General features: G+C 40.3%; 10 protein-coding genes and 1 pseudogene across 15 annotated transcripts; 5 read left to right on the top strand and 6 right to left on the bottom strand.

Annotated features, from left to right (window-relative positions):
* The first annotated feature begins 7,568 nt into the window (after positions 1-7,568).
* On the top strand, positions 7,569-9,526 carry LOC120315939 (annotated as a pseudogene).
* A 5,349-nt stretch (positions 9,527-14,875) lies between these two features.
* On the top strand, positions 14,876-26,947 carry LOC120315948 (L-amino-acid oxidase-like). The gene is made up of 7 exons (XM_039361019.1): positions 14,876-14,965; positions 16,819-17,030; positions 18,494-18,600; positions 19,787-19,982; positions 21,561-21,614; positions 24,137-24,270; positions 25,861-26,947. Exons 1-7 carry the CDS (start codon positions 14,950-14,952, stop codon positions 26,615-26,617), a joined length of 1,476 nt encoding a protein of 491 aa, XP_039216953.1. The 5' UTR covers positions 14,876-14,949; the 3' UTR covers positions 26,618-26,947.
* Positions 26,948-32,369: 5,422 nt separating this feature from the next.
* On the bottom strand, positions 32,370-35,186 carry LOC120315962 (olfactory receptor 2V1-like). The gene is made up of 2 exons (XM_039361045.1): positions 35,100-35,186; positions 32,370-34,465 (listed from the first exon to the last, which is right to left on the bottom strand). Exons 1-2 carry the CDS (start codon positions 35,125-35,127, stop codon positions 33,516-33,518), a joined length of 978 nt encoding a protein of 325 aa, XP_039216979.1. The 5' UTR covers positions 35,128-35,186; the 3' UTR covers positions 32,370-33,515.
* A 5,522-nt stretch (positions 35,187-40,708) lies between these two features.
* Positions 40,709-43,512, bottom strand: LOC120315967 (olfactory receptor 2D3-like). Its single transcript, XM_039361054.1, has one exon. It carries the CDS (start codon positions 42,790-42,792, stop codon positions 41,854-41,856), a length of 939 nt encoding a protein of 312 aa, XP_039216988.1. The 5' UTR covers positions 42,793-43,512; the 3' UTR covers positions 40,709-41,853.
* LOC120315969 (olfactory receptor 2T2-like) lies at positions 42,002-64,945 on the top strand. Of its 3 annotated transcripts, none has more exons than XM_039361058.1 (2): positions 42,002-42,126; positions 63,970-64,945. In XM_039361058.1, exon 2 carries the CDS (start codon positions 64,003-64,005, stop codon positions 64,933-64,935), a length of 933 nt encoding a protein of 310 aa, XP_039216992.1. In that variant the 5' UTR covers positions 42,002-42,126; positions 63,970-64,002; the 3' UTR covers positions 64,936-64,945. The 3 variants fall into 3 exon arrangements, with proteins under 3 accessions (XP_039216992.1, XP_039216991.1, XP_039216990.1); XM_039361057.1 differs by lacking the exon at positions 42,002-42,126 and adding an exon at positions 62,036-62,392; XM_039361056.1 differs by lacking the exon at positions 42,002-42,126 and adding an exon at positions 62,036-62,399.
* A 4,053-nt stretch (positions 64,946-68,998) lies between these two features.
* On the top strand, positions 68,999-72,644 carry LOC120315966 (olfactory receptor 2M5-like). 3 transcript variants are annotated; one of them, XM_039361052.1, is made up of 3 exons: positions 68,999-69,127; positions 69,873-69,881; positions 71,341-72,644. In XM_039361052.1, the coding sequence occupies exon 3, from the start codon at positions 71,356-71,358 to the stop codon at positions 72,292-72,294; it is 939 nt and encodes a 312-aa protein (XP_039216986.1). In that variant the 5' UTR covers positions 68,999-69,127; positions 69,873-69,881; positions 71,341-71,355; the 3' UTR covers positions 72,295-72,644. The 3 variants fall into 3 exon arrangements, with proteins under 3 accessions (XP_039216986.1, XP_039216985.1, XP_039216984.1); XM_039361051.1 differs by having other exon boundaries at positions 69,087-69,127; positions 70,633-72,644; XM_039361050.1 differs by lacking the exon at positions 68,999-69,127 and adding an exon at positions 70,633-70,819 and having other exon boundaries at positions 69,414-69,881.
* A 10,618-nt stretch (positions 72,645-83,262) lies between these two features.
* LOC120315964 (olfactory receptor 2T27-like) lies at positions 83,263-86,827 on the bottom strand. Its single transcript, XM_039361047.1, has 2 exons — positions 86,551-86,827; positions 83,263-84,366 (listed from the first exon to the last, which is right to left on the bottom strand). Exon 2 carries the CDS (start codon positions 84,336-84,338, stop codon positions 83,397-83,399), a length of 942 nt encoding a protein of 313 aa, XP_039216981.1. The 5' UTR covers positions 84,339-84,366; positions 86,551-86,827; the 3' UTR covers positions 83,263-83,396.
* A 2,515-nt stretch (positions 86,828-89,342) lies between these two features.
* LOC120315970 (olfactory receptor 2T10-like) lies at positions 89,343-92,956 on the bottom strand. Its single transcript, XM_039361059.1, has 2 exons — positions 92,682-92,956; positions 89,343-90,446 (listed from the first exon to the last, which is right to left on the bottom strand). Exon 2 carries the CDS (start codon positions 90,416-90,418, stop codon positions 89,498-89,500), a length of 921 nt encoding a protein of 306 aa, XP_039216993.1. The 5' UTR covers positions 90,419-90,446; positions 92,682-92,956; the 3' UTR covers positions 89,343-89,497.
* Positions 92,957-98,455: 5,499 nt separating this feature from the next.
* On the bottom strand, positions 98,456-122,376 carry LOC120315965 (olfactory receptor 2AK2-like). Of its 2 annotated transcripts, none has more exons than XM_039361049.1 (3): positions 122,223-122,376; positions 121,109-121,396; positions 98,456-99,499 (listed from the first exon to the last, which is right to left on the bottom strand). In XM_039361049.1, the coding sequence occupies exons 2-3, from the start codon at positions 121,369-121,371 to the stop codon at positions 98,821-98,823; spliced, it is 942 nt and encodes a 313-aa protein (XP_039216983.1). In that variant the 5' UTR covers positions 121,372-121,396; positions 122,223-122,376; the 3' UTR covers positions 98,456-98,820. The 2 variants fall into 2 exon arrangements, with proteins under 2 accessions (XP_039216983.1, XP_039216982.1); XM_039361048.1 differs by lacking the exons at positions 121,109-121,396; positions 122,223-122,376 and adding exons at positions 100,765-100,986; positions 101,207-101,321 and having other exon boundaries at positions 98,456-99,787.
* LOC120315968 (olfactory receptor 2M4-like) lies at positions 112,139-117,760 on the top strand. The gene is made up of 2 exons (XM_039361055.1): positions 112,139-112,619; positions 115,463-117,760. The coding sequence occupies exon 2, from the start codon at positions 115,488-115,490 to the stop codon at positions 116,421-116,423; it is 936 nt and encodes a 311-aa protein (XP_039216989.1). The 5' UTR covers positions 112,139-112,619; positions 115,463-115,487; the 3' UTR covers positions 116,424-117,760.
* Positions 122,377-129,044: 6,668 nt separating the features above from the next.
* LOC120315924 (L-amino-acid oxidase-like) lies at positions 129,045-140,284 on the bottom strand. Its single transcript, XM_039360966.1, has 7 exons — positions 140,175-140,284; positions 137,137-137,363; positions 135,753-135,859; positions 133,954-134,155; positions 133,586-133,639; positions 131,636-131,772; positions 129,045-129,849 (listed from the first exon to the last, which is right to left on the bottom strand). The coding sequence occupies exons 1-7, from the start codon at positions 140,185-140,187 to the stop codon at positions 129,045-129,047; spliced, it is 1,545 nt and encodes a 514-aa protein (XP_039216900.1). The 5' UTR covers positions 140,188-140,284.
* Between the last annotated feature and the right edge of the window lie 2,951 nt (positions 140,285-143,235).

Raw genomic sequence — 143,235 nt, 5'->3', positions numbered from 1 at the left:
GGGTGGGTGTGGTCCATTGGGTAGGCGTGGCCCATTGGGTGGGCGTGGCTGCAGTGGTAACAGTAGACTGGGTGGGACTAAAAAGTTCAATCAATCAATTCCAACTTTGCAAGATTTTTTTTTCCACGAGAAGTTGAAATTGACTGATTGATTAAACCTTTTTTTTTTTTGTACACGGTGGCAGAGGCCTAAAGCGAAAAGGTTTTATAAAACTCAGCTGAAGGCCTAGGATTGGGGCAACAGCGTGTGTGCCTACAGAGAGGGCTCTGAGTGCCGCCTCTGACACCCGTGCCATAGGTTCGCCACCACTGCTGTAACCTCTAGAATGGTCTGTGTTATGTACTGAGCTTAAACTGAGGAACAGGTGCAGGGAGCTGCACTGAAACCGTTAGCAGACCACTTGGCCTGCTAAGCCAGACTGGATGTCTACAAGTTAGTTAGTATGCATTTGAGCGGGAGAATACATTGCATTCGTTGGCTGAACCCGCCCCAAGCTGAATGTATAAATAGGGGTGGAGCCATCTTGGTTGGAGTTCTGTTTTGCCTTCAATAAAGAAGCATTTGCTATTACTCCTGACTCTTCAATGCCTACCAACACAAGAAACAGAATAGTCTGGATCACAATTCACTTGAAAACCAGTGCTTTTTTTCTAAAAAAAAAAAAGATGCCGGAACTCACACACGTCATACAACCCGCCTTGCCGATCCTATAAGGTTCCATTCAAAAAAGGTGCTGGAACTCCTTTCTGGGCGTTCTATGAGAAAAAAAGCCCTGTTGAAAATTATTGTATTGCAATATCCAAAGACAGGACCATTGTGCTCACTGAAATGTTCTAAGATCCATAAACTATTTCATGTATTTTATGAAACAGGAAGTGTTCAAGTATTATACTTTCCATAATTCATGTTATGTATTCTGGAGCTCTTATTTGCAACGGAATTTGTTATTAAAACACAGCTATTGATGGATTTAGGATCTGTGTAGGATTTAGGATCTGTGGATTTAGATCTGGAGGCAGAGCTGCTATTCCCTTCTTCATGCATTTGCTCTCTAATGCCTAACTTCCATTTAACCTGCGAGAAATCAAGAAGTCGGAGCCTTTGAGAACATCTTGATTACTGGCTGAAGGCTGAACACACCGTCAACATCTACTAACAGAGGTCTTCAAACTTGGCCCTTTTAAGTCATAAAAGGGCCAAGCTTGAAGACCCATATGCTAAGGCAAGACAAGGGTGGCACCAGGATCTGGAGGAGATTTGCCAGACTGTAATGTGTTGATGGTCAAGAACAACACTATTACTACTTGTTCGGAATGTGGCTCAAGATCCCAAAACGAACAAACTCGCTTGGAATTCCAGCAACAAAGTTTTATTCAAAAAGAAGCATTCGCAAAGGCCTGGTGAGCTGAAACACATGCAGGAGTTCAGCCACACCTCTAAGAGCTGTTTGACACATTTTTATATCCCACCCCTGATGCAGATTTCCCCCCCCATCGCACTCAATGCCCCTTCCCTAATCACCTGATAAAACTAACGCGGGCCACCTAAAACCACTGTCCCACCCATGTTCCAGGAAGCCCCTTTGTGCACATCCTGTCTATCATTATCTAATTTTCTGTTAACAAAGCTTGGCTCCTATAGTTGTTTCTGCATTTCCTCTGCTTGAGGTTTAGGTTAGCTAGCAACTTCTGCTTTTCTTATTTGTATATCGTTTACTTGTCTGACTTTATGACTTTCAGGCGGCTTCTTCTATGAACCTTTAGAATAGGGGAACTCAGGCACCACACAGGTTATGTAGGAAGTAAACACAGGGTCGGTCATAAAGGACTCAAATATCTATACACCAATGCACAGAGTATGAATAGCAAACAGGGTGAACTAGAAATTCAGGTTAATGAGGGCAGATATGATATTGTTGCCATTACGGAAACATGGTGGGATAAAACCCACAAATGGAACACACGGCTAGAAGGATTTAAATTATTTAAAAGAAACAGACCAAATAAAAGAGGAGGTGGAGTTGCTCTCTGTATAAGAAATAACTACATTTCTACAGAAATAGAACACAACAATGATGAAAATTGTTCTGAATGCATATGGGTCAATATAAAAAGTGGGGGAAACAACATTGCCATAGGTGTATACTATAGGCCACCAAACCAAACACAGGAAATAGATGAACTTTTTGCTAGTCAGCTAACTAAGGTATGTAGGAAGCACATCACAATAGTAATGGGGGACTTTAATTACCCTGACATCAACTGAGAGACAAACTCTGCACCAAGTGGAAGATCAAACAGATTCCTGACAAACCTAGCAGACAACTTTGTCTCCCAAAAAATAGAGAAGGGAACTAGGGGATTAGCCATTTTGGATCTAATTCTCACTAACAGAGATGTTGAAGCTATAGGAACCTTGGGAGGAAGTGATCATGCAATATTGGAATTTAACATTATGGAAGCACACGCAATAGAACACAGTCAAGCTAGAGTCTTGGACTTCAAGAGAGCTAATTTCAATACACTTAGAGAGGGTTTGGGAAGGATTCCATGGATGAGAATCCTCCAGGGGAAAACAACTCAAGAGGCTTGGGAAATTTTGAAAAATGAGATAATAAAGGCCCAGTCTAGCACAATACCAACAAAGAGGAAAAATAACAGCTCTCAAAAGAAACCAACATGGCTGCATAAAGAACTCTCTGATAAATTGAAAGCTAAAAAGGACAAGTATAGAAAGTAGAAAGAGGGACACATAACTAACTCAGAATATCAGCAAATAGCCCAAGCCTGCAAAGATGAAGTGAGGAAAGCTAAGGCTCAAAATGAACTAAGGCTCGTGACCAAAGTCAAAAATAACAAAAAAAGCTTCTTTCAACATGTAAAAAACAAGAAAAAAGTGAAGGAAACAATTGGTCCATTAGTGGGTGAAAGTGGCAAGAAGGTGACAAGCAACAGGGAGAAAGCAGAATTATTTAACTCGTTTTTCGCAACTGTCTTTACATAAAGGGAAAAAACAGACCAACCTATCAAAAATAGTGCCATAAAAAACAAAATAGAAACACAAGTTAAGATAGGCAAGAAAATGGTAAGTGAACACCTGTCCAGCCTAGACGAGTTCAAATCACTAGGACCAGATGGATTACACCCCAAGGTTCTCAAGGAACTGGCAGACGTGATCTCAGAACCACTGAACTATATTTTTCAAAGATCCTAGAGCACCGGGGAACTACCAGAGAACTGGAAAAGAGCTGATGTAGTTCCCATCTTCAAAAAAAGGGAAAAAAGAGGACCCAGGAAATTACAGACCTGGCAAGATTGTGGAAAAGATAACCAAACAACGAATCAGTGAACACCTACAGGCAAACAAAGTCATTACTAAAAGCCAACACGGGTTTGTCAGAAACAGATCATGCCAGACAAATCTTATTGCATTCTTTGACCAAGTGACAAAATTCGTGGACCAGAGGAATGCTGTGGATATAATTTACTTGGACTTCAGTAAGGCATTTGACAAAGTAGATCCCAACCTGCTACCTGATAAGATAGAAAAATACGGGTTAGACAGCATCACCACCAGATGGATCCATAGCTGGCTGACCGGCCGTACTCAGCATGTGGTCCTCAATGGAACTGCATCTATATGGAGGGAAGTGTGTAGTGGGGTGCCCCAGGGCTCTGTTCTGGGCCCAGTGCTCTTCAACATCTTCATCAATGATCTAGACGAGGGGATAAATGGGGAACTCATCAAATTTGCAGACGACACCAAGCTGGCAGGAATAGCCAACACTCCAGAAGACAGGCTTAGGATACAGGAGGATCTGGACAGACTTGAATACTGGGCGCTATCTAACAAAATGAAATTCAATGGTGAAAAAAATAAGGTTCTACATTTAGGCAAGAAAAACCAAATGTACAGGTATAGTATAGGGGGTACCTTGCTCAATAGTAGTAACTGTGAGAGGGATCTCGGAGTCCTAGTAGACAATCACTTAAATATGAGCCAGCAGTGTGCTGCAGCTGCCAAAAAAGCCAACACAGTGCTAGGCTGCATTAATAGAGGGATAGAATCAAGATCATTTATTTATTTATTTTATTTATTTATGAGACTTATATACCGCTTTAAGTGCAAGCACTCTCTAAGCAGTGTACACCAGTAAGCAATGTATATATATTTACATTGCCCCCAACAATCTGGGTCCTCATTTTACCTACCCCGGAAGGATGGAAGGCTGATTCAACCTTGAGCCGGTGAGATTTGAACCGCTGACCTGCTGGACACAGTCAGCTAAAGTGGCCTGCAGTACTGCACTCTAACTGCTGCGCCACCTCGGCTCATCATGTGAAGTATTAATACTGTTCTGTTCTCGAAGAAGAGGCATTGAGATGAAGCACAGTCACACAGTCCTTCTTTATTGTAAACACCAACAGAACAGATTGCAAAATGGTGCAGCCCCCTTTTATAGCCCCCCTGCACAGTACCCTGCTGGCCAATTATTGCAAGGGATGTTTTCCCGCCTTGCGCACGCATGCAAGACTGGGAGCAGCCTTTCTTGTCCCGGGCATCCCCGTGGTCTGCCCGGGCCAATCGCTGCAGCCTGCGCCTGCCGGCTCAGGACGTAACAAATACCACTTTACAATGCCTTGGTAAGGCCACACTTGGAATACTGCATCCAGTTTTGGTCACCACGATGTAAAAAAGATGTTGAGACTCTAGAAAGAGTACAGAGAAGAGCAACAAAGATGATTAGGGGACTGAGGCTAAAACATATAAGGAACGGTTGCTAGAATTGGGTATGTCTAGTTTAACGAAGAGAAGGACAAGGGGGGACATGATAGCAGTATTCCAATATCTCAGGGGCTGCCATAAAGAAGAGGGAATTAAGCTATTTTCCAAAGCACCTGAAGGCAGGACAAGAAGCAACGGGTGGAAACTAATCAAGGAGAGAAGTAACCTAGAACTAAGGAGAAACTTCCTGACAGTTAGAACAATTAACCAGTGGAACAACCTGCCTCCAGAAGCGGTGAATGCTCCAACACTGGAAGTTTTTAAGAAGAAACTGGACAGCCATTTGTCCGAAATGGTATAGGGTTTCCTGCCTGAGCAGGGGGTTGGACTAGATGACGTACAAGGTCCCTTCCAACTTTATTATTATTATTATTATTCTTATTATTATTATTATTATTATTGGTGAGATTTGTTTAATGATAGCAACAGGGGTTGCCAGGATTTCCATCATTAAGTGATATGGTCATGGGTCATTGTGCTTTACAACCATATCACTTAGTGATTGAAATTCTGGTCATAATTGCTGTTGTAACCTGAGGACTACTACTACCTGTAGGTAAATATTTGTAAATATGTAAGCAGCAGGTCTTCTTGTTCTGCAATTGAGTGACTAAATATGTGACACTGATTGATCAACTGTTTCTGTAATTTTTACAGGAATCTGTGTAAGGACCTCATGCAACATCTACTGCAACATCTCCTAAGACGGAAGTATATTATGCTTTATCTTCTTTCTTACGTTTTAGCAAGGGAAGCCCTGTAATAATATAAATTCCCCAAGTAAAATTATTTTTAGAGAGCTGTATGTTAATCCTGTGCTGTAAAAACAAAACAAAACAAAATCTTGCAACTTTTTAAAAATTAACACTGGATCAATTTGTGGGCCACAGTTTACTTTTTCACATGTGTGGAATACAAGATCCTGAGAGAGGAATATTGCAGATACACACAGCTCTGATGTTGCTTCAGTAGGATACTATTAGGTGCTTTAGATAAAGTGATCCTTAGAGGTAAATGTTCTAATAAGAAGATATTTATCAGTTTGAGGTGATGTCTGTGGTTTATGGTTGCTTGTTCAAATAAAGTACAAGTAATCCTCGACTTACAACAGTTCATTTAGTGACCGTTCAAAGTTACAACTGAAAAAAGTGACGTATGACCATTTTTCACACAACCATTGCAGCATCCCCAGGGTCACGTGATCAAACTTCAGATCGAATTTATGACGGTTGCAATGTCCTGGGGCCATGTGATCAGATTTTGTGACCTTCTGGCAATAAAGTCAATGGGGAATCCAGATTCACTTAACAACCGTGTTACTAATCAAAAAACAGATCTGCGAACAACTAGAAGCAAACAAAGTTATAACTAGTAGCCAGCACGGGTTTGTTAAAAACAGATCATGCCAAACCAATCTTATTTCATTCTTTGATAAAGTGACTAAACTAGTAGACCAGCAAAATCCTCTGGACGTAGTATACCTAGTTTTCAGTAAAGCATTTGATAAAGTAGACCATGACCTACTCCTTGGTAAGCTAGAAAAAGGTGGAATAGACAACATCACCACCAGATGGATCTGTAGCTGGCTGGCAAACCACACTCAACGAGTAGTCCTCAATGGCAGGGGTCCCCAACCCCCAGTCCATGGACCGGTACCGGGCCGTGCATGCCAGCAACTGGTCCACACAAACAAGCAAAGCCCCATCCGTGGGATGCAGGCAGCACACAAAACTATGCGCTCTCCAATTTGTGGAATAACCTTTCTCCACGGAACCGGTCCCTAGTGTCCAAAAGGTTGGGGACTGCTGCTCAACGGCACTACATCCACATGTAGAGAATTAAGCAATGGGCTACCACAAGGTTCCACCCTAGGCCCAGTACTCTTCAATATCTTCATCAATGACTTAGTTGAGGGAATTAAAGGGAAACTCATCAAATTTGCAGATGATACCAAACTGGCAGGTGTAGCCAACACTCCAGAAAACAAACTCAGGATCCAAAAAGATCTTCATAAACTTGAACAATGGGCCCTATCCAACAAAATAAGTTTCAATGTGGAGAAAAGCAAAGTTTTACATTTAGACAAGAAAAATCAAAGCTACAAGTATAGATTGGGCGAGACCTGGCTTAAAAGCAGTAACTGTAAGAGGGACCTTGGAGTCCTAGTGGATGATCACTTGACTGTGAGCCAGCGGTGTGCAGTAACAGCCAAAAAAGCTAATAAAATCCTGGGTTGTATAAACAGAGGCATAGAATCAAGATCACGCGAAGTATTAGTACCACTTTATAAAACCCTAGTAAGACCACATCTGGAATACTGCAGCCAATTTTGGTCACCATATCACAAAAAAGATGTTGGTTGCCCGCCCACGTCCAATTCCCTTGTTGGGAGTCTGTGCTAGCCTGGGATCAAAGAGCTCTGAAGGGTGCTTCTTGCGCGTTTGGTAGTACTCTGCGGACATCAGGGCGGGGGAAAAATGAGTTGCAAGTCATTGTTAAGAGATGGTTCAAGAAAATCTACCTCATAAATTCCGTTTGTTTGCCCATATGCTGCATCACTGGAGATCTCAACAGGAAGTTGTCAGTTATTTTTGAAAGTCTCAGGAGAACATATGGACATCAGGTCAATGTATTACACTCTAGGAATGGTCAAAATCTGAAGCATTCTCAATTCAGCAGGCCAATGTATTATCCATAAGTGTGTTAAGAAAGCTTAAACACATTTCAAACAGTACTCTCGATAATTCTTAATTATTCAGGAAATAGTAGCTTGATCTCTTCTGAAATCAATTGACTTTCTCTAATCTTGTCTTGGAGATATTAAATGGAATGCAATTATGTTTACCCATGAAGGAATACAGATCAACACAGACTATGCTGTCACTTTGTTAGAACAGTTAAAATCATTCTATGAACAGCAATTGCTAACTGATATTGTTTTAATTGTCGAGGGCACTGAATTCCCATGTCATAAGATGGTTCTTGCAACATGCAGGTCTTACATCAGGGCAATGTTTATGAGAGGGTTGAGTGAAAGCAAGCAAACACATATTCATCTGAGGAATGTGGATGCAGCCACTTTTCAGATCTTAATAACTTATGCTTATACGGGTAATTTGGCAATAAATGACACAACTGTTGAACAGCTTTATGAAACAGCTTGTTTCCTACAGGTCGATGACGTGTTACAACAGTGTAGGGAATATTTAATTAAAAAAAATTAATGCTGAAAACTGTGTGCGGCTTTTGAGTTTTGCTGATTATTTTAGCTGTGAGGAGTTAAAGCAGAGTGCTAAAAGAATGGTAGAACACAAGTTTACAGTTGTATATCACCAAGAGGCTTTTATGCAGCTCTCACATGATCTGTTGATAGATATTTTGAGCAGTGACAATTTAAATGTGGAAAAAGAAGAGACAGTTCGTGAAGCTGCTATATTATGGCTGGAGTATAATACAGAATCTCGATCACAGTATTTAGCCAAATAAGAATTGATACACTTTCTGAAGTTACACAATGAGCTTGGTTCAAGCCTTACCACTAAATGATAAATCAGTAGTGGTTCAAGGGTTGTATAAATCTATGCCGAAGTTTTTTAAACCAAGACTTGGAATGACTAAAGAGGAGATGATGATCTTCATTGAAGCTGCTGCTGAAAGTCCTGGTAATATTTACTCTTCAGTATCTTACAGCCCACAGGCTGAAAAAGTTTATAAACTCTGCAGTCCTCCTTCTGATCTCCATAAAGTTGGGACACTTGTAACTCCTGATAATTATATTTATATAGCAGGTGGGCAAATCCCCCTGAAAAGTACAAAAATTAACTATGGTAAAACTAGCAAATTTCAATTTGCTTTCCGTACTGTGAATTGTTTTTACTGGATAGATGCCCAGCAAAATACATGGTTTCCAAAGAGTCCAATGCTATTTGTTCGTATAAAGCCATCTCTTGTTTTCTGTGAAGGCCTCATCTATGCAATTGGTGGAGACAGTGTTGGTGGAGAACTCGACAGAAGAACTATGGAAAGATATGATACTGAGAAAGATGAATGGACCATGGTAAGCCCTCTGCCCTGTGCTTGGCAGTGGAGTACAGCCGTTGCTGTTCATAACTGCATTTATGTAATGGCACACAACTTGATGTACTGTTACTTCCCCAGATCAGATGCTCGGGTTGAAATGGCTACAAGACAAACTAATAGATGCTTCGCTTCAGCTGCTGCTTTTGGGGATAAAATATTTTATATTGGAGGCTTGCATGTTGGTGGCAATCTTGGTATAGGATTACGTCCTCGGACTATAACTGGACCTTCCCTAGCAGTGGAAGTTTATGATGTGAATAAAAATGAATGGCAAATGGCAGCCAAAATTCCTGCCAAGCGATATTCTGATTCCTGTGTCAGAGCTGTTGTGATTTCTAACTCAATGTGTATCTTTGTACGAGAAACACATATGCATGAAAGAGCCAAGTATGCCACATACCAATATGACATGGAACTTGATCGTTGGTTCTTGCGACAGGATATATCTGAGCGGGTACTCTGGGATTTGGGAAAAGATTTCCAATGCACTGTGGGAAAACTCTATCCATCTTGTCTTGAAGAGTCCACATGGAAACCTCCATCATACCTAGTTTTTCCTTGTACAGATGATGAGTTTGAAATTGAGGAGGATGTTCCACTGCCACTTGTATAGCTCCCTTATTCAGAGACTGCATGCCTGTAACTAATTATGAACATTGTATTTGAGAGACTAGAGCTGCAAAATGAAATATTGTCTTGTATGTATGCCCTAATATTTTTGTGGCCATTGAGTGTAAATCAGTAAAAGTTCTTACTCGATATGCTTCCATAATCTCAGTCCCTCTGATAGTTGATGGAATTTCTGTCACACACAACACAACCTGTGTGTGTATATATGTGTGTATATATGATTATATATATCATATGATCATATATGTCATATGATTATATGCATTATCTATATGTATCTATATTAAGCTTAAAGCCTCTGCTTGTCTAAATTTTTAGTCCTGTGAAAACATTGAGTTCTGGAACTTTTCACAAAGCAGCTTCTATTTCTAGAATGTTATATTAATTGCTCAAAATATCTTCCACATATATTTAAATAAGTTCTGGAAATATCTGTATGTGCTAGTTATATAGATTGTGTAGCTGAATGAAAGGTGCTGCACTCAATACACACAGTTGTATTGGTGTAATAATACCATGTAAAAGAATAAAATCCCATGGATCTACCTGTGGTAGGAAGGGTAGATCTTCCATTTTATGGTGATATGCAGAGCAAAATGACTGCAGGTTCAGTCAAGCTATATTATGATAATGAAGAATGATGACTAGGTAGCTCAAACCCTTTTTGCTTTAGGGCATGTCCACCAAATATGATAATAAGTACCTGGTCTTTCTTTGTATTTCCAACAGTTGTTTGAAGTATTTTTAAACATTTTTGCTAATCTCACTGGTGTCATATGCCATCTGTAAAACATTTTATATAAGTTTTCTTTATATGCCACTGCTTTAGTTAATTTAATATTTCTTTCCCATAACTTTTGCCAGTCTTCTAATTCTATATTATATCCAAAGTTCTTTGCCCATGTTATCATTGTTTCTTTTACTTGTTTTTCCTCCATCTTTACATTTAATAGAAATCTATAGAATTTCTTAATCAACCTTTCATCAGTTTTTAACAGTATCTGATCAAATTTTGTCTGTTCTTTATAAAATCCCATTGTTTTAACATCTTTTTCATATTTTGTTTGAATTTGCAGATATGACCATTATGCTAGATCAATACCTTGTTCTTGTAAACCTTGAATGTCTTTCAATTTATCTTCATTGTCCAAAATATCTTTATAAGTCACAACTTTATCGTAGTTAATTAAATTTGGGTAAGCAAAAGCTTCCATTATTGAAAGCCATCCAGGTATCTTAATACAATTTTTTCTTTTATTTTTTCCCATTCTGAAAGAAGTGCATTCCTTATAAAATGATATCTATGTATTTTATTCTTCCCATACCACAGAAAAGCATGCCAATCAATTTGTAGGTCATGCCCCTCTAGGTACAATAGTCTTTTGTTTCTAAGGATTATCCATTCTTTAAGCCATGTTAAAAGTGTTGCTTGGTAGTATAACATCCAGTCCGGCAGTCCAAATCCTCTACTTTCTTTCGCTTCTTGTAGCATTTTCAATCTAATTCTAGCTTTTTTTCCTTGCCAGATAAATTTCAACATTGTTGTATTCAGTTCATCAAAAAAGGCTTTTTCCCAGCCTTACAGGAATTGTTTGAAATAAAAAGAGTATTTTTGGTAAGATACTCATTTTCACTGTTGCTATTCTCCCCAACATTGAAAGTTGGAAGTTTTTCCACTTTTCCAAATCCAATTTTATTTGTTTAAGCAGTCTTACATAGTTATCTTCTTTTATTGTTACACATCTTGCTGTTAGATAAATTCCCAAATATTTAACTTTTTTAACTATTTGAAGATTTGTTTTTTTGTTAGTTGATTTTTTTGTTTTTCTGTTAGATTCTTTGTTAGTACTTTAGTCTTTTCTGTTTATTGTCAACCTGCCACTTCTCCAAATTTTTTTATTTTCTCCATATGTTTAGTGCTTGTTTCCAATGGATCTTCCAGTATGAAAACCAAATCATCTGCAAATGCTTGTAGTTTATATTTTTCATCTTTTATCTCCAGTCCTTTAATTTCTATATCTAATATTTCTATTCACTACTTCCAACGTTAGTATAAATAGTAATGGAGATAGTGGGCATCCCTGTCTTGTGCCTTTTTTAATGTTGAAATTTTCTGTAAGATCTCCATTTACAATTATTTTAGCTGTTTGTTTACAATAAATTGTTTTGATTACATTTATAAAGTTTTTTCCAAAGTCCATTTCTGCAAATTGCTGGAACATAAATTGCCAGTTTACATTGTCAAACGGTTTCTGTGCAGAACAACCAGAAATTTCTGGGGAACCCAGTAGTTACTCATGATTTAGAAAGAAGGCAGTCATAATATATTGATTATTGTAACAGATCTCCGAGTGCTTATGGCATATATCTGAAAGATATTAAAGAAAACTCAAATGGGAAATTATTGACCTCTAAGTGAGAAAGTATAAATTGTCACTCAGATATGGCCTGGAAATTAGTCCTTTGTGCAGGAAAATCAGCATGAATTCCACAAAGGTGTTTCACCCGTCTTTTAGAGTTTCTTCAGAATGTCAGATTGCAAATAAAGATGCCAACATTGTAATATTCTCATATACGGAAAGCAATGTGTGTGAGAACATAATATTCAGATAGATGCTCCAGCACTGGAAGTTTTTAAGAAGAGACTGGACAGCCATTTGTCCGAAATGGTATAGGGTTTCCTGCCTGAGCAGGGGGTTGGACTAGATGACCTCTAAGGTCCCTTCCAACTTTATAATTATGATGATGATGATGATGATGATGATGACGATGATGATCTTTATAGAGCAAACAAATTATTTGTTTGTATTGCAAGGCATACATACTTCTCTACATTATCTGTCATTCCTATGTTAAGATAGATCTTTATAGAGCAAACAGATTCTTTGTTACCATACTGGAAGACATACATGTTTGTCTACATTTTCTGTCATTCCTAATATAGTCTTAAAATGAAAAATGCATTTCTGATATTGATAGATGGGACTCATTAAACCTTACCCTTTGGGGAAAGGTGAAAACTTTCAAAATGAATATTCCCAGATTAATTTATATTCTGAGAAGAATCCCATTTCACATATACAGAAAATATCCCATATACTACAGGGTTCTTTGATTCCAAGAATATCTTTGCAGGAAATGCAACTACCAATTAATGCAAGAGAATTTGGCAAAGACAGAAAAAGAGAGAGAGGGAGAGGAAAGAGAGAGAAAGAGGGAGAGAGAGAAAGCGAGGAAAAGAAAGAGAGAGGGAGAGAGGGGGGAGAGAGAGAGAGAAAGAGAGAGAGGGAGAGAGAGAAGGAGAGGGAGAGAAAGAGAGAAAGAGAGAGGGAGGAGAGGAGAGAGAGAGGGAGAGAGAGAGGGAGAGAAAGAGGGAGGGGGGAAGGAAAGAGAGAGAAAGAGTGAGGGAGAGAGAAAGAGAGGGAGAGAAAGAGAGAGAGAGCAGAAAGAGAAAGAGAGAAAGAGAGAGGGGGAGAGGAAAGAGAGAAAGAGAGAGAGAAAGAGAGGAAAGAGAAAGAGAGAGGAAAGAGAAAGAGAAAAAGAGAGAAAGAAAGAGGGTGAGAGGAAAGAGAGGAAAGAGAGAGAGAGGAAAGAGAGGAAAGAGAGAGAAAGAGGGAGAGGAAAGAGAGAGGGAGAGGAAAGAGAGAGAGAGAGAGAGAGAGAGAGAGAGAGAGAGAGAGAGAGAGAGAGAGAGAGAGAGAGAGAGAGAGAGAGAGAGAACTCATGCATAGCAGCCTGTATTTCTTTTTAATTAAACTCTTCAATCAAGGTCCTCACCCCTTGTGTGCGCACACAGGTTTTGCAGCTCCCAGTGTTTTCTTTTCTCTGGGAAACGGGTCAAAGTGGCTCTTTGAGTGTTTAAGTTTGCAGACCCCTGCACTAGAACTAGTATGTCTGGAAACAATTATGTCAGTTAGAAAGTTATGAAATGTAATGTCTAATAAAAGAAGATTTGACCCCTTTTCCCATGCTAAATTGACTTTATGGGAAAACCGATTTTAAAAACTGGGAAAAAGATGGTAATATGGAAAAATTTGATGGAAGCGGGCATACTGACTTTGGACCAACTCATAGACGATTAATATTTAATGTGTTAAGAGATATGTATCATCTATCAGATGTAACCCAATTGCAATATTTACAACTACAATATTTGTTAACAATTTTGTTTGATTCACCAACATTTTCAGCTTTGGAGACACCTACTAAAATAGCTTGTTAAATTCTTTAAAACTAAAATAGCTACTATTAATTTTATGGATATTTGTTATTTGATATTTTATTTGAATTTGATATATACATTCTAAGAAATGAGCAGAGTTAACAATTAGAAGTTCCTTTCTTGGCTAGACAATGGGTAAATGTCTTCACTTCTATATCATGAGAATTAATGGATCTTAAACTACAACGTATATAACAAAAATAAAATTTAGAATAAATTTATATTATGTCTGTATAGAAGGGGATTATAAAATTTACTTTATATTATGTCTGTATAGAAGGGGATTATCTAGGACAGCATTTTGTTGAAGATGTAATAAGAATAATGCTTCTTTAATGCTTTAATGCTTTTTTTTACAATGTCCTATACTTACAGTATTAGATTTTTGGGGAAAATAGTGGATTATATAAATATGACTGTGACAAAAATTAAAGTTTTCAGAGGGTAATATTCTCTCAAATTTCATATTTATTTCATGAACTTTGACAATTGGACAATATAAATGGATTCTCCATGCCCTTATTACGGCCAAAAGATCAATAATACAGCCTTGGAAAGTTAAATGTATGGCCCAATTTATCCAATGGATTGAAGATATGATTGCCACCTATGATAGACTGCCTAAGAATATAGACTTTTTATGGATAATTTAAAGGATGTATGGGATGTGTTTATACAAAGGACAATAGGTTAAAGATGAATAATAGTTCTATAAATGTGTTTGTGTGTGTGTGTATACTTGAATAATATTCGCATACATATTGCAGAATTGTAGAACTGTTATAACAATATATTATAATTTGTTTTTTCAGTTGTAGTTTTTAGTTTTTCTTTTTTAAAAAAAACACTTTTTATGCATTGTTTCTTTTTTTGAGAATGTATGTATCTACACTATAATTCTTGTATTCTTTCCCTTTTCTTTTTATGTTATTACTTTAAAAGCAATAAATAAAAAATATACATTTTCTATGCAATATTCTAGGAAATCACGTCATGGCATTGTTGCTGTCAAATATGTGCAATCCTAACTTTGCTTAAGTGTATCAGGTAACATGAACCATCATTTGCTGGAATAGCCCTGGGGGAAGTGATTGCATTATAAAACATTTGTCAAGAGAAAGATTTTATGTGAGAAAGCCTGTTTTCTTGGATTCTCAACCACATTACTAGGCTGTTCTGCACTATTTGCTCTCCATAAAATACAATCGGTTAGACTATCAACTGATGAAAAGATGATGGGATCCTTCTGTAAGTGAATTATTTTGTTCTGAGATTCCAATGAAGGTTAAAATTTGTAATTCAGTGTTATAGTAAGCGTAAGAAGCCAGAGATTCAGTCCCTGATCTTTCAATTGAAAAGGATCTGAGGAGAATAGGAATTGTGTTTCTCTGCAGTAGAGTAAGATAAACTTGCTTTTATTATTGTGTTTTTGTGTGTGATACATTGTGCCATGATAGTAGAAGTTAATGTATGGAGGATACCATATTAGGAAATGTTAGGATCAGGCAGACCAATAATCTGATTTTGTATAAATGAATCAACCAACCAACCAACCAACAACCTTTTATTAAGCTAGTAGGATGAATTTTTTAAAAAATAGAATGTTTGGTTCCATGGGCAGAAATATTTGACTTGGAAAGGCCACTTCTAAAGTGGCACCAGCTCAAATTTGTGTGTATTTGTTTAGTGGAGTAAATGAAAGAGTGTTGTTTTAAGATATTTTGCCACATACCTAGTCAAAAGAACTTAGCATATTAGTACTTGCATTCCTCCATTTATTTTATCTTCTGCCGTAATGTTGCTATAAAGCAAATTTCCTAGTGGAAATTCATGACACAGATCTACTTTGATTTCTCATCTTTAGATCTTTTTGGTTTTCCAGATCTCATAAATGCAGGTGAGATAGAATCTATGAAATGGTAGGATAAAGGATGCAGAATTGTTATGATTACATCATTCAAGTAGAAATTTTTGCCCTTCAATTAATTTAAAAAATAAGCTTGTTTAGATCATAAATCATATATTTCCCAGTTAACCTCTGAAGCATTTGACCACATAAAAGAGTCGGCATTTAGTATTTATGACCCAAAGGCATAAAAAAGAAGAAATCTTAGAATAGCATGGGAATTGAAGAACAGAACAAAGTGATATATTAGGACCGCCACATTTTTACTTTATTCATGTTGGATTCCCTTATTTTTTAATATTTTTTTGTATTATTGGCTTTAACTATGTATACTACTCAGTGCTGCTTACCAAAGCTGAGCAGCCATAGAAATTAAATGTTACAGAAAAAGAATTAATTGAATTAGATTATTCTGAACATTGTGCACAACATTAAAAAAACCATTTGGAAATCCTCAGGATAATTATAATATTATGAGTTCAGTTGCATAAAACATATTTTTAAAAATGTTTCTGTTATAGCACATTGCAAAGAACATAGAATATAAAGCTGGGATTCTACATCCAGTTGGCTTGCCTTTATATTGAATTTTTTTGGAAATCCACCATCAACAATATTTTAACCCATCATTAACACAATTTCCCATTTTCAGTCATACCCGAGACTTTTCATAAAGATCATATGGGATCATTAATAGCAGTAGCTAATTTTTTTTTTTGATGTGGCTGGTGGGGGAATGCCTTTACATCAATATTAACCCCAGTCCTTGTCAAAACATAGACGAGCTCATGCACTTTTCTTGGCAACAACTTCAGAAGTAGTTTGCCATTCTCTGTTTCCTAGAGGTGAGGAAGAGTCAGTGGCCCAAAGTCCCCTAGCTGGCTTTGTGCCTAGAGCAGGATTAGAGCTCACCAATAATCTGCATTCACACACACACACACACACACACACACACCAGAGAGGATACCCAGTAGACATGCTGGGGTTGAGAACAGAAAATTTGGGGGTGGGGGTGGGGGGAGTCAAAGGGATTGAAATGTTCCAAACCATGCCAAGATGCACTCCATTTTTCAATCTATTACCCACACTTCAAAATATTCAAAAGCTGTTAGATGCAAGTGAAATAGATATTAGTAGAGAATAAGAAGAGATTAGGATAAAAAAAAAATTCTTACCTGTTTTTGCTTATTTCTAGTACTACTTCTTTTATTATTCTTGGGTGTGCTGAGATCAGAAAGTCATGTTACTAACCTGGAAGAGTGTTTCCAAGATCCTGAATACGAAAAGTGGCTGGATGTTGCCAGACATGGTCTAGGAAGGACCTTGAAGCCTAAGACAGTTGTGATTGTCGGAGCAGGAATAAGTGGACTGACCGCTGCCAAATTACTCAGAGAAGCTGGACATCAGGTAATTACCCAACTGCCTTTTACTCACTTAATGAAAAGATAAATTCGTTGTGTTTGGAATGGTTTTGGAACAGAAGCAGTCATTGTGATGGGTGGGGATGGGCAAGTTGATGTAGTCCTTGACTTTCAATCATTTGAAAGTTCAACGGTACTGAAAGAAGTGACTTATGACCAATCCTCATACTTACGACTGTTGCAGCATCCCCATGGTCACATGATCAAAATTTGGATGTGTGGCAACTGGCATGCACTTATGATGGTTGCAGCATCCCAGGATCACGTGATCATCGTTTGCCACCTTCCCAGCAAGCTTCTGATAAGCAAAGTCAATGAGGGAAACTGGATTCGCTTAACAACCATGTGACTTACTTAACATCTGCCGTGATTTGCTTAACAACCATGGCAAAATAATTAGTAAAATTGGGCACACCTCACTTAACAACTGCCTTGCTCAGCAATGGAAATTCTGTTGCCCGTCGTGGTTGTAAGCTGAAGACTACCTCTATATTTGATGAATAATATAAAGACTAAAAATTAATTATTATTTGTTTGTGAATATTTACTTCAATCATTTGAATTTTTTATTTAATTTATGGTGTCCTAGAAGAGCCAATATAGTGTAGACATTAAGGCAACAGGCTAGAAACCAGGAGACTGTGAGTTCTTGTCCTGCCTTAGGCTCAAAGCCAGCTGGATGACCCTGGGCCAGTCACTCTTTCTCAGACCCAGGAAGGAGGCAATGGCAAATCACTCCTGAAAAATACTTTGCCAATAAAACTGTCCAAGCAGGCTTTGAGAGAACAGAGGAGGAGGAGGAGGAGGAGAAGGAAGAAGAAGAGGAAGAAAAGAAAGAAGAGGAGGAGAAATAAAAGGACCAAAGTTTATAACAATTGCTGTAATATATTAATAGCCAACAGAGAATATAGCTCCAGACAATAAGGATGTGGGTTGCAAGTTTTGTAAAGGTAAATCAATGTTCATGTGAAATCAAAGGGAAATTTGGAGGAGGCATATCTAAGTACAGATCACCAAACCGTTATGAGAAGAGAGAGAAATTAGAACAGTGGTTCTCAACCTGTGGGTCGGGACCCCATTTGGGGTCGAACGACCATTTCACCGGGGTCACCAAACAACGCAGTCCGCCATTTTTTCCCCCTTTTCCTTAGCTGTGCTACTCCTTTTTATTCTATTGGCTTTTGAAAGCCAATAGAATAGACTCTCTTGAATAGAGTCTAATTCTATTGGCTTTCAAAAGCCAATAGGAATTGTCCAGGCTGTCTCTGCCCTGCTGAGCCCGCCAAAAGTCCCATTCTGCAAACGGTGCTGCACCAGTTGAGTAGTCCTCAACTTACGACCGGTTGAGTAGTCCTCGACTTACGACCGGTTGGGGGGTCATGGCATTAAAAAGGTTGAGAACTACTGAATTAGAACAATCCATTCCCCATCAGTACTCTTTTCTCCTAGGTTGTGATCCTGGAAGCCAGTAACCGTGTGGGAGGACGCATAAAGACCCACCGAGAAAAAGGCTGGTATATAGATTTGGGGCCAATGCGATTGCCCAAAAACCACAGGTAAGATTGATTGAAAGATCTTTCATCATCCATCATTTGATGTAAGAGGCAAACTCATTCACATTTAATACATTGTTCACTTCCTGAAATGCTAGGCATATTGTTAGAAAGATGATAACTGTTAAGTTGCTTACTGGAACAAGACAACAGTTCTTTGATAAGGACTTGACTCTGAAAACTATCCAGAAAGCTTGCATTAGTACATCTTGCAACATCATTTCTGGGTGGCCCATATAAAAGTAAAACTCATTTAAAGACACCTGGTAACAATAGCCATAATAAATCTCTATATAGTGGTAGCAATAGCCAATTTCATGGACCTTATTAATTTCCTAATCCTGGAAAAATGGCCACATTTTTAAAGCTTTCGGAAATGCCAGCTGTGCAAGGTCAGCAGGACTAGTATTGTGTCATTTTGGAAACTGCTATTACTGCAAACTTCTGTATTAAATTATGGATAAATACTTCCTTGAAACTGTTGACTCACCTATAACGACTGTGTTTCTGTGATGGAAAGCTGAAGTGTGAAACTTTTTTTTAAATATAATTTTACAGTGGGGGTTATACAATCTTGCCTTGCTATCAAAGCAAGTAGTCATTAGGATTACAAGCTATTTCCTGGATCATGGGCAGCGTGTCAACGCTGCTAACATTGGATGTTCTTGCTTTGACAAAATATGAAGGCAGCCACTCTCTGTATAAGTTGTGAGGTATTTTTAGAGTTAAATTAGATGATGCTGGGAGGGGAGGAGAAAGACTGTGTGTAGGGATTAGTTAAGATAAGAAACCACAGAACGGAAGGGAAACTTTGGCCTTCAAACTAATTTATGACTGCAAATTAGAGGGGGGGAATATGCTGGAATATTATGTGCTCAGGGGAGGGGAATTCAGATCTTGGCATCCTCCATGCTGTGCTGACACTTTGTTACACGATTAAAGACTTTTTAGGATAAACAGTGCCTGGAAGTTCTTTGAAGTGTTTCGTTAATTGGAACCATGACACAGTGTCTCTAAGGTGCAATTCCAGGAGAACTATGGTAGGGACAGACAATTGTCCTTTGGTGGTCATTGAGAACCAGACAAGGCCAGAGTAGAACAACTCTTAATCTGATAAATTTGTGTTTTTTGCTTGCTGTGATAAAGAAATAAGCTTGCAAATAAATCTGGATTTCTTTTCCCTTCACAGAATTGTACGTGAATATATTAACAAGTTTAAACTTTGTCTACACCCATTCACTCAGACTGATAAGAATGCCTGGTATTTAATTCAAAATGTCAGACAAAAAATGGCACTTAACAATAATGAAATGTTTGGATATCAACTTAACCCCAATGAGCGGGGAAAGTCTGCAGACCAGCTGTTTGAGGAGACGCTGAACAAGGTAGTTTTAAGGAGTAGACTGGATGTACAAGCGGACAAATATAATGTACTAGTATAGTTCTAGTTGGTATTATGAGCGTTGTAGAATAAAATCAGGGATATTATCTTACTTATTGAAATAATGTGCATAAAGCACTTTATATCAGATACAAAATATATTAAATCCAAGTGGCATAAAATACAGAAAAGCGCACATTAAATAACAATCACACAATTCAGTTTTTAATAATTTTAATAGTTTTAAGGATTTTTAAAATAGTTTAAATAGTTTTATATTATGATTTTAATTTTAAGCCACCTAGAATCATTTGCATATTAAATAAATAATTAAAGAGATAAATAGATACAATTGTATCAAAGTGCACTTATACAAAAATCCATCTATATTACATACAATGCATAAAATTAAAAATACCATATATTCAGGTACTTTGTTATACATACCAAGAAAGTTTTTGATAGGTTCCAGGGGTCCTGCTTTTTCCATAAGCTAGAGTACTTTAATATAAGAAAAAAATATATACAATGAGTTAGAACACACTTCCAAAGTTTACAACTAGGTTCCTTCAGCTAAGTTTGATTATTATGTATGGAATCCTTATCCATATCTCATGTTTAATGTATAAAGCCATGCCTCTAACTGAAGAACTAAATGGATTAGTTGATCGTTATGTTACACAGTAAAATAAGCAAAATTCACATGCATGGGGATTAATATAGCAAATATAAATAAAGATAATTTTATGTATATGTATATGTGTGTAATATAAAGCTTCAGGCTTTATATGACATATAGGTAATTGAAGATATCAAAGCAGTTGCAGAAACATATAGTGAATTATATTTTCACATAATGGGGGTCTGTCTATCTATCTGTCTGTCTGTCTGTCTGTCTGTCTGTCTGTCTGTCCGTCCGTCCGTCCGTCCGTCCGCCCGCCCACCCACCCACCCACCCACCCACCCACCCACCCACCCACCCATCTATCTATCTATCTATCTATCTATCTATCTATCTATCTATCTATCTATCTATCTATCTATCTATCATACCTACCTACCTACCTACCTACCTACCTACCTACCTACCTACCTACCTACCTATCTATCATCTATCTCATATCAAACTATCTGGCAAATGTTCTAGAAAAGTTGCAAGCTGTTATTAGATACAGGATATTAATTTTCCTGTTTCAAAGGAATCTGGTGAAAACAGAGGCTGCATTTAATGAGAAGGTGGTCATCCCTTCTCAGATGGGAACAGGCCAGTGGTAGGATTTAGCCAGTTCGCACCACTTTGGCAGAACTGGTGGCTAATTTTTTGTTGCCCAGGCCCAGAATGTGCGGCATCCACACAGAGAACCAGTTGTTCGCATATTTGAATCCCACCACTGGAGCAGGCCCACTTAATGAGCAAAGGAGAACATTCAGGGAGTTGATACAAATTACACACAAGCAAAACAGGAGATTTTTTTTTTTTTTGCTTCATTTATATGGGGAGACCAACTTAATTCAAGACAAATGCAAAGACTGTTGCACCTGGAAGGAAGTTGCAACTAACTATATGTATTCCCTTGCTCAGGTCACAGACAACTGTACCCTTCTGAAGGAAAAATATGATTCGTTTTCCACAAAGGTAAAACTGACATTGTCTTCTCACAAAATTAAAAGTCTCACTATCTTCTTCAGATGATTATGTTGTTTCCAATAATACGATTATAAAAATAACATCAGCAGTCTAGGGCAGGGGTAGGCAACCGTGACTCTTTTATGACTTGTGGACTTCAACTCCCAGAATTCCTGAGCCAGCCCTGCTGAGGGGAAAGGGAGAGTTTCCAAGCTGAGCCATGCTGGCTCAGGAATTCTGGGAGTCATAAAAGAGCCAAGGTTGCCTACCTCTGGTCTAGGGGTATGTGGGAAATTAAAGCGGAATGAACCACTTTAATAGCTTGCTATTGCTTTTCAACAGTAATGATAAGAGGAAAAGGTCATATTTGACAGACAATGCAGTTTTGAACCAGTCTAATGAATGAACTGCAACTTGGTTAATGTCCCTGCTTTTTCAAGTTTGCAATGTAGTTTGCCAATTTTTTAAAAAAAAATCTATCAGAGAAAACTTGCAGAAAATAGGATTTATTAAAAAGCAATGTACAAAACAGGTTGAAGAAAATGAATTGCCAAGCCTAGCCATGTTTATCAAAATTCCAAAGAAAAGAAAAATATGTTTGGAGAAATGTACATCAAACACATATGCATTTTATTATGACCATGGTTAGAACTGCTCAAAATGGTAGGGAATTGCCTGGTTGAATTGATCAATGGAAAAAAGCAAAGGGGAAAAATAACACACCTGCAGGTGACAGAATTGTATAATGAGATTACTAAAAAATAAAAAAAATGACACCTGCATTCATCCTTTACTCACTATGCATCATCATATATTAATGTCAAGTGCAAAGGATCAGGAACATCCATTTAAATTGCAGCATAGAAGATGTAAAAAAGATGTTGAGACTCTAGAAAGAGTACAGAGAAGAGCAACTAAGATGATTTGGGGACTGGAGGCTAAAACATGTAAGGAACGGTTGCTGGAATTGGGTATGTCTAGTTTAACGAAGAGAAGGACAAGGGGGGACATGATAGCAGTATTCCAATATCTCAGGGGCTGCCACAAAGAAGAGGGAGTCAAGCTATTCCCCAAAGCACCTGAAGGCAGGACAAGAAGCAACGGATGGAAACTAATCAAAGAGAGAAGCAACCTAGAACCAAGGAGAACTTTTCTGACAGTTAGAACAATTAATCAGTGGAACAACCTGCCTCCAGAAGTTGTGAATGCTCCAACACTGGAGGTTTTTAAGAAGAGACTGAACAGCCATTTGTCCGAAATGGTATAGGGTTTCCTGCCTGAGCAGGGGATTGGACTAGATGACCTCCAAGGTCCCTTATTATTATTGTTGTTGATCATCGCATAGTCAGCCAGATGTTCAGACAGGATTTGGCAATCCTTACCAAGGATCTGGGATAGGCAGATGTGGATGTTTGATGGTATTACAGATATCATAGCAGGATGGAAGCAGTTCCTAGTAAGGCCGCCTTTTGCAGTTGACTAATGGTGAATTTGTTAGTGCCTATTATTATTATTATTATTATTATTATTATTATTTCCCAAGAATCCAGTCAGCCAAGGTTCAGCATCACATTAGTGCAAGACAAGGGTCAATGGAATTCAGAAGGAGATGAATTTGGACCACCTGTGGGAACCTAATGACTCTGAGTTGATGATGCACATAACTCCAACCACCCCCACCCCATCCCATTCACCCATTCTGCCTGTTGTTCTCCCACAATTAATGACATAACTGGTTTTGTAGAAAGAGAATTTAATTCCTTTTCCCCTGCTGTTGTTGTTGGGGGGGGGAGGGGAATTGGTAATACAGCTTCTTTGAGGCATGAGCTTGGGGATTGCGCCTGTGATTGGCATTTTTCAGCATCTACCACAGGTGGTGTTTTCTTTCTGTTGGCAGACCCTGCAGTGTACTCGAGGCTGCTCTGGGTCCAGTGGTGGGATTCAAATACATGAATGACCGGATGCCGTTTCCGGAAGTCCATTCTGGGCCTGGGCAATCAAAAATTAGATACCGGTTCTGCTGAAGTGGTGCGAACTGGCTGAATCCCACCACTGTCTGGGTTGCATAAGGCTTCATTTGTAAAGTGGCTTCAAAAAGTGCTGTTCCTCAGCCTCCCAAACCTATGAGGAATCCTTTCCCATTCTCACATGATTTCCAGAGGCTGCACATGGAGCGTAGTCCTCTTGCATGACCTCTAAGGTCCCCCAAAATCATGTGAGAATGGGGCATGCTTTCGAGAATAGTTTGTGTTGGATGTTGATGAACCTTGGTATGTCACCCAAAACAATATAGTGTGTCACCTTTGATACATGTGTCATAGGCTTGCTATCACTGTGGTGGCCTATGGATGTATTGCCATACTGTTTGCCTCATTCATCTGCCTACTGCACTTTTCCAGGAACTTCAGTTCTTGACTTCCTAAGGTCGTCTGCCTTTGCATTAGATCCATGTGATTAAAGAAGAATTCTACTGTGTATTCATGAATGGCAAAATTCAGTATTTCCCCCATCAAATATTCTTTGTATATTAGGAATATCTCATGAAGGAAGGAAATTTGAGCAAAGGAGCTGTTGAGATGATTGGTGACTTCCTGAATGAAGAATCTGGATTTCATTACTCATTCCTCCATTCTGTTATAGATCATTTTGTCTTTTCGAATAACAGGTAAATGAGATGGTGGGGGAGGGAACCAAACGCTACTTTTTAAAATAGTTTATTTCTTGTATTTTTTTCATTTAGTGCATTTCTTGTTATTTATTTTGATTATTAAATTTTATCTCTAACTTTTTTTAGATTATAAGTTATATTTGCTACCTTCTTGGCAACTATGACAGTTAAAATATTACTGAACTGAAAAAGAAATTAACTAATCTTTGATCTCAAGCAGACGGGCTAAAATAATTGATATTGGACTGCAATAGAATAGAATAGAATAGAATAGAATAGAATAGAATAGAATAGAATAGAATAGAATAGAATAGAAGCTGGAAGGGACCTTGGAGGTCTTCTAATCCAGCCCCCCACTCAAGCAGGAGAACCTATACGATTTCAGACAAGTGACTCTCTAGCTCTAGTCTCTTCTTAAAAACCTCCATCTTAAAAATGATGGAGTGCCCATGATTTCTGAAGGCAAGCTGTTCCACTGGTTAATTGTCCTCACTGTTAGGAAGTTTCTCCTTAATTCTAGGTTGCTTCTCACTTTGATCAGTTTCTAACCATTGTTTCTTGTCCTGCCCTCTGGTGCTTTGGTGAATAATTTGACCCCCTCTTCTTTGTGGCAGCCCCTCAAATACTGGAATACTGCTATCATGTCACTCTTGTGTCTTCTTTTCTTTACACTAACCAAACCCAAGTCCTGCAGCCATTCTTCGTATGTTTTCCTCTCCAGGCCTTTGATCATTTTAGTTGTTCTTCTCTGAATGTTTTCCAAAGTCTCAACATCTTTTTTATAGTATGGTAACCAAAACTGGTTGCAATATTCCAGGTGTGGTCTTACTAGAATTTTATAAAATGGTACTAATACTTTGCATGGCCTTGATTCTATGCCTTTGTTTATACAACCCAGGATTGTATTAGCTTTTTTGGCTGCTGCTGCACACTGCTGGCTCATAGTCAAGTGATCATTTACTAGGACTCCAAGGTCCCTCTCACAGTTACTGTTTTTAAGCCAGGTCTTACCTAATCTGCACTTATACCATTGATTTTTCCTGCCTCAGTGTAAAACTTTGCTTTTCTCCACATTAAAATTCATTTTGTTGGATAGGGCCCATTGTTCAAGTCTGTCAAGATCTTTTTGGATTCTGAGCTTGTCTTCTGGGGTGTTGACTATTCCTGCCAACTTAGTGTCATCTGCAAATTTGATGAGTTCCCCATCTATTCCCTCATCTTAGTCATTTATGAAGATATTGAAGAGTACTGGGCCTAAGACGGAGCTTGGTGGTAACCCATTGCTTGCTTCTCTCCATGTGGATATAGTACCATTGAGGAATACTCATTGAGTATGATTTGTCAGCCAGCTAGAATTCCATCTGATGGTGATGTTGTCTATCCCACCTTTTTCTAGCTTACTAAGCAACAGGTTATGGTCTACTTTGTCAAATGCCTTACTGAAATCTAAGTATACTATGTCCATAGCATTTCTTAGGTCTACTAATTTAGTCACTTTATCAAAGAATGAAATAAGAACAAGGCACACTTTTTTGAGATAACTTAGAAATAACTTGTATTTGTTTTTTTTCCTTCTCTCAAACTCAGTTTTGATGAAATTGTTGATGGATTTGATCAACTTCCTCAACGTTTCTTCCAGGAAATGGTTAGAATTGTCCATTTCAATTGCACTGTGGAGAAGATACTTCGCACAAAAAACAAAGTGAGAGTCTTCTACAAATGGTTGACGGGCTCTGCATCTCTGGTTGCTGATTATGTCCTCATCACAGCTACAGCAAAAGCCACACAACTCATCAAATTTGCGCCACCTCTTTCCACTCCCAAGACCCGGGCACTGCGGTCTTTGATTTATGCAAGTTCTACTAAAATTGCCTTGGTTTGCACTGAGAAGTTTTGGGAGAAGGATGGGATCCGAGGAGGAAGATCAATCACAGATCTCCCATCACGAGTGATTTACTATCCAAATCATGATTTCCCTCATGGAATAGGTGTCCTTCTGGCATCCTATACTTGGCATTCTGACTCTGATTTTTATACTGCACTCAGTGATGAAAAGTGTGCTGATGTGGTGATGGATGACCTTGTGGAAATCCATCAAGTATCTAAAAATTATCTCAGATCGGTTTGTGGCAAATACGTGGTGCAAAAATGGACCCTTGACCAATATTCTAGGGGAGCATTCAGCACATACGCCCCATACCAGTTTACCCATTATTCTCAGATATTGGCCCAGAATGAAGGGAGGATCTATTTTGCTGGTGAACACACGAGTCAGCCACAGGCTTGGATTGACACTTCCATGAAAACTGCCATAAAGGCAGCAGTCAATATCCACAATGCATAAAGGAATAATTTATTGTGGAAGAATTAATCAAATTAATACATTTTCATTAAATTCATTCATTACTATGTCTAACCATCAACTACATTAATCAATGAAAAAAAATTAACATGAAATATAACATTTCATCCAAATCATATAATTAAAGGTAGACTAACATTCTCTATCTACTTATATTATTACACTCATTAAAACCTAATCAATAAAAGATTACAAATTCATTATCCATCCCAAAGATCCTATATCTTGCTTTCTTAATTTTACAACTATTTAATCTTAAGCTAACATATTCATTTACTATTCAGATGCCCCAAGTGTTTTTTTTATTTAAACATTATTAACTCCAAAAATAAATTCTTCTCTTTCTCACCAATCTTGTATTGTTTTTCATTATTTCTCCAAATCTCCAATAATTAATTCCATCATTTCCCATATTTCAGTTCTTTTCTCATTATACCTTCTCTAATATTAAAAACATATAAAGCCCTTTTAACAAAGTCCAAGTCCAAATCAATCCAGATCGCTATAAGGCCATTACCACATTACTATAATTAGATTTAATATTTATATCTTATTCTGGGTTTCTTTCTAGTCCAAACAGGTTTCCATAATCAGGCCTCCACCTACCACACTATACACTCCCCCACAAAAAGCTCCCATTGTGCATTTTATTGAATTAATATAAAAGTTATAGTTAGTCTGAATGGCTCGTGGCAGAACATCATTTCCCCTTTCTTTTAACATTGAATATATTTCACTTAAAGTCTCTTCTTTTATATCGTCCTCTTTGATTACATGTTTGTCTTCTTCCCATATTTTTTCCTCTATCTCAAGTTCAAATGGCATCTGTAGATCAACTTTCTGAAGCGAGATCATATAGTTCCTTATCATAAGTCTTTTGTCCATTAATGTCAAATCTTTTTTCCAAAATTAATTGATTGTCCAACTGTGAGTTTACTTCTTCCACCTCGGTAAGCAAGGTACAAGCCTCTTGTGTATAAACTGATGTTTCACTTAGTCCTTGTCTTTTGTCTTGTTGATACCAAGAAATATCCTTTGAGCAAGCATTTATCTCATCAGTATTTTCCAAACTTTTGGCCAAAATGTACTTATAAAAATCTACACCGGTTTCCTTCATCTTTATTATCTTTCAAGTCCTTTTCTTTTTAGAGGAGACTATATTAAAGAGCGATCACAATATCCATCTCTTCCCAATTTCCTCGCCTTTTTCCTTTGTACAAAATGAAAGCCTTTCCAGCGAAGAAAAGATAGCAAGTACAATGAATAAATTTGTCAAAAAGTGTCCCCCAGAAAGTAATCAGATGTTCAATTCTTCCAGACACTATAGAGGTAAAAGCAAACAATATTCTCCAAATATTATAAAAAAGTTTCTTGAGGCTCCCAATATCCAAAAATAAAATCAGCCATTAAAGCAAAAATAAATTTAATCCTTTGTGCTTCTTTTCCCCCATTTAAAAAGCCGCTTCATCAAAAAAGGGAATAATTCCAAAAAAAAAAACTTTTCACAGGCATAAAGAAAATAGAGCTAAAAGGAAAGTCTCACCGATTTCTCCACGGTGGGCCCGTTTGCTTAGCTGATTTTGTGGCTTGCGGTTGGCACAGCTAAATGATCACCATTTTACTGGCTGATCTTTACCCTGTTGGCCCAAAGGAGATACTCAGTGAACAGAGGATGCCGCCGCTCCTCTGCAACTACCAAGAAGCTCCCTCAATAGTAGACGCTCCTCCAGAGCGTCTTTTCGACCTTCTAAGGGGTCTACCAGCAGGGGAAACTCGATCAGCAAAGGGACGACTCCCTTTGCTCGACCATACCGCCACGAACCGGCACCGGAAGCCAGTGATCCCCATATTCTTGGATTATAATTAAAATGATTTTGTTGTTTCTAACCCATAATGCTTTCTAATTTCTAAATAAAATATTTTAAAACACAATGGTGTTGTTTATACTGTTTCTTTATATTTATTTTTCTGATTATGGTCTTGCTATATAAAGACGGATCTACTGCCTTAGCAGACTAGGCAAAGCAAGGCAGTTTTGCAGAACGTGGTCTGAACGCAACAGCCAATGCTATCTGGCATCCATAATTACATAATATTCTGAATTTTAAATAAACTATCTCAACATACTATTCATTCTAATATTATGGGTCATAAATGCAAATTAGAGGGGTGAATGGGGGGAAAATTCAATAGGGACAATATGAGCGATTCTCTATCCCCATTAATTCATAGGAATGGGTAACTTATCTGATCTAAAGAAACCATTACTTACAGTCAACTCTTATTTGTAAATGGTAGGTTTAAGAACTTCACATTTCCTCCAACCTTACACATCAGAAAAATGTGATCTCTTCCTATTTTGTATCCCCATATTGGTGCTACTATGGTACAAATGAAGAACTGAAATGTGTAGCTGTCATACTCGGGTAGGAACCATGGGACAGCTCTTGCCACTTGCAGAAAAAGAAACAATAGTCCAATAAAGTTTCCTCTGGATATTAGAGTTGGTTACAGAAAATCAAAACCTGGCAAAGGAGAGTCAGAACTGGTCAGCTCTGCTTGGCAGACCAGAACAAACAATCAATTCCATGGGAAGACCAGAAGTCTACTGTGTTGAGATCGGCTGTCATAATTTGTGTCTTATAAGTCTGGTTGTGTTGTATCTCCCCTTCTTATAATACTCCATTGAATCACTTACCTGAGTCACTTCTGAATATTATAGGTTTCCTTGGTCTTAAATAATGTTTCAACCCCCTTTGCCTTTGTAATGGTTCTTGTCTATTTCTGTCAAGGTCACTTCCCTCTCCTTTAAGCATGGAGAGCAAATCAAAAGGCAATCCCAGAGAATCAGCTGGAAGGCACCCAACTAACCCTCAATAAGAAAGACTAGAAAAGTAAAATATGCCAAGGCATGCTTGGTTTTCTATGTCAATTCCAGCCCCCAGTTTACTTGAAACTGAAAATCTTTTCAACTTCTTCCTACCAAGAAGGATCCAGTGGGCAAGCTGAATTGGCAAGGACAATTTAAGAGAAGATGGTCAATCTTGAGAACAACCGATGGGTATATTCACAAAATGTCTGTTGTGGGAAGGGATAAAGATAAAGGTTTCTCTTTTCAGTCTTGTCCTACTCTAGGGCATGGTACTCATCTCCATTTCTTAGCTGAGGGAGCCAGTGTTGTACGAAGACACTTTCTGTGTCATGGGACACTTTCTGTGTCTTGTCCCACTCTAGGGCGTGGTACTCATCTCCATTTCTTAGCTGAGGGAGCCAGTGTTGTACAAAGACACTTTCTGTGTCATGTGACACTTTCTGTGTCTTGTCCCACTCTAGGGCATGGTACTCATCTCCATTTCTTAGCTGAGGGAGCCAGTGTTGTACAAAGACACTTTCTGTGTCATGTGACCAACATGACTAAACACCAAGGCGCATGGAACGCTATTACCCTCCCACTGAAGTGGTACCTATTAATCTACTCACATTTGCATGCTTTCAAACTGCTAGTTGGGCAGGAGCTGGGGCAAAGAATGGGAACTCACCCGATTAAGTGGCACTCACGTCTCGAACCCAGACTGTGAGCTTTCCAGCTGACAAGCTCAGTGTCTTTAACCACTGAGCCATTGCACACACAGCCCTTTTGGGAAGGGATAGACTACCCTGAAACATTACTTTAGACACTCCCATGTTGGTGGAGCATTTGTGGAGGCCACAATATTGCTGCAAAGAAATACAGTACTACCAGCTGTTCGCTCTGTAGCATTTTAGACACTTGTTTAATTTTTTTCAACACAATCTAAAAATGAAGTGAGACAAGGAGGCTGCTGGGTCCCAAGGGAGGTATTTGGGAGTAGACTGGTATTCCCTAGTATCACACTGTTCTTCCCAAGGTTGAAGATGTATTAATGTTACTAACAGAAGATCATATGCCCCTCAACAATTCAGATGTCAATGCTGCTAACATCAGATGTTTTTGCATTGACAACAAAGGGAAATGTAGCCATCTTTTACCTTTTGCTTTTAGAGTTAGATCAGTGGTTCTCAACCTTTTTAATGCCGTGACCCCCAACCGATCGTAAGTCGAGGACTACTCAACCGGTCGTAAGTCGAGGACTACTCAACTGGTGCAGCACCGTTTGCAGAATGGGACTTTTGGCGGGCTGAGCAGGGCAGAGACAGCCTGGACAATTCCTATTGGCTTTTGAAAGCCAATAGAATTAGACTCTATTCAAGAGAGTCTATTCCATTGGCTTTTAAAAACCAATAGAATAAAAGGGAGTAGCACAGCTAAGGAAAAGGGGGAAAAATGGCAGACTGCATTGTTTGGCGACCCCCATGAAATGGTCGTTCGACCCCAAATGGGGTCCCGACCCACAGGTTGAGAACCACTGAGTTAGATGATGCTGGGAGGGGGGATGTGAATGAGAGTCCAGCTAGACATAACAACACTAGACCTAGCATGAGAAACAAGGTTATTGTAAAACAGAGCTGATAAGGAGTTGGCAGGCTGGAGAACTGGAGAGCAGGCCCGTGCTTCAAGCTAATTAGAAATGTGATTTATGACTGTTAATTGAAGGAGGGAACCGTGCTTTGATACTATATGCTCACAGGAGGGGAATTCAGTTTTTGGCTTCAATTATGCAGTGCCAAAGTTATGCTACTCAAAATAAAGATTCTTTAAGGGAAACAATGCCTCAAAGTTTTTTTGAAGAGTTTTATTTGTCAGAACCATGACATCACTCATATTTCCTCTGTCAACGTGCTTGTGCACTGGCTGATTTGATAGAATTTATGGGGCCACCTTTGGAGAGCAGAGCCATGACAGTATCTTTACACAGACATTACAAAGCACATTTAAGCAATATATAGGGATTTTATCACAAGATGCAATAGCCCAGTGATGGCAAACCTTTTAGAGACCGAGTGCCCAAACTGCAACCCAAAACCCATTTATTTATTGCTGGGTGCCGAGTGGGCAATGGTGACTGAGTGGGCATGGCCGCGATGGGTGTGGCCACCTCAATTATGCTTGTGGGGAGGGATGCCTGTGGGGGCCGGCCAGGATTGGGAGAGATCCAGGGTGTCTCTGGTGGGTAGGCCAGTGGGCCAGAGGCTCATCCTGCAGGGTGAGACGAGGCGAGGCAGGGCGGGTGTGCCAATTGCCACGGAGCAAGGCAAGGCAAGGCAGGAGCCGGAGCAGCTGCTGCCTGACACCATCAGCCCCCCCACACAGAGGCCAGCGAGCGCATGGGGGCCAATGGTGTCTGTCAGCAGCCACAGCATGCTGGCTGTCCTGTATAATGGTGAACTGGCCATGGAGCCCCATCGGCACGGGCAGAGACAGCCCCAGGTTGGCCAGAGGAAAGCCCAGCTCATCCACTTGATGGCTTTGATGGGGGTGGCTTCTGCTACTGCTCCGACTGGTCAACCATGCAGGGAAACAGGAGGGCTGCCAGCGAGCAGCCGAGGCAGCTCCAGACCCCTGGCTGCCCCTCCACCTGCTTCCCTGCATGGTTGATTGGTCGGAGCAGCAGCAGAAGCCACCCCCAGTCAGAGCCATCGAGAGGATGGGCTCAGGCTGGGCAAGGGCTTCCTTCCAACCATCATGGGGCTGTCTCCACCGGTGCCGATGGGGCTCTGTGGCCAGTTCACCATTATGCAGGACAGCCAGCATGCTGTGGCTGCTGACAGACACCGTTGGCCCCCATGCTCTCACTGGCCTCTGTGTGCAGGGGCCGATGGTGTCAGGCAGCAGATCTGGAAGCAAAGCTGTGCCAACCATTCTCGTGCTGGTGGGGCAGCGGCAGGGGAAGGCGGGATCTGACATGTGCCCACCCTTTGCCACTGCTGCCTCACATTGTCCTGTGTGTGTCTCTGGGCCATGCATGTGGGACGATGTGGGGTGGCAGTGGGGAGGGGTGGGCATGCACCCACAGCTCACCTTCCCCTGCCGCTACCTCCACCAGTGTGAGTATGGGTGGCACAGCTTCGCTTCCAGATCTGCTGCTGGCCGGCTTGGTGATGCAGAGATCACCGCTGCTGCCTCCTGCTTCCCCGTGTGGTTGGCCAGTCAAGGAGCTCAGAGCATCAGGAGGAGCAGCAGCCGCTGCCCCAGTCAGACCCACCCTGTAGACATGGCCTGCACCAGGTGAGGGCTCCTTTCCAGCCATCCTGGGGCCGCCTCTGCCCACGCCGATGGGGCTGCACTGAGGAAGGGAGATGGCGGCTCTGATTCCCCCCTGCCGGCTGACCCCCCAGCCCCCTGCCCAGTGACCCTTCCAGGTAATCCTACGTGACCGCAGTGTGGATGAGAGGCTCAGTTGGCAGAGGCGCGCTTTCCTCCACAGAGGCATCCTGGCCCTCTCGCCTCCCCCAAGCCAGAACATGATGACCCCTACCCTCTTGCCCCCATCCTTAGAGCCGACCCTCTAAGCAGCCCAGCCCGACCAAGACGGAGTGAAGGCGAGGCAGAGAACCAGTTGTTAAATAATTTAAAACCACCACTGGTCACTTCCAAAGGCCGCTCACTCACTCTCCCACCAAAACTGCTCTTTATAGGTTCCCTCACCCTGCCCAGCTCTCACAGCTGTTCCCGGACTCCGCGTGCATGGAGACTGGGAGGGGAGGAGCCCGGCCCTGCGTCCCTCTGTCTGTGGCAATGGCACACGTGCCCACAGGGATGGCTCTGCATGCTGCCTGTGGCACACATGCCATAAGTTCGCCACCACAGCAATAGCCACTAAGTTGAATAGCTTTGATGGTTTCATAGAGGATTAGACTATTAGTAGTTGCTAGTCATGACTGTTACATAATATTTTTCTCCTTGTTTTTGTTCTCTTCCAAATAACTATTGATTGGCTCTGATATGGCCTTGTTAGGTGGGTTAGATATGCAACTTACATTTCAGAATGTGTTTTCTCAGTTCTACTAGTACATCACGGTTCCTCAGACTGTATATCAAGGGATTCAGCATGGGAGTCACAATGTCACAAAACAAAGAGGCCACCTTATCCTGTTCTGGTGTTCGGTAAGACCTGGGTCTCATATATTTAAAGCTTGCTGCCCCATAGAAGAGCCCCACCACACAGAGGTGAGAGAGACATGTGCCAAATGCTTTATGCTTTCCTTCCACTGATTGCATTCCCAGGACTGTCAAAAGAATAGCAATGTAGGAAGCCAGGATGATGGAGAAGGGAGCCAAGAGTAATATGCTGCCAGTTAGGAAAAACAAATTTTCATAGGTGGATGTTTCAGAACAAGATAATTTCAGCAGAGCTTGGACTGTGCAGAAGAACTGATTCACTCGATTAGACTCACAGAAAGGCAGCTGGAGCACACAAAAAGTGTGCACGAGTGAATGAAAAACAGCCCCAAACCAGACTCCACCTGACATGGTCACACAAACCTTTCTGTTCATGAGAACTGGATAGTGCAAAGGTTTGCAGATGGCCACATACCTGTCATAAGACATGACAGCCAGTAGGAGGCACTCTGCTCCTCCCATCATGAAGGTTAAAAAAATCTGAGTCCCACATCCAGCCAATGAAATTGTATTGCCCTTGTTCCAAAAATCCATGGACATTTTGGGGACAATGCTAGACGTCTGGCAGATGTCTATGAAGGAGAGCTGGCTGAGGAAAAAGTACATAGGGGCTCTGGAATATGAACCCATGATGATTACAAAAAAGAAAAGACTGTTTCCCAGTAAAGCAACAAAAAAAATCAATAGAATCACCCCAAAGAAAACGGTGTGTGTCACCGTGTGAGTCAGAAGTCCAAGAAGAATGAATTCAGTCCACAAAGTTCTATTCATTATTTCCATTACGAGTTCTCCTGAAAATATAACAGCAAATATTGGAATTAAAGCTAGAAAGCTAGTAATTGAGATGAAAACAAAATCAAAGCTGGTAATAGTTGGATAAGAGTCACATATATACATACACACACATGAACACACACAGAGAAACACACACAGAGTTCACACACCTGCTGTCAAAACATCTTTGAATCCTTTGCTGAGGTACCTTCCACTAACAAACAAGTTTTTAAAAAAACAGTTCTTCAGTATTAGGAAAAAAATATATCTTGGCTTTAAATTCTACCCATTTCTTTAGAGAAAATTGCAGACCTGAAGAGATGTTCTTTCATTATTACTTTATTATATTATTAATAATTACATTATTACAGATATTTTCATTATCTGTAGTTTCAGTCTCTGAATGAAAAATGTAGGTCTGTCTTCTGGAAGTGCATCTGAATTTTGTTCCACGGGATTCCAATGATTAATTCTAAGCATCAGGTGTGTGTCTCATGTCCACACTTGCTTTCTTACCTCTGAATTCAATCATCCACCTTCCAATTATAATCTTTGCCCTGAAGGAATTGGGGCCAAAAGGATGTCTGATGATTTTTAGAAATTCAAATATTCTCCACAACAATCCAATCCCAATCCCAAACCTATTATTACCTGCTAGGTAGTATAATATTACTTTCATACACGATTTTCAGGCGTTCTCCTGGTGCTTCATTTTTAGCTGCACCCATACAATAAAATATTTTCCTCTGCCCGGTAACTTCTGTTATATTGAACAAGCAATGGCAAGTAATTGTTTTGTTTTGAAAGAATGGCTGATTAATTATTGTGTCAGGCTCACACCTCCAGGATGAAAAAAAATCTTCCAGGGTATCAAACTTTGGGGACTTCACTCACTATTCCCAAGGCTTTAATTTGGGACTCACTAAAGGGAGTAATTGCCCATGAGATGTTGAGAAGTACAGTGACAATAAACTACAGGTAGTCCTTGACAAATAATTACAGTTGAGCCCAAAACTTCCATTGCTAAGCAAGGCAGTTGTAAAGTGAGTTTTGCCCCACTTTATGACCTTTTTGCCACAATTGTTAAGCAAATCACTACAGTTGTTAAGTGAATCATGCAGTTGTTGAGTGAATCTAGCTTCTCCCACGACTTTGCTTGTCAGAAGCCAGCTGGGAGGGGGGGGGGTTAAATGGTGACCCCATGACCCTGGAACAGTGCACCCATGATAAATACACAACACATCCAAAGTGGTCATAAATCACTTTTTTCAAAGATGTAACTTTGACCAATCACTAACTGAATGGCTGTAAGTAGAGGACTAAGTGCATAGCAAACCATTATCTTTGATGGTTCGATCGGAAAGGACCATATCTAATATTCCAGGCATTCTGACTCCAATCTCCTGCACCAACAGCCTATTTAAAAGAGGTGAATTTATTTATTTATTTATTTATTTTCAAATATTTATATGCCGCCCAATCCCAAAGGACTCAGGGCGGCGTACAAAGTTAAAACAATGATAAAACAATAAAATAAAACAGTCATACCGCGAGTCCGATCATATCCCGGCCCCCCGGGGACATCAGCCCCAGGCCTGCCGGAACAGGAGAGTTTTAACGGCCTTCTTAAAGGCCGGCAGGGTGGGAGTAGTTCGAACCTCGGGGAGAAGTTGATTCCACCAGGTCAGAGCCACCACAGAAAAGGCCCTTCCCCGAGGGCCCGCCGGCCGACATTGTCTGGCCGACGGGACCTGAAGGAGGCCCAATCTATGGTACCTCACCGGTCTCTGGGAGCTGTGCGGCAGAATGCGGTCCTGTAAGTAACCTGGCCCTATGCCATGAAGGGCTTTAAAGGTGATAACCAACACCTTGAATTGCGTCTGGAGACCCACAGGAAGCCAGTGCAGCTCGCGGAGGATAGGTGACACGTGGGCGTACCTTGGCACGCCCACAATCGCTCTCGCGGCTGCGTTCTGAACCAACTGCAGCCTCCGAACGCTCTTCAAGAGTAGCCCCATGTAGAGCGCGTTACAGTAATCCAGTCTTGAGGTGACAAGGGCATGAGTGACTGTGAGTAAAGCCTCCCGGTCCAAATAAGGCCGCAACTGGTGCACTAGGCGAACCTGTGCAAAGGTCCCCCTGGCCACAGCTGATAGATGTTGTTCCAGATTTAGCTGTGAGTCCAGGAGGACACCCAAGTTGTGTGCCTGCACTGAGGGAGGTAAATTTGCCCCCCCCAGGACTAAAGATGGACCATCCAGTTGGCCTTTGGGAGGCAAGACCCAGAGCCACTCAGTCTTGTCAGGGTTGAGTCTAAGCCTGTTCACCCCCATCCAGACCCTCACATCTTCCAGGCACCGGCACATCACATTGACTGCTTCACTGAAAGGACACGGGGTGGAGATATATAATTGGGTATCATCCGCGTACTGATGATACCTCACCCCGTGTCGCCGAATGATCTCACCCAGCGGTTTCATGTAGATGTTAAAAAGGAGGGGGGACAGGACCGAGTCCTGAGGCACCCCATGATTGAGGCGCCTAGGGGTCGATCTCTGTCTGCCCGCCAACACTGACTGCGACCTGTCAGAGAGGTAGGAGGAGAACCACCGCAATACGGTGCCGCCCACCCCCACCTCTCCGAGACGACGCAGAAGGATACCATGCTCGATGGTATCGAAAGCCGCTGAGAGGTCAAGAAGCACCAGGATAGAGGAATGACCCCTATCCCGGGCTCGCCAGAGGTCATCGGTCAGTGCGACCAAAGCAGTCTCAGTGCTGTAGCCGGGCCTGAAACCAGATTGAAAAGGGTCCAGATAATTGGTTTCATCCAAGGATTGCAAGAGTTGAGACGCCACCACCTTCTCTACAACCTTCCCCACAAAGGGGAGGTTGGAGACGGGACGAAAGTTCTTCAAAACAGCTGGGTCCAGGGAAGGCTTCTTGAGGAGGGGCCTCACCACCGCTTCCTTTAAAGGTTGCGGGAAAGACCCCTCCATCAAGGAAGCATTGATTATCGCCTGGAGCCAGCCTCGTGTCACCTCCCTACTGGCAGAAACCAGCCAGGAGGGGCACGGGTCCAATAAACAGGTGGCGGCATTCATTGCCCTCACGGCCTTGTCCACTTCATCAGGGGTCACAGGCTCAAACTCGCTCCAGATAACATGACTAAGACCAGCCCTGGCAACTCGGCTGGCACTGCCCAGTCGGAGTCCAGGTCTCTCTGAATCTGAGCGATTTTGTCCGAAAGAAACTGAACAAACTCCTCAGCTCTCCCCTGCAAGGGTTCCTCCGCCTCCTCCACCTTAAGAAGGGAGCGGGTCACCCTAAACAAGGCGGCTGGGCGAGATTCTGCGGACGCAATAATTGCGGAAAAGTGAACACGCTTTGCCGCCCTTATCGCCACTAAATAAGTCCTAAGATAGGCTCTTAATAGTGATCGGTCAGATTCAGAGTTACTGGCCCTCCAATGTCGCTCTAGACGTCTCTTGTGGTGCTTCATCTCCCGGAGCTCCTCAGTAAACCAAGGCACCCTCCGGGGACCACCACCACAGAGAGGTTGCAAAGGCGCAATTCGATCCAGGGCCCCAGACGCTGCCTCATTCCAGGCAGCAACCAGGGACCCGGACAAGTTGTGGACAAGGGAGTCGGGTATTTCCCCAAGCTCCTCCTGGAACCGATCTGGGTCCATTAGGCACCTGGGGCGGAACCACCTAGTCGGCTCCCTCTCCCTGCGATGGGGGAGTGATGCTCTGAAGTCCAGCCTCAATAGGAAATGATCTGTCCATGACAAGGGCGAGATCTCTATTCCCCTTAATTCCAGATCATGTCTCCATTGCCCCAAGAGAAACACAAGATCGAGTGTGTGACCACCCCTATGGGTCGGATCCTGAATTACCTGGGTCAGGTCCATGGTTGCCATGGAAGCCATGAACTCCTGCACCGCCTCTGAGCGATCGCCGAGTGATGGTAGGTTAAAGTCCCCCAGTGCTATAAGTCTGGGGAACTCCACCGCCAACCCGGCTACTGACTCCAGCAATGCAGGCAGGGCTGCTGCAATGCAGCTGGGAGGTAGGTACGTCAGCAGCAAGCCCAACTGAACCTGTGAACCCAACTTCAATAGGAGGGACTCACACCCAGCAACCTCCGGGGCAGGAATCCCATGAGGGCTCAAAGACTTCTGAGCGATGACTGCCACTCCCCCACCCCTGCCCTGATGTCGAGGCTGATGAAGCACCACAAACCCATCCGGGCACATGTCCGAGAGGGAAACACCCCCCTCAGGGCCCAGCCAGGTTTCGGTTATACATGCCAGGTCCGCCCCGCTGTAAAATATTAAATCACGGACAAGGGGGGCTTTGCTGACAACGGACCTGGCATTAAGCAACAGCAGCCTACAATTAGGGCCCTGTACTCCCCTGTCATCAGTACTACAGGATGAGCCTTTTGAGGGGCCGGAACAAGGAATCGCTCTAACATAGCGAGTCCTTGTTCCCCAAAGATGGCCTGCCCCTCGGCTCCCGCCATATCTGCCCATCCCAGTCATGACCGGGATGCTCCAACCTTCTCCCCTCCCCAGAGTACCCCCACCCTCACCAGCCTTCTCCCTTCCTGACCGGACTCGCTTTCCATACAGACCAAGCCCAAGGGTAAGTCCTGCCCCCCCTACTTTTGCTATTGCACTCAGCAGAGGGGGTACCAGGCTCCACCCCCGACTCCACCATTCTCATACCCCAAACACTCAATACACATTCACACTCAATTTATATACATAGATAATAAAAATATTCACATTCATACGCCCTAAATACAATAATAAAATTTATACATAACAGGGCCACCATTCATCTACATGCATACTCACACCCACAACATTCTCTAAAAATTAGTATTGCCCGTCTGTGTCCCAGGCTGGTCCAATATGGCCGGCTAGGTGATCATTAGGTACTTGTCTTGGGGCAGACCGTACTTGGCCTTATGCTCCTCAAAGAGCTGGGTCAACTTCTTCAAGTTGTTGCTGGCCATCACCGCAACGGCAGCAATTGCCGCCAAGGCAATGGGCAAAGTCACGCGGGGAGCCCAGGTCACTGAAGAAGGCCCTGCCGCGGAGCCTGAAGAAAACAACGAGGCGGCGGCGGCGATGATAGCGGAGAAGGAAAAGGAAGCCACACACGGGACAGTGAGGGTTGGCTGAACGCCGGGCCAGATTGCCCAGGGGGGCTGCTGCGGCGAGGCCTGCCGCCATGGGGGAGGCTGTGGCTGCTGGTGGAGCAGGCTAGCACTCTACAGCGGCAGAAAGTCGGGCTGTGGGTCACCGCCACGCGCGACGCGGGATATGCCGGGCAGCGGGGACGAGGCAGTGGTGGCCTCCAGGCACAGCAAAGCGGCTGAGGTGGCAGACGAAAGCCCTGTATAAACCCAGTTAGAAAACTGGCTAACCAGATCAAGCTTCAATGGGAAGGAAGCCATGAGGGTAAAAAACACTGGGCTGGGCTGGGCTGGGCAGGGTAAGGCGGGGCAGCGGCAGCTGGGAAAGCCCCGGACGAGGCGCGCCCCGCCCTTCTCCCCGGCGAAGGCCGAAAAGTCTTCCTCCGCCTGAGAAGCCACCCGGCAGCTCCGCCGCTTGCCCCGACCGAGCCCGGCCTCCTCTCCGAACTCGCCGACAGGCCCGAACGCCACCGCTAGCCTGGCTCTAGTCCCCGCCTGTCCTCAGCTCTGGCGCAGCGATGGCGGCGTCGGCCTTGGCGAGTTTGCCTTGCCTCTGTCTTCAGAACGGCAGCGCGCAACAGTAATGTTGATCCCTGGCGGGCGAGCTGGTTCCGAGGCTGCGGGGGGTGCCTTCCGCCTCGCCTCTTCTCTCCGGCGGCCGCTGGCTGGAGTGGCGGAGCAGGCTGCTTCCCTTTCCTTCGCTTCCCTTCCCGCTGTGGCTGCGCTGCTCTCTCTCACTCGCTCTGAGGCTGTTGCCCAACCATTGTGTATACAAAGAACTGCTCCATTCTTGCACCGAAGTTTCCAGCTTCTTGATTCAAAATTTCGAATTTCTCATAAGGTCTGGAAAACCGAGAAGTCCTTTTGTAAAAGGACTGGGGGGGGGGGGTTACTCCATACACATGATTTGCATGAAGGGAACATAAACAATAATCAGTAAAACAACTCGGACATCATAGAACTATAGATGGGATTGCAACTGATTTATCATTCCCATTTTTTTTTATTTATTAAAATTACATCCTGCCCATCTGGCAGTTGAGGACAACTGAATGGCTTACAATACAATGAAACATTGAGATATAAAAACAAGTATAAACATTAAAAGAGATTAAAATAACAGAAGTTTAAATACAGTCTAAAAAACCAAGGGTTTGGAATGGAGCAATGGTGGTACCTTCTCTGTCATTGCACCGGCCACCCCCGGCCTAGACCTTCTCCCTCAAGGCCTCATACCTCATGGAAGAACCAGGTTTTAAGGCTCTTCCTGAGGGCCAGGAGGGTGAGGGAAGATCTCACCTCTGGTTGAAAGATGTTCCAAAGGGCGGGAACCCTGGCAGAAAAGGCTTTTCTCCTGGACTCCACCAGCTGAAATTCTTTGGCTGATGAGGTCTGCAGTAGGCCCCTTCTGCCAGAATGAGTGGGGCAGACCAGTCCCATTGGGGTGAGACAGCTCTTCAGATAACCTGGACCCATACCGCGATCCATTCTAACAAAGCTATTTTGACCCAGTTTTCAGAATTTTGGGATGTGTCATTTTTTAAAAAAATTCAAACATAGCTCCTAGCTTCTATTTTATTCCATTTTCTTTCTTGACTTTCTAGCTAAAGTCTTTGAAGAAATCAGTCCCTCTAACTATCTTCTTAGGAACAAATTGATCTGCTCTGTAGCAATTATAAGGTTATAATATTTACTTTCATGCAATAGAACATTTTATACCTTTAGAATTTTGGGGTGTCTTTGAATCAGTACTGATTCTTGGTGAATGCCTGGAAAAGTCACAGAAGTTTTCTTGGCAATATTTTCAGTATCAGGGGTTTGCCCTTGACTCTTTCTTCCTAGGGCTGTGAGAGGGGGACTAGCCCAATGTCACCCAGCTGGCTTCATGCCCAAAATGGAACTAGAACTCACACCCTTCCAATGAACACGAACATACAAGTGACTATTATAGAAATGTGCTAGAAGGTCTGTCTGGAAAATTATTTTCTTATGTCTAGCCCAGGGATAAGCAACCTTGGCTCTTTTATGAAAAGAGCCAAGGTTGCCTACCCCTGGTCTAGCCCAATATATAGATAGACAAACGCACCATCCTTGTGAGCTGGGGACTCATTCATGTATTCTGCATAAATTATAGCATGGCTATAAAATAGTCCTCTTGTTTACATTTCCTCTGTTAATAAATAATATACATGTTCATTTATTGTGTGCAAACCCATTTGCACAGAGCTCCTTTGACCTCTTTATTTCTTAGAGAGTAAATACATGGGTTCAAAAGAGCAGATACCACATTGTAAAAGAGCGAAAACTTCTTGTCTCTTTCTGGCTTATAGCTGGAAGCTGGGCGCATGTACATGAACATGGCAGCACCGCAGAAGAGAGTCACCACTGTAATGTGTGAGGTGCAAGTGGAGAAAGCTTTGAACTTCCCTTCTGCAGAGCGGATCTTCAGGATAGCACGCAGGATGAACATGTAAGAGGTCACAATCAAAGAAAGTGGGGTCATGAGCAGGATCACCCCCAGCACAAAGTCCACCACTTCATTAACATGTGTGTCGGCACAAGCTAATTCCAAGATAGCTGGCACTTCACAAAAGAAGTGGTTGATCTCATTTGGGCCGCAGTAAGGCAAGTGCATAGTGAAGCCGGTGTGCATCGTGGCAAAGAGGAAGCCACAGGCCCAGGATCCGGCTGCCATCTTAACACAAATGGACTTACTCATCATGTTAGTGTAGTGTAACGGGTGGCAGATGGCTGCATATCGATCATAAGCCATCACGGCATAGAGAACGCATTCAGTTATCCCCAAAGACAGGAAGATGTACATCTGGGCAGTACAGCCTGCAAAGGAGATGGTTTTTCTTTTTGAAAGGAGATGTATCAACATCTGGGGCATTGTGGTTGAGCTGTAATTGATGTCCAAGAAGGAGAGGTTGGCCAAGAAGAAGTACATGGGTGTGTGGAGACGAGAGTCTATTCTAATGAGGATGATAATGAGACCGTTGCCTAGCACTATCATTAGATACAGGATGAGGAAGGTAGCAAAAAGGAATCGTTGAGTTTGCGGCTTGCTTGAGAAACCCAGAAGGATGAATTCAGACACAGAACTTTTATTTTCCCATAGGAGATTGTTTGCCATGTTTGCCTAAGATAAAAAAGAAGCGAGCTTATTATTTTTTTAAAAAAAACCAAGCAGAATTCAGGAGCGCTATTTTTACAAATGATTGTGAGCAAAATAAGAAAATCGGTGCCACTGAATAGTGAAGTTTGTGGGAAAACATAGGTGCCATGCAAAAAACCTGTCTTGCAGTTTTTCTGCCTATTCCCATTCAGTTTGATGAAAGAGAAATCAAATGGAAAAAGAAATGTGGAGAAATTTAGCTATAAGAAGGTGCAGCATATATATAATCATTCAGGCAAGTGGTTCCCCACATTTGCATTTAATTGTAAAGGAAGACGTTTCTTCAGGTGAAGCAACCCCTTTGCTGTTTATTAAAAGAAAATGCCCCTGAGTGTTTAAAAGTTATTTCATGAAATAATGAGGATACTCAGCCAGTGAATGCCATAGAACTTGCTGTTCTAAAGGTTCTTAACATTTGAAAAGCTGTAAAAAAATTCCAAAAGTGATTAAGAAATAAGGCTTAGTGTAACATTATGTCCATATAAGTTACATTACAACTATGAGCTTAATTGGAATCCTTCAACTCCCAGATGCTGTGCAAAAACCTCAGTTCTGTCAGTCTGCTTATGAGACAGCTGTCTGGAGTACATGTGAGCAATCTCACAATTTCTCCTTTCTCCGTGGAGATTTTGCACCATCTGGCCACCAATTCCACTGTAATGTTGTCCCCATTCCTTCAGTGATATCTAGTTTACCATATCCTCACCTTTCTAGAATGCATTTCTCAGGAGAACTTTGTGTTATTTAAATGTATGGTTCACCCCCATTCTAAGGTATCTATGTAAAACAGTCATAAGCTTGCATAAATGTACCCCAGCTGAAAGAAAATAGCCTCTTGAGAAACATAGTAATACAATAGTTTAATTTTATTTTCATATTCCAAATAATCACTATATTTAGGAATAGGAAATAATTTTTTTCACCAGATAAAAATAGTGATGGATCCCATATTCTGCCACTAATTTATCTATACTGTGGGATTTGGTCCATTAATTTCATTCACTTAAAACAGTTTTATTAATATTCCTCCTATGCGTTGTTTTTTATCTGTGCACTGAAGGAGTGCACCCATTGTCTATGGATGCTGCCTTAAGTATGCAGTACTTAGACTTCCCTAACTTGGTGCTAACCAAATGTGTTGGGATTGCAATTTGTTAGAATTCTTAGCTGTTTTGGGAAGGCTGGAATAGATTGTGCTTAATGTGAATAACTTCTATATCTGGAACACTGTACTGGATTTCATGTTCCATTCCACCTCTGCGAACCAAAGGGCACTTTCACATCATTCTCTTAAGGCAGAATTAATTTGATCCATGAATGTGTTCACTTCTGTTGATCTTGGAAGCAGAGAATACACAAGGAATTTCTCTTCCCTCCCACCTTATCGATACTATAATTCAAAGGACATTAATAATGTCCCAGTCCCTAAACCTGAACTATCAACAAACATGAAGTAAAAAAGACCCTTCACTCCCATTCCATATAACCCTGAAATAATATAAATTGCTAATACCTTCACCTGCAACTTTTATTACATGCATAGGGCTGTACAGCTCAGTCATATCCCTCTCATTTGCCTCGTTTATAGATTAAAAAGCCCAAATGCCACAACCTTTCTAGAGGGAAGTTGTTCAGTCCTTGATCAACCTAGTTATCCTTCTCTGAACCATCTCTAGCACCACTATGTCCTTTTTGAAGTGTCACAATCACACAACTGCACAAAATATCCCAATGCAGTTGCACTACATGGTGACACTTATTTTGCTATCTGTACATTATCTGTGATTTAAATTGAGGTTTTGTTTCAGTTTTAATTCTTGTTTGCCAGCTACCATCACTGTAGCATGAGATGGACAGCTGTAGAAATAGTTCAAATAAAGAAGCAAACAAATTGGATTTTATAATAATAATAATAATAAAGTTGGAAGGGACCTTGGAGGTCATCTAGTCCAACCCCCTGCTCAGGCAGGAAACCCTATACCATTTTAGACAAATGGCTGTCTAGTCTCTTCTTAAAAACGTCCAGTGTTGCTGCAAAGATTCTACTGAAATGAGCAGCTGTAACAATTTTCAACAACAACAACAAAACATTCTTTCCCCTTCACTGCCTCCTGAACAGAGAGCATGGAGGAATCCCAAATGGGCATTTATTGCTACATAGAAAAAGGAAAAGGAGAGCGAAATCTTGAGTGTAAGCTACATTATACAACTCCCTTCGTGATTCCAGACTTTTTTTTTAAAAAAAGAAAAATCTATTCAGCTCAGGTTACTGTGTTGTACTGGAAGACAAGGAAGGAGTTTAGAGATGATGGACAAAGCCATCTCTGCTGCATATATTTTCCACCATCTGATGCCAGCAAAGGAGGAAAGTCAGGAAAGACAGTCCACTTCACCCCTCATTTTTCTGCTCACTACTGCATGTGTGCTCTCAAGACAACACTATTTGGCACTGAGTGAGAAAAGAGGCAATGGAGGCTAAAGAAGGATTGGCAATAGGTAGCAAACCATACCTATTCAGTACCTCGGTACCTCAGCAGTCAGAACCCCCTCCTCCCCCACAGAGAAGTAATTTTATTTTACAGATGTGATTAATATACATAAAGAGAGAGATAAAAGCAAGAAAGAGCCATCTCCTTTGTCATATGCAGTGTAAGAAGTAAGCAGCTTCGATGCAAGACAGTTGTGCAATTCCACAGCCAGAGTGAGGTGCAGGAGTAGAATTCAAGACTTCTGGGCCCAGGATTTTTGATTTGAGTGCAAAATCTGAGTGGGACTGCTCATTCTTTCCTTGCTACAACTCTCCTAATTATGCCACATTTCCCTTGTTTGAACAACATAGTTTAGGGGAAGTCATTCTGTCGTTGTTATTGTTAAACAATTCTCAGCCTAAAACCTTTTACCAAGCAACTGGACACTTGGAGATCTATCAATAGGTTCCAATGTACCTTCTGGACAATCTACATGAATAAACATTACATGCTGGAGAAGACTCCTGCGAGTCCCCTGGACTGCAAGGCGTTCAAACCGGTCAGTCCTAGAAGAGATCAACCCCGACTGCTCTTTAGAAGGCCAGATCCTGAAGTTGAAACTCAAATACTTTGGCCCCCTAATGAGAAGGAAGGACTCACTGGAGAAGGGCCTAATGCTGGGAAAGATTGAGGGCAATAGAAGAAGGGGACGACAGAGAATGAGGTAGCTGGATGGAGTCACTGAAGCAGTAGGCATGAGCTTAAATGGACTCCAGAAGATGGTAGAGGACAGGAAGGCCTGGAGGAACGTTATCCATGGGGTCGCGATGGGTCGGACACGACTTCGCAATTAACAACAACAACAAGTTTTAAATTTAGGTTAAGCTATGTATAATATGTGTGTTTATATAGATTCAGTCCTAATAATCTGAATTGTTTGTCATATAATATCTTACCTTCGTTCATCTCTATTCGTTTTCATCTGTCTCTCCCAGTAATTTTTTTCTTTTTTCATTAGTTATTTGAGCAAAATATTGCCTCTATTAATCTGAAATCTCACTTTCCGTTCAGCCATCAGTTCTTAGAGTTTACAGGTCTGTTGACCATATTTGAGATAATAAACTTATAAAAAAAGAAATAGATAATGGTTATTTTTTGCTTTGATGAACAAAGTTGGTTTCTTTTTTTCTAATAAAATCATAAGAGAGACTGTTGATGCAATACTGAAAAACTTAGAAAGAAGAATCAGCATTAATTTATGTCCTACTCATATTTTTTTTCTTTAATCCCAGAAGATTGCCATTTTTTTCGAGTAATTAACTGAAGCCTGCTTGTTATTTCAAGATAATTACAGAATACAGAGAATAGGAAATGAAAAGAGGAGTTTGGACAATGAAAAAACAATGTAATCCATTGATTTATATATTTGGCAATCAGAGTCATGAAAGTTGTAGAAAAAATAATCAAATACTAATATACTGTATAATCACTACTAAAGTGAACACAAGTCGCCATCTCTATTACCTTTGGCTTAAAAAAGGATATTTTAAGAAATGAAACAGGAAAATAATCCATGAAATGCTCTCTTTCGTTTCCTGTATTTACTTCTCCACATAATCGCTGCTGTTCACTTTGTACCTCTACCCATAATGGACAAGCTTTTTACAGTTGGGAAGAAGGAACTCTACATTCTGTCTCTTCAACCAGCTCCTGAAAACCCTTTCCATCTTTTTCATTTAAATCAGACAAATGCCCACAAAAATACTCCTTCAATTTTGGGAAAAGATGAAAGTTACACGGCATGGCACCAAGTCTAGATTATATGGTGTGTTGGGCAAGATGGTGAGATCCAACTTCACAATTGCTTCTTGGGTGTTACATAAAATGTGACGCCTAGTGTTGCTTATTGCAATAAAATTGTCTCTGAACTCTGCCTAATCTTTGTTACTAGTTCAGGGCAACTATACTGTAACATTAAAAACTTTTGGTCAAGGAACTTCAGATGAATGATACCATCCCTGTTCCAAATAATTTTTACTGTTATATTTTTTTACTGAAACCTGGACTCTGACTTTCTTCCTCCATAGATGAATCTTTGTACAGTAATGATAATCAACGGACTGATAGCAATAGCACTTAGACCAATGTTTCTCAACCTTGAGTATTTTAAGGCATGTGGACTTCAACATTGACTTAGACTTATATGCCGCTTCATAATGTTTTACTGCCTTCTCTAAGCAGTTTACAGAGTTAGCATATTGGCCTCAACAATCTGGGTCCTCATTTTACTGACCTCAAAAGGATGGAAGTTTGAGTCTATCTTGAGCAGGTGAGAATTGAACTGTTGTCAACTGGCAGTCCGCAGAACCAGCCTGCAATACTGCATTTTAACCACTGCACCACCACAGCTATTAACTTTTTTTCTGAATCACAATGATGAGCCTATATTTTGTCAACTCTCACAATGCTGTGAAGAAATTCCTCACCTTCATTCTTGTAACGTGAGAACAGTTGCTGTTAAATTTCAGCTCTTGCAGTTTTTCTCTCTGCAATCAAAACAAGAGGATTCCTTCTTGTACAAACCTTCCAATACTGAAGAACATCAATAATGTGACTCACACATTCTTGTTAAAAGCCAATTGTTAATAGCAATTTCCCTTTGAGTGATTTCCAATGATCCTTAATCACCCTTTCTCATATGAAATTCATTGGTTACTGTCACAGGTCTATGACTATTTATGGTATTCTCAGGAGTCCTCTCCAACACCAGAACACAAAACAATCTATGCTTTTTATTCTGCTTCAACACACAGAGGCATAGAATCAAGATCACGTGAAGTATTAGTACTGTTTTATAAAACCCTAGTGCAGCGGTTCTCAACCTATGGGTCGCGACCCCATTTGGGGTCGATCGACCTCTTTTATGGGGTCGCCAAAGGTGGCGATCCGCCATTTTGTCCCCTCCGGGGGCGCGCTGCGCCTCCGGGGGGGCGGTGCCGCGCACGCGCGCCGCGCGTGGGGGCGGCGGCGCGCCTCCGGGGGGCGCCGCTGCGCATGCGCGCTGCACGTGGGGCGGCGGTGCGCCTCCGGGAACGCCGCAGCGCATGCGCGCCGTGCGCGGGAGCCCCGCCCCCATGCGCGCCGCACGCAGGGGGCGCCACTGCGCATGCGTGCCGCGCGCGGGGCCCCGCCCCCATGCACGCCGCGCGGGGGGCGCCGCCGCGCATGCGCGCCGCGCGCGGGGCCCCGCCCCCCATGCGCGCCGCCGCCGCGCATGCGCATAACCTTTGTGTGACGGGGTCGCCGTCACACAAAGGTTAAGAACCGCTGCCCTAGTGAGACCACACCTGGAATACTGCAGCCAATTTTGGTCACCCTATCACAAAAAAGATGTTGAGAGTTTGGAAAAAAAATCAGAGAAGAGCAACTAAGATGATCAAAGGTCTAGAGACTAAAACATACGAAGAATGACTGCAGGACTTGGGTGTGGCTAGTCTAAAGAAAAGAAGAAATAGGGGAGACATGATAGTAGTATTCCAGTATCTGAGGGGCTGCCATAAGGCAGAGGGGGCCAGATTGTTCACCAAAGCACCAGAGGGAAGGACGAGAAACAATGGTTGGAAACTGATTAAAGAGAGAAGCAACCTGGAATTAAGGAGAAACTTCCTGACAGTGAGGACAATTAACCAATGGAACAGCTTGCCTCCAGAAATTGTGGGTGTTCCATCACTGGAGATTTTAAAGAAAAGACTAGACATTCACCTGTGTTTGATAGTATAGGTTTTCCTGCTTGAGCAGGAGGCTGGACTAGAAGACCTCCAAGGTCCCTTCCAGCTCTATTCTATTCTTCTTATCCTTAACTTTACACACACACAAACAAACACACACACATACACACATCAACACATATAGATAACAACAGAGATATAACATGGGCAAACCTAGGACCTATCATTGCTGTGCATCCTGCTGGACCAGTTGAAGTTTCCAGGTGATCTTCAAGAGCATCCTGACGCAGAGTGCACTGCAATAATCCAAACAGAGTAATTCATAATAAAGGATAGGAGGGAATGACTTAGGTGAGAATGTGATCTTTATTGATCAAAGAAGAAATACAAGGACAACTGAGAGAGGAAGGGATGAAAGTCTTACAGACAAGGAAAGGAGTTAAAAACACAAGTACTTTTGTTAGGGATTTTCTCTATCATCAGCTTGCCCCATTATTTTTGGGAAATAATTATATTTAAAAACATATTTTTACTTCTTAGAGTTCCATTTTCACTCTAGTTTCTTTCACTACTTGCTTTCAGGCCCAATTCTCCCAAGATCCACTCTTGAAGATACCAAGAAATGGCCTATTCTATATTCAAAACTTCTCATGACCCATCTATCCTTCAACAATTGTCTCAATTTCATCATCTAAATTTTATATTCACTCTTTTGCCTTCTGTACAAATCAATAGATATTTGTTTAAACCACATATTCAAAATGGAGAGATCCTCTGACTAAGCAAATACTGACTCTAATAATAATTTTCTTTCATTTTGGGTGTCCAAATATCCCAAAATGACATTCTTCCCACCCATCCCTTCATGCCAACAAACAGAATAATTTCCCCCCGAATCAACTGTGGTAGAATGTTGCCCTCTAAAATCATGGATTAACATGGAGGTATCACCAGGCTATGGGTTCCTCCAACAAAATCATTTGTTGTGGATGATATGAGTTGGTTGTACATTATATTGGCAATTCAGCCATTTTCCAAGACTTGTTTTTCACCTTTAGCAGTTTTTTTCCCTAATTCTCCAATTTGGATGTGTACGTGCATTGGGAAAGTGGAGCTAATCAAAAGTTTTGGAGACTCTACTTTTATTGATAATTGAAAATTGAAAAAAAATATGGATAATTTATATAATAAGGTGATTCTAAATAACCAATTAGATTATGTTTTGAGGAATGTGTCTTATTAGCTGAAAAGCAATAGCATGGATAATTATAATTATCCTATAGTTAATATTTTCTAGCAACGCAGCCCAATTAAATGTATATATTTAAATCTTTTGGGAGTCTGCAGCTGAGACTTCAAAATATCTCAAGAGCTTCCTAGACTTTCTTCAGAAAGTAACCATTTCCCAGAAGCAAAGAATCTCATTATCTGAAGCCTTTTCTCTTGAGATTACCTTATTTTAAAATAGTTCTTAAACATCAGCTATGAATTGAAACCTGTTAATAAGTACCGATGGGTCTAATTGAAGTTGATAATTTTAACTCTATCATTAAAGAGCTTTTAATGAGAAAAAGTTTGGCAAGTCAACTTTTTAAAACAAAGAAATGCAAACATTGTAAACAGAGAATTTGATTGCTTCATTAAGGTAGAAGCTGTTCAATTTTTTTAATTGAAATTGAGAGAATGGTACTATTAGTTATTCTTTTTATAATTAAATGTCTTCCATTGAATCAAATTGGTGTAGAGATCACTTTCATGCTTCCATGTTTCCCATTCCAAACATGGATTAACTGTGGATGGATTTTGGGAAAAATCTATATCAGAAACAGTGAGAAAGAGTAATATTTAAGGTGCACATTTTCAAAAGACACATAAATACATACATCAATGTATTTCAATAGGCCCGAATTTTTTTTGTACATAATGGCTAGAAAAGTATATTTTTATGTCTGACTCTAAATTAAGTACATTGACAAATGTCAAATGCAACAAAAGTGAAAATAATCGCTTTAGAGCAGAGGTGTCAAACTGGGGCCTGCAGGGCGGATACGCGCAGGCCACGCTCACCCCAGCTCCACAAAGGCAAAAAATGTCCCGATACCTCACGATACGTCACTTGACGCAATCGAGTTTGACGTCCATGCTTTAGCAGTGTTTCTCAACCTTGACAATTTTAAGGCATGTGGACTTCAACTCCCAGAATTCTGGGAGTTGAAGTCCACATGCCTTAAAATTGTCAAGGTTGAGAAACACTGCTTTAGAGGTAAGCAGATCAGGGGTGTCGGGGGATGGCCCCAAATTTGCAATATGGCAAGCAGAGTGTCCAACCCTCACCCCTCTCTGTAAGCCAATGAACCTCAACGTAACCCAAAGAAGTGGGTTTTGGATTGTGATGCTGTGCCTGACATATTGCAAATATCGCTCTCCCCCCCTAATAGAAGCCACAGTTAAGTCAAGCCTCCCTTGCCTTATTACACATTATTTTGTCAGCGCCAAGGTTTCCACTCCTTTGCACCTTCACTGCAAGCTATGTTGGTCCTTAGTGAATTGAACACTATGCAACTGAACTTTGGAATAGAGCAAAATCTTAAGCAACATCCAACTTGTCTACCCATATCTGGAGAAAGCAGAGGTTTTTAGTATGGTTTTATAAACTTTATTGTTTTAATAGTCTTTATTGTTTTAATAATGTCTTTTCTTTGTTTTTGTATTGCTTTTAATTTATTTAAGCTGCCCAGAGTCATGTGTGAGATGGGAAGCTATGTAGTCCAAATAAACAAGAATGTACAGCTAACATGGCTTGCCTTGCAATTCTAGTTTAAACTTGACTTTACTCTTAATCATGGTAGGATTTTTCCATCAAGCAGCTCTGATCCTAAACTGTATCGTATCAAATGATAGGGTTTCTCAAATTTTGTATGAAAGTCTCAGTTACCCAACTACCACCTGATAATTAGGAGTACTGAGGAATTTTTTCCAGGAAAGGAACAAAGGACAATCCTGGTGTCATGGTTCTGACAGATGAAACTCTTTGAAAGAACTTTGAGGCATTGTTTACCTCAAATAATCTTTTATTCGAGAAACATAATATCAGCACTACATAGCTGAAACCAAAAACTAAATTCCCTTCCCTTGGATACAATTTAACAAAGCACAATTGCCTCCTCCAATAAACAGTCATAAATCACATTCCCCAATTATCTTGAAGCGCAGGCTTTCTCCCCAGCTCTCTAGCCGCCAAACCTCTATCAATTCAGGGTTCCCACAGGTTGAGTTATTATTGTTATGACTAGCTGGACTCTCATACACATTCCCCCTCCCAGCATCAACTAACTCTAAAAGCAATAGAGGAAAAATGGCTGCATTTCCATCTGTTGTCAAAGCAAGAACATCTGATGTTAGCAGCGTTAACACCTAGATTCTGAAACATTTGCATCTGTTTGCTAAGATCATAATCATCCAACTCTGACACAGAACTCTTCAAACTACATTTTGATTAGGATTGGTTTGTAATTTAACATGAGAACTTATTTAATTTTACATTTTTGACCTAGGACACAAACTGAACATGTGGTGAGCTATAGTTACATTATAGTACCACATATATTACATTACCATACCACTATTCATTAGCAACCAGCCAAGTTACAATGGCACTGAAAAAAAGTGACTTACAACTGGTCTGTGCACTTACAACCATCATAACACCCCAAGGTCACATGATCAAAATTCAGAAATTTGGCAATTAGCACGCATTTACAACATGGTTGTTAAGTGAATCTGGCTTCCCCATTGACTTTGCTTATAAGAAGTTCGCAAAACCAGATCACGTGACCCCAGAACACTGCACCCGTCTAAATATGAGCCAGCTGCCAAGCGTCCGAATTTTCATCACGTGACCATGGGGATACTGCAAGTGTGAAAAATGGTCATAAGTCACTTTTTTGGTGCCTTTATAACTTTGAACGGTCACTAAGTGAACTGTTGTAAGTTGAGGAGTACCTGTAGCAATCACGATCAATCAGGCAGGAAGCCAGAAATTGTTCCCGCTTCCACTACTTTTTTGCTTTTATTCTGTTTTTCTGTTTAGGTAATGAAATATTTCTGAAAGGATGACACAATGTGTCATAGATTATTTAGCTCTGTTATATAATAAAACAGTCATGTACATAAGTTTATTTGCCTGCATGATGTCTTCTTTTGAATTGGTTTGATCATTACATTAATATCTGCTAAACTGAACTTTTACTATCTCTCTATATCTATCTATCTATCTATCTATCTATCTATCTATCTATCTATCTATCTATTTATCAGATACTATTCTTCTAATTGCACAATTATTTAACCATCATTCTTGGTAAAGTTAAATTTTATTCAGTCATGCTTTCTGTCACTGCTTCAGAGGTTAAACTGGGTACAGTTTTCGACTCACCAGATTCCATGTGACATTTATTTACTATCTTCTCAATCAATCAAAACAGAGGCGGAAGGGACCTTGGAGGTGTTCTAGTCCAACCCCCTGCTCAAGCAGGAGACCCTATACAATTTGAGACAAATGGCTGTCCATTTCTTCTTAAAGACCTTCAGCAATGAAGTACCTACAATTTCTGAAGGCAAGCTGTTCCACTGGTTAATTCTTCTCACTGTTAGGAAGTTTCTCCTTAATTCCAGGTTGCTTTTCTCCTTGATTAGTTTCCGTCCATTGTTCTTGATCTTGCCTTCTGGTGCTTTGGAAAATAAATTGACCTTCTCTTCTTTGTGGCAGCCCCTCAAATACTGGAATACCCCAATCCTTCTTTTCCCTAGGCTGGCCCTACCCAATTCCTGCAATCGTTCTTCATACGTTTTACTCTCCAGGCCTTTAATCATCCTAGTTGTTGACTTCCGGTGGTTAAAGCGGTGGAGATGGCGGCTACTTTGTAGCCGTCCTCCTGAGATGGTGTCAGATCCGCGGAGCACAGCGTTCATCAGCTGGCCCGTGGCTCGCAATCCCCTTCCCGGGCGAAGGGAAGGGGTAGAGATCGCATGAATAGAGGTAGAACCTCTTAACCCTCCCTGGATTTTTATTTTAGGGGGGTAGAAAGAGTGCTCCCTCGGAGTTCATTGCCTTCTCCGCCTCTCAGCTGTCTTTGTTTCTTTGGAAACAAAGCGAAACGCCGCTACCATCTCCGTATTTAAAGTAACCGTGAGTAATCTTAAACCGGACAGAACTGTTTAAAGGATTTTATTTATAGTTTAGTTTTATTTTATTTTTTTTTAGTTTATTTAGTTTATTTAGCATGTGTTGATTTTTTCTTATCTTTTGAGCTTTCTCTTTTTTTCTGGGCGGAAAAGTGAGAGTGAAAGTAAAATGGCGTTTTGAAAGTTTTTTTTTTCTTTTGAAAGACGGACTGGCTAAACTGTTGTTTAATACTGCTTTCCTTTTTAAGTTTTTTTTTATCTTTTGGGAGCTTTTAAATTGATTCCATTTTATCCTATTTTATCTTATTTTTAACTTTTGGACTATTTATTTTTTATTGGTATTTTTACGAAGAAAGAAAGATAAATTGAAATGGCTTCAAAACGACAACCAGCTACTACAGCTCCTAAGGTAACTTCTTCTCCTGCCACCTCTACTGTGCAACAACAACTTAAAATAATACCCTCAGTGCAGCAACCTAAAACTACTCCACCCTCACCTCCCCCATCTGGCACATCAGCACAAGACATTAAAGATATAATGGTAAGTGCTGTGTCACAGTTTAGGGAGGAAATGAAGCAACTTTTGGAACAGAATAAATCTGAAAGCAAGGAAGAAATGAAGAAAGAGATGAAGGAGCTTTTAGAACAGAATAATACTATATTGAGGGATGATATACTTCTAGCTTTATCTGGAGTGGCCTCAGTGGTTGTGAAGCTGGACTCTAGAGTGGAGGAAATTGAAGAAACAGTAGAACTTTTGGACTATAAATTCCAAGATATGGAGAAAAAAGTGGAAACTTCACAAGATGATATTCTTATGTTCCAGTATAGACAGATGGAATATGCTTTGAGAATAAGGGGCCTGAAAGAAGAGAAAACTCAAGATCTGATGGAAATGGTGATTAATGACTTGGCTGTTATTTTGAATATAGACAAAGATGAGTTACGTGGGGAAGTGGAAAGAATTTATAGAGTTAATTCTTGGATTGCAAAACAGAGGAATCTGCCTAGAGATGTGGTGATATATTTTGCTAAGAAGTCCTTGCGAAATCAGATTCTGCAAATTTTTTACAATAAAAGATTCCAGATTGCTGCTCAAGATATTATTATTTTAAAGGAAATTCCACCTAAAATTTTAAGAAGCAGAAAAGATTTTTCCTTTCTAGTAAATGAACTTAAAGCAAGACAAATGCCATTTAGATGGGAGATTCCGATGGGCATTGTTTTGAGCCATGCGGGGACACGTTATAGACTTAACACAGTTGTTAAAGCTAAGGAATTTTATAAAACGGTCCTGGGTGCAGGCTCACCTTTGCCCATGATGCACAAAGTTTTGAGTGATAAAGAGATGGAACAGAAATCTGAAGATACAGGTGCGATGACTGCTGGACAGGTGGTATGGATGTCTCAAGTAGAGGTTAAAGAACAGAGAATGACCCGTGCAGCACACAAACGTAAAGAAAAAGAACAACAGAAAAAAGAAAAAGAAATCCAAGAATCTACTCAGCAAATTGTTTCAGTGCCGGTGGGAGGAGCAAGACCCAAAAGCTCTGCAACATATTCTTCAGTAGTAGAATTTGAGGGGATCTTCTCCAGGCTTAAGGCCAAGGGAGATGGCAAAGCTCCTGACCTGGAATGTTAATGGATTAAATATTCCTCAAAAGAGAAAAAAAATCTACCATTATTTGAAACAACACAACAATGATGTTATCTGTTTGCAAGAAACTCATATTACATCTAAAGACCAAAAATACTTAAACAATCCTCGTTTGGGATCTCATTTTGTATCTCCCGCCCCTGGGAAAAAAGGGGGTGTGGTAATTTATGTTAAACAGAACTTATCTGCTACCCTGTTAGAGTCAGATCCTCATGGAAGATATGTTATACTTGAACTTGGTTTATATGGCAAGAAAATTCTTATTGTGGGGTTGTATGCACCAAATCAGCAACAGGAGCAATTCTATAGGTTGCTACATCAGAAAATAACTTTGTTGGATTATAGATCTGTGATTTTAATGGGAGACTGGAATGGTGTCTTAGACATACAAAAGGACAAAAAAGGCTCTTCTACCTTTTTTAAACAGGCTAAACTACCTAAAGACTTTTTTGACATGAAAGAAGATTGGGAATTGAGGGACTATTGGCGTGAACGCAACCTAGAAGAAAGGGATTTTACCTTCTTCTCAGATAGACACCAATCTTTTTCAAGAATTGATTTCTTTTTGATTACAACAGACTTATACAACAGGGTGAAGAATGTAAAAATTTTTCCTAGGACATTGTCTGACCATAGTCCAGTATGGATGGAACTGTTTGCTGAGAAAGAAGACAGGAGATCCTGGAGGGTGAATGAGAATTTATTCAAACAAGAAAAAAATGTTCATAAATTAAAGGAATGTTTAAAGGAATATTTTGCTTTAAATATGAATAAGGGAACATCAATGTCAATGGTGTGGGATGTAAGTAAAGCTTTTATGCGTAGTATTTTGATAAAAATGAATAATCTGCATAGACAGAAACAGACTCAGAAACGTAAAGATTTAGAAGAGGAGATTAAGTTAAAAGAGAAACTTTTAATTTCAAATCCTTTAGATGAAAAGGTGAAAGGAGCTTTAAAATTGTTAAAAACACAATTTAACATGTTGATGGCTGATCAAGCTGCAACCAATTTATTATTTATGAAACAAAATACATTTTGTAATGCTAATAAACCAGGGAGATGGTTGGTTTATCAGTTAAGAAAGAAACAGAAACAGAGGAATATAGATAAAATAAATTATAATGGTAAATTGGTTTATCAGAAAGAATTGATTAAGAAATCCTTTTTAGAATACTATCAAAAATTATATAAGAGTGCCAATATTCAAACTACAGATATAAACAATTATTTAGGTAAAGTTAACTTTCCTAAATTAACAGAAGATCAGGAAAAAGAGATTAATGGCTTAATTACTAAAGAAGAAATTGTTACAGCTATTAAACAATTGAAATTGGGCAAAGCGCCGGGTACGGATGGGTTGACATCTATCTATTACAAAACTTTAGTATAAGAGATGACTCAACCATTGTGTGAATTGTTTAATAACTTATTACAGGGTTTAGAGATCCCTCCATCTTGGCGTAATGCATTTATATCATTGATTCCAAAAGATAATCAAGATCTTACATTGCCTAAAAATTATAGGCCTATATCTCTTTTAAACGTGGATTATAAAATCTTTGCAAAAATTTTAGCTAATAGGTTTATGGGGATTTTGCAGCAGTTTATACATAAGGATCAATCGGGTTTTATAACTGGAAGGTATATGAAAAATAATGTTAGACAAATTATTAACTTATTAGAGTATCTAGAAAAGAATAACCAAGTCTCTGCAGGCCTGATATTTTTGGATGCTGAAAAAGCCTTTGACCAAGTGAATTGGCAGTTTATGTTATGTTTAATTAAGGAGATGAATTTTGGACAAAATATATTACAAGTATTATCTAATATATATCAAAAACAGACTGCTCAACTTATTGTAAATGGGGGTTTGTCAGAGGCTTTTGTAATAGAAAAAGGAACAAGACAGGGATGCCCGTTGTCTCCGTTATTGTTTGTTTTAACACTGGAAATTTTGTTGATTAAAATTCGGGAGTCTCAAGAAATAAAAGGAATAGAAATTAATAAAAAAGAATATAAATTAAGAGCCTTCGCAGATGACTTGGTTGTTACTTTGTCTCAACCTACCTGTTCGGTGGTAAAATTATTACAATTGATTCAACAATACGGATGTGTTTCTGGTTTTAAAATTAATAATAATAAGACCAAAATATTAGCTAAAAATATGACTAATGTTGATAAACAGGTTTTAGTTAACTTAACAGATTTTGAAATTGTTGATAAGGTAAAATATTTGGGGGTCACATTATCTGCTTCTAATGCAAAACTGTATAAAAATAATTATGAAAAGCTGTGGATGGAGGTACAGAAGGATTTAAAAAACTGGAACAACTTACAGTTATCCCTTATGGGTAGAATTGCAGTTATCAAAATGAATGTCCTGCCAAAGTTTATTTTTTTGTTTCAAATGTTACCTATTTTAAAGAATGAACGTAATTTAGATGAATGGCAAAAAGGTATTAATAAATTTGTTTGGGCAGGGAAAAAACCAAGGGTGAAACTTAAAATAATGCAAGATTTTCGTGAGAGAGGTGGACTCAAGGTACCAAATATGAAATTGTATTATGATGCTGTAGTATTAACATTGATCAGCGACTGGGTGAATTTAACAAATATAGAAATACTTCATTTGGAAGGTTGGGACTTACTTTTTGGATGGCATGCCTATTTAATATTTAATAAAAAAGTGGATTGGGTTTTCAAGTCTCATATTATAAGAATCTCTTTGCTTAGAGTGTGGAGAAAGTATTATAAAAGTGACTTCAAAATACCATTATGGGCTATACCTCGGCATGCCATAGAAGGCATAAGGAAAGGGGTTAATATGGATGTGGTCTCTTATGCACAGTTACTTAGATGGGATGGCCAAGATTGGCAGTTAAAATCTTTGGAAGAATTAACGCATGAAAATTTAACTTATTCATGGTTCCAATACAGACAAATAGTGGACAGATGGAAGATGGATTGTAAAATGGGCTGGCTTAGAGAAGATGAAGCTCTTTTAAAACAAGTAAGAGATCAAAGGCCAACCCATATTAAGAGAGTTTATGGGGTTTTAGTGGAATTGGACTCAGAACCTGAATTAGTTAAAGATTGTATGATTAAATGGGCACAGAATATTGGTGAAACGATTTCAATGGATACTTGGGAACTTATTTGGATAAGAAATGTTAAATTCACACAAGCGCAAATTTTAAGAGAGAATTTTTATAAGATGTTTTATAGATGGCACCTTGATCCAAAGAAAATGTCCATTATGTACCCTAATCTGCAGCCGAAATGCTGGAGATGTGGACATTTGGATGCTACTTATTATCATATTTGGTGGACGTGTAAGCATATAAAAGCTTTTTGGATTAAGATATGGTGGAATATCCAAAGAATTTTTAAACGGAGGGTAAAATTTACTCCGCAATTATTTTTACTAGGTATTGTTACTGATTGTGATGCTAAGGAGGTTATATTGATGTTAAATTTGATTACAGCCGCTAGGCTGTTAATAGGGCAATATTGGAAGAAGGAATCCTTGCCTACTTTGCAAGAGTGGTTTCATAAAGTTTCGTATCTGGCAGAAATGGCAAAGATTTCGGCTTTTTTAAAGGAGCAATCTCAAGAGAAATTTTTTGCAGTATGGGAAAAATGGATAACTTTCATACAATATAATTTGGATATGGAAAAATATTATTTAGCCTTTTTATAACTTGTAATGATTGTTTTTTCCTTCTTTCTTTCTTCCTTTTTTCTTTACGTATTATTACTTATATATTTTTTATATATATATGTTCTATTTTTCGTCTACTTTTTTCTTTTTTCTCTCTCTCTCTCTTTTCTTTTTCCTTTTTTTTCTCTCTTTCTTAGTACATATTATTCATTTTAAAGCTTATGTTATGCATATTATTATTATACATATTATTATATATATTATTATTATGATCTTTATTATTTTTATTAATTATCTTATAAATTGTAAACGTTATTTTTTAAAATTTGTTAAATAATCCTATATTCAGTTCTGGGAAGTCGGGGGGGGGAGGGTGGGGTGGTTTGGGAGGGGGGGGATGTTTATTTGTAAAATTTTTGAAAAATTTCAATTAAAAAAAAAAAATCATCCTAGTTGTTCTTTGCACTTTTTGTAAAGTCTCAACATCTTTTTGTAATGTGGTGACCAAAACTGGGTGGTAAAATGCTTCTAGTTCAAATGCTTCCACTGGGCGCTATCTAACAAAATGAAATGCAATGGTGAAAAAAGTAAGGTTCTACATTTAGGCAAGAAAAACCAAATGTACAGGTATAGTATAGGGGGTACTTTGCTCAATAGTAGTAACTGTGAGAGGGATCTCGGAGTCCTAGTGGACAATCATTTAAATATGAGCCAGCAGTGTGCTGCAGCTGCCAAAAAAGCCAACACAGTGCTAGGCTGCATTAACAGAGGGATAGAATCAAGATCATGTGAAGTGTTAATACCACTTTACAATGCCTTGATAAGGCCACACTTGGAATACTGCATCCAGTTTTGGTCACCACGATGTAAAAAAGATGTTGAGACTCTAGAAAGAGTACACAGAAGAGCAACAAAGATTAGGGGACTGGAGGCTAAAACAGATAAGGAATGGCTGCTGGAACTGGGTATGTCTAGTCTAATGAAGAGAAGGACGAGGGGGGACATGATAGCAGTGATCCAATATCTCAGGGGCTGCCACAAGGAAGAGGGAGTCAAGTTATTTTCCAAAGCACCTGAAGGCAGGACAACAAACAATGGATGGAAACTAATCAAGGAGAGAAGCACCCTAGAACTAAGGAGAAACTTCCTGACAGTTAGAACAATTAACCAGTGGAACAACCTGCCTCCAGAAGCGGTGAATGCTCCAACACTGGAAGTTTTTAAGAAGAGACTGGAGAGCTATTTTTCTGAAATGGTGTAGGGTTTCCTGCGTGAGCAGGGGGCTGGACTAGATGATCTCCAAGGTCCCTTCCAACTTTATTATTACTATTATTATTATTATGGATCATCGCACAGTCAGCCAGATGTTCAGACTGGATTTGGCATTTTGTTTACCTATCGAGTCCTTACCCAGGACCTGGGATAGGCAGATGTGGATGTTTGATGGTATTACAGATATCGTCGCATGATGGAAGCAGTTCCTAGTAAGGCCGCCTTTTGCAATTGACTAATGGCGAATTTGTCAATGCCAATGGTGTTCAAGTGGTGCTCCAGTTGTTTTGGGATTGCACCCAAGGAGCCTATCACTATTGGTACTACCCTTGTTTGCTTTTGCCACAGTCTTTCTATTTCTATTTGTATTATTATTATTATTATTATTATTATTATTATTATTATTATTATTATTATTATTGTTGTTGTTGTTGTTGTTGTTGTTGTTGTTGTTATTGTTGTGAATTTGCTTTTAAGGATAAAACAATATTAGTCTTTATTCAATAATAGTTCAATCTAAGAATCTCTGCTTCCAAATTTTGAACCTTAGTCTGGGAATGTTTTTGTAGGTGGAATAGACTGACAAAAATACGATTTTTTCACTTCTTTTGCCATCCAGTCATATTGCAGTCCCATGACCTGCTGACCTAGCAAAGAGGGCTGGGCCTTGTAACTTACTTCACTGGATGCCGGGAACCTCAGCACTCAATGTAGGCCTTATTGATCTGGGCATTAGCCAATCCAGTATGGAATTCCAACTTTGTTTTCACACTTGTTAATGATGGCTTCTCTGTGGAGGCTTGTCTGGCTTGCTTGAAGCTTCTGGTTGGCAACTCATTGTCATTAGCACGTATTTAAAAAACCTAATAGATTTGGGTATCATCAGTATAAAATTCATAAGGAAAACCTTGACAAAGTACCAGGAAGTCAAAGGAAAGAGTATGGAAGATAGACAAAATAAGATATAGGATTGGTCACTAACATTACACTCCTTTCCACATTCTTGTAGCCCGAGCTGACCAAAAAAATAAAACAAAATAAGGCCTAGAAAGTTTGTAATGTTACTGTTAACTGCTTGGTTCTTCAGGGATTCTTTCTGAATAGCAATATTTAATGAGTCAAATCTGAAAACCAAATTCTCCAAAGGGCAGCCCTTCAACAGCATCTCTATACATACTGCAGTGCCTGAGTAGGCTGAATGTGTTCAGACCAAACAAAATAAGAAACAGTGTTCTTTTGGGATTTCCCCTTGGAGTCAGCTAAGCTTAGAAACAGTATGTATTATTTAACCATTTCTTCTTCCCTATAGACAAGACGACTCAAATTAGAACTCATGGAACTGAGTTCAAATGCAGTACTGAGAATTCATTGTTTCTAAGAGTTGAATCATTCTGATAAACCAGAATGACGTATGCTATATAGATCTGGATTCTGGCAATCTGATACCAGTCTTTTTCTATGAATCAACATAGTCCATGGTGGAAAAGTTATGATTGATGAGTAACAATATCAATTGTTTATTAGCGTAAATCTTGAAATAACTGAGATCTTAACTCACTCAATTCTCTTCCTCTTACCTACGGAGGTATGAGGTGTGTGTATATGTGTTTTTTTAAGTCAAGCTGTTTGTTTTTGTGATAGATGTAAAATTTAGAAATCAAATCTTAAGTATGATGGCTAAAAATGCTAAGTATATATATCTTGTGGCAAATAATAATAATAATTAAGGCTTTCTTAAATATCTAAAGGGCTCCCAAACAGAATAGATTATTCTCAGTGCTGCAGATGGAAGGAATAATGATTTTAACTAAATCTTGGAGGTAGGGGGGTATAATTGATACTGTGCTGGTTATAACTGAGGTAAAAGATGGTGTATGGGGGACCCAGGATTCAGGAAAAAAAATTAGGAAGTTAGATTTTTTGGGAATCTCATACTATATTCTTGTATAATTGTGGGTTATCTCGTTGTATAATGATATAACGTATAATGTGCAAATTATACATGTACAATATATACACTATTCAAAATTCATATATTTGAAAGAATCTGGAAATTGGAGAGGGCAACATAGTTCTGCCTGTATTTCCCATTAAGAAGCTTTATAACTATCCTATAACATGCTAGGTTATTGCAGTATTTTTTTAAAAAAGAATCCTATTCTGATTCAGCCACTGAAAATTATTTTGCTAACAGAAGTCACAGTCTAGCCAAGTTTTGACAGTTATAATGCTTTCTAATTCTATTGCATTAAGCAATATTTTACTGTTAATTTTATTGAAATTAAGTATATGGGATATAGATGTAATGTTGGCCTTATTGTACTGGTTCTTATTTCTATCTTTAAATGAACAAAGCAAACCTTGATCCAGACATCTTTCATAAGCAAATGTTATCGGTTGCATTTCTATTGATGATTTCATGCATACGCTACCTTTCCATTAAGATATTACATATTATGCTTTGAAGAAAAATCCTGCTTGATAGTTGGGACTGAAAGTTTGAGTCTGGTCTAATATTATTCAATGAGTCTAAAGCTGAAAAAGACTTGAGCAGAACACTTCTAAAACAAGGAATCCGTGGTGCTCTCTGAGCTTGGTTGTTTTCTTGCAGACATTTCATCACCCAAACTAGGTAACATCATCAGGGCAAGTAAAGGACTCCTCATGCTAGACAAGTGGGGTATAAAGTAGATCATCCTAGATCAGGGGTAGGTAACCTTGGCTCTTTTATGACTCGTGGATTTCAACTCCCAGAATTCCTGAGCCAGCATGGCTCAGCTTGGAAACCTCTCCCTTTCCCCTCAGCATGGCTGGCTCAGGAATTCTGGGAGTTGAAGTCCACGAGTCATAAAAGAGCCACGGTTGCCTACCCCTGTTCTAGATGTTTCTAAACTATCCAACTGAGAGATTTTTGCAATGGCTCATTTAAGTGAAAGTATCTTTGAACATCAAGATCCCTTCCACTGAAATGAACTTTTTTTTTTTAAAAAAAGATTATTATCAGAACCATTTATAGGGGTTAATATAAGAGATATATTAGAAACCACATCTCTATTAGCACAAAAACCTCTGAAATGTGTGTGATATTTCTGATTATATTTTAACTTAATGATTTTTACAGGTATTTCAGTGGCTTATACCCTTGTAAACTTTGTCTTTCAGTCTTGAGCACAAATCCAGCCAAATAAAGGCACCATGGGAAATGGGAATGTAACTTCATGGACAGAATTTCATCTTATTGGACTTAGTCACCTGAAAGCTCCCACTGTTTTCTTTGTTGTTGTTCTGTTGATGAGTCTTATTGCTCTGACAGGAAACTCCCTCCTCTTCTTTCTAATCCAGATGAACTCCTCACTTCATACCCCTATGTACTTCTTCCTGAGCCAGCTGTCCTGTGTGGATATGGGCCAAATCCTCATTGTGATCCCTAAAATGTCAGTCATTTTTTTAACTCAAAGAACCACTATTTCACTGGGAGGCTGCGTAGCACAGATTTTTCTAACTCTGACCATGGGAACCTCTGAATGTTTCCTTTTGACTGTCATGTCATACGACAGGTACGTGGCCATCTGCAGACCTTTGCAATACCCAGTTCTCATGAGGAGAACCATCTGCCTAATCATGAGTCTAGGAATCTGGTCCTCTTCATCGCTTATCATTATGGTCATAGCAATTTATGTACAATCTCTGTCTTACTGTAGATCAAACGTAATTGATCATTTTGTCTGTGAATTCCCAGCTTTGTTGAAACTAACATGTGCTGATACATCTGGATTTGAAAAAGTAATATATCTTGACAATGTGTTGATAATTTTCTTGCCCATTGCAGTGATTATCTTCTCATATATAGCCATTCTTGTGCAGATTTTGAACATGCACTCAACTGAGGGAAGGCAAAAAGCATTGGGCACTTGCGCGTCCCATTTATGTGTAGTGAGCATCTTCTATGGGGCATCCATCCTGACATACAGTACTCCTGTAGCTTCTTATTCAGCCCGTAAGTCCATGATTTATTCAGTCTGCATCACAGTTGTCCCTCCAATGCTGAACCCTTTTATCTATAGCTTACGGAACAGAGATGTTATAGCAGCTCTACGAAAACTCCTTGTAAGACATCCAACCTATTAATAAAAGAGATGAGGGGAAATTTCACAGAAGTCTCTTTTTTGTTAATATCCTTATTTTAATTACAGCAATGGATTAAAAAAGAGGTCTGTCAGTTTTATTCACAATAATGGAAATCAAAAACTCTTTGCTTACAATGGGGATGATTGAGAAAAAAAGGAGGTGCCTGGCATTAAAATCACAGAATCATTTGATCACAGGCCCACATATAGCATGGGATACCATGGACCCTTCTCCATTTGTCATTACCATACCAAAATAATTCCATGATTTGATATTTTTCTCCATGGAACCTGAAATTTGTACTTTGCTTGCCTAGTAGTTTCCTTCCTTCCTTCCTTCCTTCCTTCCTTCCTTCCTTCCTTCCTTCCTTCCTTCCTTCCTTCCTTCCTTCCTCCCTCCCTCCGTTCCTGAATGTGACAAATGAAGTTAATAATGTGCAACTGAGAAGATTTCTTGAAATTCTGTGAGCTGGTGGACTAAAGAAGTTCCAGTTAGAGTTAGGAGAAAGTATTTTAGAAGAGACAGAGAGTTGATTGGTGTGTGATAAAGAGGCGTGAAGAATGAAATAGTTGGATAATAAGAAGCAGATCATCTACGAGAGACACTCTGGAGGCTGTTCATCTTCAACTTAAACTGGTCTTGTAGAGTGAAGCTGTCTTGACACATAAGCTATGTTTAGAGTTGAAGTGAAAATGGTAAAGACAGAGCAGCATAACTTCATGGCTGCCATTACTGAGAGATTGGCAGTCACAGGGGAAGGCTACACATCAGTGCTGGTGTGTAGACTAAGGTAGCCTTCTATAAAAGATCAATGGGGTTGGGAGGCCATTGGCTGAGGATGATGTAGTTGGTGCTTTCTGAGAGCATTATATTATTGGGCTCTATGAGCCAGAAATTATGCAGGACTCAGGGATTCTTAATCCTAACGTATGTCTGGAGAGGAATTATGAGTTGAAGGTATACGGGAGATAATGATAAGAAAAGGTAGGTATGAGAGATTTGCTAGATTGCTAGTTTCCTGAGCCATGACTGAGTAGAAGAAGTATATGAAAGGTTGTGAGAAGAATCTGATGGATGTTCATGATGGGCAAATTGAGCCAGTCCTGTAGTAGCACCTCAGGTTGCTGCCTTCATCTCAATCTGCCCATGAATGAATCAGCCTTATAAAAGCCTTATTTTCCCCTGCATATGAAAGGACTCTGTTTCCTGCTCTTAAGCTATGCAATACATTCCCTCCCATTCTGGGGTGGGATCAACTCTTCTGATACAGGCTCCCTCTTACATTTTACTGTAGACTAAGTGCTATTGCTATTGCTGTACATTTTTAAAGAGCAGCCCACATAATGTGCATTGCAGTATCAAAGCACGACAAGGTATGGCTTGATGTTTCCAACTCCAACCAATTCAGGAAAGAATGCTGTGACTATGTTCAAAAGTGTGTTCTAGACCACAGTTGCTCCCTTTGGATCTAATGACAGGTGAGGATCAAGATCAACTCCAGATTATGGGGCAGCATTTTCAGAAAGACGGAACCTTGTGCAGAATAGGCTGAATTTATGTCTTTGAGTTCAGTTTGCTGCAAATTCAGTAGCATTTTATTTTCTCTGGATTTAATTTCAAATTACTGTATAACTATTATCATAATGGTCCAATGATAATAAGCATTATCAAATCTAAGATATATTAAAAATATTATTGTTTCCTGGAATTTAGATGACATTGAGCAAGCACACTGTCAATATGGTGGGAGGTATTCAACTCCACAACTCTAAATGTGTTTTCCCAGAGATTTCATGCATATATTTGACAGCTAGAGGGACAAGATGGAATCCTGTGGGGTACTGCAAATCAAAGACCAAGTTTCAAAACATTTCCCATCATCATCTTCTGGACCCAACATGACAGGGAAGTCTGGAATCCAATAGAAGAGAAGCATTTAAAACCACAGAGCTTGCTACAGAGACCCAAGAAAACATAGGTCAGACATTCATGCCACAGACCAGAAGAACACAGAATCAGAATTAACTCAAAGAAGAGCATAGAGAGCAACACTTAAAAATGTAAAGAAGGACCAAATGCTAGGCAGCAGCAATTGGTTTTAATGTTTCTTTTGCCCTTCAGAATGTAGACTTTAGGTCACCACTTAGAATAGGGGAGCATATAGGGTGCCCCATGATCTCTAGAGCAGAGGTCCCCAACCTTTTGGGCGCCAGGGGCTGGTTCCGTGGAGAAAGGTTTTTCCATGAACGGGAGAGTGCGTGGTTTTGTGTGCTGCCTGCATCCCACGGATGGGGCTTTGCTTGTTTGTGCAGACCGGATGCTGGCATGCCACGGCCCAGTACTGGGCCACATACTGGAGGTTGGGGACCCCTGCTCTAGAGGGTCCAAATGGGCTGCGACAAAGCTGCCACAAAACTAAGTGCAGGTTTGCTGTCTCACCTTCTGAGAGCCACCTGCTTGTACAGAAATACATTACGCTTTCCAAACTGTACATACATACTACTGCTCATTGTGACTTTTTGCCACAGCAGGTAGAAATTGAGCCTTACAAGTTTCATAAGAGGCTAATCTACAAACATTTTACAGAAACATTCTCATGCTTCTGATTTAATAGAATGTCCCTGATCGTTCCCGAGTTCCTGTTTCATAATTATCTAGGGATATTTAATTAAATGGACTTAAAAGTTTTTTTAAAAAAGCAAACATGTTTAGAATTGTAAGGTATACAAATAAGTAATGGGCATATCTGAACTACAGGTAGTTCTGGACCTATGACCACAACTGACCCAACATTTCTGTTGCTAAGTGAGACATTTATTTTGCCCCATTTTACGACATTTCTGACCACAACTGTTAAGTGAATCACTGCAGATGTTAAGTTAGCCATGTAATTGTTAAGTGAATCTGGCTTCCCCATTGACTTTGCTTGTCAGAAGGTCACAAAAGGGGATCATATGACCCCAGGACACATTGCAACTGTTATAAATATGAACCCATTGCCAAGCGTCTGAATTTTGATCACGTGTCCATGGGGATGCTGGAATGGTTGTAAATATGAAAAACGGTCATGAGTCCCTTTTTTCAGTGCCACTGTAACTTCGATTGGTCACTAAATGAATTGTTGTAAGTCAAGGATTACCTGTACTGTATTGCAATGCATTCTACATGGAGCTACCCTTGAAAAGTCTCCGGAGGTTTCAGCTGATACAGAATGACGTCACACAAGCAATTCTGGGTGCCCCAAGGATGGCACATGTAACACCTCTGCTGTGCAAGCTGCATTAGGTGCTAATTTGGTTCCAGTTTTCAGAGATGAGGAGGACCCCAACTCTCCTGGCCTTCCAGAAGAGTCCAGAAGACCTGGTTATGCCAACTCACTTGGCACTCACAGAGGAGCATGTAACACTATGGCTGGTTTGCATTCTGAAGGCTCTCTGCTTTTTTAATTTGAAAACTTTACTAATCATTTGTTCTAGCTACATCCTATTGGAATATAATATGGTTTATGTTTTCATTGTGAAACCCCCCCCCCTCCCGAGTTGCTTTATGAGTGAGATGAGAGGTTTCCAGATTTGATATATAAATAAAAAATGAACTGGATAAAATCCAGAAAGATCAAAAAACAGTACTGGCAAAATATTATAATATTAAAAGTTAACTTAATAAAACAAGCAGGCAGTATTTTCTGTCTTAACCTTGAGAATAATATTTGTATAAAAATTTTTTTGTCATCTAATATCTAAGTGAACTACAACAATCTTTTTTCAAAATAAAGAGAAAATATCCTTGAATTTTCTAAGTGTGTGTGTGTGTGTGTAGAAAAAGGGGAAAATGGCAGGAATGGACTGAAGGAAATTGTAGGGAACATGACAATTTGTTCAAACAAAATAATTTTCAGCTTTCCATTTCTGAAACTTCTCAGTAATTGAGATCTGGAAGCCTCAAAGGTAAAGTTGTGATAATTTATCCTTGGAGATTTAAAAAAGATGTTGAGACTCTAGAAAGAATGTAGAGAAGAGCAACAAAGATGATTAGCAGACTGAAGGCTAAACATATGAAGAAAGGTTACTGGAATTGTGTTTGTCTTGTTTACTGAAAAGAAGCATTAGGGGTTACATGATAGCAGTGTTCCAATATCTAAAGAGCTGCCACAAAGAAGAGGGGGTCAACTTATTTTCCAAAACACCTGAAGGTAAAATAAAAAGCAATGGATGGAAACTAATCAGGGAACGAGCCAACCTAGAACTAAGAAGAAAATTCCTGACAGTTAGAACAATTAATCAGTGGAACAACTTGCCTCCAGAAGTTGTGGTTGCTCCATCTCTGCAGGTTTTTAACAAGAAACTGGACAGACATTTGTCTGAAATGGTACAGGGTTTCCTGCTTGAGTAGGGGGTTGGACTAGAAGACCTCCAAGGTCCCTTCCAACTCTGTTATTCTGTTAAAAACAGGGAAATCAAATGTTATGAAAATGATATTTCTGGTTTAGACTTAACCAAGTGACAAGGCTTTTTTTTTAAAACTTGGCAGTTAATATGTTTGGAGACTTAAATGATTTTGCTGTGATAATAGCATATCTGTAAATTGGGAAATGTTTCAAATGTTCTTATAGCTTTTAAATTATATTTGCATCTGATCGATGATGGTCTGTTAATACTTGTTATTGTGGACCTATGAATATTGATCATTATATATTAAAACAGATTTCAAAATGTGTATTAAATAATTTCAAAACACTATGTCCTTTTTAAATGTAAAGTGGCTATGTTATGCATTAGGTGAATTAGTAACCTTTTTTAGATAAATCACAGCGAGGAGGGTAAGATAGGATCCATGAAGAAAAGCAGCAGGAACATTTCAGCATCTTCAGAACGTATATATTGGTTCCCCTTAAAACTATGTTTCTTTCCTACTTGCTTTTGCAAACATAAATGCAGTAGATACAGGTATGTGACTCTTGTACCCTCATTATATTTTCATTTTTATTGTGCATTGATAAAAATATTAATATATTATAGCTATACAGATCTGCAAACAGTATAATCTGTTTGTCTGATTGCCAGTCTATCTACTATAATGGGGTGGGATCTTCTATCTGTTGGGAAAGGGGCAGTGGTGGGATTCAAATATGTGAACAATCGGTTCTCTGTGTGGATGCCGCTTCTGGAAGTCCATTCTGGGCGTGGGCAACAAAAAAAATTAGCTACCGGTTCTGCCTAAGTGGTGTGAACTGGCTGAATCCCACCACTGGAAGGGGGTCCTTCCATCTGTAAGGAACATCTGATCCAGAAGAGGAATTGTGTTAGAAGAATGGAGATGATATCCCCTCTTTCAGAATGTAGAAGTGGATATCCCCATTTCCAGAATGGTTATGCTCGAAGCTACAGAGTGAGATCTCCACTTTCTAGGTGTATGAATATTCACACAGAGCAAGAGAGACACATTCACATAATCTACCTAACCCCATGCATCTCATTAATGTCTACATTTTATCTCTGAAGCAAATCTTTAGGCTTATTTGTTACGTTAGATCCTTTTTGTTACATAACATTAAGTGTTTTGCAGAGATATGTAATTTTTATTTATTAAATTTCTACACTGCCCATTTCACCTAAGTGACTCACTGATATGTCTAAAGATAATACCTAAAAATGTCACCAGCATATATTTTCATTGCTAACCTTTTTTTTTCTTCAGAACATTGGCATCACCGGCCCCCATTGTTATCCTTCAGCTGGAAATTTTCTGTAGGAATCATAAGAATTAAGCTATGGATATACTTAGGATCACCTTTTTATCACACACTTCTAATTAGTGGATATCTGTTTCTACTTGGGAAAGTTTATCTCTACATCCATGAAGAGATACTGAATACTGAAAAAGGGTAAATAGAAATTACAAAAAGCATGTGCTGCAGCCCCAAACATCTGGAAACCTGAACTGGCAACAGTGTAGAGCAGAATAAGAGTCTGAGTATGTGAATGAAGGTGTAGATGGTCTACCTTTCTGCGGCAGAAAACTGCAAGAGAGGAAAAATATCCTTATTCTGAAACTGAGTTTGTCCTTTGACTCTAATAGTCAGCTTTTACAATTTGAGCATGGTCTGCATTCATATAAACTAGACTTCCCAAAAAGGAAGCTTTCCATAATTCCAGGTTGTTGGGAAATTTGTAAATAGAAGTCCAGAGACAATGTGGAGGATATGGCTATAATAAGACATTGATGTCAAACAATATGTTTGACGTTCTAGTTCAACCATACAGGGGATCCCACCACAATGGAAAAGCATATTACAGTGTTACAAAAAGAAACCACTCTGAATGTTATTTTGGCATTTTATTTTTCCCCTTCATAATATTGGTAATCTAACTATATTTTCTTCTTGAACCTTTACATAAAACCCAGACAAACAAAGGAGGAATGAAGAAGAACAACACAACCTTTTGGGTGGAATTTGTTCTTGTTGGACTTCAGCATCAAAGGTCACCCACCATTTTTCTTGGTTTCATCCTCCTCATGTTTGTAATTGCTCTTGCTGGAAATAGTCTTCTTCTGTTGGTGGTTAAAATGAGCTCCAGTCTTCAGACACCAATGTATTATTTCCTCAGTCAATTGGCTTTTATGGACCTTTGCCAAATCCTTTCAATTGTTCCTCAAATGACAGCCCATTTTATAAGCCAAAGATACACTATTTCACTGTACCGATGTGTTTTTCAGATTTTTGTCACGCTATTTATGGGAGGATCAGAGTGCCTGATCCTTGCAGCCATGTCCTATGATAGATATGTGGCTGTTTGCAGGCCTTTACAGTATGCAACTCTTATGAGGAGCAAAATCTGTCACATCATATCAATAGCTGCCTGGTTCTGGTCTTCAGTGCAGGCTTTGAACTGCTCCCTCTATGTCCTGCCTCTTCCCTATTGCAAGTCCAATGTGATTAGCCATATTGCTTGTGAGTATACAGCCCTCATACAGTTGTCTTGTTCTGACAATTCTGCATTCGAAAGATCAGTATACCTCGGAACATTCCTGGTCTTTCTTATCCCTGTCTCAGTCATCCTCGCTTCCTACCTGGCCATTCTCCTGCAAGTCCTGAGATCGCGTTCCTCTGAAAGGAGCCACAAAGCCTTGGGCACTTGCTTGTCCCACTTGTGCGTGGTGGGCCTCTTCTATGGAGCAGCCATTTTGACCTACATGACACCCATTTCATCCTATTCAGCACAGAAGGCCATGATCAATTCTCTTTTTACTACCATCATTCCTGCCACAATGAATCCTTTCATCTACAGCCTGAGGAACCGGGATGTCTTGGCAGCCCTGAGGAAACTCTTTGCAAGTATACTTCAATTCAGTGAATGAGGGTATGGATAAAAAGAAGGCTGCTGATATGCTTCTTTGCGAACCTAATGGCCAATTCAGTATCTATAATGAAAAAAAATGTCATCAAAACATTTGTCTAAATATATTTTAATTGAAATTGGAAATTGAAATTGATAGAAGTGGTGCAAAAGATAGCTGTGAAATATAGGGCTTGGTTGGTCATTTTTCATTTCTTTTGCCTCATATGATAGTTATTTAGATGCTTAGCTACTTCTTTGTCCTAGTGCTATGGCTGAAATTTGGGGACAATAAATATGTTTTTTTACTATACAAAATTATTGTAAAGACTACTATAGAAATGTATGTAAAGTGCTTTGATCACCTAAGCATTCATAGATGATAGATAGATAGATAGATAGATAGATAGATAGATAGATAGATAGGATGTGATAGATAGAAGAGAGAGAGAGAGAGAGAGGGTACTGCCATGTATCTAATGTGTCTGGTATGCTATTCAGTCTCAGAGACAGTCCACACATAATGGCAGAGTGCAAGTTACAGGCAGGAACTTAATCAAATAGCTGGCATTGTGTACAGGAACATCTGTTCAATGTATGGGCTAGGGTTTCCTACCTGAGTAGGGGGTTGGACTAGATCAGGGCTTTTCAACCAGTGGTATGCGTACCACTTGTGGTACTTTGTCACATGGCAGGTGGTACGCGATTGCTAGCCAAGTGTAGCAGGGGAGGGGAATGAGCCGAAGTGAGCCAAGCCTGAGGGAGAGGCAGCTGCAGCTGCATGACTGTCTGCATTCGGCAGAAGCCCCAGGAGCTGGCAGGGCTCCAGCTGATTGGCTCCAGCTGATTAGTGCTTCCAGAAGCAACTCGGAGCTGGAAGTGAACTGTAGAAAAAGGGGGGGAAGAGATGAGAGGCTATAAAACAGGGGTGTCAAACTACCGGCGAGTGGGCCGGATGCGTCATCCAGAAGCCACACCCACCCCGTTGCCAGCAATGGCAAAACTGTCCCAATACATGCGATGTCACATGACGTCGCGAGTTTGACATGTCTGTTATAAAAAAACATGGTTTGGGTGGGGGAAGGCAAAAAAAGACAACAGGAAAGTTTTAATCCTTTTAAACAAATTTAATTAGTTTTACCCCCTTTAACTGAGTCTGTCTGTGGCTTTTAGAAAGTTTTCTTTGAAGGTAAACAGGCTTAATTTAAAGCTAAAGCTTTTTGCAATTCCCTGAGCCTTTCAGTCTAGGATTGCAACATTGTGACACGTGACACACCTGAGGCAGCTTAAAGAGAAAAAAAATGGAGTTTGTGTTTCTTTATTTTATTTTCTTTCTTTACACTTGATTCCTGTGTCTTTAAGGGTACAGGGAAGGGATTGGGGGTTGCATTCTTACTACACTGTGGGAGAGAGGAAGAAGGGCCAACCAGCTAGCTCAGGAGCCTACAAACTTAGCAACTTTAAGACCTGTGGACTTCAACTCCCAAAATTCCTCAACCAGCCATGAGGGCTGAGGAATTCTGGGAGTTGAAGTCCACAAGTCTTTAAAGTGCCAAGTTTGAAGACCCCTGAACTAGCTGGTAATGGTGCATATTAATAAACATGGATAAATTCATCATACATTTGTCAGTGCAAAGGGAAAGTGATTCAGCAAAGGAACAGCCACCAAAGAAATTAAAACTGGTAATTTTTTTACTTTTTTTCTACAGTTTGTAATATTTTATTAGATTATAGAATAAAATACAAAAATACAAAAGCAAATAATATGACACAGTGGGGAGGAAAAAGGGCGGGAAAGTGAGGGGGAGAAGGGAAAAAGAACATACTTCCTCTGTTGCAGTAGAAGGAAGCATTAACATTGAACCTCAACTTTTTACTTTTCCATAATATTATAAATTAGTCATTTGTATAACAACAAATGAATCTAATCAGTAAAACCCAACCCCCCCTTTTTAGTCATCACTTTTTGACACCTTGCTAAACACTGGTGGTACTTGAATATTGTCATGTCCTAAAAGTGATACAATCTGTGAAAAGGTTGAAAAGCCCTGGACTAGATGATCTCCAAGGTCCCTTCCATCATCATCATCATCATGATCATTACTGAATGGGCAACTTTAATTGAAACAATGTTAGCCATAAGGACTGCGTTAAAGGAACACATCAATTTCCTAGAGAGATACTGGCTTCTTTCTAGGATGTTTTTAGGCACAGATAAAATAGCATCTGGGAATTTGAATTAATGACTTTTTAAAGTTTATTCTATAATTTTGGTTCTCTGTTAATGAATTCAGGGTTTCAAAGTGATTCCTGATGTTCTCTGTGAAATATTGAGTCTATGCACAAAGTCAAAACATGGGAATCGACTGGCTTTCTTCTTTTTTTACCATGCCTTGGAACTTGCCCATGAGCAGTTTGTGATCTGTTCCCATCGTCAGCACCTGGCCATATCTTTGATGCTATAATGGAGCTCTTCAAAATCCTATGTGCAACATTATGGAAGCACAAGCAATAGAACACAGTCAAACTAGAATCTTGGGCTTTAAGAGAGCTAGTTTCAATAAACTTAGAGAGGGCATGGGAAGGATTCCATGGATGAGAATCCTTAAGGGGAAAACAATTCAAGAAGCCTGGGAAATTTTGAAAAGTGAGATAATAAAAGCCCAGTCTAGCACAATATCAACAAAGAAGAAAAACAACAGCTCTCAAAAGAAACCAGCATGGCTGCATAAAGAACTCTCTGATAAATTGAAAGATAAAAAGGACAAGTATAAAAAGTGGAAAGAGGGGCACATAACTAAGGCAGAATATCAGCAAATAGCCCGAGCCTGCAAAGATGAAGTGAGGAAAGCTAAGTCTCAGAATGAAATAAGGCTTGCGACCAAAGTCAAAAATAACAAAAAAGCTTCTTTCAACCTGTAAAAAAACAAGAAAAAGTGAAGGAAATGATTGGTCCATTAGTGGGGGAAAGTGGCAAGAAGGTGACAAGCAACAGGGAGAAATCAGAAGTATTTAATTCATTTTTTGCATCTGTCTTTACACAAAGGGAAAAAACAGTCGAACCTATCAAAAACAGTGCCATAAAAAACAGAATAGAAACACAAGTTAAAATAGGCAAGAAAATAGTAAGTGAATACCTGTCCAGCCTAGACAAGTTCAAATCACCAGGACCAGATGGATTACACCCCAAGGTTCTCAAGGAACTGGCAGATGTGATCTCAGAACCACTGAACTATATTTTTCAAAGATCCTGGAGCACTGGGGAACTACCAGAGGACTGGAAAAGAGCTGATGTAGTTCCCATCTTCAAAAAAGGGGGGAAAAATGGATCCAGGAAATTACAGACATATTAGCCTGACCTCAATACCTGAGACGATTCTGGAAAAGATAATCAAACAATGAATCAATGAACACCTAGAGGCAAACAAAGTCATTACTAAAAGCCAACATGGGTTTGTCAAAAACAGATCATGCCAGACAAATCTTATTGCATTCTTTGACCAAGTGACAAACTTAGTGGACCAGAGGAATGCTGTGGATATAATTTATTTGGACTTCAGTAAGTAGTCTTTGATAAAGTAGATCACAACTTTTCTAAGATAGAAAAATGTGGGTTAGACCAGGGCTTTTCAACCTTTTCACCCATTGTACCACTTTTAGGATATGGCAATATCTGAGTACCACCAGTTGTCTAGTAAGGTGTCAAAAACTTTACCCCCCAAAAAGGAAAAAAGTGATAAAGTACAGGTAGTCTTCAATTTACAACAGTTCACTTAATGACTGTTGGAAGTTACAATGGCATTGAAAAAAATGCCCTCCAAGCCACAGCCGAGCACGACACCTGCCAGCCCACCCAATGGCGCTCTTCCTCCTGTCCATGGTTTTCATTCTCATTTCTGTTGAGGATTGGTAGCGGAGGTGGGGTGGGGAGTGTTTGGTTTTTATTCCACCCGTTTGCTAGGTGGTTGCAGCAGGTTTTTGTCACTTCACATGACCCTGGGACACTGTGACCATCATAAATACGAATCAGTTGCCAAGCATCTGAATGTACATCACAAGACCCTGGAGATGCTGCAACATTCCAGCTGATTGATGCTTCTTCAGGACTCAGCAGAAGTGCCAGGATCAGCACCGAGCTCCAGATGGAGCCTGGCACTGATCCTGGTGCTTCCATTGACCCCTGACAACCTCGAAGAAGCACTGGTCAGTTGGAAAGTGGCACTGATCCTGGCACTTCTGCTGAGCCCTGACAGCCCTGCAGCTCCAGCCATCTCTCGCTCAGGCTTATGCGGTGCTGCCACACTGTACTCAGTGTGTGGTCCTCAATGAAACTGCATCTACATGGAGGGAAGTGTGTAGCAAGATACCCCAGGATTCTGTTCTAGGCCCGGTGCTCTTCAACATCTTCATCAACGATTTGGACAAGGGGATAGATGGGGAACTCATCAAATTTGCAGACGACACCAAGTTGGCAGGAATAGCCAACACTCCAGAAGACAGGCTTAAGATACAGGAGGATCTGGACAGACTTGAACACTGGGCTCTATGTAACAAAATGAAATTCAATGGTGAAAAAAGTAAGGCTCTACATTTAGGCAAGAAAAACCAAATGTACAGGAACAGTATAGGGGGTATCTTGCTCAATAGTAGTAACTGTGAGAGGGATCTTGGAGTCCTAGTAGACAATCACTTAAATATGAGCCAGCAGTGTGCTGCAGCTGCCAAAAAAGCCAACACAGTGCTAGGCTGAATTAACAGAGGATTAGAATCAAGATCACGTGAAGTGTTAATACCACTTTACAATGCCTTGGTAAGGCCACACTTGGAATACTGCATCCAGTTTTGGTCACCACGATATAAAAAAGATGTTGAGATTCTAGAAAGAGTACAGAGAAGAGCAGCAAAGAACGGTTGCTGGAATTGGGTATGTCTAGTTTAATGAAGAGAAGGACGAGGGGGGGGGACATGATAGCAGTGTTCCAATATCTCAGGGGCTGCCACAAAGAAGAGGGAGTCAAGCTATTCTCCAAAGTGCTGGAAGGCAGGACAAGAAGCAATGGATGGAAACTAACCAAGGAGAGAAGCAACCTAGAACTAAGGAGAAACTTCCTGACACTTAGAACAATTAATCAGTGGAACAACCTGCCTCCAGAAGCGGTGAATGCGACAACACTGGAAGTTTTTAAGAAGAGACTGGATAGCCATTTGTCTGAAATAGTATAGGGTTACCTGCCTAGGACGGGGGTTGGACTAGATGATCTCCAAGGTCCCTTCCAACTTTATTATTATGGATCATCGCACAGTCAGCCAGATGTTCAGACTGGATTTGGCATTTTGTTTACCTATCTAGTCCTTACCCAGGACCTGGGATAGGCAGATGTGGATGCTTGATGGTATTACAGATATCGTCGCATGATGGAAGCAGTTCCTAGTAAGGCTGCCTTTTGCAATTGACTAATGGCGAATTTGTCAATGCCAATTGTGTTCAAGTGGTGCTCCAGTTGTTTTGGGATTGCACCTAAGGAGCCTATTACTATTGGTACTACCCTTGCTTGCTTTTGCCACAGTCTTTCTATTTCTATTTGTAGGTCTTTGTATTTTGTTATCTTCTCCAGTTCTTTCTCTTCTATTCTGCTATCTCCAGGCACTGCCACGTCCACTATCCAGACTTTTTTGTCTTTCTTATCGACAATTGTTAAGTCTGGGGTGTTATGTTGCAGGTGTTTGTCTGTTTGAATTCTGAAGTCCCAGAGCAGTTTAATTTTATCATTTTCTATGACTTTCTCTATTTTATGATCCCACCAGTTTTTGCTTACAGGCAAATGATATTTTTTGCAGATCTTCCAATGCACCATTGTTGCTACTTTGTCATGCCGCTGCTTGTAATCTGTGCAATCTTCTTGCAACAGCTTACCAAGTGGTCCACTGTTTCTTCAGCTTCTTTGCATAGGCGGCACTTACTGTCTGTTGCTGTCTTCTCAATTTTGACTTTGTATGCATTGTCCTTAAGGCTTGGTCTTGTGCAGCCAGAATTAGTCCCTCGGTCTCTTTCTTCAATTTTCCTGCTCTTAGCCATTGCCAGGTTTTATTATTATCTGCTTTCCCAGCTATTTTTTTCATGTATTGGCCATGTAGTGCTTTGTCTTCCCATGCCTCTATTCTGTTCTTCATTTGGTCTTTCTTGTAGGCCAGTTTGGTCTCTCCAGTAGTTAGTAAGCCTTCCTGATATACTAATTTCAGTGCATCTTCATCATTGTTCTTCAGATATTCTTCCAAAGCCATTTTTTCTTCTTCAACCATCTGATGTACTTGTAGCATTCCACGCCCACCTATTTGCCTTGGTAGATAAAGTCTATCAATGTCACTGCGTGGATGAAGGGCATGATTCATTGTCATTATTTTTCTGGTCTGCCTATCCATTGCTTTTAGTTCTGCTTGAGTCCAGTCCACTATTCCAGCTGTGTACCTAATGACTGGGATTGCCCAGGTGTTGATTGCCTTTATGGTATTTCCTCCATTGAGTTTGGACTTTAAGATCTTCTTCACTCTCTTGATGTATTCACCTCTAATCTTTTTCTTGACTTCAGTGTGCTTGATGTTGTCAGCTTGAAGGATACCCAAGTATTTGTAGTACTCTTCCTCATCCAGACTCTTAATGTTATTTTCGTGAGGCATCTTGATTCCTTCAGTTTTCACTATTTTTCCTTGTTTGATAGTAAGTGTGGCACATTTGTCCAAGCCAAACTCCATTACAATATCTTGGCTATATATACGGACAGTGTTGAGCAGCGATTCTATTTCAGATGATGTTTTTCCATACAGCTTCAGATCATCCATGTAAAGGAGGTGGGATAGTCTGGCAGATGTTTTTGATGTTTGATAGCCATGTCCTGAGTTATTCAGTATTGTTGACAGAGGAAACAGTGCAATAACAAATAGTAATGGTGATAATGAATCTCCTTGAAATATTCCTCTCTTGATATTAACCTCTCCCAGCTCTCACCATTGATCTGCAACTGTGTCTTCCATTGTGCCATCGATCTTTGCACAAATTTTCTGATGTTTCTACTGACTCCTGTTATTTCTAGGCACTTTGATTATCCAATCATGTGGCAGAGAGTCAAATGCCTTTTTGTAGTCAATCCATGCCACATTCAGGTTGGTCTTCCTTCTCTTGCAGTTTTCCAAGATCATTTTGTCTATTAGGAGTTGATCTTTTGTTCCTCTGCTATTGGGGCGGTTTCTTTCTGCTCAGGTAGAAAGAGATTGTTTTCAACTAGATGCTGTTGTACTGCATCAGCTACCACACCAGTTAGTAATTTGAAAGTTGTTGGTAAACAGGTAATTGGCCTGTAGTTGCCTGGTGTTGCCCCTTTTGCTGGATTTTTCATTATTAGGTAGGCTTTCCCAGTTGTTAGCCACTTTTCAATTTCTCCTCCTTGTAGTATATTGTTGAACTGCTTGGCAATGAGTGGGTGTATAACAGTTAGATGTTTCAACCAAAACCCATGCAGTTCATCTTCACCTGGTGCTGACCAATTTTTGATTTTCTTTGCTCTTTTTTCTACCATTTTTGTTGTTATTACTAGTTCTTTCATTTCAACTTCTGTTTTATTTGCATCCACCTCTTTTAACCAAGCCGCATCCTTGTTGTATTTCTTTGGGTTATCCCATATCTGCTTCCAGAACTGCACTGTTTCTTCCTTGTCAGGTACTGACTGATTCCTTGCAGTTTCTCCATTGATGGATTGGTAGAAACGTTTCTGATTGGATTGAAATTGGAGGTTCTGCCTATAGTTTGCAATTCGAGCTTCATATCTACTGATTTTCCTGGCTATAGCTGTTATTTGTTGCTTTATTATTTCCAGTGCTTCCTTGATCTTCCTTGTTTCTAAGTGGTATTTCTTGATTAGGTATTCTTTGGTCTTCTTGTTCTTCAGCTTCTTTTCTTTCATCTGTTCTAGCTTGCTTGCATGTGATCTTAACTTGCTGATCTTATTTTCTAGTCTAACCTTCCATTTTTCTGGTGCACTGTTTGTTTGTTTTTCTTTTTGTTGATTTTGCATCCCAGGTATTCTGTTATAACTGCAGCTGTGCTGTACATTAGTTGGTTTGTTTCTTGCAGTGAATTGGTGCTTATACTTGCTATTGCAGTATTTGCATCTTTTAATGCTTGTGCTAGCTGTTTCTTTGGAACAAGCTTCAATGCAGGTAGCCTTATTCTGTTGTTTTTGTGCTGTTCTAGATGCTCAGTTATTCTTTGTTTCAATTCTTTTATTTCTTTAGTTAGAGGGTTTTGTTCTTCCTGAGGAAGAGGTGCCTGGTTTCCAAATGAGAACAGTTGTATATCTCTGCTGGATTCCTTCACTGCCAACTCCCCCTGGTTTGCCTCTACATTCTGAATTACTTCTGGTAAGGCTTTGATTTCTTTGCCCTGGGTAAACCTTTGCAGTTCGTCCAATTCTGTTTCTGTGAATACTTTATTTCGTGTTATAAATCGGCGTTGATCTGCTAGTCTCTGTTCTGTTATTTCTGATTCTGGATGTTGTTCTTTCCAGAACTGGTGCATTCGTTTTAGATATCCTCTTCTTGTTGGACTTGATCTGTAATAACAGATCATTATTTCTTTGTTTTCCATCACTGTGTATCTGCGACGGGTAAACACCTTTTCTTCCAGTAGTTCTGCAGCTGCTGGCCCTGGTTGCTCAGCCAACAGTCCTGAGTCCTGCAACCCATTTTTCACCAGATATTCAGGAACACCAATACCTAGTGCGGACCTTGTTAACCAGGGTGACATCCGAGCCGGTATGGCATTCTGCAATTTACGTCTCACCATATTTTTTATGGGAGAGACACTCTTTGTCTGACTCCTCTGATGAGACCTGTCCAGTATGATTGAACCTCTGGCATAACTCTCATCTTCCTCAGAGTACACAAGCCCCACAACCACGTCAAGGCAGTGTCTCACTGGGGGTATTATTATTATTATTGTTATTATTATTATTATTATTATTATTATTATTATTATTATTATTATTATTATTATTATTCTATATGATTGTTTGGGTAGTATCCCTGTATAAAGGTATCATTTTGGTTATTTGAAGAATGTGTTAGTTATAAAGCAATCATTGGAGGAGTAGAAATTGATAAGTGGATATCTGGCTTCATTTCAGTGTCCAACATCCTGCAATCTAACTTCATTTTCCTCTTTAATGTTTCCAACTTTGACATTCCCGTCTTCAATCACAAATAGCATATCTTATGTATACGTTCTGTCAATTTAAAAATTGAACTTAATCATAAAACATATCAACCCACTTTCAGTTATTTCAGCGAGCCAGGGATCAACATAAAAGATGACCTCAGATGTCCCTTCCATTTTTTTTGGCATACTAAGTTTGTTAATTCCCCTCCTTGAGAGAGATGGGTGGTCTAGAAAGATGAAATATAAACAAACAAATAAAAAGAGTTCAGCACAAAGAGCAAAATGTGTTACTTTTGAGGGTGCTTTCAATTAAAATCAGTGACGCATATTTGCATGTATGGAAGAAGTTGAAACTGGTAGAGGTGAGCAAGCTAGTGAGAAGATAGGCTTCACTCCAGAAGATAGGCTTCAGGTACAGAAGGATCTGGACAGACTTGAACACTGGGCACTAACTAACAAAATGAAATTCAATGGTGAAAAAAGCAAGGTTCTACATTTAGGCAAGAAAAACCAAATGCACAAGTACAGCATAGGTGGCACCATGCTCAATAGTAGTAACTGTGAGAGGGACCTCGGAGTCCTAGTAGACAATCACTTAAATATGAGCCAGCAGTGTGCTGCAGCTGCCAAAAAGGCCAACACAGTGCTAGGCTGCATTAACAGAGGGATAGAATCAAGATCACGTGAAGTATTAATACCACTCTTCAATGCCTTGGTAAGGCCACACTTGGAATACTGCATCCAGTTTTGGTCACCACGATGTAAAAAAGATGTTGAGACTCTAGAAAGAGTACAGAGAAGAGCAACAAAGATGATTAGGGGACTGGAGGCTAAAACATATAAGGAACGGTTGCTAGAATTGGGTATGTCTAGTTTAACGAAGAGAAGGACAAGGGGGGACATGATAGCAGTATTCCAATATCTCAGGGGCTGCCATAAAGAAGAGGGAATTAAGCTATTTTCCAAAGCACCTGAAGGCAGGACAAGAAGCAACGGGTGGAAACTAATCAAGGAGAGAAGCAACCTAGAACTAAGGAGAAACTTCCTGACAGTGAGAACAATTAATCAGTGGAACAGCCTGCCTCCAGAAGCAGTAAATGCTCCAACACTGGAAGTTTTTAAGAAGAGACTGGACAGCCATTTGTCCGAAATGGTGTAGGGTTTCCTGCCCGAGCAGGGGGTTGGACTAGATGACCTCCAAGGTCCCTTCCAACTTTACTATTATTATTATTATTATTATTATTAAGGTTGTGTGTGCGGTTCCATTGCAGGTCAACATCCATTCATGCTCTGGCCCCTCTATCTATGCACACCCATTGCTTCCTCAAACCTAATTCATAGTAGACTGCTGCTCATTTACTCCAAAGGGAAATAAGCAGGAAAAAGATATGGTCCATCTCTACTATAACACCTGGACTTCCACAGGTTGCTATCAAATCATCTCAAAAGTGTGTGATATAATAAAGATTGTTTTCTGGGAAAATATGCAAAATATGCAGTTTTGTATATACCATGCAAAAATTGAAGAGGGGATTTTTTTATTTCTCTCTTTCATTCCACTAGCTACTACCAATTAATAATAGTAAGCGAATGAGAGGAAAAGTAGGGTTGAAGGATCAGCAGATAGGAGAACGAGAATTCTGGAGAAAAGTGCATATGACTTGGAGACGTAGACAGATATGGGTTGGTTTACAAATTATCATTGTTCATTACCATGGTGATGGGAATAAATCTTTTTTAGAATGTAATTCGAGCCAAGGAGAGCTTGGTTGACTCAGAATGTCAGATTTTTACAACTTTATTACAATTTTCACAATAGAATTAAAATATGCTCAGGAAAAATGAATGTCTACCTTCATCAATACTTCCATCTGAATTTATCTCTATAGAACAACCTATAGTTAGTGCCAATAAAATCATTTACTCTGTTTGCATTTTCCAAATAATTTCTTGAGTGCGCATAAGACGTCTTGATTCCTCAGGCTGTATATGAAAGGATTCATGGTGGCAGGGACTATGGTAGTAAACACGGCATTAATCATAGACCTTTCAGCAGAATAAGAAGTCATATAGGTCAGAATGGCTGCTCCATAGAAGAAACCCACCACACAGAGATGGGACAGACAGGTTGTCAAGGCCTTGTGGCTCCTTTCTGAAGACTGTACCCTCAGAACCTGAAGGAGGATAGCAATGTAGGAGGAGGAGATGACTGAGAGGGGAAGGAGAAGGACCAGGAAACTTCCACCATAACTTATTCTTATAAAAATAGAATTATCTGAGCAAGAGAGTTGTAGAAGGGCTGGATAAACACATATATAATGCTTAATCACATTGGATTTGCAGTAGGGAAGGGGCAGGACATAAAGAGAGCAGGGCAGTGCCTGGAGACTAGACATAAACCAGGCCACCACTGACATCACATGAAGGATGCTTTTCCTCATGAGGATGGGATATTGCAAAGGTTTGCAGATGGCCACATACCTATCATAAGACATTGTAGCCAGGATGAAGCATTCTCCTCCTCCTAAAATCAAAGTTACAGTAATTTGAGCAATACATCTGTAGAGTGAAATTGTATATCTCTTGATTACAAAACTGACAAATGCTTGAGGAACAATGGAGACAATCTGGCAGAGGTCCAATAAAGCTAATTGTCTGAGAAAAAAGTACATGGGAGTGTCAAGAGTAGAGTCAGTACTGATTACAATGAGAAGGAGACAGTTTCCAATAATTGCAATAAAGAACATGAAACCAATAGCAACCAGAAAAATTGTGGGTGATTTTTGATATTGAAGTCCAAGTAGGAGAAATTCTTTCCACGATGAGGTATTCTTTTCCTCCATCCCTTTTTCATGCATCCAGGGCCACAACTTTATGGTCACAGCACTGTATAAGCAATAATATAGGCAGGTTTATACTTGAAGAACATGGAATATTAAATGATAGTAAACTAGAAGTTTGGAATAAATGAAAGTAAGCATTCAAGTCCCCTGTCATCTTTCCACTCTCTCCTCCTATATTTAGTGATTATTTGTAATCCTTGCTGTTCCCTTGAGTGCCTCCTGCCACTTTTTTTAACATCCATACTTCAAAGATCAATTCATTGGAACCAATTCACTACTTGGTTCATTAATCGAGAACACATTTCTCAATCTGAAATCCTGATTCTATTTCTCGTTTAATATTGCATTTTTTACAAACCATTTTTATAAACAGGTTGTGTGTGTTCCATTTCTTTGGGTATTATTCTTGCCATGACAATAGCTTAAAAAATGTAGAAGATGTCTTGCATCACATGGAGACATTGATAGAGGCAAATGGGCATAATCTGTGGCTATACTAAGGAAGAGCTTATCTTTCAATGTTGTACAGTTGCAAATTGTGAATAATTATATCACAGGATTGGAGATAAACAAATACACACAGAGAGATATACGTAAACATGCAGACATACAGTACATGCATGCATAGGGTGCAATGTAACCTCAATATCTCTGTGCTCACAGAACACCAATTGCATTGGAGATAAACAAACAAATTCACACGCGCGCACACGCACACACACACACACACACACACACAGACATATATGAACGCATATAGCACAAAGTAACTTTATTAATGTAACATCAGAACAAAATGTTTCTAAAGATGTTTTCTACACAAATTCTTCCCACTCTTGCCTTCCAAGCACAACATCCTAATGGACTTTATTTACTGTACACTAATTATAAAATTGTCTCAAAAAGTACTGTATTACAAATAATAATCAGAGAAAACTTGCATTTTCTAGTATATCAGTAAAGGAGAATATCTGAAGGTTGAAATGAGGAGTCCTCGGTGCTCTGAACTTGGTGGTTTTCTTGCAGACGTTTCATTACCCAATCTAGGTAACATCATCAGTGCTAGTGACTAGAAAACAACCAAGCTCAGAGAGCACCAAGGACTCCTCTAGCAGATTACACTTCCAATTTTGCTCATGTGGTTCGTACTCCAGTTCAACAGTAGAGATATGAGACTGTCAAGGTCTTATTGTGGGAGGAAAGCCCCATTTAAATAAGGAACTAAAACATTTGGAAATAGATGCAAGAAAGTGTCTTTTATTGGCATGAACAGCTACTGTGATCACTGAGCCCTTGCCATAGCAAAACAGAAAATTCCCAAGTCTGGGGACTTCTGGTGGAGAAATGGTGAGTTTGTGAACCTGATTAGAACAGGTGTCCTTGTTCTGCCAAAGTAGTGAGCTTGATGACTGCTTTGTCTCCCAGCACTGAGATCCACGGAAAACTGCTGACAAGGAGCAGCTGTCTGGACCATATGGGAGTGATCGCCTTTCCTCACTTTGTCTGGAGAAGTTTAGAGAAACCATGGTCAGCATCTCTGCTCTCTCAGAGACATGTTTAACTTGCCATTCCTCCACTAGAAGTCCTCAGCCTTTTCTATGCTGCTATGGCAAGGGTCTAGTGATCACTGTAGCAGTTTATGGCAATAAAAGACAGTTTCTTGCTCCTATTAAAAGGAAGGAAGAAAGAAAGAAAGAAAGAAAGAAAGAAAGAAAGAGAGAGAGAGAGAGAGAGGAGAGTGGGGAGGAAGGACAGGAGAGAAGGAAGGAAGGAAGGAAGGAAGGAAGGAAGAAAGAAAGAAAGAAGTAGGGGAGAGCAAGGAGGGAGGGAAGGAAAGAGAGAAGGAAGGAAGGACAAAGAAAGAGGGGGGGAGAAAACATTATTTTTCAATGTATATAAGATTCTATAACAGTGGTTCTCAACCTTTCTAATGCCGCAACCCCATAATACAGTTCCCCATGTTGTGGTGACCCCCAACCACTTATACATCACCGGGTGCCAGGGGCGTGGCCAAAGAAAAGGGGGGGAAATGGTGGACAGCCTTGTTTGGCGACCCTCATGAAATGGTCGTTCGACCCCAAATGGGGTCCCGACCCACAGGTTGAGAACCACTGTTCTATAAAAAGAGCCATATGGATCAACCCAACAATCCATCCAGCCCAGCATTCAGTGTCCCACTCAGGCCAGTCAGAAGCATGGACAGGAGAATAATGGCCCATTTCATTACCTTCCCTAGCAGCTGCTACTCAAGGTAGGCATTCCAGCTAGTCATCTGTGATTCCTGAAGCAACAAGCACTCATCTGTATCCACAATCCAGGAACAGCTCAGCCTCCCATGGATCTCTCCGGATGGAGATTACATCATTTCTTTTCACCTATGAGCTGGTGGGAGCATTAGTGCAAATGAGGACCTGGAGATGAAGGGGAAAGTCTTCAGATCATTTTCCCTAATGAAACTATTGTTTCAAAGCAAAAAATTTGCAACCATTTTTTTAATGCAGACAAGTTCCTACTCCTGAAACTAACACCTAAATAATTTCTAGCATTCATATGACTCAAGCATACTAGGATTTAAACTCTCTAAGGAGACCAAGTTAGTTTTTTCTTTAGAGAAATAGGCCTTGAGAATTAAATTATGATGCAATTAAAAAAATCACCTCTTTTTTATTTTAAATATCTTCCCATCTTGGCTTCATGTCAATTTTTGACAACTAAATAAATGCCTCTTCATATTTCTCTCTCTCTTAGAATAGTCCACCAGGGCTTTTATATCCTTATAATAACAGCTGAATTCCATTTATCTTGTTCATCCTTTGTTCTTCCTTTGGGAAGATTCTATCACACTTTCATAAAAACTCATCTTGCTCAGTTTAATAAGAACTAGCTTTTTTTTCTAGGCTAAGACACACACCCTTTTGTGGACCCTTTTGATTAATTTTGACTTTAGAAATGAATTATGTAAAGGGGGTCTATGTCCACTCTCTCTTCCCTATAGAAAGGGATAATGTGCAAAATATGCAAAGGTTGAAACCAAAGTTGACGTGGTGGTAGAATAAAAAAAAAAGATTAAGTTTGAATATAGGATGAATAAAGTCAAGGACTAGAAACAAAAAAAATCAACCTCAAAAAAATTGTCAAGAGCATTCAAGTGGGAGAGGCATGTGGGCTTTAGAGAAGCAAAATGTATGGAATCTGAGGACGGGGGCAAGCTAGAAGACCATAACCCAAATGGATATTCCAGAGAGAACTGAAAGACCAGATTAGCTATATGTGGTCAAATTAGGTGATTATCCCCTCCACAAAACACTATCCTGGGGATTTAGAAGGCCGAGGAATGCTGGGGATTGAACCACATACAAGATAACTTCTGGAGCCTCTTCCAATTCTGGATTTTTTTGGGGGGGGGGCAATATAAGTTTGATAATTCCACTCCTTGGAGGAGATAGGTGGTCTAAAAACATGAAATATAAATAAACAAACAAAGAAAGAAATATAGAATTCAGCACATAGAGCAAAATGTTTTATTTTTGAAAATGCTTTCATTTAATGAGGGGAAAAGGCAGAGGTTCATGAAAATCAGTGACACATATTTGCATGTATGGAAGAAGTTGGAATTGGTAAAGATGAGCAAGCTAGTAAGAAGGTTGTGTGTGGGGTTCCATTGCAGGTCAACATCCATTCATGCTCTAGCCCAGTGGTTTTCAACCTTTTTAATGCTGCGACCCCAACTGGTCGTAAGTCGAGGACTACCCAACCTGTCCGGGAACGCCGCGCATGCGTGGTACCGCCCCCTGTGCTGGTCGAGGCATAGCTGGCAAGGGGCAGCGACGGCACAGGGCGACCACCAGCTGGGCCACCAGCTGGCCCAGCCCAAGGGGGGTAAGGCACCCGCTGAGCACCACACACGCCAGCAACCCTCCCTGCGCCCGCCAGCCTCCCACCTCCCACCCTTGGCCCTCTTTTACTTACACTTTTAGTAGTTGCTCAGCAGGGAGGGGTGGAAACTTCTAGACAGCTCACCTTCGCTGCAGACAACTTGCAGCATCGTTTGCAGAATGGGACTTTTGGCGGGCTCAGCAGGGCAGAGACAGCCTGGACAATTCCTATTAACTTTTGAAAACCAATAGAATTAGACTCTATTCAAGAGAGTCTATTCTATTGGCTTTCAAAAGCCAATAGAATAAAAGGGAGTAGCACAGCTAAGGAAAAGGGGGAAAAAATGGCAGACTGCATTGTTTGGCGACCCCCGTGAAATGGTCATTCGACCCCAAATGGGGCCGCGACCCACAGGTTGAGAACCGCTGCTCTAGCCCCTCTATCTATGCATACCCATTGCTTGCTTAAACCTAATTCATAGTAGACTGCTGCTAATTTACTCCAAAGAGTAATACATATTTTCAAGAGAAAAACAATATGGTCCTTCTCTATTATAACCAACTGGACTTCCACAGGTTGCTATCAAATCATCTCAAAAGTGTGTGATATAGTAAATATTTCTGGGCAAATATGCAAGAGAATTATTTTCTGGGAAAATATACAAAATATGCAATTTTGCTTGCCCAAACATAATTCATAGTAGACTGCTGCTCATTTACTCCAAAGGGAAATAAGCAGAAAAAAGATATGGTCCATCTCTACTATAACACCTGGACTTCCACAGGTTACTATCAAATCATCTCAAAAGTGTGTGATATAATAAAGAACTGTTTTCTGGGCAAATATGCAAAATATGCAGTTTTGTATATACCATGCAAAAATTGAAGAGGGGATTTTTTTATTTCTCTCCTTCATTCCACTAGCTACTACCAATTAATAATAGTAAGCGAATGAGAGGAAAAGTAGGGTTGAAGGATCAGCAGATAGGAGAACGAGAATTCTGGAGAAAAGTGCATATGACTTGGAGACGTAGATGGATATGGATTGGTTTACAAATTATCATTGTTCATTACCAGGGTGATGGGAATACCATCTTTTTTAGAATGTAATTTGAGCCAAGGAGAGCTTGGTTGACTCAGAATGTCAGATTTTTACAACTTTATTACAATTTTCACAATAGAATTAAAATATGCTCAGGAAAAATGAATGTCTACCTTCATCAATACTTCCATCTGAATTTATCTCTGTAGAACAACCTATAGTTAGTGCCAATAAAATCATTTACTCTGTCTGCGTTTTCAAAATAATTTCTTGAGTGCGCATAAGACGTCTTGATTCCTCAGGCTGTATATGAAAGGATTCATGGTGGCAGGGACTATGGTAGTAAACACGGTATTAATCATAGACCTTTCAGCAGAATAAGAAGTCATATAGGTCAGAATGGCTGCTCCATAGAAGAAACCCACCACACAGAGATGGGACAGACAGGTTGTCAAGGCCTTGTGGCTCCTTTCTGAAGACTGTACCCTCAGAACCTGAAGGAGGATAGCAATGTAGGAGGAGGAGATGACTGAGAGGGGAAGGAGAAGGACCAGGAAACTTCCACCATAACTTATTCTTATAAAAATAGAATTATCTGAGCAAGAGAGTTGTAGAAGGGCTGGATAAACACATATATAATGCTTAATCACATTGGATTTGCAGTAGGGAAGGGGCAGGACATAAAGAGAGCAGGACAGTGCCTGGAGACAAGACCAAAACCAGGCCACCACTGACATCACATGAAGGATGCTTTTCCTCATGAGGATGGGATATTGCAAAGGTTTGCAGATGGCCACATACCTATCATAAGACATTGTAGCCAGGATGAGGCATTCTGCTCCTCCTAAAAGCAAAGTTACAGTAATTTGAACAACACATCCGTAGAGTGAAATTGTATACCTCTTGGTTTCATAACTGACAAATACTTGAGCAACAATGGGGACAATCTGGCAGAGATCCAATAAAGATAATTGTCTGAGAAAAAAGTACATGGGAGTGTCAAGAGTAGAGTCAGTGCTGATTACAATGAGAAGGAGACAGTTTCCAATAATTGCAATGAAGAACATGAAACCAACAGCAACCAGAAAAATTGTGGGTGATTTTTGATACTGAAGTCCAAGTAGGAGAAATTCTTTCCACGATGAGGTATTCTTTTCCTCCATCCCTTTTTCATGCATCCGGGGCCACAACTTTATGGTCACAGCACTGTATAAGCAATAATATAGGCAGGTTTATACTTGAAGAACATGGAATATTAAATGATAGTAAACTAGAAGTTTGGAATAAATGAAAGTAAGCATTCAAGTCCCCTGTCGTCTTTCCACTCTCTCCTCCTATATTCAGTGATTATTTGTAATCCTTGCTGTTCCCTTGAGTGCCTCCTGCCACTTTTTTTTACATCCATACTTCAAAGATCAATTCACTGGAACCAATTCACTACTTGCTTCATTAATCGAGAACACATTTCTTAATCTGAAATCCTGATTCTATCTCTGGTTTAACATTGCATTTTTTACAAACCATTTTTATAAACAGGTTGTGTGTGTTCCACTTCTTTGGGTATTATTCTTGCCATGACAATAGCTTAAAAAATGTAGAAGCTGTTTTGCATCACATGGAGACATCGATAGAGGCAAATGGGCATAATCCGTGGCTATACTAAGGAAGAGCTTATATTTCAGTGCTGTGCAGTTGCAAATTGTGCATAATTGCATCACAGGATGTGAAATAATCATCCCTTGAAACACTTTAAAAGAAGAAGCTCTTTGTAGGAATATTCTGTGTTTGTGGAATTAGCAAACTTTGCCTGCTCTTATATCGTTACACATGTTGTAGTGTGTGCTCAAAGAACATAGACCGAATTGGAGATAAACCAAGAAATACACAGACACAGATATATGTACACATGCAGACATACAGTACATGCATACATAGGGTGCAATGTAACTTCAATATTCCTGTGCTCACAGAACACCAGTTGCATTGGAGATAAACAAACAAATTCACACACATACATATATAGACATACATGAACGCATATAGCACAAAGTGACTTTTTAATGTAACATCAGAACAAAATGTTTCTAAAGATGTTTTCTACACAAATTCTTCCCACTCTTGCCTTCCAAGCACAACATCCTAACGGACTTTATTTACTGTACACTACCGTAATTATAAAATTGTCTCAAAAAGTACTGTATTACAAATAATAATCAGAGAAAACTTGCATTTTCTAGTATATCAGTAAAGGAGAATATCTGAGGGTTGAAATGAGGAGTCCTCGGTGCTCTCTGAACTTGGTGGTTTTCTTGCAGACGTTTCATTACCCAATCTAGGTAACATCATCAGTGCTAGTGACTAGAAAACAACCAAGCTCAGAGAGCACCAAGGATTCCTCTAGCAGATTACACTTCCAATTTTGCTTGTGGTTCGTACTCCTATTCAACAGTAGAGATATGAGACTGTCAAGGTCTTATTGTGGGGGGGGGGAATCCCCATTTAAATAAGGAACTAAAACATTTGGAAATAGATGCAAGAAGGTGTCTTTTATTGGCATGAACAGCTACTGTGATCACTGAGCCCTTGCCATAGCAAAACAGAAAAATTCCCAAGTCGGAGGACTTCTGGTGGAGAAATGGTGAGTTTGTGAACCTGATTAGAACAGGTGTCCTTGTTCTGCCAAAGTAGTGAGCTTGATGACTGCTTTGTCTCCCAGCACTGAGATCCACGGAAAACTGCTGACAAGGAGCAGCTGTCTGGACCATATGGGAGTGATCGCCTTTCCTCACTTTGTCTGGAGAAGTTTAGAGAAACCATGGTCAGCATCTCTGCTCTCTCAGAGACATGTTTAACTTGCCATTCCTCCACTAGAAGTCCTCAGCCATGGGATTTTTCTATGCGGCTATGGCAAGGGTCCAGTGATCACTGTAGCAGTTTATGCCAATAAAAGACACGTTCTTGCACCTATTAGGAAAGAAGGAAGGAAGGAAGGAAGGAAGGAAGGAAGGAAGGAAGGAAGGAAGGAAGGAAGGAAGGAAGGAAGGAAGGAGGAAGGAAGGAAGGAAGGAAGGAAGGAAGGAAGGAAGGAAGAAAGGAAGAAAGAAAGAAAGAAAGAAAGAGAGAGAGAGGAGAGTGGGGAGGAAGGACAGGAGAGAAGGAAGGAAGGAAGGAAGGAAGGAAGGAAGGAAGGAAGGAAGGAAGGAAGGAAGGAAGAAAGAAAGAAAGTAGGGGAGAGCAAGGAGGGAGGGAAGGACAGAGAGAAGGAAGGAAGGACAAAGAAAGAGAGGGGATGGAGGAAAGAAAACATTCTTTTTCAATGTATATAAGATTCTATAAAAAGAGCCATATGGATCAACTCAACAATCCATCCAGCCCAGCATTCAGTGTCCCACTCAGGCCAGTCAGAAGCATGGACAGGAGAGTAATGGCCCATTTCATTACCTTCCCTAGCAGCTGCTACTCAAGGTAGACATTCCAGCTAGTCATCTGTGATTCCTGAAGCAACAAGCACTCATCTGTATCACAATCCAGGAACAGCTCAGCCTCCCATGGATCTCTCCGGATGGAGATTACATCATCTCTTTTCACCTATGAGCTGGTTGGAGCATTAGTGCAAATGAGGACCTGGAGATGAAGGGGAAAGTCTTCAGATCATTTTCCCTAATGAAACTTTTGTTTCAAAGCAAAAAAATTGCAACCATTTTTTGAACGCAGACAAGTTCCTACTCCTGAAACTAACACCTAAATAATTTCTAGCATTCATATGACTCAGGCATACTAGGATTTAAACTCTCTAAGGAGACCAAGTTAGTTTTTCCTTTAGGGAAATAGGCCTTGAGAATTAAATTATGATGCAATTTAAAAAATCACCTCTTTTTTATTTTAAATATCTTACCAGCTTGGGTTCATGTGAATTCTTGACAACTAAAAAAATGCCTCTTCATATTTCTCTCTCTCTTAGAATAGTCCATCAGGGCTTATATATCCTTATAATAACAGCTGAATTCCATTTATCTTGTTCATCCTTTGTTCTTCCTTTGGGAAGATTCTATCACACTTTCATAAAAACTCATCTTGCTCAGTTTAATAAGAACTAGCTTTTTTTTTCTAAGCTAAGACACATCCCCTTTTGTGGATCCCTTTGGTTAATTTTGACTTTAGAAATGAATTATGTAAAGGGGGTCTATGTCCACTCTCTCTTCCCTATAGAAAGGGATAATGTGCAAAATATGCAAAGGTTGAAACCAAATTTGACATGGTGGTAGAATAAAAAAAAAAGATTAAGTTTGAAAATAGGATGAATAAAGTCAAGGACTAGAAGCAAAAAAAATCTCATTTTTTTTCTTACTATGGCTTTATAAAGTGGTAATAGTACTTCTCGTGATCTTGATTCTATGCTTTTGTTTATACAACTCAGGATTTCGTTAGCTTTTTTGGTTGCTGCTGTACCCTGCTAGCTCATAGTCAAGTGATCATCCAGTATGACTCCAAGGTCCCTCTCACAGCTACTGTTTTTGAGCCAGGTCTCAGCCAATTGTATTTGTGGCTTTGGTTTTTCCCACCTAAATATAAGACTTCGCTTTTCTCCACATTGAAACTCATTTTGTTGGATAGGGCCCATTGTTCAAATCTGTCAAGATCTTTTTGGATCCTGTGTTTGTCTTCTGGGGTGTATCAAAATCCAGGAACAGCTCAGCCTCCCATGAATCTCTCCGGATGGAGATTACATCATCTTTTTTCACCTATGAGCTGGTGGGACCATTAGTGCAAATGAGGACCTGGAGATGAAGGGAAAAGTCTTCAGACCATTTCCCCTAATCAAGCTATCATTCCAAAGCAAATAATTTGCAACTTTTTTTGTAATGCAAACATGTTCCCACTGCTGAAACTAACACCTACGTCATTTCTAGCATTCATATCACTCAGACATGCCAGTGTTGTGTCCTGGGCCTGATGAGGAAACTCAGCAGGTCCAGAATTGTTGCAAATGGTCCCAGGCATTCTAAAAGCTGCCCAGAATCAGACAGAGCGGCGCCAGCCTTCTGTGCATGTGCAAGGCGCGAAGAAAGAAGAGATCTTATTGATTCACTCTGTCCGGGTTTCAAACCCTATAAAAGGCCTGTGTGCCTTTTGCTTTTTGCTGGGAGTTGGAGTAAGAGAATAAAGCATTGATTAGTCGTCACCATATGTCTTCGTCATATGCACGTGAACGGAAAACTCAACACTGACGACGAAGGTGGGATCCTTTGCAAGCTGAAGAAAAAAAAGTTTTAAGGACTCACCCAGGAAGTCCTGAAGAGGGGAAGACAGCATCTGAATCAGCATCCCAGCCTGCCAGTATAGCGTCGCTGGAGGTTGAGCTCAGCTAAAAGACCCTTTCCACCAATAGAGGTTTGCAGAGGAGCGAGTGGCAAAGATTGGCCGCTTATCTGATTTTGATATCTCATACCCTGAGAGATGGACTTCATACGTAGCACGGGTTGAAAATTACTTCAGAGTAAATCAGATAAGAGAAGTCGGCCTGAAGGCAGCAACTCTTTTGTGTGCTTGTGGACAAGAAGCTTTTGACATCGCAGAGAATCTGGTGGCCCCTGCACCTCTGGAGTCAGTAACATATGCTGACTTAAAGAAAATGTTGAAGGAACACTTCCAGCCGAAATTATCTGTCATTGCTTGGAGGCACGTATTCGAGCAGAGAGACCAGAGGCTGGGTGAATCTGCTGTGGACTTTATTGCGGCCTTAAGGCAAGCAGCCAGACTTTGTGTCCTGAGCCTGATGAGGAAACTCAGAAGGCCCAGAATTGTTGCAAATGGTCCCGGGCATTCTAAAAGCTGCCTGGGACCAGACAGAGCGGCACTAGCCTTGTGCGCATGTGCAAGGCATGAAGAAAGAAGAAATCTTATTGGTTCATTCTGTCTGGGTTTCAAGCCCTATAAAAGGCCTGCGTGCCTTTTGCTTTTTGCTGGGAGTTGGAGTAAGAGAATAAAGCATTGATTAGTTGTCACCATGTGTCTTTATCATTCGCACGCAAACAGAAAACTCAACAGCCAGGATTTAAACTCTCCAAGAAGATAGACTTAGTTTTTCCTTTAGGGACATAGGTCTTGAGAATTTAATTATGGTGCAATTCAAAAATTGCCTCTTCTCATATTTTAAATATCTTCCCAACTTGAGTTCATGTGAATTTCTGAATAACAACAACAACAACAACAACAACTTTATTATGGTCATAGACCAGCAATAGACATCACATTTTACAATATATTAAAAAAAAGTACTGACATTAATAGTAAATACTAACATCTCTGTTAAGAAAATACATGTTCTTTGAATGTTAGGGTAACTCCCTAGTTTACATGAGTGAAAAGCCGATAAGTATGTGAGTAAATATAATGTTCCAAAAATTATTAGAGATATCTCCAAAAAATTGGCACAAGTTGACGGCTCTGGTTTCTCTTCAGATCATATAAATCTTTTGCCTGACAATTGAAGGAAATGCATCTTCATATTTTTCTATCTCCTGGAATAGCCCACCAGGGCTTACATATCCTTATAGTAACACCTGAATTCCATTTGTCTTGTTCATCCATGTTCTTCCAATAGGAAGATTCTAACATACTTTCATAAAAATTCATCCTGCTCAATTTAATAAGAACTAGCCTTTCCCCCGCTACGCTAAGGCATTCATGCCCCCCCATACCCCATACTGGAGCCTTTTGACTAAATTTGACTTTGGAAAGAAATTATGTAAAAGGGGTCCATGTCCACTCTATAAAAAGCATGGGACCAAATTTTGGGGTAGTGGTAGAATCCAGAAAAAGAAAGATTAAGTTTGAAAATAGAATGAATAAAGTCAAGGACTGCAAGGGAAAAGAATCTTTAAGAAAAATTCCCAGAGCATCCAGGTAGGAGAGGCATGTGGGTTTCAGGGAAGCAAAATGTAGGAAATTTGTAGATGGGGGCAAGCAAAAAGGCCGTAACCCAAATGCATCTTCCCAGAGAGAACTGAAAGACTGGATTAGCTATATCTGGTCAAATTAGGCAATTATCTCCTCAAAAGAACACTGTCTCAAACGACATTTGTCAGCTCAGTCATAAAAAGATTTAGAAGGCCAAGGAATGCTTGGAAAAGATCCTGGGAAAGAACCAGGACTCAGGGAGTGTGGTGGTTCACATGGTTAGGATGCTGGGCTGATGATCAAGGTTCGTGTTCAAGACTTGGTTGATGCTGTGGGATGAGGTGAGATTCTGTCACATGCTCCAGCTCCTGCCAACCCACCAGTGCAAAAGCGGGTGACCATACCCATCTAACTATTTTGTGGACAACTTAACAGGGATATGCTGAGCATTCCCAGGCAGTGGTGATGTTACTGTTCTGTTTTCTGCGTGGTTCAGCATTGAAGAGGCAGCAATAGAAATAAGTACTTCTTTATTGAAGGTCAAAACAGAAACTAACAAGCATTGCTCCACCCCTATTTATACATTCAGCTTTGGGCGGCGTCAGCCAATGGAAGCACGGTATTCTCCCGCTCAAATGCACACTAATTGGTCTTGTAGATAGCAAGTTTGGCTGGTAGGCCACGTGGTCTGCACAGCTCTCAATAACCTGTTTCATAAATTCAACTCAATACATTACAGTTACCATTCAATCCTTTCAACCCAGAAACGCTTCAGTGGTCCCGACATGAATATCGTGGTAGCAGAACTCTAGGAAAGCAAAAGAAATCAATTCCCCAGAAAGAAACCATATTCATGGAATCCTATCTCTTTACCTTTCAAATGTACGTTGTTTTTGTAGTCCTGCCCATCATCCCATAGTTACACCTTAATGGCCTCACTGACCTCACTAAGCACCAGAGTGGATGGCTGCATTAAATCTAATAAATAACAACAATGTGCTACATTCAGTGAAATATCTAGATGCTATATCCAATCACCTGTATATTCTATTTCGGCTGTCATGATTGCATTGTGTCTAGCATGTGATTTCTCTGACACTGTATGCCATATGCTAAATAAATAAATGTATATTCTAACGTGTAATGAAGGATTGTAATCACATCCCTCTTTAGGCTTGTCTTTGCCTCCACCACTATCAATAAACCAACTGGTGCAATGAGTCTGTAAGGTGGGAAAGATCAGGGCCACATGTCACATTACAATTAAACTGGTTTTTTGCTCATGCCTATGCACAGGAATCTCGTCAATTAATGTCAACATTAGTTTGCCACTAATGGAATTAGTGCCAAAGGCTTAATAGAATTCCTGAAGGGTTGGATTTAGACCACTTGTGGGAACATAATGACTCAAGTCTGATTCCTCTTTTGGCTCCACCCTCCCAGGCTCTGATATTTCTTCTCCTATAGTGTCCTAGACATTGAAGGAAACCTATTCTTTAAAAATTCTACAACAGCAGACACTGGAACCCTCAGTGTACTAGAATCTTTGACCAACCATGCTTCAGAGAGTAGTCATAGCTATTAGACATGGCAATTATTTCATTCCACATGTATTGTATATCCAATTGTTCCCAACCAGATGCATTCCAGATACTGGGACAACTCCCAGAACTTCTAGAAGAATAGAATATAATCTGGTCAATCTTTAGTATTCTAATCAATAGGTGATTTCCCACCTTAAGTGATACCAAGATGCTGTCTGGGAAGTCACTTGCTCCTCTCCATAATAAGCTGCTTCTTATAATATCAAACATGAAATGTGCTGCTTGTATAGGTGGAAAGTGGAGACCCTTTTCTGGAAATGTAAGACCTTAAGAATTGGATGGAATTGCTATACCTGGGCATCATTTACACCTAGATTTGCAATCTATAAAATTTAATAGGTTCAATAAGAAACCACAATACCCAGTGTGTTAGAAGACTGTAAACCACACAGAACACAATCTGTTAATATTGAGTGGGCTGTTGATAGCCGGAAGTGAATAGTGCCTCACTGAGATTAGTCCTCATCCCTGTACATTATTGTAAAAATGACTCTTAAGCAAAGAGAAATCACAATATTTAGATTTCATAAGGCATTTCAAAACTTTCTAAGCATTTTGCATATATAATCCTTATAAGAGCTGTGCAGGATCATACTATCATATACTGTTTATATTTCAGTTCAGAGGGTGAAGATAAAAGTAATATTTCTAGACATACAAAAGACATCATAAGTAATAATAATAATAATAATAATAATGTTGGAAGGGACCTTGGAGGTCATCTAGTCCAACCCCCTGCTCAGGTAGGAAACCCTATACCATTTTGGACAAATGGCTGTCCAGTTTCAGTGGGCAAAATATTCTAGACTCTAGCTGAGGAATGCAATTGTTTGGTTTATGTTTTCAATATTTATGTTGATCAAATAAGACAACCAAGAATAGGTTTCTATTGTCATTAAGTATTGAAGGTTGCCATAGTGGGAAAAATGGAAGGAAAGTTTATTAGGTATGTTCACCACTTTAACTTGAGCCCACATGTACAGTGGGATAAAATAATAACAGCAAGAACATCTTCACTCTTACTGGATCAAATGCCGATATTTCAAAAAGAAAATATCCACTATTGTGTTGTACTATCAAGTCACTAAAAGCAAATTGGGTTTTCCAAAGATTTTCTTCAGAGCATCCAAAACATCTCGATTCCTCAAGCTATATATGAAGGGATTTGTCATGGCAGGTATGATAGTAAAGAACAGTGTATTAATCATGGCTTCCTGAGGTGAATAAGAGGATGCAGGTTTCATGTATGTCGCAAGAGAAGTTGTATAGAATATCCCAACTACACACAAGTGAGACATGCAAGTTCCCAAGGCTTTATGGCTCCTTTCAGAAGATCGTACCCTCACAACTTGGAGGAGGATGGCAACATAGGAGGTGAGGATAACTGAGATGGGGATGAGAAGTACCAGAAAATTTCCAGCATACGTTGTTCTTTCAAAAGCAGAATTATCTGAGCAAGACAGCTGGATAAGAGCTGGATAATCACACATGTAATGGTTAATCACATTGGACTTGCAGTAGGGAAGGGGCAGGACATAAAGAGAGCAAGTGAGCGCCTGGACAGTAGACCAAAACCAGGCTGCCATTGACATCATGTTACAGACACTCCTCCTTATGAGGATGGGATATTGCAAAGGTTTGCAGATGGCCACATATCTGTCATAAGACATGGTTGCCAGGATGAGGCACTCTGCTCCTCCTAAGAGCAAAGTTATAGAAATCTGAATAACACACCCATAGAGTGAAATTGTATACCTCTTAGTTACAAAGCTGACCAATACTTGTGGAACGATGGAGAGAACTTGGCAGAGGTCCATGAAAGCCAACTGACTAAGAAAGAAGTACATGGGAGTCTGAAGTCCAGAGTCTGTTTTAATCAGAATAATAAGGAGGCTGTTTCCCATCAGAGCAATCAGAAACATGAAGAGAAGCCCCCAAAGGAACAGGGTGGGTGACCACTGATGCAGAAGACCAACCAGAAGAAATTCTCTCCATGAAGTTATGTTTCCCTCTCTCATTGCTCATTCGTTGCCAAGCTTTTATCTAAAGATATGAAAATAATTTGGGAGAATGTTTGTCATAAACCCATTGAAATCCATAACTATTGATAGATATTTTCCTCCATCCCTCTTCAGTGGGTAGACAAATGGCTAAGATGATGATGACTTTACAAAATAATGTTTCCTTTGGAAATGTTTTGCTTCTCCTCAGTTAGAACTGAGGAAGCTTCTTGGATGAGAAGTGAAACATTTCCAAAGGAAATAAATAAGAAAGTCCTGTTGCTTTTTGGAAAAAGCACCTTTAGAACAATCATGACCTGGATGGTTGAGACTCTCTGTAGACCTCTTGCCTATCTAGTTCACCCTGATCCAGCTCCCTGCACGTCTCTGTCTTTAAAACCCTCCAAAATATTTTCCTTAATAATAAGCAGAAAAAAAAAGGTTCTTGAATACTACCATAATATGCTGCAAGACAGAACCTGTATATAGGCACAAGCCCCAAATCAAAACCCTAAAATGCTCTGAATATACACATGTGGCCCTTGTTTGATATTCAAAGCAGGAGGCAGAATGTTCTCTTTATCCAATATATGTTGAGACAATTAAACATTAATGACAAGGTTTAGTTTTGTATCTTTGATAAAGAACAACAAAGGAAGAAGAAGGTGTTGAGCATCTGGAAAATAAATACTGATTGATCAAGATCAGGCAAACAGATGTGTTTGTTCATACTCAAGCAAAGAGTGATCTACATTGTCAGGGCTACCCTTAAGATTAAATTTTGAGTTTAACTACACAAAAATGCACACACACATGCGTGCATGCACACACGCACACTCATGCACTTAGAGGAACACACCTTGAGTGTCATTTGCTGCCTTCTGAATTCCTGGATGTAGCAGGGATACAGTTATTACTATTATATTATTGCTGTTTTGGTTTTTGTACGTACATACATACAACACACAAACTTAATATACTTCATCATAATTATCTCTTCAGAAATGAAGCATTACATACCTGCAGGTGTTGGCAATAGTAAATTAGGAAAACAGGGTTTTAAAAATCAAAAAGGCTCCATTTGAGGTTCTGAATCTTTGCCCAGCTGAATTCTTTTTCATTGCTTCTTTCATGACTCCCTCAAACCATGCGATGTGATTCTATTCAAATACCTTGTATTTATTCTTTCAGTGCAAGATTCATTGTCCTACTACATCCTTCAGGAAACAAGCAATTTCCATTCTGAAAATTAGTGAGACAAACTGAAACTTTTAAAAATCAAATCAGAGAGAAAAATATGTGCTAGAGATTTATAGATCAGTAAGAAGCATTGACCTGATTTTGATCAGATATAGATCTAATTCTTAAACATTATAGACTGTAATTCTAGGATTAACTACGCACAGCAATGGAAAGAAAGTGAGAGAGAAAATAAGAAATAGACTCAGTCCATTTTTCCTACCTTAATTATCTTAACCAACATAACTAAATGCTAATGTAGTAATAATTGAAGGAAGAAAAAAAGTCTATTCATTTTGAAAATCTCAAGTTAGAGCCAATCTCCTTTTCATTCTCCCTGCAGCCAACTAAGTCTTTCATATATCCCAGGAGATGTTCGGAGAGACTTCTACTTTAGGGAACTTGGTTCTCAGTCTATGGTTTTAATTATGATGCAGTTTCAAAAGGGAAAAGTTCACACATAATATCATACCATTTATTCCTGCAGAGGTTTTTTTAAATTTTCTGATTTTCTAAAGAGAATTCAGTGAATTTAAGTGAATTTAATTTAAGTGAATTTAATTCAGTGAATTAAAAAGTGACATCATGCTAAGCATGCTAGTTCCAAAGGCAAAACTTGTTGCAATAAGCGTAGAAGAAATTTGCATCCTAAATTGGTTTTATTAATACTAAATGCTAGCAATCTTTATTACAGAATCTCTCCCTAGTCCTTATTCACCTGGGAATCTGACTTGGTTATCATTGCTTATTTATCCAGGCAAAGTCCTGCTTAGTTCTGGTACTGTGCCTTGTTGTTTGAGCCTCAGACTGAGCTAAACCTCAAGCCTGTCTCTTCAGATCTCAGAGCTGCCCGCATTCTGCTCCCAGGCCTTGCACACAAGGATCTTCGTATTCCTGGGCAAATCCATCTCTGCCAGCATAACATACATTTCATTTCCTATTGCTAACACCTCCTCCAGATCAGGTTCAAGTCATGGTCTCTGCATGAGTGTCTCTCTTAAATTTCTTAATCATCATCATCATCATCATCATCATCATCCCCCAGTGAGGCACTACCTTGACGTGGTTGTGGGGCTTGTGTACTCTGAGGAAGATGAGAGCTATGCCAGAGGTTCAACCATGCTGGACAGGTCTCATCAGAGGAGTCAGACAAAGAGTGTCTCTCCCATAAAAAATATGGTGAGATGTAAATTTCAGGAAGCTATACCGGCTCGGATGTCGCCCGGGTTAACAAGGTCCGTGCTAGATGTTGGAGTTCCTGGGTATCTGGTGAAAAATGGGTTATAGGACTCACAACTGTTGGCTGAGCAACCAGGACCAGTAGCTGCAGAACTACTGGAGGAAAAGGTGCTTACCCGTCGCAGATACACAGTGATTGAAAACAAAGAAATAATGATCTGTTATTACAGATCAAGTCCAACAAGAAGAGGATATCTAAAACGAATGCACCAGTTCTGGAAAGAACAACATCCAGAATCAGAAATAACAGAACAGAGACTACAAATACTTGGGTATCCTTCAAGCTGACAACATCAAGCACACTGAAGTTAAGAAAAAGATTAGAGGTGAATACATCAAGAGAGTGAAGAAGATCTTAAAGTCCAAACTCAATGAAGGAAATACCATGAAGGCAATCAACACCTGGGAAATTCCAGTCATTGTGCACTATTCACAGCTGGAATAGTGCACTGGACTCAAGCAGAACTAAAAGCAATGGATAGAAAGACCAGAAAAATAATGACAATGAATCATGCCCTTCATCCATGCAGTGACATTAACAGACTCTATTTACCAAGGCAAATAGGTGGGCGTGGAATGCTGCAAATACATCAGATGGTTGAAGAAGAAAAAATGGCTTTGGAAGAATATCTGAAGGACAGTGATGAAGATGCACTGAAATTAATGCATCTTACTGACTACTGGAGAGACCAAACTGGCCTACAAGAAAGACCAAATGAAGAACAGAACAGAGGCATAGGAAGACAAAGCATTACATGGCCAGTATATTAAAAAAATAGCTGGGAAAACAGATAATAATAAGACCTGGCAATGGCTAAGAGCAGGAAAATTGAAAAAAGAGACCGAGGGACTAATTCTGGCTGCAGAAGACCAAACTTTAAGGACAAATGCATATAAAGACAAAATTGAGAAGACAGCAACAGACAGTAAGTAACGGCTATGCCAAGAAGTTGAAGAAACAGTGGACCACCTGGTAAGCTTCTGCAAGAAGATCTCACAGACTGACTACAAGCAGCGGCATGACAAAGTAGCAACAATGGTGCATTGGAAGATCTGCAAAAAATATCATTTGCCTGTAAGTAAGAACTGGTGGGATCATAAAATAGAGAAAGTCATAGAAAATGATAAAGTTAAACTGCTCTGGGACTTCAGAATTCAAAAGGACAAGCACTTGCAACATACTGTAACATCCCAGACTTAACAATTGTCAATAAGAAAGCCAAAAAAGTCTGGATAGTGGACATGGCAGTGCCTGGAGACAGCAGAATAGATGAGAAAGAACTGGAGAAAATAACAAAATACGAAGACCTACAAATAGAAATAGAAAGACTGTGGCAAAAGCAAGCAAGGGCAGTACCAATAGTAATAGGCTCCTTGGGTGCAATCGCAAAACAACTGGAGCACCACTTGAACACCATTGGCATTGACAAATTCGCTATTAGTCAATTGCAAAAGGCGGCCTTACTAGGAACTGCTTCCATCCTGCGACGATATCTGTAATACCATCAAACATCCACATTTGCCTATCCCAGGTCCTGGGTAAGGACTCGATAGGTAGACAAAATGCCAAATCCAGTCTGAATATCTGGCTGACTGTGCGATGATCCATAATAATAATAATAATAATAATAATAATAATAATAATAATAACAACAACAACAACAACAACAACAATAATAATAATAATAATAGTAATAATACAGTTGGAAGGGACCTTGGAGGTCATCTAGTCCAACCCCCTGCTCAGGCAGGAAACCCTATACCTTTTCAGACAAATGGCTGTCCAGTCTCTTCTTAAAAACTTCCATTGTTGGAGCATTCACAGCTTCTAGAAGCAGGTTGTTCTACTGATTAATTGTTCTAACTGTCAGGAAATTTCTCCTTAATTCTAGGTTGCTTCTTTCTTTGGTTAGTTTCCATTCGTTGCTTCTTGTCCTGCCTTCAAACACTTTGGAAAATAGCTTGACTCCCTCTTCTTTGTGGCAGCCCCTGAGATATTGGAATACTGCTATCATGTCATCCCTTGTCCTTCTCTTCATTAGACTAGACATACCCAGTTCCAGCAACCGTTCCTTATATGTTTTAGCCTCCAGTCCCCTAATCATCTTTGTTGCTCTTCTCTGTACTCTTTCTAGAGTCTCAACATCTTTTTTATATCGTGGTGACCAAAACTGGATGCATTACTCCAAGTGTGGCCTTACCAAGGCATTGTAAAGTGATATTAACACTTCAAGTTATCTTGATTCTATCCCTCTGTTAATGCAGCCTAGCAGTGTGTTGGCTCATATTTAAGTGATTCTCCACTAGGACTCCAAGATCCCTCTCACAGTTATTACTATTGAGCAAGGTTCCACCTAGACCAGTGATGGCGAACCTTTTAGAGACTGAGTGCCCAAACTGCAACCCAAAACCCACTTATGCATTGTCGAGTGCCAGGTGGGTATGGCCCATTGGGTGGGTGTTGCCTATTGGGTGGGCGTGACCAATTGGGTGGGCATGGCTGCAGTGGTAACAGCAGACTGGGTGGGACTAAAAAGTTCAATCAATCAATTCCAACTTTGCAAGATCTTTTTTTTCCCACGAGAAATTGACTGATTGAACCTTTTTTTTTTTTTTTTTTTGCATACGGCGGCGGAGGCCTAAAGCAAAAAGGTTTTATAAAACCCAGCTGAAGGCCCAGGACTGGGGCGATGGTGTGTGTTATGTCCCGAGCCTTGCAAACGGCTCGGGCGTTTGCAGGCAGTCCCGGGCAGGTGCAAAGCTGCCCGGGACCAGACAGGCTGTCGCCAGCACCGTGCGCATGCGCGGGTGCTGGCGCGGGAAAAGTAACCCATTTACCCGGGAGTTGCCTATATAAGAGGCTGCGAGGCGTTTGGGCGAGGCTGAAGCCATCTTCCTGTAAGCTGAACGCTGAATAAATGAAACTGAGAACTCCAGCTGCTTCTCGTGTCTGTTTTCCCGCCACGGACTCAACACTGGCGACGAGGATGGGATGCCTTGCACTACCTGGAAAGGAAGAAGTGTAAGCTTACCCAAGGAGTCCTGAGCGGCGAAAGAGGAACGGCGTCGACTCGGCAGCTGCCCGCCAATCCGGTGCGCATTCGGGGGTAGGCTGGCTGATAGACCCGTCTCCTGAAGATCCGAAGATGGCGAAAATCGGAAGGCTTTCGGAATTCGACGTCTCACATCCAGAGCGGTGGGAGTCCTACGTATCCAGAATGGAGAACTACTTCAAGGCAAACCAAGTGAGGGAAGATAGCTTGAAGGCGGCCACCCTGCTTTGCGTTTGCGGCCAAGACGCCTTCGAAATCGCAGAAAACCTTGCAGCACCTGTCCCAGTAGAGTCTGTAAGCTACGCAGACCTGAAGAAGCTGCTGAAGGAGCACTTCCACCCCAAGGTGTCCGTTATCTCATGGCGCCACACCTTCGAACAAAGGGATCAACGGTCCGGTGAGTCAGCCAAGGAATACATCACCGCGTTACGGAAGGCCGCCAAGCCCTGCGAGTTCAAGGACCTCGAGGAACGACTGAGGGACCGATTCGTGTGCGGGTTAAGGCATCGCGAGCTACAACAGAGACTTTTCGCAAAGGAAGAATTATCCTTCCAAGACGCCTTAAGGGAAGTCACCGCAGAAGAAGCAGCAGGCGGCGCCGTCAAAAACATGCGGCCGATCAGAAACAGTGCAGAGGGTGCGTCCGTGCACCAGGAAGACGTCCGACGAAACTCCGAGGAGGATCCGGACGAGGAAGTCGACCGTCTACACCCCGCGAAGGAAGAGAACCAGAAGGGAAGCTCTTCGGCTCCGCTCAAGTGCATCGGCTGTGGAGGTCGCCACAGGAGAACCGACTGCAAGTTCCGCTCCGCTACCTGCCGGGCATGCGGTAAACAAGGGCACATTGCAGCTGTGTGCCTGGGCCGACGAAAGGCACAACCCCAAGAAGAACGCCTGAAGGGTACCAGATTCCCCAGCCAGAATAGGGTAGGTTTTTGCGCTTCGCGAAGAAGCATCTGTAGAACAGGCACACACAAGCCCATGAAGAAAAAGCTGTCACTCAACGTGAAGCTACAAGGGGTTCCATTATCTATGGAACTAGACACAGGGTCTGCCCTGTCCATCATTTCATTGCATACATTTAGGAAGATTTGTTCCAGAAGTGAGTCTAAGGCCAAGTTAAGGCCTTCTGATATTGTATTAACAGATTTTCAGAACTCAAGAGTGTGTGTTAAGGGGGAGGCCACCCTTAACGTGCAATACAAGAGTTTTGAAGGTCCACTAGACTTATTAGTAGTAGGGGGTGAACGAACGAGTCTCATAGGACTCGATTGGTTTGAGGCCCTGGGGATACACGTCACAGGACTCAACAGCTTACAAACACTCGACCTACAGGAAGTCTGCAAAGAATTTGCAGATGTTTTCAGCCCCCAGCTGGGCACATTCAAAGGACCACCTGTGTCCTTAAAGCTAGACCCCACTGTCACTCCCATTAGGATTAAAGCAAGAAGGGTCCCTTTTGCTTTAAAAAGTAAGATTGACACTGAACTAGACAAACTAATCCAACAGGGAATCTTAGAACCTGTTGATTCCAGCCCGTGGGAGACCCCCATTGTCACGCCTCTAAAGGCAAATGGGGACATTCGCATTTGTGCTGATTACAAATGCACACTCAATAAGGCATTGCAGCAACATGCCTATCCTGTTCCTGTGGTCAGTCACATCCTGGCCTCTCTCAAGGGGGGGCGTGTTTTTGCAAAGCTTGACCTAGCTCAAGCATATCAACAGCTGCCTGTTGATGATGATGCTGCCATAGCTCAGACCATTGTGACCCACAGGGGAGCCTTTAAAGTAAAAAGGCTACAGTTTGGAGTGAATGTCGCTCCTGGGATTTTCCAAAGCGTTATGGAAAACACACTACGAGGTATACCAGGGGTCTGCCCCTACTTTGACGATGTCTTGATTGCAGGAGACTCCACACACATTCTAGCTGAAAGGCTTAGGGCTGTCCTGTTAAGATTCAGGAAATCAGGCCTCAAGCTCAGAAAAGACAAATGCCAGATTGGGGTGCCTTCTACTGAATTTCTGGGATTCAAAATTGATGCTGCTGGGATTCATCCTGCTGAATCCAAACTAACTGCTATTTTAGATGCACCCAGGCCAAAGTCTAAGGCCGAACTTCAGGCCTTTCTAGGCCTCCTGAATTTCTACAATTCTTTTCTTCCACATAAAGCTAGTGTAGCTGAGCCTCTTCACAGGCTACTAGACAAACAGGCTGTGTGGCTGTGGTCACAAGCGCATGAGGCTTGCTTTAAAGAAGTCAAGGCCTTGCTCACTTCTAACAGTGTTCTTGCACATTTCAACGAGTCTCTCCCTGTGTGCATCGCTTGTGATGCGTCCCCCTACGGGGTTGGAGCTGTCCTGAGTCACCTCAGGTCTGATGGAACTCAGGTTCCTATTGCATACTACTCCAGAACACTGTCTTCTGCCGAGCGCAACTACGCTCAGATAGACAGGGAGGCTCTGGCTGTTGTTGCTGGAATTAAAAAATTCCACGATTTTCTATATGGCAGGCATTTCACGGTCTTCACTGACCATAAGCCTCTGCTGGGACTGTTTACCACACGTAAACAGACTCCCCACATCATTTCCCCTAGAATGCTTAGGTGGTCTATTTTCTTGTCTGCATATGATTTTTCATTATTCCACAAGCCTGGGAAAGAAATGGGCCATGCTGATGGCCTCAGTAGGTTGCCTCTGCCAGTAGTAGAAGCTGACCCCGCGCCAGCTGTCAACATTCTATCAATCCAAGCCTTGCCCGAGCTCCCTCTTAGTGCCAGGGATGTTACCGCTGAAACAGGTACAGATCACACACTTTCACGTGTCCGCTCCTGGGTCCTGTCCGGGTGGCCTGAGCACTGCCCTAGTCCTGAGTTTCAGAGTTTCTGGTCCAAAAGGAACGAACTGTCCCTTTCTCAGGGTTGTCTGCTTTGGGGAAACAGAGTTGTCATTCCCACCTCAATGAGGACTAGGGTCTTAGAATCCCTCCACGAGGGTCATCCTGGCATTGTTCGTATGAAGGCTCTTGCACGCAGCCACTTGTGGTGGCCTGCTTTAGATAAAGATATTGAGGCTAAGGTACACGCATGCCACCTGTGCCAACGATCTCGCCCAGAGATGCCCCAAGCTCCTGTGCATAGATGGGAGGAAACACAGTCCCCATGGTCTAGGGTGCACATTGACTACGCTGGGCCCTTTCAGGGCCAGTTCTTCTTGGTCCTTGTTGACAGCCATTCAAAATGGCTTGAGGTTGTGCCTGTCTCATCCACCACCACTGCAAAGACTATTCAGGTACTGAGGGGGATTTTTGCTGCACACGGGCTGCCAGATGTCATTGTGTCCGACAACGGCCCTCAATTCACCTCCTCCGAATTCCAAGCTTTCTTACAGGCAAACCTGATTCGTCATGCCACGTCTGCGCCTTTTCACCCGTCCACCAACGGTATGGCTGAACGCATGGTGCGCATCGCAAAGGACGCCTTGAAGAGACTCACCTACGGGGACTGGCATCACAGGTTGGCTGACTTTCTCCTTTCTTATCGCACCACACCGTCCACTTCTACAGGGAGAAGTCCAGCTGAACTTCGTTGGGGGCGCCAACTTACTACTAGACTTGACCGGTTGCATCCGGACAGACTGCCTTCATCTACCTCACATCCTAGGGCACCTAGACAACTACTTGTGGGTGCCCCGGTTTGGGCTCGCAATTACGGGCCTGGTCATACATGGGTCCCCGCTTCTGTGTCCAGGATCACAGGTCCTCTCTCCTACGAGGTTGCCCTGGACAACGGTCGTGTCCTGCGTCGGCACATCGACCAACTTCGCTCTAGGCGAGACTTTTCTGCTGAGACTCCTGGGTCTTTTCCAGGGGGGGAGGGGGACCCTTTGGAGCAAAGGGAAGGGCAAGAGCTACTGCCCATCTCCACTGAGGGAGCCACAAACGGCTCGTCCCAAGGTTCTGCAATTGCTCCGAAAAGAAAGTCATGGAGCTTACCCACACAACAGGCACTCACGCCTACTCCAGCCAGGGAGTCACCCCGGGGGCATACTCACTTTCCACACACATCACACAGCACTCCAGCAACGGAGGATACCCGGGGGCATCCCAACAAATCATTCCCCGCAAGAGAGCTGGCACACAATTCCCAAGGTTGGCCTGACCTTACCCCAAATCCTACAGGGGGTCAAACATACACAGAGCTAGTCGAGGAACCAAGTCCCGACTACAACAACCCTAGCACAAATCAGGGAACACCTGAGTTTTGGGAAAGTACAGAAACCCACACGAGCCCGAACACAGAATGGGGTTCAGGGAATGGACAGCCTCCTGACAGGTCTTGGACTGACCTAGGAGGTTCTACAGAGACGCCCAGCAGCGGCTATCACTTCAAGGGGCCTGAGGGTCTACAGCTAGGTAGGTCAACCAGGTCACAAAGTAACAGAAGCCCTGGCCTGACGAGCCCGGTGGGCAAGCAAGCAGGCCAGGCATCGGGGCACAGTCCTTGGAAGACACCAGGGCACAATAGAGAGAACAGGCTCACGCCTCCCTCCAGTCAGGGGACTTATGCCAGTAACCCAGAGCTAAGAAGGTCACAGAGAGCAAAGAAATCTCCTAAGTATCTAGAAGATTACATAACATTGCTGGCAAGGCAAAAGCCAGTAATCAGTGGGAGCACTGGGGAGCAAAATGTCATATAAAATAAATGTTGTATGTTGGTAGTAGTTTTAGCCCGGGGGAAAGGGGTGTTATGTCCCGAGCCTTGCAAACGGCTCGGGCGTTTGCAGGCAGTCCCGGGCAGGTGCAAAGCTGCCCGGGACCAGACAGGCTGTCGCCAGCGCCGTGCGCATGCGCGGGTGCTGGCGCGGGAAAAGTAACCCATTTACCCGGGAGTTGCCTATATAAGAGGCTGCGAGGCGTTTGGGCGAGGCTGAAGCCATCTTCCTGTAAGCTGAACGCTGAATAAATGAAACTGAGAACTCCAGCTACTTCTCATGTCTGTTTTCCCACCACGGACTCAACAGTGTGCATGCCCACAGAGAGGGCTCTGAGTGCCGCCTCTGGCACCCGTGCCATAGGTTTGCCACCACTGACCTATACTATACCTGTACATTTGGTTTTTCTTGCCTAAACGTAGAACCTTACTTTTTTCACCACTGAATTTCATTTTGTTAGATAGCGCCCAGTGTTCAAGTCTTTCCAGGTCCTCCTGTATCTTAAGCCTGTCTTCTGGAGTGTTGGCTATTCCTGCCAGCTTGGTATTGTCTGCAAATAAGGGAAGTGCTTCTGCTCAAAAGCTTCAGCAGATGAGAGCACCCAGACAACTGGAGTGGATCCAGAATCTAAGCAAACCAAGATACATCACCTGCATGCCATCATCAAGGGTCAAGTTCAGCCTAGAGTGTCATACCTCTAGTTCTTTTTCCAGGATGTTTCTTTGAGTTGGCAGTCTTGCCTCCAGCCCTGAAATTTCCTTAAAGTCTTCCATCCAAGAAGTTACCATTCTTACTCCATTTCAGACAGAGTTGTCTGGCATCCATTAGCTAAGGGGATGATTTTATGTGCTACTGCTCAGAAGACCTTCTTTCATTATTGTGTCTAATGAACACATGATGATTGGGAGTAGCTACAATGATTTATCTCACACCTTCCTTAGGCATCCTATCATAACTTACAGCCCCTTCTCTTGAGGGATGGGGATACATTTACAGGAATTTATTTATGAGATTAGAGGGTACCTCTGAGTGAAACATTAGTCTAGTAGCTTAGAATGAAACCTATGTTTGGGTCTCAGGAACTCCCTAAAAACCCAGCTTTGCAGAAAGATCAGCAGTCCCTTTACATTTTCCAACCTGGAGGATGTCTTCAAATATTGCATGGAATTCTTTATGGCAAATCATGAATTGTTTTTTATGTGATTTGGGTTTTTCCATCCAACATGTTGAAAGCTAAGGTCTGCATGAGTTTAGAGGTCATGCATTTTATCTTGGAAAAGAAGCTATTCTTTACTGTCCAGGCTGCTGGGCTGCTATTGTGCGTAACATCTTTATTAGTTTGCCTCCAGTGCACTCCCAGTCAGTCCCTATATCCAGGCCAAAACAAGCACTCATTCCACTCTCAGTAGCTCCACTGTAAAAAAAATGGCTTGGGAAAGTTTATTTATTAAATATAAGGAGACCTCAAAGTATTAAGTGGCCAAAAAGAGATAAAAAGCAGCAAGACAGCTGAAGAGAGAGGAACAGAGAGACATGGACACTTGGCAATAATGTACAGTATTTACAGTACACATCTATATATCAAAAGGCACAAATTTTTTAATGCTTCTGGAAATAATACGGAAGGTTATAATGAGCAGGTTTCTATAGTTTGGGAAATCTGTTACTCCTGCAAAGCTGTGTACTTAGGAAGCTCACCGACAAAACATAAGTTTCAATCTGCTGGACTAATATAGTTCTGCTCTTACTTTTTAATGAAATCTGCCCAAAGCTGGCTCAAATCAGACAGCCTCTAAATCCAATAAATAAATTCCTGTAAATTTACCCCCATTCTCATTCCTTGACAGATGGGGATGTAAACATATTGGTGATTGGAACCAATCCTCAGACTTTAAGATAGGATGTCTAAGGAAGGTATGAGATAAGCCATCCTGGCTAAATATATCAAAACTCTGCAAAATAAAACAATGTAATCTTATGCTTTGAACTTCTCACTTTTGAAAATGTTATCTTAATTAAAATCTTGGCCTGAGAACCAAATTCCCTGAAGTAGAAGTTACTCAGAACCAATCCCTGCATATAAGGTTGGCTGCAGGGAGAATGTCAAGTTCTCTAACTTGATTTTTTCATAATGAATAGACAGTTTTTTTCTCTATTCCTCAGTTATTAAGTAAACATTAAATTATGTTGGTTATAGATAGATAATCTATTAGATACTGAGTCTATATCTTATTTTCTTTGTGTGTGTGTGTCTCAGTGTGTGTGTGAGACGCTATTATTTCTAAAAATTAGATCTTTATCTGATCAAATCAAAATCGCAGCAATGCCTGCACCTATCTGTATATCTGCAGCACAATTTTTTCTCTCTGATTTGATTTTAAAAAGTTGCAGATTGTCTCACTAATTTTCAGAACGGAAGTTGCTTGTTTCCTGAAGGATGTAAGACAATGAATCTTGCACTGTAAAAATAATTACAATATATTTGAATAGAATCACAATGCATGATTTGAGGAAGCCATGAAAGAAGCAACGAAAACAAAATCAGCTGAGCGAAGAATCAGAAATTCAAATGGAGCTTTTTGATTTTAAAAGATCCTGTTTTTCCCCATTTGCTGTTGTGAACACCTGCAGGTATATAATTCTTGATTTCTGAAGAGACAATTGTTCCTGGAAAGCTTATATTTTATAAAAGTTCAACTCATAAAACAGTATTTGCAAATAACTTTCAGTCAGACAGTTATAATTACAACATGACAACTAATACAACTGATGTGTGTGTTAATGTGTGTAATAATATAATAACGATAATATTATTGTTATATATTGTATATAAAATAATATATAATAATATAATATTAAAAATAGTATTCTTTCTATGTCTAGGATTCCTAACGCAGTAAATGACATATTTCTCTCTCTCTCTCTCTCTCTCTCTCTCTCTCTTTCTTTCTCTCTCTCTCTCTCTCTCTCTCTCTCACACACACACACATCAATTTGAACCAATTTAAGATTTGAAAGGGCAAGGATTCAGTTACAATTTAAGATTTGCAGGGAATGCAAGAATTCAGTTGGATTGTTTGGATTTAAATATAACAATCTGTGTCTGTGAAAACACAATAACCTAAATTTTAATCCCACCTTAGACATAAAGTTAGCTGAATGAATTTTGGACTGGTCACTGGGAAGAAGGAGGCAAGAGCAAACCACTGAAATTTGCCAGGATATTGCACCAGGACAGCTCCCTGGTGCCTGCAGGCATTTGCCTATGCAGTCTTTAGGGGTCAACAAGAACAAACCATTTTTTTTTTTAAAAAAAAAAGATATGTTCCAAAGGAATAATCTGCAAGAGTTAGTTCATTTATTACATTTTTTATCCTGCCTTTATTATTTATAAGTAACCCAGGACAGCGAACATACCTAACTCTCCTCTTATTTTCAGTGCAAAAAATAACCCTGTGAGTTGGGCTGGGCTTAGAGAATGACTTTGCCTATATTTAGTTTTTAGGCTACAAATGCTAACAACTTAGTTAGAAGAAGTGCAGAGAGGAAAGGGAAATGGTCTTAACTAGTTGCTTCTGTGTGGACATCAGACCTGAGCTTTGAGTCTTTCTATCGGTAGTCAAACTGTGGAGCAAAGCAGTGTTGAAGGAAAAATCTTCATCAGGGTCCAGTCCAAGCTGGGAATAAACAACCTGGCAATTGTTTTAGAAAGAAGGTTGCAGTTTATTGAAGAGGAGAGCCAGACAGAAAGATGGTGCTGGGGGAAAAAAAGAGTGAGCACATGTAGTAGGGAGTGGGTTTTTATACCTTCTTGGGCTTTTGTTTGAAGTTGTTCCTGTGTCATGAACTTTGACCTGAGTCTGAGTGTGCCTTTCTGGTATTCTGATGGTGATGAATTAATTCTATTATGTCCTGTCTTAGAGTTTGGGTGGGGTATGTAAATTTTAAGGGACTTTGTCTTCCTGATCTCTTCAGCTTCTAGCTGGAAGGCTCCAACCTTCCTGAATGGATTATTACATCTGCATTTCTAAAAGCTGGTTTCTGCTGAGTTGTCTGGCTGGAGGGAGAGGAGGTGTGGAGAAGTTTCTGCCTTTTTAAAGATCTTCTCCATTATTTCTTTGGGAAAATATATTCTGCCTTTTTAATATTCCCCAAAATATTTATTTCTCTGGATTCTTCCCTCAGCAGCATTGCCACTCATCTGAGCTTCCCCCCTCGCTGATGTGCCTCCTTCTTGTGCATGCATTAATATAAGAGCAAATTTACTCTCTGGCCATTCATGCAGTGGATTTTCTCATCCAGTATCAGACATGGCAGGGACAGACAAATGTAGAAGCTACATAATATCAAGTTACTTGATTTTATTTTATTTTTCAGCCGTGCATGAGGAAAATGAAAGGGAATAAACCTGGGTGGAAAGAGAAGAGATCAGACAGTTTGGGCAGTTTATTCCAGTTTGGACCAATATATGGAGATGAAAGGAAAGATGCAGATGGCTATGAGGAAGTAAAGCACCATGTGAAGAAAGCACAAATCAGGCAAAAAATAGGAAGAAGATCAAGTTTTGAAGACAACTGAACTCAAAACTTCAGTATTTTGGACACTCCTCAAATATATTGATATCTATTAGTTTTATTCATATTTAAATCTATGAATCATTCTATGGATGGATAGATGATTAGATAGATGATAGATAGATAGATAGATAGATAGATAGATAGATAGATAGATAGATAGGTAGGTAGATAGACTTAGTTGTATAATTTGTTTATTTATATATTTATTTATTTTTAACTTTATATGCCACAGAACAACATATATCAAAATAATATTTTTCAATGCTTCCTTACAAAATTTATAAAAACTGTAATTTGTTAACTAATGACAACAAATCAGAATTGTGCAAGACCTGACATATCAAAACACCACTTGGAACATACGAGTCCCAAGCATAATACTAGAATTAAACTTTCCAAAACTGTGTTTAATGGGAATTTTTTTTTTTAAAAGATGCTTGGAAGGGTTGCAAACAAGTGCTGCTTCCATACTTTTGCACATTTTAAAGTACCCTTTTAGAATCAAATCTGAAGCAATACATAATTTGTTAATACAGTGGAAACAAATAGTGCAATCCAGTGTGGTTCAACCTTCCCCAGTCTGTCAACTTCCAAATCTGTGGGGATACTAGGATACTTCAAAATTCTAGCAATCTGATCTCAACATGAGCAGCAGGTAGTGAGTTGCGCAATGCTGACATTATCCCAATGAAGACTTGTGCACATCCTTGTGCCTTTTCACAAAAATACACTGTTCCTCCTGAACATTAGTAATAATCTTATCAGACATGGCCCATGATATACTGTTTCTTCAATTTAAAGCAAAATGGAGAAGGGTTGAAAAATATATATATTAATATTTGTGGATTTCAACGGGTTTATGACAAAGGTTATCCCAAATTATTTTCATATCTTTAGATAAAAACTTGGCAACGAAGGAGGAATGAGAGAGGAGAACATAACTTCATGGAGAGAATTTCTTCTGGTTGGTCTTCTGCATCAGTGGTCACCCACCCTGTTCCTTTGGGGGCTTCTCTTCATGTTTCTGATTGCTCTGATGGGAAACAGCCTCCTTATTTTTCTGATTAAAACAGACTCTGGACTTCAGACTCCCATGTACTTCTTTCTTAGTCAGTTGGCTTTCATGGACCTCTGCCAAGTTCTCTCCATCGTTCCACAAGTATTGGTCAGCTTTGTAACTAAGAGGTATACCATTTCACTCTATGGGTGTGTTGTTCAGATTTCTGTAATTTTGATTTTGGCAGGAGCAGAATGCCTCATCCTGGCAACCATGTCTTATGACAGGTACGTAGCCATCTGCAAACCTTTGCAATATCCTATCCTCATGAGGAGGAGTGTCTGTTACATGATGTCAGTGGCAGCCTGGTTTTGGTCCACTGTCCAGGCACTCACTTGCTCTCTTTATGTCCTGCCCCTTCCTTACTGCAAGTCCAATGAGATTAACCATTACATGTGTGATTATCCAGCTCTTATCCAGCTGTCTTGCTCAGATAATTCTGCTTTTGAAAGAACAACGTATTTTGGAAATTTCATGGTACTACTCATCCCCATTTCACTTATCCTTACTTCCTATGTTTCCATCCTCCTCCAAGTTGTGAGGGTGCGATCTTCTGAAAGGAGCCACAAAGCCTTGGGAACTTGTATGTCTCATTTATGTGTAGTTGGGATCTATTACATAACTGCTATTGTAACATACATGAAACCTGCATCCTCTTATTCACCACAGGAAGCCATGATTAATACACTGTTCTTTACCACTCTGCCTGCCATGACAAACCCCTTTATATACAGCCTGAGGAATCAGGATGTCTTGGAAGCTCTGAGAAAAGTCTTCCAAAAACATAGCTTGCATGACTGACTAGGTAGTAAAAACTTAACAGTGAATATTTTCTGTTTGAAATCTGGTCATCTGCTCCAATAAGAAGTACAGTTACTGATATTTGATAGCATTGGATGTCTCTTTTTAATTGCTGTTATTCAACTGATGGGAAAGTGAACTTGCATCCAAAGGTGCATAATGTAATTTGAGTCCAAAATATTAAATTCCCTAATCCAGACATCCCCAACCTTTTGGGCACCAGGGACCGGGTATGTGAAGAGAGGTTTTTCTGTGGACCAGAGGGTGTGTGGTTTTGTGTGCTGCCTGCATCCTGTGGATGGGGCTTTGCTTGTTTGTGCGGATCGGTTGCTGGCATGCCACAGCCTGGTACTGGTCCACGGACTGGGGGATGGGGACCCATGGTCTAATCTACTTAGATTATCAGCATACCTAGTGAAAGTGACATTTACTTTAAGCAATCGGTGCTTGGTGATGTAGAGATATTGTACAGCGTTATTATTTGAGGGGGGGGGTTATGAAAAATGTTTCTTTCATGGAACAGTATAGAGGATGAACCTCTTAGAGTTTAATTTTCCATATCTACTCTGTTGCCATTATTCATATACATTAAAAGCTTTCCACGTGAAATAACCAAAGGCTATTCCATTAAGGATTGCCCTTGGAATCACCCTCTGTATCATTTCCAGAAGCTCTGGAAAGTCCAAGCAAGAACAGAGTCCTAAAATTAAGTGGACTGTGTGGAAAGAGTTCATTATATTGGTTCCCTTTTTTGCAAACCTTTCCCCATTTGGAGCCATAAGCAGCTCAACGTTTAGACCTTCTGTCTCATCTCTGAAACAAATATGTCTCCATCTTCACTTTAATGCCTTTTTGCACTACATCAAAGGAGCAACTGTAAGCTATGAGTCACCTGGACCAAAAAGTCCTATTTTGGAAAACAGGAAGGATTTGTTTCTTGAAAAGAAGGGGACTAGCCCAAAAGGATTCATCCAGGATCTGTGCCTTTTGATACATAGATTTGTAAATACTATACATTCTTGCCCAGTGTTCATATCTATCTGTCCCCCCCTCTCTCTCCCATTACTTTGCCTGCTTTTTTATCTCTTTTTGGCCACTTAATAATTTTGAGATTTCCTTATGTTTAATAAATGAACCTCATCGAGCTAAGTTTTTTTTTTTTTTTTTTGCTAATGGAGCTGTAGAGAGTGGCATGTGTGCTATGATAAATTATGAATATTTTATTCGAGAAACAAAGTATCGGCACTACATAGTTAAATCAAAAACTGAATTCCCCTCTCCTGAGCACAAAGTAACAAAGCACAATTCCCTCCTCCAATTAACTGTCATAAATCACATTCCCCAATTAGCTTGAAGTGCAGGCTTTCTCCCCAGATCTCCAGCCTGCCAAATCTTTATCAACTTTGGGCGCAATAACCTTGGATTCTCACGGCTGAGTTATTATTGTTATGACTAACTGGACTCTCATCCACCTTCCCCCTCCCAGCATCAACTAACTCTAAAAACAAAAGAGTAAAATGGCTGCATTTCCATCTGTTGTCAAAGCAAGAACATCCGATGTTAGCAGCATTGACACAACTATTTTAACCTGGCTTAAAGAATGGATAATGCTTAGAGACAAAAGACTATTGTACCTAGAGGGGCATGACCTACAAATTGGTTGGCATGCCTTTCTGTGGTATGGGCAGAATAAAATACATGGATACTTTCAAAACCTTTTTATAAGGAATGCACTTCTTTCAGAATGGAAAAAAATAAAAGAAAAAATTTATATTAAGATACCTGGATGGCTTTCAATAATGGAAGATTTTGCTTACCCAAATTTAATCAATTATGATAAAGTTGTGACTTATAAAGATATTTTGGACAATGAAGGAAAATTGAAAGATAGACAAGATTTACAAGAACAAGGTATTGATCTAGCATGGTGGCCATATCTGCAAATTCAAATGAGATATGAAGAAGATGTTAAACAATGGGTTTTTATAAAGAACAGACAGAATTTGATCAGATATTGCTAAAAACTGATGAAAAGTTGATTAAGAAACTCTTTAGATTTCTGTTAAACTTAAAGATGGAGGAAGAACAAGTAAAAGAAACAATGATAACATGGGCAAAGAACTTTGGATATAATATAGAATTAGAAGATTGGCAAAAATTATGGAAAAGAAATATTAAATTAACTAAAGCAGTGGCATATAAAGAAAACTTATATAAAATGTTTTACAGATGGCATATGACACCAGTGAGATTAGCAAAAATGTTTAAAAATACTTCAACAGTTGCTGGATATGCAAACAAAGACCAGGTACTTATTATCATATCTGGTGGACATGCCCTAAAGCAAAAAGATTTTGGTTTAAAATACATTTATGGTTGGAGAAAATGACTAAAAAACAAATAGACTTTAAACCAGAATTATTTTTGTTAGGAATAATAGGAGCTAATTATGAGAAAGATTGCATATATTTAATACTACACGTACTAATGGCAGCAAGAATTGTATTTGCCTAACATTGGAAAAGTGAAAATTTACCAGCTGAAGAAGTACTAATTAAGAAAATTCTAGAGTGTACAGAAATGGATAGATTGACTTTACAGATTAAAGAGAAAGAAGACTCGGTGTATTTTAGAACATGGCATAATTTCTATCAATGGCTAGAAAAATGAGTTAGAGAGAAAGGAATGTAATAGTAATAGTAGTAAAGTTGGAAGGGTCCTTGGAGGTCATCTAGTCCAACCCCCTGCTCAGGCAGGAAACCCTACACCATTTCAGACAAATGGCTGTCCAGTCTCTTCTTAAAAACTTCCAGTGTTGGAGCATTTACTGCTTCTGGAGGCAGGCTGTTCCACTGATTAATTGTTCTCACTGTCAGGAAGTTTCTCCTTAGTTCTATTGAGCGATTAATTCACATATTGTTTATGATAATTAACTACTACCTATTATTGTTTGTTAAACATATGAACCCAGACATTATGCTGTTTGCTAAATGTTGAGAATGTTATTTGGAAAAAACCCAACCCCAACCCCAACCCTAATCCTAACCCTAACCCAAATCCCAACTCCAACCCAGACCCCACCTTATTCCTAACCCTATAAAAAGTAATAAAATCTATACAAAACAACAACAACAACAACAAATGGCTGTCATGTTACCTTGGGATGCTGCAACCTTTGTAAATACATACCAATTGCCAAGCACTCAAATTCTGATTATGTAACCGTGGAGACACTACAACATTTCTAAGTGTGAGGAACTGTTAACACCTTTCCTAACCCAGAGGTTGTTTTCTCTGAGACTGGTTCTTGACTCCCTATCATCAAAGAAGCTCAGTTAAAGCAAGGACATGGATAAATTTAATCCTTATATTAAAAAAACACACACAATTATCCAAGTTCTTAACCGCAATTATTAAAGTATATATGGCCAAAGTCACCCCTGTGGAATTGAAGTTTGGCTTGAAATATAACTCAGTACTAGAACAAAAACAATCACAGGATTTGAGTTAGGCGTAAATAAAAGGATTTCAGTAGTGCAATACTGAATTAGGAATTTATATAATTTGTTCCTTGTTTAAAATCAGGGCCTATAATTATTGGTGCAAAATTCACGCTATGGAAACTGACAGACTCCCCAAATTATGTCTGTTAGAACAGATAAAATCTCAGTTAAAAAACCTCTTGGATTCTATGATGGACAAATTTCACCAGAATCAGTCTCTTGTACAACTGGGGAACAAACTAGAACTATTGCTGCCCAAAGAGTCTTGGCTAGAGAAGCATAGAAAGATATAGCCATCCTCATTAAAGCTGGCAGAGTGGAATGAATGAGCCGCTACAAAGATACTTTTCAAATTGCCAAATATTTCAACACAGAAATGCCAAAATAACTTATGGTAGTATTTATTCCAGTCGGTTTTGAACAACTGGACACAATGGTTAAATATAGAATATTTAAACAAGTCCCTTGTAATGACTATTTGTGGAGCTCATATATTATTTGAATGTCAACTGTATAAGAAAGAGAGAGAATAGTATTTTGGACCACACACATTAGACCAGTGGTTCTCAACCTTTCTAATGCCGTGACCCCATAATACAGTTCCCCATGTTGTGGTGACCCCCAAGTGGGTGTGGCCACCAATAAGAGGGAATAGGACAGCTGGGGAAAAGGGAAAAAAAATGGCGGACAACGTGGTTTGGCGATCCCCGTGAAATGGTCATTCGACCCCAAATGGGGTCCCGACCCACAGGTTGAGAACCACTGCATTAGACAAACAACCTGTTGGAATCCCTTTATTTAAAACAACAAAATTCATGTACGGTCAGAATTTAAAAATCTGAATTTATTTGAATAAAATAGTTCAGTTGAGATCTGCATATATAAGTCTAACAGGGATAAATTAAAAGGATGATACAAAAATCTAATTTGCATTCTTTATTTTATTCTTTTTATTTAATCTGTTTCTGTTATTCCATTTTTATATATGGTCTTACTAACATTCTGTTTTTATATTCTGCATGTTGATATTGGCTAATCAAAAATAAAGTTATTAAGAAGGCATACTTGCATAATTTCTTCTTCTATCTGTACCCCAGACCAGGGTTTTTAGGATTCTGTAAGAATTTGATGGGATTCCAATTAGGAGAAAAAAGGTCCCTCAAATATAGTGAAATGGTATACCTCTTAGTTACAAAGCTGACCAATACTTGTGGAACGATGGAGAGAACTTGGCAGAGGTCCATGAAAGCCAACTGACTAAGAAAGAAGTACATGGGAGTCTGAAGTCCAGAGTCTGTTTTAATCAGAAAAATAAGGAGGCTGTTTCCCATCAGAGCAATCAGAAACATGAAGAGAAGCCCCCAAAGGAACAGGGTGGGTGACCACTGATGCAGAAGACCAACCAGAAGAAATTCTCTCCATGAAGTTATGTTCTCCTCTCTCATTCCTCCTTCGTTGCCAAGCTTTTATCTAAAGATATGAAAATAATTTGGGATAACTTTTGTCATTAACCTATTGAAATCGATAATTATTAATAGATATCAGCACGGTCAAAAGTGAAACCAAATCTAAAATTCCCTGCAAAGAGTTACACTGTTACAAAGTCAAACTTCCCACCCCTGTGCTGCGTTGCCTGATAGAATAGTTTGGTGGACTTTCTAATACCCCACTCAACCCCCTAGCATAACTGATAGAATGACCTTGGTTCCCAAGGGACACAGAATTGTTTAGACTAGCAAAAATCCTTCGCATCCCCTCACATTCATATGGCAACCTAGAATGAGCAAGATGGCTGCAGCCAGTTTCATTGTAGAGTTGATAGTAGCCATATGTTATAATGCACAAGTAACATGATTTAGAATTTGTCTTGGATTTGGATATGACAGCATTCTCTAACTTACTACCTTCCAGTATGGTGAGATTAGATTTCCAGAATTTGGGGGTATCCCAGCAGATCTCAAACATGCCAAACTGGCGAAAGTTGTCATACCTGACTGCACAAAGTCTCTATGAATCTGACGGGCAATCTCTAAATTTGATATATAAATTAAATGAAGAAAGAATTAACAAATTATGTATTGTTTATATTAGGGATCTCTATGCTACAAAATTGATTCTAAAAAGGTGTTTTTGAAAATGCTAAAATATGAAAACTGGCCTTGTCAGCAATTCTTCCATGCATGTTTAAAAAATTTTCCGCCAGACAAAGATGCTTTGAAAAGTTGAAGTCAAGTGTTACATTTGGGACTCATATGTTCCAAGGAGTGTTTTGGTGTCAAGTTTTAGACAAACTTACTTTGTTGCTATCCGTTGAAACTGTTGGAATATTTATGAACAGGAAGAGTCATGTGGTAACTCAGTCAGCCAATGTGAAGGAAGTGCTACTGAGTCTATGCAAAAAGAGTATTGAGTTAGGAGCTGGATTTTCCAGTCTCTGTTTTGTCTCTGGTCTGTCTCTGTAAGAAGTCTTCATTAAGCTATGTTGCTGTAAAGAAGAATGGTATTGTAAATATTTTTATATAAATATAAAGTTATTTGAATCAGCTAACTGCAGTCAACTGTGAGAGCTTCTGATTTATTTTTCACCAATAGAGAAATTAAAATTCTCTAACAGAAACGTTATAAGTTAAATAACTGTTATAAATTGTTTTATAAGCAGCATTGAAAAATAACCTAGTATTTTGCCTTTGTAACCTGAAACACTAAATATAGGCAAACATTTGCAGGAGATTACTCCTTTGTAACATTTTTTTAATGGTGTTTTCTTGTTGACTTCTGGTACTTGCCTAGACCAGGGGTCTTCAAACGTGGCCCTTTTATGACTTGTGAACTTCAACTCCCAGAATTCCTCAGCCAGGCACGCATCAGGAAGCTGTCCTGGTGTAATTTCTTGGCAAATTTCAGTGGTTTTTCTCTTGCCTCTGTCTTCCCAAGGCTGAGAGAGAGTGACCAACCCAGGGTTCTCACAACTATCTTTGTGTCTAAGATGGTTCTAGAACTCAGGGTACCCCATTTTCTAGCCTCATGCCTTAATCAATATACCCAACTGGCTCTCTAATATACATAAATGGAGAGAGTCATGTAGGAGAGAGAGAGAGACATACAGATAGAAAGGTGGACAGGCAGGCAGACAGACAGACAGATATAAATATTTTCTGAAATGTAACAAGATGCACTGATATACACTGAAATGATGATATGTATGTATGTATGGATGGATGGATGGATGGATGTATGGATGGATGGACGGGCAGACAGACAGACAAGAGACAGGCAGGCAGACAGACAGACAGACAGACAATGCATGCAAATGATTTCCACCTATTCAAAAATGAGTGTCATGTTCAGGTAACTGCTTAGGATCTTTTGGTGTGGAGGATGAAAACTTTGGACACCCTCCAAACATGTTTGAATGATAACATCCATGAACCCCAATCAGTGTCATTGTCAGGCACTATCTGAATTTTAGCTTAGGAGATTGATTGATTGGTTTCTTAGATTTCTATCCCATCTCGTGAGTTAATTTTCCCTACAACAAAAATATTCTGAGTAGGTGGAAGTGAGGACAAATGACCCACCCAAAATTCTGCAGGGAACCTGAATCTTTCTTCCTTCCTCGCTCTTCTGCCTCACTGGCCCCATCTTGGGAAGCATTTTGGAAAGCATCTGTTGTCTGTTGTCACCCTAATGTAGCTCGCTGCACATTTCTGAGTATTTAAAAACTCCCCCCAAATATTTTCTTTAGTAACAAGCACAGAGGAAAAAGCTCTTTAAATACTAATATGCTATATGAGAGAGAGCCTGCATGAGTAGTCACAAGCCCTGAGGCAAAAATCTGCAGAGCTCTGAATATATACACAAAAGGCAACCTTTGTCTAACACTCAAGGCAAGATAATATTCTCTTCATCCCATCTCTTTGAGACAATTAAACATTCATGACAAACTTTAGTTTTGCATCTCTGATAAAGAGCAGCAAAGGAAGATGAAATTGTTGGGCATCTGGAAAATAAGTACTGGTTTATCAACCTCAGGCAAACAGATGTGTTTGTTCATACTCAAGCAAAGAGTGGCCTGCATTGCCAGAGGTACCCTTAAAATGAAATTTCAATTTTTAAGCAAAGGCACACATACACAAAACGTACACCGCCAGATTGCCATATGAATGATAAAGCAGGGATACAATTAGCAATGTATGTGTAACTAAAATAATAATGTAAAAATATAATAAAAATATAAATAATGGTGTCTGTACAAATAAAATCATGTTATGTTAAAGTGTATTGTGTATATTATAATAATAGTAGTAGTAGTAGCAGCAGTAGTAGTAGTAGTAGTAGTAGTAGTAGTAGTAGTAGTAGTAGTAGTAACAACATGGGTTTTGACATGAGTTTGTCAAAAGCAGATCATGCCAGACAAATCTTATTGCTTTCTTTGACCAAGTGACAAAATTAGTGGATCAGAGGAATGCTGTGGGTATAATTTACTTGGGCTTCAGTAAGGCATTTAATAACCTCCAAGGGCCCTTCCAACTTAATAATAATAATAATAACAACAACAACAATAATAATAATCGTGGCAGTGCCTGGAGACAGCAGAATAGACGAGAAAGAACTGGAGAAGATAACAAAATACAAAGACCTACAAATAGAAATAGAAAGACTGTGGCAAAAGCAAGCAAGGGTAGTACCAATAGTAATAGGCTCCTTGGGTGCAATCCCAAAACAACTGGAGCACCACTTTAACACCATTGGCATTGACAAATTTGCCATTAGTCAATTGCAAAAGGCGGCCTTATTAGGAACTGCTTCCATCTTGCGACGATATCTCTAATACCATCAAACATCCACATCTGTCTATCCCAGGTCCTGGGTAAGGACTCGATAGGTAGACAAAATGCCAAATCCAGTCTGAACATCTGGCTGACTGTGCGATGATCCATAATAATAATAATAATAATAATAATAATAATAATAATAATAATAGTTGGAAGGGACCTTAGAGATCATCTAGTCCAACCCCCTGCTCAGGCAGGAAACCCCACCATGTCAGACAAATGGCTGTCCAGTCTCTTCTTAAAAACTTCCAGTGTTGGAGCATTCACAGCTTCTGGAAGCAGGTTGTTCCACTGGTTAATTGTTCTAACTGTCAGGAAGTTTCTCCTTAGTTCTAGGTTGCTTCTCTCCTTGATATACTTTATGCAATATACTTTATTATAACCTGATTTAAGTTATACATATACTATTGCAATTGTCATGTGGTAATTATATTTGCCTGTCTGAAAGTTATTTGCAAACATAGTTTTATGAGTTAAAACAATTGCATTATGGACTGTTATAGAATATTAGCTTACCGGGAATAATTATCTCTTCAGAAATGAAGCATTACATACCTGCAGGTGTTGGCAACAGAAAATGGGGAAAAATAGGGTTCTTTAAAATCAGAAAGCTCCATTTGAGATTCTGAATCTTTGTCCAACTGAATTCTTTGTCATTGCTTCTTTAACGGCTTCCTCAAACCATGTGACGTGATTCTATTCAAATACCTTGTATTTATTCTTTCAATGCAAGATTCAGTGTCCTACATCTTTCACGAAACAAGTAACTTCCATTAAGAAAATTAGTGAGAGAAGCTGAAAGTTTTAAAAATCAAATCAGGGAGAAAAATCTATGCTACAGGTTTACAGATCAGTAACAATTATTGATCCAAGTTTGATCTGATCAGATATAAATCTGATTTTTTTTAAAAAAAACTAAAGTCTAATTCCAGGGTCATTTATACACAGACACAAACAGAGAGGGGGAGGAGAAGGATGGAAAGAATAAGAAATCTTTTTTTTCCCAATCCTAATTATTTGTAACTAACAAAATCAAAAGTCTACTTAATAATTGAGGAAGAGAGAAAAAACTGTCTTTTCATTTTGAAAATCTCAAGTTAGAGCCAATCTACTTTTCATTCTCCCTGTAGCTAACTAAGTCTTTCATATATCCAGGGAGAGGTTCTGAGAGACTTCTGCTTTAGGGAATTTGGTTCTCAATTCAAGATTTTAATTAAAATGCAATTTCAAAAGTCAAAAGTTCCTAGCTTCAGATCATACCATTTTATTACTGGAGGTTTTTTTTTTTTCATTTTCCCGTTTCCTTAAGAAACCTAGGCATTTAGTGAATTACAAAGTGACATCATACTAAGCATGTTAGTTCCAAAGACAAATGGTACTGCACACAAAAGATAGATTTGCATCCTAGATTTTAACTGGGTTTATTTAACCACTCCCTAGTCAGAATTACAGAATAACAAGAGTTGGAAGGGACCTTGGAGGTCTTCTAGTCAACTCCTTACTATGGCAGGAAACCCAATACCATTTCAGACAAAGGGTTGCCTAATCTTTTCTTTAAAACAGTGGTTCTCAACCTTTTTAATGCCGCTACCCCCAACCAGTCATAAGTCGAGGACTACTCAACCGGTCGTAAGTCGAGGACTACTCAACTGTAGTCCGTTTGCAGAATGGGACTTTTGGCGGACTCAGCAGGGCAGAGACAGCCTGGACAATTCCTATTGGCTTTCAAAAGGGAGTAGCACAGCTAAGGAAAAGGGGAAAAAAATGGTAGACTGCGTTGTTTGGCGACCCCCGTGAAATGGTCATTCAACCCCAAATGGGGTCCCGACCCACAGGTTGAGAACCACTGCTTTAAAACCTCCATTATATGAGCATTCATAACTTATTCATCTGAGTTTAGTCCTTATTCACCTGAGAATTTGACTTGCTTATTATCACTGCTTATTTGTCCAGCCAATGTCCCACTTAGTTCTGGCATCATTCATTGTTCAAAGTTACAATGACACTGAACAAATAGTATTTATGATGGGTCTTCATAGTCCCAGCTGTTACAGCATCCCATAATCATATGTCTGAAATCCAGATTCTTGGTGCCCAGCTTGCAATCACAATGTTGCCTACCATGTGACCATGATTTTCCAACATTCCCTGCCAGCTTCCCAGAAGCACAGTCAATAGGGAAGCCAGCAGGAAGTCGGAAGTTGTGTAGCCATGTAATGTGAGGTCCTCACTTAACAATCCACATAGTCCTTTTTTAACAAAGGCAGCTGAGGCTTCCAGAATTGCCATTACTATGAGACACAATCAAGTGACATCGCACTTCATGACGTGTCATTTAGCAATGACAATTCTGATACCTATAGCCATTATAAACTAAGGGCTACCTGTAGTGTCCTATCAACTTTAAGAAATCTCCTCACTACATACTCTGCACAAGTAAACGAATTATATAAATATTCTACACTTGAGCATCTCGTCTCTTCTTGAAGGGATGCTGAAGATATGCAAGAGATTTAAGTCCTTGCATCAGGGCCCTGGGAAACTGGAGCAAATTTTCTGTGATCGTCTTTTGTTTTGATATTCTTTGCTGAACCAAGCCAAGCCTTTTGCTGGAATGTATGAGTATAGTTGGTTTTGATGATATTATGTGCCTTGCCTTTGTCTGCTTTTGTCATTTAGTAAGAACTTTTAGTGTATAAACTTGGACTGAATGTGCTTTATTGTGTGCTTCCAGCCAAGAACAGGTTCTTTTGACTTATATGTCAAGTTTAATAGGTCAGAACAGGCACTTCATTATATACTCTTTATACAATAGTGTGGAACTCTCCAGTCTATATCGATTGATTATTGCATCCTGTTCTGAGCACTGAATTTTTGGAAGGATATTGACAAACTGGAGCACACCCAGAAGAAAATAACCAAGATTTCCAAGGTATTCAGCAGAAGAAACTTATAAGCAACTATTGTAAGCATTGGATATATTTAGACTGGGAAGATATGATAGCTATCTTCAGAAAATGTCATTAGGAAGATAGAGAGAATTGTTCATAATTCTTGCAGAAGTTATAAAAAGAAAGTTCCTGATCTCCAAGATCCTTTCCAACTTTTACATTCTGTGAATTTGTACGTGAAGAATCATAACTTTCTCTCCAAAGACTTGTTTGGTGTTTTGTAGAGAAGCAACCTAGAACTAAGAAGAAATTTCCTGACAGAACAATCAACCAGTGGAACAACTTGCCTCCAGAAGTTGTGAATGCTCCAACACTGGAAGTTTTTAAGAAGAGACTGGACAGCCATTTGTCTGAAATCATATAGGGTTTCCTGCCTGAGCTGGGGGTTGGACTAGAAGACCTCCAAGGTCTCTTCCAACTCTGTTGTTCTATTCTATTCTAATTCATTCTTCCAAGATGTCTCCTGATTTTACAGCTGCAGCTAATAAGGTGTCTTTTGGGGATCAAAAGGAAAAAATATACAAAAAATAAGTAAATAAAAACTACACTTATGGTACATGGTTTTGATCTTCCCCAAATTGGTGGCGAATATTTGCAAAGTTTTTTAACTACCATATTTTGATCAACTCTTAACTAGTCTTCACCAACTTTGCTTTGTTTCTGGTGATAATCAGGAGGAGGCCATTGCATATACTAAAATGTAGTTTTTCTACAAAATATTCTGAAAATGAATGAAATATCCAGTACAATCTTACACAGTGGAAGACTCCATATTTCTTATATCTCTGGGTTCTGTAGATAAACGAAGGCTTTTATATAATCCATGCCCATAGGGTTGCAGATTTAGTCCAAGCTCAGAATAGGGCAGTGTTTTCCAACCTTGGCCATTTTAAGATTTGTGGACTTCAAATCCCAGAATACCCCAGCCAGCAATGGGAGTTGAAGTCCATATATCTTAAAATGGGTTGGGAAACAATGGAATAAGGCACTAAGGAAATTGCTACATGCTATTCAGGTGCTCACCATATGGTGTGGCTTCACACAGATTTAGAACTTTTTAACATCACTACTCCAACTGTCTATTCTTCATTCTGCATTAAGCAAACATGCAAAGTTTTTAAAAGAAGGGTTTGTTTTTATTCATGTTTGGTAACACTATAAATTATCAGCATTATTATTCCAGCAATCAGGATCATGAAATAATCTTCTCTTTCCTTGTTATAATTTATTCCCTTGTCTCTTAAGAATTAGCTATTATCACAAACAGATCACTACTCAACAGCAAGAACCATGAAGAAATTGTTCCTTCTTTCATCTGAAAGAGAAGCTGAATTACCAGGGTAATTCCTTCAGCTCCTGGGATATAGAGTTATGAGCACTAAGATGAATGCTACTTGCTGCTCTTATAGCCGATTTCATTGCACTGTCAATCCAAGCAAAAGGGTAAGTTGTATGCTCTCCTGCAAAATACACCATGCCTTCATTCTGAAACAAAGCCTTGAGAAAAAAGTTATACTGGTATGGGGTAGGAAAAGCAAAGGCCCCCATGGAGAATTTGTCCAGGGCCCATTTCTGAATCACATGCCTGTTGCATACACTTTCAAGGTAATTCTTGGAGATGTTGTGGATTTTTGAAAGATCATCCATAATTACGTCAAGACATTCGTTGTCACTAAGAGGAGCAAAGAAGTCAGCATCGTCATGCAGGGTATATGAGACCAGGAGCACCCCAAGGCCACTAGGGAGGTCATGATTGGGATAGAAGACTAATCGCATTGGGCGATCTGTGATGGACTTCCCACCTCGGATTCCTTCCCTCTCCCAAAATTTGTCTGTGCAAACCAAGGCAATTTTAGTAGCACTTGTATAATGCAATGAGCGCAGAGCATAAGCCTTTAAATGGGAAAGAGGGGGCTGGAATTTGATGAGCCGGGTGGCTTTTGCTGTTGCTGTGACAAGGACATAGTCAGCAATCAGAAATGATGAGTCATCTTCATCCTCCTTGTGGAAAAACACCTTCACATCCTTGCTGGAGCGAATGATCTTTTCCACTCTGCTGTTTAAATGGATTATCCTGGACAGTTCCTTATAGAAGCTGTTGGGCAGCTGGTCAAATCCACCTGTGATTTCCTCAAAACTGAAGAGGTTGAGGTAGAAGGAATAGGAATAAAGACATAAATAAAAGAATAATCGGAATAACCAAGCAACGGAAAAGCCAGATTCACTTAACAACTGTGTTACAAATTTTATATATAATTTATATAATTTACTTGGATTTCAGTAAGGCATTTGATAAAGTAGACCACAACCTACTACTTGATAAGATAGAAAAATGTGGGTTAGACAGCATCACCACCAGATGGATTCATAGCTGGCTGACTGGCTGTACTCAGCATGTGGTCCTCAATGGAACCGCATCTATATGGAGGGAAGTGTGTAGTGGGGTGCCCCAGAGCTCTGTTCTGAGCCCAGTGCTCTTCAACATCTTCATCAATGATTTGGATAAGGGGATAGATGGGGAACTCATCAAATTTGCAGATGACACCAAGCTGGCAGGAATAGCCATCACTCCAGAAAACAGGTGTAAGGTACAGAAGGATCTTGACAGACTTGAACACTGGGCGCTATCTAACAAAATGAAATCGATGAAAAAAGAAAGGTTCTACATTTAGGCAAGAAAAACCAAATGCACAGGTATAGTATAGGTGGTACCTTGCTCAATAGTAGTAACTGTGAGAGGGATCTTGGAGTCCTAGTGGACAATTACTTAAATATGAGCCAGAAGTATGCTGCAGCTGCCAAAAAAGCCAACACAGTGCTAGGCTGCATTAACAGAGGGATAGAATCAAGATCATGTGAAGTGTTAATACCATTTTACAATGCCTTGGTAAGGCCACACTTGGAATACTGCATCCAGTTTTGGTCACCACGATGTAAAAAGATGTTGAGACTCTAGAAAGAGTGCAGAGAAGAGCAACAAAGATGATCAGGGGACTGGAGGCTAAAACATACAAGGAACGGTTACTGGAATTGGATATGTCTAGTTTAATGAAGAGAAGGACGAGGGGGAACATGATAGCAGTGTTCCAATATCTCAGGGGCTGCCAGAAAGAAGAGGGAGTCAAGCTATTCTCCAAAGCGCCTGAAGGCAGGACAAGAAGCAACAGATGGAAACTAACCAAAGAGAGAAGCAACCTAGAACTAAGGAGAAACTTCCTGGCAGTTAGAACAATTAACCAGTGGAACAACCTGCCTCCAGAAGCGGTGAATGCTCCAACACTGGAAGTTTTTAAGAAGAGACTGGACAGCCATTTGTCTGAAATGGTATAGGGTTTCCTGCCTGAGCAGCGGGTTGGACTAGATGACCTCCAAGGTCCTTTCCAACTTTTTTATTATTATTATTATTATTATTATTATTATTATTATTATTATTATTATTACTATTATTATTATTACTATTATTATTTAACAAGTGCAGTGATTCACATTACAATTGTGGCAAGAAAGGTCATAACATGGTACAAAATTCACTTAACAACTACCTTGTTTAGCAATTGAAATTTTCGGTTCCATTGTGGTCATAAGTTGAGGATTAGCTATATTTAGGGAGCTGTCTGAAAGCCTTTAATTTTTGAAACCATTCTCAACAATTCTGTTCCATCTTCTACCTAACAGCCGTTCAGATACTTGAAGATCATGTGTCTTCATAGTTCTCTCTTCTCAAGGCTTAGCATGCCCAACACCTCCCAGCCACTACTCATAAGATTCCTTTCAAGCCCCTTGTCATCATAGTTGCTCCTCCGGATGTTCTCAAGTTTGTCAAGGTCCTTTCAAAACTGCAACGTCTTGGTCAAGACCTGATCAATGAGGTATCTGTGTGTGAACACTGTTTCATAACAATCAAGAAAATACAAAAATCTTACCCATTCTCATCTGAGAAGCTTATGTAACCCAGGACAGAAGTAGAAAATGACACGTAGTATCCGGCATCTTCGTTCAAAAAATCTCCAATCATCTCTACTGCCCCACTGCTCAGATTTCCTTCTTTAATTAAATATTCCTATTAAAGAAAAAAATGGAATTGATAAGGGGGGGAAAATACAAAAGCTTCCTTTTTTGAATTACAGCTAATTTTGTAGGAGAAGAGCAGGCAGAGCTGGAGGGTGGAGTTAAGCATGTCATCAGTTTAGAGTCATTGTGTTGCCACAACCCATTTAGTGTTGAACTTCAGTTGACCAGATTAATATCAGGTGCAAAGAATCAAGACCATTCATAAGGACCCAGCATAGAAGATTTATTCAAGCCTATGCACAAGAATGGTAGTAACAGATTTTATCTTCCTGGGCTCCAAGATCACCACAGATGGGGACTGCAGCCAAGAAATTAAAAGACGCTTGCTCCTGGAGAGGAAAGCTATGGCAAATCTAGACAGCATATTAAAAAGCAGAGACATCACCCTGCCAACAAAAGTACATATAGTCAAGGCCATGGTTTTCCCAGTTGCAATGTATGGCTGTGAAAGTTGGACCATAAGAAAGGCTGAGCGACAAAGAATTGAGGCCTTTGAACTACAGTGCTGGAGAAGACTCCTGCGAGTCCCCTGGACTGCAAGGCAATCAAACCGTTCAGTCCTAGAGGAGATCAACCCTGACTGCTCTTTAGAAGGCAAGATCCTGAAGTTGAAACTCAAGTACTTTGGCCACCTAATGAGAAGAAAGGACTCACTGGAGAAGAGCCTAATGCTGGGAAAGATTGAGGGCAATAGAAGAAGGGGACGACAGAGAATGAAGTGGCTGGATGGAGTCACTGAAGCAGTAGGCATGAGCTTAAATGGACTCCAGAAGATGGTAGAGGACAGGAAGGCCTGGAGGAACGTTGTCCATGGGGTCACGATGGGTCAGACACAACTTCACAACTAACAACAACAAATGCACAAGAATCTGGTCAACTAAAATTTAACACTAATTTGGCACCAGATAAGGGTCAGGAGAATTCAGGAGGGGTTTGGACTTGGTGAATTTGTGGGAACATAACTCTAAGCTGATGACACCTTAACTCCACCCTCCAGCTCTGCCTGCTCTTTTCCTACAAATTTGTTTTTTTTTATTTCATTTACAACCAACTCAAAGCAAATACTTGATCCAGAATCTTCCTTCAATATATAAGGTTTGTCATCTTCTCAAGAAGCTATCATTAAACTCCCAGAGGTGCTTTTTCAAAGGCAACTGGATTTTCTTTGTTTTTCTTGAAGACATTTCTCTTCTCATCCAAGAAGCTTCTTCAGTTGAACTGAACTGAAGAAGCTTCTTGGATGAGAAGTGAAACATCTTCAAAGAAAAACAAAGTCCAGTTGCCTCTTGAAAAAGCACCTTTGGGACAACCATGACCTGGATGACTGAGAATCTCCATAGACATCATTAAACTCAGTAGATAATTTCTGACTTATCTTCAACTTCCTTTTTGTGAAAATATGAAGGGGGCCATGAAAATATTCAGAAGCCATTACAAAAGCAAACAGTATAGAAGCATACCTTGAGCCCTGGGAGAAGAGAAAATATTAGGAAGAGATTTTGCCTGGCTCTTCTCTGACTCAGTGGGGGAAATGAGGATGGGAAGGGGAAACTTGGAAGATAACCTATCCCAGCGGTAGGCAACCTTGGCTCTTTTATGACTCGTGGACTTCAACTCCCAGAATTCCTGAGATAGCTGACTCAGGAATTGAAGTCCATGAGTCATAAAAGAGCCAAGGTTGCCTACCCCTGACCTATCCCAATAAGCCCATTACCCTCATCTTTTTGTAGTTGCCTTAGTTATCTCTCATTTGGATTACTGCAATGTATTCTTAACCAGGTTACTCTTAAGACCATTCTTACCTTGGTAGAATATGAGTCGTATTTCATTTTCAGCCTCGTGCAGTTTTTTGTTGTCTGACAAGAGTCATAAACAAAGGAAGCAAATAAGAACAAAGGAATATGTAAAATTATTGAAGCTATGTTTTGTATGCTCTCTACTCTCAGTACTCCAGAAATGATTTCCAGTCATACAATGCAGGTGGTTCTCAACTTACAACCGTTCATTTAGTGACCGTTCAAAGTTACAATGGCACTGAAAAAATGGCACTGCCATACTATTATTATTATCATTATCATTATCATTATTATTATTATCATTATTATTATTATTATCATCATCATCATTATTATATCTGAACTGAGCAAAATAACATCTTGGCAATACCTACCCTGTCCAGTGCACTCTTGTAGAGCTCTTCAGCAGATTTTCCCAACTCAGTGGGACGCATCGGATATCCAAAAACATTTGGCTTTTCATTCACAGCTGCCACTCTTTCTCTTCTATTTCTGAACAAGTACCAGGCATTTTTATTCGACAGAGCAAAGGGGTTTAGCAACAGATTGAACTTCTTAATATATTCATGACAAATTCTGGTGTATAAAAAAAATGCAAAACAGTGAGTCACTGCAGGTTAATTACTAGACCATGAAAAAGGCAGTAGAAAAAAAGATCGGAATATATTTCTCTGCATCTGGCTTTGTATCCCTCTTAGGTGCTCCGTGCAGATGTTCTTCGAAAGATAACACACACACTTTTGAGTTTTCTGTTTGAGTGGAGATAATGGGGGATTACCTCTAGGTAAATATGAAAAAGTATTTAAAAGAAAGAAACAAGTATTGTTAAGCAAGGCAGTCACTTGGTCCTGAAACAAAGGAGTCACTAAGCGAAACCACCAGTGTGCTTATGATCTTACCTCTGTTTTCCTTTGCTTTACAGAGCTGCAAAGGTTGTAAAAGCAAGGATTGGTCATAAAGTTACTTTTTTATTAATGTCATCGTTGCAAATGGTCATTAAAGGAGGTAGTCACTAAATGAGGATTATCTGTACTATATATAGCACTTTACCAGCAATTGGACTAAATGTTGATTGAAGTAGAAGCTTAATGTGTTGTCTGAAGTTCAGTTTTGTCAATCGCTAGTTTGAGAGCTAGTGTAGGAAGTCTTGTTTAGTCTAGTTTAATGAAGAGAAGGACGAGGGGGGACCTGATAGCAGTCTTCCAATATCTCAGGGGCTGCCACAAAGAAGAGGGAGTCAAGCTATTCTCCAAAGCGCCTGAAGGCAGGACAAGAAGCAACGGATGGAAACTAATCAAAGAGAGAAGCAACCTAGAACTAAGGAGAAACTTGCTGAGAGTGAGAACAATTAACCAGTGGAACAACCTGCCTCCAGAAGCTGTGAATGCTCCAACACTGGAAGTTTTTAAGAAGAGACTGGACAGCCATTTGTCCGGAATGGTATAGGGTTTCCTGCCTGAGCAGGGGGTTGGGCTAGATGACCTCCAAGGTACCTTCCAACTTTATTATTATTATTCCCACTACTAGATTTGAACTTGTGGGGAGTCTTAAATCTCTGTTGTGTGAGATAACGTTCAATGAATTACAATTCAATGTTTAGTTGAAATCTTAGTTCTAAACAGAAAAATGGTGATGGGATAGAATGCCAGTAATCAGGCTTTGTGCTCATTCTTGTGTATAGAGTACAGGGATTGAAAACTCAATGTTTTCAGCTAGTTTACAACAATGCCACCTTGTGATCAAAGCCCAACATCCTTTTTACTTGCATCAAACATATGCGGCATTTTAAAGAGAGATGGGCTTTCCAGTCACCAGCGCCATGTTTTTTGAAAACCCTTGTGGATGCCCCTACAATGTGACGATTGAAAAAAAAATCTATAACTCTGGGAACCTCTTAGGGAGCTTCAAGGCCCTAAGTACCAGGCCACCAAAAGTCAGAAAGCTGCTTGGGCACGTTGGAAAATTGAATATCAAGAGGCATGAGGGGAAGACCTGAGTGAAACTGCTGAAAAAGAAGGACATAAAGAACAGATCCAAAAAGACAGGGGGGTGGGGTGGAAAGGAAGAGAGTTTTAGGTGGAGAGGAACAAGTGATGAGAGAAACCCTGGAAGCCATTATTGAAGCCATAATACTAGAAGGAGGTTATTATTGTTTTCGTGACCTTTTTGTTACCTGTGGGCCTTAGGTAGGCGCATCGCTCCCAATTCCACATACCAATCTTTCTCGCGGTGGGTTTTTATCCGCCCACCAACACGGTCACTGGCCTCTAAGACATGAACCTAGGAGCAAACATATTACAACAGCTTTTCTTGCTTCCTCCTGCCTCCTTCTCTTTGGAGAATTGCTATTCCCCAAACGTAAGAAACTCCAGATTTTTCTGGACAACCAATGGTTCTAATTGATAAAAGAATTCATATTCAGATATCTGTGGGAGGCATACAAGCAGCACTTCTAACAGTTAGCTTAATCTAACAGAATGTTTTCAAATGACCAAGAAACATGAAGACAAAAAAATGCCACCCACAAATAAATCTCTTAATTTGTTCAGATTTTGAACCCTATCAAATACCAGATAACAGAATGTTATTGATTAAATATTTATTGAGACACAGAAAACTGTTATCTGTGTCAATTTTCAGATACCGCAAATACAAAATTTGATGCTAGTTATCAAAAAATTGATTTTTTTATAGAGAGCATGCATTAGGAAGGGTTAGTATAATATACTCAAACACATTTGTTTGTCAAAGTCTGTGAGACATTGGATTCAGTCTTTTGCTTAGCCATCTTCCTCTGTATAAAGCAGTGGTTCCTAAACTGGGGGTAATTTAGGCAAAACCTGGAGGATAATAAGGGACATTGTGTCTCAGTGATTAAGACACTGGAGTTTTACACCGTTAAAGGTTTATAGTTCAGCAGTTTGAGACCCAAGTACTGTGAAATGGGGTGAGCTCCCATCACTTGCCCCAGCTCCTGTCAACTTAGCAGTTTGAAAGCATGCAAATACAAGTAGATGAATAGGTACCACATACGAGCATGCGGGAAGATAATAGCGTACTATGTTTCACCATATGCTCTGTGCTTTGGTGTGATGTCATGCTGACCACATGACCGCGGCAACATCTCCAGACAACAGTGGCTCTTTGGCTTAAGAAACGGAGATGAGCACCACCTCTTAAAATCAGTCACAACTAGTGAAGTAACCCCTCCAACACCCTGGAGGGTAAGGGAGGAATTTGTAAATGCTTGTTTGTGAACTGAAGATCCAATCTGGGACCACTGCTGCAAGGTGCCAGTTGTAAAATAATGCAGTCTTGTTTTATTTTGTATTTGTGAGAACAATGGCATTAGTGGAGACTGGAAAAATGAGTACGTTTAAGAACCACTGGTATACAGTTTGAATTATACTGACCTACCTTTTCTACTCGGAAGTCATGTTGAGATATCACGCTGGAACACAACATTTTTAATACCTCTCCCACCATTCACCACAGGTACCTCTCCATATAGTTGACGGTTAAGATTGCAGATTGGTCTTTTTCATCAACACCATTACCTGATGTCCAGCATCTTTCAGTAATTTGGCAGCAGTGAGTCCACTTATTCCTGCCCCAACAATCACAATTCTTTTTGGCTTTGAAGTTTTTTCCAGCCCATTTCTGGCAATATTTAACAGCTCCTCATAGTTAGGGTCCTCAAAACATTTCCACCAATCTTCCTGTTCATTGGCATGATTTTCAGAGACACAGATGGCTGTAAGAAGTAGTATGGGTGACAAAATTGCTAGAAAAAAAAAACAAGCTATGACTGAAAGATGAAGGAAAGGAGACAGCAAATGAAAATATGTTTTGGCTAACTTTCTGAGTCAGGAATTTAATTTGGAAGCCATGGATCTTTTCTGGAGAAAGTAAATAACCATTTGGTGTTAGCTCACCAGGTGGGAGAGCGGGACATAAAGCACAAGCAACCTCATTTCAAGTAGTTTAAAGAACCAATTAAGAAAACGAACATCACAGTTCTTTTTATAGTCATAACTACTAATATCTGAATGAACAATAGTCAAATTTCTGAAAATATTTAACCAATCTATGAATTTATGCAAACATATAATGGGTGATCATATGAAAACAGCATTTTTTTGCTTATCTATTTAGCCATTCTGTCATCCTACTTTATGAAGAAGACGAAAAGGGACTTTAAAAAAGCAGGATGGAAAGATTATTGATGCCTTTGAACTTTGGTGTTGGACAAGACTCCTGAGAATACCATGGACAGCCAGGAAAACAAACCAATGGATCATCAAGCAAATCAACACAGTGTTCTCAGTTGACACACAAATAACCAGCTCCAGTTATCCTACTTTGGACACATGATGCAAAGACATAGCTCTCTGGAGAAAGCTTGGATGCTATGAAAGGTGGAAGAAAAGAGAAGAAAAGGACAACCAACCACAAGGCGGACTCAGTTACAATGGGGATGACTGCATTATTAGGAGATTTGAAAGATAAAGTTAGACATGGTTAGGCTAAATATTCATGGAGAATGTCTGTGTAGTCACTAGGAGTTGAAAATGACTTGATGGTAGGTAGATGAATCAATGAATCGATCAATCAATCAATGGACTAGCTTAATCAACTATAATCTTGCCCATGAATGCAATATTTTCATTTTGTTTCCTAAAATTCGACATAGTAGGATATTAGTTTGGACCATGAACCTGGAATGAGAAGTAAGATGGCTTTAATCCTTTACTTGTTACTATAGAAAGGATAAAGAGGCCATTTGGTGTAGTGGTTAAGACATTAGGCTAGAAACTGCAGGACTGAGTTCTAGTCCTGCTTTGGGCACAAAGACAGCTGGGTGAACCTGGGCCAGTCAGTTTCTCTCAGTCCTAGAAAGAAGGCAATGGCAAACTACTTCTGAAAAATCTTGCCAAAAAAACTGCAAAGTCTTGTCTAGAGAGCATTCAAGAATCATGCATGGCTGAACATAAGGAGGGAGGGAGCAGAAAGACACCCATATCTGGGCAGCTACAATGTAGAGGACCAATAGATAGCAGCAAATGGATGTACATCTTTTTTGCCACCTAATGGGCTTCTGGTTATTTGCAGTTCAGATATGCTAAGCTATGCTGTGGAGAGGGGAACAAGCTGTCATTTTTCAAGAGCAGCAAACTTTGGTAGTTAAGATGTTGCATTAGGACTTTTGCCCTGAACCCATACTGAGTGACTTTGGGTCAATCATTCTCTGGCAGCCTCAAAGGACAGGACATAATGAGGGGAGATTTTCATGGAAGCCCCCTTGAGCTCTTGGAAGAAAAGTGAACTAGCAGTTTAAAAATAAACAAACAATTTAAAATGCTTAACTTAATCCAGCATGATTTTTTTTTTCTCATCCATGTTGTAAAATCAGAAATATCAAATCCTACTTGGAGTGGGGTGTTGGGGAAGGAATGAAGGATCTTAAGGATTTCCTTGTAGTAACACACTATCTTTCCCCAGTTCTGTCTGTGAAAAAAAAATGGCGAGAAGAATATAGAAATGAATTTTATGAATTATGGAGAACTCAGTGAATCAAGTCTTTTTCTCGAGTCATGGATATTAAGTACAGCCGTTTTTTCCAAACCTGTCTAAAAGCTTTTGAGCTTTGTTTTGGGCAAATTATTTGTTGATTAAGAAATTAACAAATAGAAGTGACTCATGATAACCTTTAACTTTAGATTCCAAAAAAAGAAGATACCTTGGAGCATGTAAAGATATGCTCATAGCCCTGTCGGCAAGTCTTTAACCTAAACAATTTAAGATATTTAATATTAAGATATTTTCCAGGTTTTCAAGAAGAGACTGGACAGCCACTTATCCAAAATGGTATGGTGCAGTGGTCCCCAACCCCCGGTCCATGGACCAGGACCGGGCTGTGGCGCAGCAGTTAGAGTGCAGTACTGCAGGCCACTTTAGCTGACTGTGGTCAGCAGGTCAGCGGTTCAAATCTCACCGGCTCAAGGTTGACTCAGCCTTCCATCCTTCCGGGGTAGGTAAAATGAGGACCCAGATTGTTGGGGGCAATGTAAATATATATATACATTGCTTACTGGTATACACCGCTTAGAGAGTGCTTGCACTTAAAAGCGGTATATAAGTCTCATAAATAAATAAATAAATGCCAGCAACTGGTCCATACAAATAAGTGAAGCCCCATCCACGAGATGCCGGCAGCATGCAAAACCACGCCATCTCCGGTCCACAGAAAAACTTTTCTCCACAGAACTGGTTCCTGGTGCCCAAAAGATTGAGGACCTCTGGTATAGTGTCTCCTGCTCAAGCTGAGGGTTGAACTAGAAGACCTCCAAGATCCCTTCCAGCCCTATTATTCTATGTTCTATTATTACTGCAGAAGGTCACCACATGATCCAGAAGATAGACCTGCCTAAGCAGCTGCCAGCTGAAGCACTTCTAAAGACCTCCTTCCTTTGGATTCCAAAGGAAATCCATCTATGCATGGCTCAAACTATTATTCAAGATTCACCATTATACCTGAATACACCAAGTGCATACAGTCCTAAAATAACCTCTATCCAGAAAATAAAATACTTACAGAACTTGGCCATGTTCAACGCGCAGGATAAGGATGCAGATCTGTGCTCTTATTTATACTCAGGAGGTGTCTGGCTGAGGCCAGCGGTAAATCATAATTAGAGAAAATTGGCTATCTCACTTGAAAACTTTTCAATGGCAAACTTTCCATTGAGTTAGATCCTGACACACCTACCTGGAGGGGGCAGAAAATTCAGCAGAGCACAGCTTGTATTTAAGCATAAAACTCAGTCAAGATATCTGGTACAACTGAACTCCTGCCCTGTAATTTCTAACAAAGGACTCTAACAGCAGTAATAGAATAATTCTAATTCAAGCAGGGAGCATCTTGTTTTTTGAAAGGGGAATGTTTTAAAAGAGAAACAAACCATTTAAAAAACCCCGCAGAAACCACTGAATTTTCAAAATAGGGAAAAGAGATCTCAGGGAGAGCTCCTTTGCGAACCACTTGGGGGAAATGAATCCCAACTTCAATGACTAGAAGAAAAAGAGGAGTTTCAAGCTACCTTTGCTGGACTGGCCATTTCCTTAAGGAGCGGTCAGGACGGGGAAACCCCTTATTACAATTACAATAGGGGGAAAGGAGTACGAGTGTTTATAATAATAATAATAATAGTAGTAGTAGTAGTAGTAGTAGTAGTAGTAGTAGTAGTAGTAGTAGTAAAGTTGGAAGGGACCTTGGAGGTCATCTATTCCAACCGCCTGCTCAGGCAGGAAACCCTATACCATTTCAGACAAATGGCTGTCCAGTCTCTTCTTAAAAGCCTCCAGTGATGAAGCACCCACAACTACTAAAGGCAAGCTGTTCCACTGGTTAATTGTCCTGACTGTTAGGAAGTTTCTCCTTAGTTCTAGGTTGCTTCTCTCCTTGATTAGTTTCCATCCGTTGCTTCTTGTCCTGCCGTCAGGTGCTTTGGAAAATAGCACCTGAAGGCCACCGGTATCTACCACCTGTTTGGTAGATACCGGAGCCATCTCATCTCTCATCACAACCCCTCCTTTTAAGGGCTCCATAATACCAGGAGCCCAGGATAATACAGTTGGAGTGTGTGTGTGTGTGGGGGGGGGGAATTATCCCAGTAAAATTCACTGAAGAATTGAAGGTAGAGATCGGCCCCTTCTCCTTGAATCACGCCTTCACTATTTGCCCACAGTATCATTTGTCCCTTATAGGCTGTGCAACAAAACTGGAGAAATATTAGATATGCCTGCAGAGCGCAAGCAATTTTTAGTCTTAAACAAGGAACAGCTACATGAAGATCTTAGAGACCTCCCTGTCTCCCTCTGGGGATGGGACTCTTCCGAGATAGGATTATTGAAAGGAGCCACCCCAGTCAGAATCCAGGTGAAAAAGGGACCACCCCCGTGCATTCCCCAATACCGAATCCAAACCGAAGTGATAGAGCCCATTAGGAAACTAATTGAGGTGTACCTAAAACAGGGGGTTCTTCGTAAATGTGCCTTCCCTGTAACACACCTATTGTTCCAGTCCACAAGTCAAAATTAGGCCAGTCTTCAGATTCGTCCATGATCCTAAGATTAATAAACAGTCATGTGATGTCCCGCGCCTCGATAGTCCCCAACCCCAATCCTGGTCTATTGGGACACTAAAAAAAAGCAGAACAGAGATCTATGACTGTGAAGTATGTAGCCAACATTGGAACTTCAGTGACGATGGTAGCTGGGTTGGGGACTATCGAGGCGCGGGACATCACATGACTGTTTATTAATCTTAGGATCATGGACGAATCTGAAGACTGGCCTAATTTTGACTTGTGGACTGGAACAATAGGTGTGTTACAGGGAAGGCACATTTACGAAGAACCCCCTGTTTTAGGTACACCTCAATTAGTTTCCTAATGGGCTCTATCACTTCGGTTTGGATTCGGTTCCCCATACCTTTTTGCTTTCACCTGGGGGGATCAACAGTACACATAGACATGCATACCCCAAGGATATACAGAGTCCCCTACCCTTTTTTTCTACAAATCTATAAAGCAGGCCTATCCTCCATTGCCCTGCCAGGGGGGTCCACACTGATTCAATATGTGGATGATCTCCTGCTAGCCTCAGACACTAAACAGATCTGTAAGGCTGACACACATCACTTGCTTTCATCATTAGCACACAGTGGGCATAAGGCATCACCTTCTAAACTGCAATGCCTACAACAGGAGGTCACCTACCTGGGCTATATTATTGCCCCTGGAATCTGAAAGCTAGCTCCAGGGAGGGTTGAAACCATCTTTAAGATAAAAACCCCTCATACAAAAAGACAGGTGCAAGCCCTACTGGGCATCCTAGGGTTCTGCCACCCATGGTTTCCATCATTTGGGGAGTTAGCCAAACCTCTCATTCAACTAACTGTTAAAGACATGCCGGACCAAATTACCTGGACCAAACCACTAGACCTTACTTTTTCAAAGATAAAACAGACGCTAGCATCAGCGCCAGCACTGGGTCTCCCCAATTGCAAAAAAACTTTCCTGCTGTTTATCCACAAAAACTAGGGAGTGGGATCAGGTGTCTTAGCTCAGCAATTCGGTTCCTCACTATGACCAGTAGCATATTATTCAGTGCAGCTTGATCCTGTGGCAAAGGGAATGGTCCCATGGCTGAGAGCAGTGGCAGCCACTGTAGAAATTGTAAAAAGATAAAAAGACCTAGTTCTGGGCCACCCATGGTATCCCATGATGTGTTTGCTATCCTTCTAAAATTGCAAACACAAGCCTTCACCCAGCAACATCTAGCTCAATATGAAGCCAAGCTCTTCACCTCCAATCACATTTCATTCGAGAGGTGTGTGACTTTAAATCCAGCTACGCTATTACCAACAGAGCAATCAAAGGAAAATCTGCATGATTGCCTATATCTTATCCAAGACACAGAGCTGTCCCAACCCAACCTCACCAATGTCCCCCTGTTAAACCCAGATTTTGAACTATTCACAGACGGCTCTTCGTACAGGCATGAAGGGAGTAGAGTGACAGGACCAGTTGTCATTTCTCTCCACGAAATAGTGTGGGCAATGCTGCTCCCTGCTTCTTACAGCTCTCAAGCTG

Source organism: Crotalus tigris, unplaced genomic scaffold (assembly GCF_016545835.1).
Source record: "Crotalus tigris isolate CLP2741 ecotype Arizona unplaced genomic scaffold, ASM1654583v1 scf7180000019189.1338056, whole genome shotgun sequence".
In the NCBI taxonomy this organism is placed as follows: domain Eukaryota; kingdom Metazoa; phylum Chordata; class Lepidosauria; order Squamata; family Viperidae; genus Crotalus; species Crotalus tigris.
Note: the sequence above shows the minus strand (reverse complement) of the source record. Positions and strands in the feature narration are given on the sequence as shown.

What these genes read in the sequence shown, in the direction of transcription:
- LOC120315948 (XM_039361019.1), top strand. An exon ending in TTGAGGAGACGCTGAACAAG is followed by an intron (nt 19,983 to 21,560) that starts GTAGTTTTAAGG and finishes TCCCTTGCTCAG; the next exon opens with GTCACAGACAACTGTACCCT. An exon ending in TTTGTCTTTTCGAATAACAG is followed by an intron (nt 24,271 to 25,860) that starts GTAAATGAGATG and finishes TCTCAAACTCAG; the next exon opens with TTTTGATGAAATTGTTGATG.
- LOC120315962 (XM_039361045.1), bottom strand. Translation starts at nt 35,127, where the DNA reads ATGAAAGTAATATTATACTACCTAGCAG. An exon ending in AATATTATACTACCTAGCAG is followed by an intron (nt 34,466 to 35,099) that starts GTAATAATAGGT and finishes TTATATTTTCAG; the next exon opens with GAGAACTCGTAATGGAAATA.
- LOC120315967 (XM_039361054.1), bottom strand. Translation starts at nt 42,792, where the DNA reads ATGGCAAACAATCTCCTATGGGAAAATAAAAGTTCTGTGTCTGAATTC.
- LOC120315969 (XM_039361058.1), top strand. Translation starts at nt 64,003, where the DNA reads ATGGGAAATGGGAATGTAACTTCATGGACAGAATTTCATCTTATTGGA.
- LOC120315966 (XM_039361052.1), top strand. Translation starts at nt 71,356, where the DNA reads ATGAAGAAGAACAACACAACCTTTTGGGTGGAATTTGTTCTTGTTGGA.
- LOC120315964 (XM_039361047.1), bottom strand. Translation starts at nt 84,338, where the DNA reads ATGCATGAAAAAGGGATGGAGGAAAAGAATACCTCATCGTGGAAAGAA.
- LOC120315970 (XM_039361059.1), bottom strand. Translation starts at nt 90,418, where the DNA reads ATGCATGAAAAAGGGATGGAGGAAAAGAATACCTCATCGTGGAAAGAA.
- LOC120315968 (XM_039361055.1), top strand. Translation starts at nt 115,488, where the DNA reads ATGAGAGAGGAGAACATAACTTCATGGAGAGAATTTCTTCTGGTTGGT.
- LOC120315965 (XM_039361049.1), bottom strand. Translation starts at nt 121,371, where the DNA reads ATGAGAGAGGAGAACATAACTTCATGGAGAGAATTTCTTCTGGTTGGT. An exon ending in GTCAGCTTTGTAACTAAGAG is followed by an intron (nt 99,500 to 121,108) that starts GTATACCATTTC and finishes TGTAACTAAGAG; the next exon opens with GTATACAATTTCACTCTATG.
- LOC120315924 (XM_039360966.1), bottom strand. An exon ending in ACAAGAGTGCACTGGACAGG is followed by an intron (nt 133,640 to 133,953) that starts GTAGGTATTGCC and finishes GACTCTTGTCAG; the next exon opens with ACAACAAAAAACTGCACGAG. An exon ending in AGCTTCTCAGATGAGAATGG is followed by an intron (nt 129,850 to 131,635) that starts GTAAGATTTTTG and finishes CAACCTCTTCAG; the next exon opens with TTTTGAGGAAATCACAGGTG.